Here is a 141,493-nt window from a genome sequence, read left to right as displayed (position 1 = left end):
AGCTGCACTCACTAACTAGTATAAAACAACAATTCACTGTTCTTCACAGTCTCTCTTCTTTGGGGGGGGGGGGGCATTGTCTAGCTTTGTCTAAACCAACTGTGGAGGGAAACAGAGTCTGTATCATTTACCAGTGTGGGAGCGGCTGCTAGCTCCCGTGTCATAGGCGCTGACGCTTTTCAGTTGAAAAGAAAGACATCACACAGCAGATAAATCCCCCTTGGCAGTGAGGGAAGCCATTTTCCTCATGGGCAACCTCTTTTGATGTGGCCATTGTAACATGTCAGATTACTGTTAGCTTGTTATATACCGAGCTCCAACGCAACCACGGCCGGATGTGCGGTTTGTTTTTTTGTCCCTGTCTCTCTGTCTCCTTGTCTCTCAGTCTCTCTCTCTCTCTCTTTCTCTCTCTGTCTCTTTCTCTCTCTCTTTCTTTCTCTCTCAGTCTCTCTCTCTCTGTCTCTTTCTCTCTCTCTTTCTCTCTCAGTCTCTCTCTCTCTGTCTCTTTTTCTCTCTTTCTCCCCCTCAATTGGCATGCTGTGTCAGGCTGCCATTGTTGAGGGTTGCCCGTCCCTGGTGGGGAGGAGGGGGGAAGAGAGGGAGAGGCACCGAGGTCCCCTACGGTCGGGCCTTTGAATGGGTTTAGGGAGCCAGATCTGTCTGTGCGAATGATGCTAATGGCGTCTGGCCCATCTCTGAGGTGCACCACTGACAGGGGCCAGTGTCAGTAGTTTAAAGACTACAAAACAATTCCCCCCGGCGTTTCTCACACTGATTAAAATGGATGGATGTGAACGTGTTAGTGTGCATATCTAGTCAGTCGGTTCCTCCTCTGGGCACAGAACGGAGATACAAAGACTTTAAAGCTTAGCACAACTTTAAAGCTCCTGATAATTAGGACCTTCATTCGGTCTCTCTCTCTCTCTCTCTCTCTTTCTCTCCTCACTCTCTTTTCTCTCTTCTGTGTGTCATCTCTCTCGCCGCTTTCTCTCTCTCTCTCTTCTCTCTCTCTCTCTCTCTCTCTTCTCTCTCTTTCTCTCTTCTGTGTATCATTTCAGGAGAAACATTTGTCCCTGACCTCCTCTCCCTCTGTGTGATGGTTGTGCGTTTGTTTGTTCATGTGTTCTTGGTTGAAGGTCTTCCTCTCTGTTTTAACATTGACACTGGAGTGCTCTGGAGCTCCCTAGAACTCAGCGACAGTTGTTGCTGAGTGAACCATCCAGGTTGAACATGAAATATACAGGAAATGGTTAAAGAACAACAACAACAAATGAATAGGAAAAAAGAATCAACAATATACGGATAGGTCAAAGATGAGACAGTCATAGATGAAACACTTGTGTCTCTCTGTGTGTCTTTTTCTGAGTTAACAGTTTATGATAATAGATAATAGATAAATAAACTGTCCTCTGTCCCTCTGTGCGTCTTGGCTCAGGTGATCCACATCACGGGCCGGCTAAGGATCCGGATGACGTTGACCCACAGCCGCTCCGTACCCAATCAGATCATGGGGATGGTGGTGGTCGCCCACGCCCTGCCCCCACCCACCGTCAATGAGGTGCGCATCGACTGCCAGATGTTCGTCATCCGGGTGAACATGGACCTCAACATCGTCTACTGTGAGAACAGGTAAGAGTCACCTGGGGTGTTGACACTGTGGCCTATGTTCCGATACCCACACTAGCGTCGTACGAAGTACGCATGGCCATTGCATTGATTCATCATGTTGTACTGTAAGACTACATCCACACGAGCATTCAGTATATACTGTATCACATGACTTCACTATAAGTTGCACGCTTCAGCCGTACAGATATGTAAACCTCCTGTCTGTGACAGCGGCCCTTGTTTCAACGTAATAGCATGTTGCATGACCCTCAATGTGCATACAGAACGGTACATTTTGAACATGATTATTTCGCTGGTAACCGTGATCACCTGCGGTGCCTTTTAGATTGTTGTTTTGATTATGATTGTTGGGATTGAAATAAACCACATATCTCTTATAGTGAAAATATGACATCACAATCTGGTCCAGAGTACAGTGGAAGGTATCAAAGATACTGTAGCCTCAGATAGCCATTCAGGACACCATAATAGGATTCTGATCAGGATCTGTCTCATAAATCCAGGTTTCAGGTGGATATCTGAAATATCCGAAATAAAAGCACCATATTTATGACAGATTGTGGACAGATTGCTTTCGGCGGAACACCGAACGGAGAGATGATATTCAATACTAAGTGATAGGTGGCGTTTCATCAACCAGGGGAAATGGGGAGACATCGCGCGTCCTATTACACCCTATTGTCCCCTGAATGTGTGAGTTTTTACGTGGAGTTATCAGTCTCCCAGTCATTAGGCTGACACATCGGGAGGACAAGAGAGATTGTCTATCAGGACTCGCTGTAATGACACCGCGCTCAGATATTCACTGCTTCTACCGAGCAGGTGTTACTGTTAAAGGCCTTCTTTTTTAACTGAAATGCTTCTGCCATTCACTTGATTGTTTTGTGTGATTTATGATGCACTGTCCATATCAGGGTCATCTTTGATACTATTGTACGGCTATTGATACTATTGTACGGCTGTTGATACTATTGTACGGCTGTTGATACTATTGTACGATGGCATCGCACTCTATGTGCTAATGTACTGAATTGACTTGATTTTTAGAATCAGTGACTACATGGACCTGACGCCGGTGGACGTGGTGGGGAAGCGGTGTTACCAGTTCATCCATGCCGAGGACGTGGAGGGCATACGACACTGCCATCTAGACTGTGAGTACTACCACTAGAACCATACAGCTCTGTTCAGCTCAGCTCAGTTCAGTTCAGCTTTGTTCAGGATAGTCTCCAGGATAGTCCCCTCAGTAACATGGTCACAGATGTCCAGGGAGTCACAACATCATACCTTTCAACATAGCTTCACATCAGTGTCATTGTTATTATCAAGTTCAGTCCCGATGATATCTAGATATCTAGCTCTGGCAGTATGGCGTCTTGTTCTTGATGCGTCACTTTGAACAGAGTTCACCTAGAGAAGCGGCCATGTTTGCCAACAAAGGGACATGTCATCACCCGTGGTCGGGAAGGTCCCGTCTGTCTCTCTGGAGCCGCTCTGCGATTCGCTGCTTGTGTTTCATCTGCCCAGCCGTTACTGGACTGGTAAAAACCGGGAAGGCGTGGCGAATAGCATAGCGTCACATTCGATTGGTCTTGTGAGGTGTGACGTCCCGGACCCCTTAGCGTAGCAGGCTGGACCGGAGTGGGGGGGGGGGGGGTGTAAATCCCCCACTTTATTAGGTGTTTGCAATTCCCGGTGGGTGGCGGGTGTTGCGGGGGGGGGAAGACAAGTGTCCTTGGATCTGTCGGTCGGCAGGCCGAGGGAATTTCCAACCGTCTGATTCGATATTGGGGAGTTGAACTGAATTAGAGCCCAATTACTGCTGCATAGAGCACTGTCCCTATGTCTTAAAACACCAGCAGACTCCATCTATTAGGATGAGACCCAGCAGGGGGGAGGAGGGGAGAGGGGAGAGGGAAACGAGGATGAGAGAACGGGGGGGGGGGGGGGCGAGGAGAAGAGGGGAATGAGGAGGAGAGGGAGAGGACAGAAGAGGGAAGAGGGGAACGAGGAGGAGAGAAGAGGGGAGAAAGAGGAGTGAGAGACTAGGCAGAGAGGAGAGAGAGAAGGGAGGCTTTAATGTATGCTCATGGGTTAGGATGTGATGACAGTGACTGAAACTTTTTTCAATTACATTCCTGGGGAAGTTTCAGTCGGAACAGACTATCCAATCAGCATGTGCCAGTGTCAGCTGTGATCAGGTCAAAAAGGGTCAGAGGTCACAGAGAGGTCACAGAGTCTACAGGAAATGGAAGAGATTATTCCACTTGGTCGCCTCTCTATATGAGAGGTCAGAAGTGAAGCAGACGGGGGGAGGAGGAGAAGGTGTAAATGAATTGGCTTTGGTCGGATGGTTTTTAATGTGGCGCGGTAGTCACTTAGCTTTTTATTCACACAGAGGACTGTGAGATGATCAGGGAGTTTTCCATAAGCTTCTTAGTACTGAGATCATCTCAGAGATCATCCATCGCCTACATTGGACTTGAGATGAGTTCAGTGCTACCAAGTTGTCAGGAAACGCAGACTGCCTCCATTTCACGTGTGGAACAGTACAGTGTGTGAGAAAGAGAGAGAGAAAGAGAGAGAGAGAGAGAGAGAGTACTGCAACTCCAGGGGAGGCTAGTGGAGGTAGAACATCGGAGGACGGGGCTCATTGTAATGCATGGAACGGAATGAGGAATGGTACCAAAACACCTGCGTGTTCCTCATTCCATTCCATGCATTACAATGAGCCCCGTCCTCCGATGTTCTACCTCCAGCAGCCTCCACTGGTACAGCTCACAGAGAGAAGCAGCTCCCAACCCCCTGAAGGCTTCGTCCATGTGCCTCCAGGCAGACTCTAGGAGTCTGTCTCCTGAGCCGTTCACACTGGCTTTAATGAAAGGGCTGCAGCTCTCCGGCTATCCTGTTGAAAGACTCTGAAACACAGCCACAGAAAACCCCACGCCGCCCTCTGAGAGCCAGCTGAATGTACACCGGCAAAGTTGCTATACTAGTATATTTTTCTTCTCTTTTTTTTTTTTTTTTTAAAGCTTTGGAAACAGAAACCCAGAACTTTGGACAGTACAGAAGAATGAGCTTCTAAAAAAAACATGTAATATACTACGGATATGTACACACACACGCACGCACCGCGCATGTGTACACGTGTGCGCGCGCGCACACACACACACACACACACACAGAGTTGTCTATGAAGCCAGACAAATATCTAACAGCCAGAGAAGAAGTGAATGTTCCCTCCTGTCTCCTCTCTCTCATTCATAAAAGGCTTGCCTTTACGATAATACCCCCACGGAACCGCAAGGACTTTTCCATAAAGCAATTTCACGGGTGTAAATTACTTACTTTTATATGACGGTGACACCCCCCCGTCGCAGGCGAGCGAGGGCCTCTTTGGGTAAAGGGTATCTGAAAGGTAGCGAGCAGCCATTATGGAAGAGATCCAAGTGATTAAAAGCAACTGAAGGACAGGAGAGGAGGAGGAGAGGATGGAGAGAGAGAAGGGGGGATAGAGGAAGGGAGAGAGAGAGAGGCTGGGATGGGAGAGGGAGAGGGATAGAGAGAGAGGGAAGCCATCCTGCAGGCTTGCCCGGGGCTGCAGGAGAGAGGCTGCAGATTAAAGGGCGCGTATTCTTTTTAATGCCTGAAGTAGCAGACAGACAGAAAGGTAGGCAGACAGACAGAGGGGCAGGCAGACAGACAAGCAGGCAGACAGACAGACAGACAGACAGACAGACAGACAGACAGACAGACAGACAGACAGACAGGCATACAGGCATACGGACACACAAACAGACAGACTCCTCCCCACCACTGGAACATAGGCCCCTTCATCACCACTAAATCAATAGCACGGCCTGATACATCTAATGGCACTGTAAGTGAAAGGGGTTAAAAAGTAAGCCTCACCTGCGTGGATGGGGTGGCAGGGGTGGGGCAGGGGTTCGGGGGAGCGTATTGATGGGGATGCAGAGGGGAGAGCTCTGTCGGCCCTGTTTGAACACACACGGTACAGAGAGGTGTGTATGTGACTGAGTCTCTGTGTACAAGCTGTAGGTTGGAGGTATTAAACCTGTTCAAGGCTTATTGATTTGTCAAGTCACGCTAAAAATCAATTGGTTAGTCGCTCATATCACAATGTTGTGAGGTGGACTGGGATTGTGCTTGTCCGATTTTCATAATGGTGATGAAAATGAATAAATACTGGGATATTAAATGAGCCATGACTTTCAGTGTTAGGAATTAAATCCTTCCAGTACAAAGAAACAGTGCAACCAATAAGGTGAATTCTGCATATCTAACTTCCACTTTTTTCCATTCCCAAAATGTTAAAGAAGTTAAAATAAAAATCCAATGGTTATCTAATAGTAAATCATTTTGAAATAATTATTTGAGTATTATATAGATTTTTACGAATCTCTCCCCTGAAATGATTGAGTATCAAATGTCTCATATCCTCTGTGGCCATGTATTGTTGTTGTTAGACTCTATAACTAACATAATAAAATTAAATAAATAATAATAAAATAAACAAAGCATAAATAATGAAGGTGAGATCAAGGTTACAGGATGCCCTGGCTGCTTTAGTGGATTGGAAAGAAAAACAAGTTATTTTTCCTTTAATTTCCCATATCTGCTCCGCTAATCTTATACATATAAGATCAGAAAGCATAGAATTCCTAATAGTTTTTAATTACTGGTCTTCTTTTTATATAAATCATTGTCCTCGTGGAACTGTCTTTCGTGGAAACGGCTAGTTGTAGGCGTAATTAAACTAAGAATATGAATTTACTACCTCACTCCTATTCTTACTGCTTCTGTTTCAGAGTGCCGTGATTAATGCAAATACATATTGGTTGAGATAACCATTTAGCGGTTAATTTAGCCAAATTTATTGCAACTACCAGACCGTCTTCGGTTGAGCAGAAGCAGACAAGGACACAGAGGCAGGGTAGTGGAGTTCTCACAGTGCCACAGCTCCCTCTGGTGGTAAAGGGGGTGAACTGCAGCTTCTCAATGAAGGACCATCAGTTACAGGCTGGTTTCTCATGAAGGGGTGATGGGGTGTAGATTTGATTCCCAGTTTACCAGGGTCCGATTCACCTCTCTCTCATGGAATGGAATTCCTCATTCCATTCCATGCATAACAATGAGCCCGCCTGATTTCTACCTCCACCAGCCTCCCCTGGCGTCCCCTGGCGTACAGAGCAGCCCAGTAGGCCACGTCCCCATCCCTTCCTCAGCCAGTCAGAGAGCTTGATTAATGACACTACAGCAGACCAAGCCTGGTCTAGTCCTCTAACAGCTGTTGGATGCCACCTGATGTTCTCCCTCTTTTTCTATAAACAAGGGCCAGTGTGTGACCAAGTACTACCGTTGGATCCAGAAGAACAGCGGCTATATCTGGATCCAGTCCAGCGCCACCATCGCCGTCAACGCCAAGAACGGCACTGAGAAGAACATCATCTGGATCAACTACGTCCTCAGGTAGGAGAACACCGCCACACCTGGGCCCTCGCCCACAACAGCCTTCCATGGGGAAGCACATCTGGATACAGGCAGCTCAGCACACAGCACTCAGAGGGAAATTGAGGGATTTTTTTTTATGAGACCGAAAAAATCAATTTCAACCCCGAACGTTTAAAATAGCATTTAAAAAACGTTTAAGCCCTGTGTTTGACTTCTCTATTTGACCTCCGTCTGCTGTGTTTCCTCTTCTCTCCTCCCTCCCTCCCTCCCTCCCTCTCTGTCTCTCTCTCTCTCTCTCAGTAACCCGGAGTACAAGGACACTCCCATGGATATCGCACAGCTGCCCAACCTCCCAGAGAAGGCCTCCGAATCATCAGAGACCTCAGACTCCGAGTCTGAGTCCAAGGAGAACTCTGGTACCGTAGCATTCATATCAGAACCAAACAGAACCTGTAGCATTCATATCAGAACCAAACAGAACCTGTAGCGTTCATATCAGAATCAAACAGAACCTGTAGCGTTCATATCAGAACCAAACAGAACCTGTAGCGTTCATATCAGAACCAAACAGAACCTGTAGCGTTCACACCTGTTAGCGCACCCCTCACACTACCTCAGGGGGGAAACTAAACTGACCTCATTTATAATGTGAAATAAAGTCAATCGGAGGACGGGCTCATTGTAATGCATGGAACGGAATGAGGAATGGTATCAAACATGTGTATTTGATACCATTCCTCATTCCGTTCCATGCATTACAATGAGCCCGTCCTCCGATTCCTACCTCTACCAGCCTCCACTGGTGGTGATACTATTTAGTTCAGATTCGGTCTCATAGAACTGTATTACCTGTATTAACTGTATTAAGTGTAGGTGGAACAGACAGTACATATAAACTTACAGGTGACACACAACACATCACAGCAAGAGGTCTCTGGCTGGGAACCATTTGGTAAACAATTAGTATTAGTGCCCAAATATGGAGTGTAGCCAGGCGGAGGGGCGGAGCAGGAAGATGATGGTGTAGCCAGAAGGGGGAGGAGAGAGAGAGAGATGATTCTGGGTAACAGTAGGAAAGAGAAGTGGCAGCATATTGGGCCTTGGCACCACGCCTTCCTGAGTGCCCCTTATGCCAGCGTGCATCGTGGGGGCTGTAGTCCATGCCAGCTGCCTCTGGGCTGGAGTTGTCCTCTTCACCCTGGCACCAGAGAAAGTGTGAGAGTGCTCCGGCACTAGCTACTGTCACCCTGGCAGCCCTCAGAGTGTCACTGAGTTTCAGGAGGCTGAAGTGGGGGAGAGAGTGCCAACATGCCACAATAGCTCCAGTTAATGTCAGCCATGATAGAGGAGTAGCAGCAGTAGGTTGAGTGTTTTGGTGGAGGTTTTGTTTCTGTAGAGCGGTGATGTATTCCATGTGCAGTATCACACGTCTGCCAAAATACATTTAAGAGGCTCAAATGGAATGTCAGTAACTGCTCCAGCCCCAGAAAATCGAAATATAGCTACAATTATTTCGGTTTCAAAACAGTGATTATTTCAACAAAAATTCTAAAATAGAGTACATTGTGTTGTACAGAGTTTGTTCTGAGTGCTGTTCAGGTCTGCGTGTTAACCTCAACATCTGCCCCCCCCCCGCGCGCGCGAAGACAACGAGAACTCCAAGTCGGACGGGAAGGGCCACCAATCAGAGAACAGCGAGGACCCGGAGACGGACAGTAAGAAGCAGCCTCCCGGCCACTCCTCCTCGGAGCAGGAGATCAGACGGCAGGAGGAGGGAGACAGCTCCAGCAACCCAGAGAGCCAGGACAGCGACGACAGCCTGGAACCTTCCGACTGCGAGGGGGAGACCAAGGAGGTGGGCCGGATCGGCCAGCTGACCCAACTGGGCCGCCTGGGGGGGCTGCACATCAAGGTGGGCTCCTTTTCATTGATTTAAAATGTCGTTTGATATTATCTTTGTTTTGTTTTTTTACTGTTGTCTTTTTACATTCTTATCATGTTAATCTAAATCCAACTCCTATTTTTTTGTGCATTTATTTATCTCAACATTATTATTGTCTAACAATGTAAAGTGTACTGGACTTGACGTCAAGTTTGATTTGAAGGTGGAGCACTATGGAGACGGGGACGGGGTGACGCTGCGGGATTCGCCCTCCTCCTCCTCCGAAGAGGAAGACGACGACGACGACGACGATGATGAAGACTGTGACAGCGTGAAAGACTGTGACAGCGGGGCGGAGCTCGCCACACCGGCCGCCAGCAAGCACCAGAAGAGGAAGAAGAGGAGGAAAAAGCAGAAGTGGAACGGAGGGAACAGCCGGCAACGTCTCCGCCTCTCCTCCCCCACCCCCTCCCCCGGGGGCGCCCCCTCCCTGGACCCCTCCCTGGGCGAGCCCCCCCTCCTGCATCCCCCCTCCCCCGCCACTGCCTCCGTGCTCAAGATCAAGACGGAGATGTCGGAGCCCATCAACTTCGACAACGACAGCAGCATCTGGAACTTCCCCCCGAACAGGGAGATCTGCAGGAACGAGTCTCCCTACAGCATGACCAAGCCCCCCCCTCCCCACGACGCCTTCTCCTCCCCCCAGTCTGGTGGTCTGCAGGTGGCCATTCCAGACTCAGTCCTGACCCCCCCAGGCACCGAGGGAGGGGGCAGCAGTGCCAGGAAGACCCCCTACAGCAGCGCCACCGGCAGTGGCCCCTCCTCTGCCTCCTCCGGCGCCAGCCTGGCCCCTCCTCCCTCTAACTCCTCCTCCTCTGACCCTCTTTCCCCGCCCCTCTCTGCCTCGCCGCGAGACAACAAGCAGCAGGCCACGCCCACCACCTCTAGCCCCTCCTCCTCGCTTCTCTACACGGCGGGCGATCTCGAGGCGCTCCAGAGGCTGCAGGCGGGCAACGTTGTTCTCCCATTGGTTCACCGGGTCAGTGGAGCACTCGCCACGACCAGCGCCGTGTCGGCCGCGGCCTCCCCCCGGGTCTACACCACTGGCACCATCCGCTACGCGCCAGCGGACGTCACCCTGGCCATGCAGGGCAACCTCCTCCCCAACGCCGCCGCCGCCGCAGCGCACGCCGCCATGAACTTTGTAGACGTGAACAGCGGGGGCTTCGGCCTGGACCCCAAGACCCCCATGGAGATGCTGTACCACCACGTCCACCGGCTCAACATGTCGGCGGGGCCGTTTGGGGGCGCGGTCAGCAGTGCCAGCCTCAGCCAGATGCCGGCAGCCAACGTGTTCACCACGGCGGAGGGACTGTTCTCCACGCTGCCGTTCCCCGTGTACAGCAACGGGATCCACGCCACACAGACTCTGGAGCGCAAGGAAGACTGAAGCTCAACTCCCAGACCATATTACTGTGTTGAATACCGACTAAACTGACAGACTCTTCTGTGAGACATAACGACTGTGTTTCAAGTGGGAAAAAAATATATTCTAGCACTTTGAATTTGAGCAATTGAGCTTTGTGTAATAGAAATGAATGGCCCCTGTGTCTTTCTATCTTGTTCTCTCCCTCTCTCTCTCTCCTCCCCCTTTCCCTCTCCACCTCTCCTCCCTTCTTACTCCCTCTTTCGATCAATGACATTTTCTCTGATCAAACTAAACTGACTATTCTTTATTGTAAAGAATTCCTTTTTGCCTACAGAGAATTCATATTACCACAAGACTCCTTCTGGAGCCTGAGGTAAACGTTTTATTTGTGTTGATTGTGTTGCATCTTTATGAAGATGCCCTGTGTATTTAAGGAAGAGGGGAAAATATGTTTTGTATGGAGAGAAACCCTGAAGGTTTTAAACCATATATCTTGATGTGATCAAGACTGACTACAACAAACGGACGTTGTTACCCTGTTTGACAAGGTCACAGAAATAATCTTTAAAAGAAGATTCTAAGGGTTATTTCTTCAATGAGGGAATAGAATTTTAGAATTAATGCTTTTTTCTTCTTTTTTTTATATAGCTCAGATTTAACTTTCAAATCAAGCATTAAAAAAAGCAATTTTCTCGCGCCGGGTATTGCCCTGTGAATAGAATGTTACTCCTTCCTCTCCCAGGACTCTCAAACAGTACAGGTCAGTACCAGATAGATAGATAGAATGCTCTCTCTCTCTCTCTCTATCCCTCCTTCCATACTCTCTTCCCTGCAGATCTACATGGTGCTACCACCAAGTTAATCCTCATTCAGCTGGCTGATGTAGGTACTGCACCCCTGCTGGTTGGTGTAGGTACTGCACCACTGCTCCAACAGAGTCACAGATAGACAGACAGCTTGGGAGATTTCCTTCAGGACATTCAAACCTCTAATCATCACCTCTCCATGTTCATGACTCCCTCCCAGCCCTCCCCCCCTCAGTCCAGTTGTCCAAACGCCTCAATCTGATTGGGCGCTGAGCAGGACAGAACACGGAGCAGGTTGTTTTTGTTGTTTGTTTGTTTGTATTTTCTAACTAGATCACTTTTATCTCAGTGTAACTGAGGCTAATTAGCAACATTAACTTGAAGATTGAATGTTTAACTTTGACCGGCTTCTGTCAGTTAGGTTTTTTTTCCCCTTCGTTCCCTCATTCCTCCTCCTCTCCATCCTAAACCTCAACTCAGCCTCCCTCTCAGTCTCCCTAATCAATCCGTTCTCTTCCACTCGTCATTGTCGGACTCTGAAATCACATATCAAAGGAGATTGTAACAAGGACATGCATTTCAATCAAAAATGGAATACGAGTTGTTTTTTTGTTTCGGGGTGGGGGGGGGGGAATTCCACATTCCCTAATTCCTTTCTTCTTCTCTCTCTGTTGCCAAAAAAGTCTATCTCACAGTTTGGTGTTAAAACACTGTGATTGTTGTTTTTAAAAAGAATATAAGTAAAAGTAATAAAATGGAAAAACTGTCACTTCATCTTTTTGACAGCCGTCCATCAAAAACGTCATCTATTACCAAGCGTGATAACCGTAAACGTGTACAATGTGTAAGTGTCACTGGCTGTCAGTCTCTCCATAGCGATTTCAGTGTGTGTTACTATATGCAGTATTTAACGAGCTGATGTAGCTGTTTTGTCCTTTGTCCTCTCTGTGCTTTTATCTCTAGTCCGGGGCGGGACAGGGGAGCGCGTGGCGCCCCTCTCCCTCTCCTCTGCAGTCTGTAGTGAACCAGTTGAGGCTATTGGAATTTCGTGTGGTGGCCTTCCAAAGTAGAGCCACCTTTTTTTGCTGCTTCTTTTACGTCTGTGTTTCTTTCTGTTTCTCTGCTAATTGCTTTGCTGTTGTGTAGTCGACAGACCTCTCTCTCTATCTCTCTCTCTCTCTCTCTCTCTCTCTCTCTTCTCTCAGAGATGAAAAGACTCTTAACTAGCTCAAAGGTTTATGGAGCCATTTTTGCCACTGAGGTATTCTGGGAAGTGCAGTTTCCAGCTCGCATTTATTATTATTACACTTTAAGATAAAAATTATGACAATTAAAGCTAAAGTAGCATTTAGACTTAGAATCTTCTGGAACCATAAAAGCCTCAGTTGTGAAACATTCCCAGAGTCCCTTGTGCTTCTTGTATGCATTGGGTGTATTTCATTGGTTTCCACCAAACCTGTTGACTTCAAGGACCCTGCAACTCACAGGAAATAATAATAAAAAAAAAAAAGATTATGGTAGTATTTCAGGACAATAAACGATTTTAAAGATTTCTAAAGAAATGAAAAGAAAAAATATTTCGCACTATAAATCTATTTTTATAGGTGTTTTGGAAAAATGCATGTTTACTAAGTTGATTGTTTGGTTTTACTTGATTCTGTTCGTTACGGTCCAGCAGCTTTGTCAACGTTTAGTGTTTTTTAGTCTGTTCAGCAAAGGGACAGGGAGCCTTTGTCTGTGAAACTGAATCAGGCTACACTCCCTGCTTCAGGAAACACGTATATGTGGTCTCTGTGAAGATGTGTTGTTTCTCCAAACCCAGGTCATTAATGAACTCAATGTGTTTCTAAGAAGAGAACAAGGTGGTTTAGGGACAGGTACAGTGACAGTAGGTCTGGTGGAACGGCTGCAGGAGAGCTTGGTGTCACCACTGGAGAGATTGATGCTATCCTAGATTTTAGTGTTTTCTACGTAGCGAAGTCGCGGTCGGGGGGGTGGGAGACAGAGGGAGGGGGGGGGCTGCTCTCTCTCAGACAGACACTGTGGACAAGGAAATACACCCATATGTTACAACCAAACAGCAGGTTGTGCTGTTTTAATGTTTCTGTGTTGTGTCAAAATGATTCTTGCTGGTGATTTAAAACTTAAACTAATCTCAGCTGCTGTCAAGATTACATAGTGTTTAAAAATTACAAATATGAAAAATCACTTCATTACCTGTGAAGAACTGTGTCTGTGTTTTTAACTATTTCTTGTACAATTATACAGATTCTTTTATGAGGAACTTGGTGCCAAGTAGATGAATACAAGAGAAAGGGAAATCTCTTAGTATCAATGTTAACAGTGTTATACATTCTAAATACAAACAAATTAAAATATTAAAAAGAGAAAACTATGGTACATTTTTATTTTATTTGTTTTGTTTTTTTGGAAGAAAACAAAAAAACATAACTAACTGATGCTAACTTTGAGTGCCTGGCTTATTTTTATTTTTTGAAAAACATCTCTTTTGTTTCATTTACATCACGAATAATGCTGCAATTCAGAAAATGTACATACTTCATTTTACAACAGGGTTATTTTATACTTTTGTAGGTTTTCATCAGTTCAAAGAAACATGTCATACATGGTTGTCTTTTCTGTAACACGGTTTTTTACCATCTTACAGGTACCATATTCATAATAAACTTCTCTTGGATTTGTTACTAGCTGGCATCATTTATTTTACATTCAACCATCCCAACGAGCCCCACACCTCAGTAACCTGCCAGTTTTGCTTTCTTTCCTCCCTCCTTTCTTTCCTCCCTTCTTTCTTTCCTTCTATTTCTTTTCTGATCTGGGTCAAGAGACTGTGTACTGGCCTGTAGTGTCTCACCGGGTCGGGAACACACCTCGGTTGGGAATCATTTTCAAATATGTATCTGTGCTTGATTGTGTTTGCCTGGTGCAATTGAACCAATGGAATAGTCCTGAAAGTGCAAACCCTGCCAATCTGGCACTCCAGGCAGGCTCAAGCAAACGCTCAAAGTATTTTAAAGGATTTCAAAAAACTATTTTTACTAGGTCTGATGTGAACGTAGTGCTGACAATCACTGTTATTGACTGTGCTACAGTTAGAACACATCTCTTAGTAGCACAGTGGATCACATCACAGGTTCAGGAAGCTGGAACGCTACAGAAGCTTCAGATAGAAATGTGCTGTGTAGAACTGGGGAGGCTGGTGGAGGTAGAAATTGAAGGAATGGAATGGATACCATTCCTCTTTCCAATCCATTCCATGCCTTACAAAGAGCCCATCCTCTGATCTCTACTTCCACCAGCCTCCCCTGACATGTATGAATGCGTGTCATGCAGTGGTGTCAGCTCCATACAGTACATATCTATCTGCTGTGTCCTGAACATTCCACCTGTCTGATGACATCACAGCTCTACAGCCACATGCAGCATGAGGCTACTCTGCTGGGAGCAATGCATGCTGGGACATCCATCCAGGTATGTTCATTCTAAACACTGGTGTGCAGTAACAATGGCAGCACCTTAATGGTAGCAGTTACACTTTATTTACCAGTCTGCAATGCACATTACCTTTAGCTGGAACGGTCAAGGTGATTTCAAAGTCATGTATCTAGGAAAAGTGAAACTGTGTGTTTTTATAGTAAAATATACATTACGGTTATGCAATACTGACTGTGTAGCTCCAGTGTATTTCATGATCATGTAATGAGTTGCCTTGCAATATGAATAACACACACACACACAGGATATTCCAGCAATCGTTTATTGCTGATCAGATTCCAGCAATACTTGAGCAGACAAGGCTTTCATTTATGACTTAACAGATTGTTACAGAAGATGAATGTTCAATATTTGATCAAGGTCATACATGAACCATCAAGGTTAAAGTCACTGAGTCATCTAGTAAACAGATGGACAGGCATAGCGGTTCTATACAGTAGTCAGAGTGGAGGCAAACATTGGAAGACGGGCTCATTGTAATGCATGGAATGGAATTAGAAACAGTGATACCATTCCTCATTCCATTTCATGCATTACAATGAGTCCGTCCTCCAATTACTACCTCCACTGGCCTCCCTTGGAGTGAAGTATACCTGTTATACTAGACACAGACAGAATCATGCACATCAATATTCAATAGTCATATTTAGTCATTAAATCAAATGCAGATTACATGTTTCAGGATCATTAAAAAGAAAGTCCACAGGGATTTCCATGGAAACGATATAGTCATGACGTAAGAGACAAGTCAAAGTAAGTAAATCATTCTAACGTAAGTATTTAAAAGCATTCTAACCCGCCACCACCTAACTTCCCAGACATTTTGGACCCTCCCTGTATATTTAATACTCCCATGGTTGGGTGTCTGCTAGCTTGTGGTCAACCCCAGGTTGGACGCACATCCCAGACTCATGCGTATCGATGTCGTATTAAGTGCCCGTCTCCAGCTGCTTATCGAACCTGGTAGCCCATTGCCAATGGGTATTTGAATGTTTGATGATGAAAGACCATCGCAATTTGCTTTGAATTCACTCATTCGATTCATTTCGGCTTTTGATTCACTTTGATTAATTTGGCAATTAATTCACTAATTTGATTATTTTCAGTTTTGTATTCACTTTGATTCATTTGGGCAGTTCACTCTTTTGATTCATTTCCTGGAAGTCTCCTGATCATCATTGATGTAGCATGTCTCTTGGAAGGACGTGGAGTCGACATTGTAGCCTGCACCAAAAAGGACACACATAAGCTGTTGATCTTGTTCCGTGACAGCGTCTGGATCGCCCTCAGGAGTGTTATGCTGACGTGGTAAGTGTGGCCGGGGTCTTACTGGTTGCTGTTGTAGTCGTGTTGTCTTATGTAGACCGCTTCTACCTCAGGACGGTCCCGACGCATTCAGCTCACGACCCGGCCCCTGTGGTTCTCTAAGGACCCCGGTGTTAGGACAAAGCTGTGTCTGATGTATGCAGCAATGTCCCAGTTACTGGTGAGGTTCCCCACAGTGTAGTAAGCTTGTGTGTTTTCATCAGGCAGTGGTGGACGCTCCCACGTGGAAGATCCAAAAGTCTACCATTAGGCCAAGAGGACATCCAAAAGGCCCAAGGTTGATACTTTTACACTAAAATGAACTACAATATTGCTGTGTCACCTAACATCAACCTAGCATCAGCATTGCTTTAAGCGCATTCCCAAAAAACGATCAGTTGACAGGTTTATTGTGCTGATGGCCTTCTGGTCAATGTTAGTCAGGCGTAAGGAGCCCACAAACCACAAGTGATTTAGCCGTGACAATGTCTCCAGGTGCGTTCTGTTACCGCTGCTCCCATTGCTTCAAATGGAAGCCCTGCAGACCCCGGGATCAGTCCGGATCCAAGTCTATTCCGTCTTGTGTCGCTTGCAGCAAACTGATATAAATCCAACGTTTTGAGCACAGGGGCCAGTTGCATAAACTTGGTTAAGAATGGTCTATGGGCCTAGACCAGTTATTTTAGCTGTAAGACTACTCTAATTTCAGTTACCCAGTTGCATAAATAGACTTACTTTAAGCCCCAAAAGTTATACTGCCTGCCCCCAGGCTAAATTTGATCTAAGACATATCCATGCAAATATGCATAGTTTGTATATCTACAACCTTGGCAACTAGCTAGCTGACTAGCTACATATGGCACAGATAGCTGGCAAGCTAGCAAATTCGCCTATATAGCTAGCAAGTTTGCCTCTCCAAATCTAAATTGAAGGCTCATTTAGTTTGGAAGACAATAGCTAGCTAACCTAATATGTCATATACACACTTTTATGAAAAGATTTGCCAGCTCCTGTGCTCTATTTTATTGTACCAAATGTTCAATTGCTAACACTAATTCACTTATCAGCAGCCATGTTTTTTTTTCTGTCAGTGTTCATGAGATGTGACTTTTTCCCCCACATTTTCCTGTGATAGGATTCCCACCATATTCCCAAAATTTGATTCTGCATTTTTGCATTTGTGTGTGTGTGTGTGTATAAATACAATACAATACAATACATGCGGCTTCTGGGGAGGGATTTCTCCTCGGCCATGTGGACTTCGAAGATGTTCTGAGGTCCAGGTTAGTCTCACTGAAATAAAATCTGAAACATTTCCCTGGATACAATGTTTGCCGACCGACTATCAGTCTAGACAAAGGATTCCCAAATCAGCAACAGGAGATGGGCAGCTTCTCTGCTGGTGTTTTAATTAGCAAAACTGTTGATATAATTGTTCATAGCAAATGTGATATAATTACTCATTTCAAGGGCTCTATTTTCAGCCAGCGCAAAACTGACGTCCAAATCCACGCAGTTGCTATTGTGAAATCCTAATTTGTGTGTCGGCGGTAAATTACCACAGCGTTGGTAAATTACCAGACCACTGTCTCGCCTGCTCTCAGGTGGGAGTAGTAGAGGTAATAAAGGCGAGGTCAAGTGGCATCAGGTGCGCTGAAAAATTCTAGTCTTGAAAATCGCGCTAATATTTCTGACACACCCCCTTTGCGCCACCGCTCCCGTTTTCGCTGACTGTTTTTTACGCTGTTAAAATATAGCCCTTATTTGTAATAAAGACAGTACGTGGTATGAGCACTGACAGACTTGTGACTCTTCAGAACAACTCAGATGTTTAAAGCAGAGATATATCAGGTACAGAGATAGTTACTCAGTTCTAGAAGCTCTCTGGGTTCCTCATCCAGTTTTTACATCACAACTTTCCACACTCAATACTTATGGGTGAGAATGGATCCAGAACATGTTGTTCAGCATATCTCTGCAGATATCTAAACACAGATAACTAAAGTGGGTGTGTGTGTGTGTGTGTGTGTGTGTGTGTGTGTGTGTGTGTGTGTGTGTGTGTGTGTTGTGTGGGTTTATAACATACACCCAAGGAGGATAGCAGCCTAACTCTGCAAAAGTATTTGTAGAATCAACAGAAAAGAGAGCATGTCTTCCATTTGATGAGTCAATAGAACAAGAGGACATCTTAATGAGAACCGTGTTGCGATGGACAGTGAGTTGTCTGTCTCAATCTTCACATTTCTATCTGTCAGGTAAATTACCTGCGCCTGTCAATCTCCACACTTCACTTCAGAGGGAAGAGGGAGAGGAGAGCAGAGGGAGGGGAGAGGAGAGGGAGAGGGAGAAGAAAGGGAGAGGGGAGGGGAGGAGAGGAGAGAGGTCAGCCTAGCCTTAGCCCAGGCCCTCTAAGGCTACCCAGCCAACTTTAAATATTTCACACTATTTTAAATGAGGCTTTATGAATGATAGATCACAGGCCAGAGAGAAACTGTGAACCTGAGGCTTCGCTAACGACCTCTAGCTGTCCATCTCTCCTAGCTCATCCCAGCCGCAGCCAACCATAGATGGAATATCAGAGTGGTTGGACATGAGATAGATAGAACGAGATCTGTTAGAGATCAACTGTTTTAATTAACAGAGAGAAATAAGTATGTAAACACTACGAGAGCTTTAAATTTAGTTTATTGCCTCATGTCTTTGATTTTATGTATAGGTCTATTTGCCTTTGGTTACAATTTCACATAAAACACACCAACATCAAAGAAGGAATTAGCCCCCATGAGGATCATTTGAGAGATTAATAATTTAATTTAATGATTTCATCTTCTGCAATTGCCATGATACAAATTGGACCTGACCACTGTGTTAGACTGTACCACCTGGGTTTTCTTGAACCAAGAAAATGATAAATATCCCACCTATAAACATTTAGTTCAAATAATTAATAAATACGGTCTTTACCTGTTTTCACCAGGAAAAATTCTACATTTTAAGAAAATTACACTTATGTCATAAGTCATACATTAAAATACACATTCTTTCTTTTCATTCAAGGCCTATTTGAACTAATGTTCATTCTTTGTTTTAAACTGTAAACATCATGTTGCTGTACACATAAATGTGAACATTCTTTATTTCTTTTAGCGGGAGAAGACTGGATAGGTTGTCCCAAGAAGTGCAAGTGTGATATCTAGTGTTGAAAGACAAGCATTACAGGTAAATGATGTCCATGGCGATGTGCAGGCATAGAGTTAGATCACTAGAGGGCGCACTCCACCAAATTAACTGTGATTGTATGTAGTCACCATGTAGTAACCTTTCTTTGTCTTCTGTGATTTTAAGCGGGCGTAATAATGCTATTCTTCATTCCATTCCATGCATTAGAATGAGCCCGTCCTCCAATTTCTACCTCCACCAGCCTCACTGTATATGTAATACGTCAGTGATAAAATGTGTAGGGGCCAAGTGTCTTGTATTAGATAAAATGAGATTGCATGGCCTTTATTGTGCACAGTAGTGGATATTTGTTTTGTTCATATCAGCACTAGCATACAAACATACAATTACACAAAACAAACAACCCATCAATCACAAAGTTTAAAATGCAATACAGTGACTGAATCTCTGGCTTCCTGCTAGTATAATCAGTTATAGGCAGTGTGAGGAGTCACATACGACCCATACCCTGGTCTCACATACGACCCATACCCTGGTCTCACGTACGACCCATACCCTGGTCTCACGTACGACCCATACCCTGGTCTCACATACGACCCATACCCTGGTCTCACATACGACCCATACCCTGGTCTCACGTACGACCCATACCCTGGTCTCACGTACGACCCATACCCTGGTCTCACCTACGACCCATACCCTGGTCTCACATACGACCCATACCCTGGTCTCACATACGACCCATACCCTGGTCTCACGTACGACCCATACCCTGGTCTCACGTACGACCCATACCCTGGTCTCACGTACGACCCATACCCTGGTCTCACGTACGATCCATACCCTGGTCTCACATACGACCCGTCAGCCCATTACATAGATGTTAATGACAGTACAAATTTCCTCTTGGTCAGTCTCAGCTGGTACCTGCTCCTCTAACACCTGGAGATGGTCAGTCTCAGCTGCTATTCTAACACCTGCAGCAGAGCAGTGTCTTAGACCTTAACCCTGACAAAGATACTGTGCTAAAACATTCGTTCACTGCAGATACATGTTTGGGAGTAGAGTGTGCACATGTTCTCTATCGTTACTTTTAAGGCCAATTGTCAGTCTCTTCCTCATTTACTACCTTTCCCTGTCTCCTTTTCTCATCTCATGTCCTTATATGATTTCCTTTCCTAATCACTGATCTCAAAATGAACATTAATTATCATGTAACATGTATTGTAGATGTATTTTACTTGAAGTCAACTCTATTATTGAAAGGTAGTTTTATTCCCTTCTTTAACAAATTCCCATTCTCATGAATACATTGTTTCATGTGTTTTACTTTGTAGGTACAGATAATCAGGTTACCCTGGAGATACAGGTGACCTCTGACCTTGACATCCAGTTCACAAGGTACGATGTGAGGTCGGCCTGATTACTCAGTGTGCGCTGCTTATGGCCATGAAGGGGAGACACAAGATGGACATATTTCTGCTGCCAAGGTGCAGGTCACAAGAGTCTGCTTAGCAATATAACATTTCAAGCTAATGTATATTTCAAATGATTTCCGATGTGACTTTGTATATGATTCCCGTTATGGTTGCATGTCTGACTTGGGATATTGCGTCAGGCATAGCTGTAAACATGCTTAGCTACTATATTTGTTGCTGTAATGTTACGTAAGTTTAAGATCACTTAACTAGTTACACAATCCTCAGCATAAGTTCATAAGATATGAAAAACACACAATCAAAAGGAATGGAATGCAATGATCTTTTATTGAGTGAATGACGGTTACTCTGTGTTCTTGGTTGAGTGTTTGCGTGAACAGCAGCACAGGCCAAGTCTGCTTGCAGCTGTGAGCATCCTCTTGAGGAGGGAACGCTTCTGTGTCTTAGAAGCTCCACTCTCCTTATGGGGAGTCGTCACAGCTGTGAGCACGGTGCTGGGCGCTAGAGAGAGGAGAGAGTTTGTATGAGCTTAACTAGGCCTATAGCTACAGAATAGAATACTTTATTAGTTTGGTTATTATGTCCTTAGTCCATGTGTTCGATACGTGACTTACCTATGCTGTGTCAGTTGTCATGGACAACCTTGATGTCCTCCTGTCCTGGGGCTGGAGGCTGGACACCAGTCTGTTTGCTCTTCTTGGAGCACTACATTAGTTGTTACAGAAGAAGAATCAATGGCAGAACATATCTGTAAATGTAACTCTTAAAACTCCTTTATTCCTACAACAACATTATGCACAGTTTGACTGCTGTTTGGTGTTTGCTGTTTTATAAACTGGTGACATTACATTTCCTATTTGGAATGTGGCATTCTTATACATTTGCTGTATATTTCTGTTTTACCTTGCTCTTCAACCTTGAAAGGAATCCGCATTTCCCTTTCTTCTTCTGCCCAGTAGCATCACTCTGAGGCTGTGTGAGTGAGGCTGTAGAGGCTGGTCTAGTACTGGATCCCCTTGACAGGGTGTCCATCACCTGGTGGACCATGACCCTGGAGAACAGATTCACTGTCTCATTGTAAATCAGTGAAGAGCTGTTGGACAGCAGGCTCTTGGGGCTGGAGAATCTGGTCGGGGCTTCGCTGTTGGAGGCTTCTTCCTCCATGCTCCATGATGAGGGAGGGACTATCAAGGGAAGAAGCAAACGCTTCACCGACTCCTCCGCAAAGGTATAGACCACCTCAGAGCACAACATCGCATGCTTGTCTGTCCGGGTCAGTTTGGACAGAACACTGTCCGACACACTCTTCCCAACAACCACTGAAAGACTGCTGTGCAGAGACATCAGCCCCTGGAGTTTGTCGACAAGGGCGTTGGTCAGGGTGCGGATCTTCCCCTGGGACAGCAGCTCCTCCAGTCTGCTGAGGTTGGCGTTGGGAGAGGTGACCTCTTGGAGAATCGCCGGGTCCATGTGGTCCATCATTATGCTCACCACATCGACCATCAGCTGTTTGGGAATGAATCCTGAATCCTCCGGAACAGTCTCATCGGAGCTGTCATTGATGGTTGTGCTTCTAAGTATGGGGAAATTACATTCTACTGGAAGCTCAGTGGGAGATGGAGTTCCAGGGAGAGTCAAAGACACATAATCAAACATGGACTTGGACATTGACCTTGAGTTTTTGGTAGAGGTTGTGGACTGAGAGGAGGCGGCCCTGAGTGGCTCTGTAGCTGCCAGCTCCTCCTCACCACCCTGACACGAAGCTCCATCCCTTAGCTTCCATCCCTTAGCGAGACTACCCTCACTACCCACTATCTCTACGTTCTCTAGCAGAGATCCTACAGCACTGTGCCAATGCCTTAGCTCGACTGAGGTCTCCATTTCCTCTGACCTTGCCACCATGTCACCTTGAATGGCGACCAAGACCTGGCTAATGCTGTCTCTAGCCTTAGCCATGGATGCACTTTGCTCAGCAGCTTGCTTCTCTCTCTGAGTAAAGAACTCCCTCAGTTTCCTCTGTAGATCTCTATAGATGGTCTGTGCTGTAGACCACAGTCTCACTTCTGACACTTCATCAGCACTGAACCTACTAGCCAGTGACACCTCAGAGGCTTCGGAACCTCCCACACTTCCCCTGAGGAGCACAGAAAATGTAGGCAGCACACTGGGACTGGGTGAGGACTCCTCGCCCTGGAACAGGCTCTTAACGCCGTTCACAAATGTGCCGACAAGGTCTAATGCTGAAGAGTCAGCACTGACAGGTGGCATAGAGGAGGTGGTGTCCTGCACTGATTCCATGAGAACGTCTCTCACGTTCTCAGTGGCCTGCCTCTGAAAGTTCTCATTTGACAGTCCACTAACGACTGCCATGGGAGACACACATAAACTCTGTGCTGATGGTGGTGAGGAGACAGAGTACTCCTTTAACCATGCCAATACTTCCTCCACAAAGTCACAGGCAGCGAGGGACTCATCAGATGCCCTCATTTCAGCTGAGTCTGTCTGCTCGTCCTGTGTCTTATAAAAGACCAGAATCTCGCTCAGAACCTCTTTGGTGCTGTGGTCGAGTTCAAGCTGGCTCACCCCAGAGCCTCGGAGAGCCACCATTGGTCGAGAGCTTTCACTCTGACCTCTACGCAGCGGTACTACATCTGTCGAGACAGTTGTTGACAGCAGAGGCTCACTCTGGCAAGACTCCCGTGACACTTGTTTCAGAGCAGGTCCACGGATAGATCTCGCATGGTCTGAGGGCAGTTTGCTCTTGAGCCGTGCATAAAACGCTCCCAGCCTTCTCTGAAGCCTCTGAACTAGATTCAGGGCAACAGGCAGAGATGTGTTCTTCGAGACATCAGGCTCAGCTGAGTGAGTGATAGACCGCATGTCTACCACAAACTCGTCAATAATACTAGAGGCCTCCGTATCTATATCTATGCAGCTGGGTAGACTGCAGGGGACTGATATACTGATGGCAGACTTCAGCAGCCACTCACTAACAGCCTTGGTGGCCTCACACCTAGTGTCCTCATTAGACAGTCTGTCTAAGCTAGAACGGCTGACCCGGGGAAAAACATCCTCTAAATCCTCTAGATACATGTCATCATGGAGGGAGGGGGATTTTGTTGTTGTATAATCCTCCAGTCCAGAAATGATGCCTTCCACAAACATACCAGCCGCTAGGGACTCAATAGAGGACTTCGTCCCGACAGAGAATGAGGACTCTATCCTCGCCACTTCAGTTCTGAACGTGGCTGCAAGTTCACCAAGGACTTCCTTGGTGACAGGGTCATAGCTGCTGGCCTGAGAGACTCTCCCGGACCTCAGGGATGTGGAGCTCTGACTACCAGGACTATGAATGGAGGCAAGTTCCTCATCACTGATGTCTACCAATTCCAGAGTTGGTTCCGCTCCATTAGATGAAGCTGAGGCCTTCCCACTTGTGACCAACTCTCTCGTGAATAACCCAGCCAATTTCCTCTGCATATTTACAAACATCTTACGGGTAGCAGAGAAGACCTTATTATCATTTGCAATAGACGCATCTAAATCGGTGGTCTGAATTATGTCTTGAACATCAGACACAAAGGCGTCAATGACGTGGGACGCCTTTGAGTCTACATCACTAGGAGTGGGGGAGGTGGTCATTGCGGCGGCCATGTTGGCCTGGCCAGTGACATCACTAGAGGAGGGTGAACAACAGTCGATATTCCTCCACAGAATCGCACCCACGGCCTTGGTGGCTTTGGAATGAAACTCCTCACTAGTAATAACACCAAGGTGTTGTCCCACAACGCCAGAGGAGGACACACGTCTGTGCTCTGCTCTACCAGAGGACCCCTCCTGATCAGAATGACAAGAGCTGATCGTCTTGATTTTCTCAGCCAATTGTCTGAGCATGTAAGCCGCTCCCTGCATGCCCCCCTGATCATCTGTGCTACATGACTCCACCGTCTCCACGATAGCAGTCATCACGTTGGCCGTCATCGGCCCGAGGTCCGCCTTAGAGGTCGTGACCTTGACCTTTGGCACCAATTCTCCGGTGATCCCAAACTCCTGGAGCTTGGTGGACACCACGTGGATCATCTTCCTAGCCGCGTACATGGAGCTGTCCCTATCGCAGGCTATCGGGGTGGACTTACCTGAGCTTGATAGTGATATTATCAAGGAGACGTCAGAGTTCACCTGCTTTAGTACGTCTCTAACCACAGCTCTGGTCCAGTCAGATGAGCTAGAGGAGCTGGAGCCCAGTGATTGGAGGATGGTGTCCTCAGTGATCCCAAAGAGGACTCGGAGTGGGTCATCCAGGGGGGGCGCTCCTCCGTAGGCACGCTGCAGCGAGGTCTGGGAACTTCAAAACAAACACAAATATTCCATTCAGTTCAATTGAATACAACTTTATCAATCCCTGAGGGGCATAAGAGTTATCACATTGATCGCTCACATCTGAGGAATTGATATCTTACAGCATGTTGTAAATTCTTCTGCTTATTGATGGTATTATGTCTATTTATCTATGGTCAAAACTTTTAATCACAAAAGAATAATTGTAAAATCAGCAGTTCATAAAGTCTGTAACACTTTTCTGTGGAACAAACATTAAGGGTTACTTTTAATTGATTTAAGTGATTTGTTATGTTATGGTCATAATTGTAATTATTTCAAGGCGTGGCTGTGATCATAACATACCTCCCTGAGGAAAACCCCGGAGTTGGCATGTGGGCCTCGCTGGCCGGCTTCCTCAGTTCCTCTGTTGACTCCTGCTCCCATTCAGTGGCTGAGGGGTTGGGGGTCTTCACCCGCTGGCTGCAGGTGGACTTGGCTTTGCTGCCCCTCTTAGAGAGCTCCTTCTTCTCGTCCAGAGATGAGATGGAGGAGAGTGTTGACCCACTCTGAGCATCCCTGGCCTCATTCAGCTCTATGACCCGCTGTAGAGTCGGGAGGAGAACCTCGGTGGCTGTGTTGGCGATCAGTTTCACCAACTTCCGGCACATTACATCAAACTTCGCCTTGTTCACCTGTGTTCATTCAAAAGAGAGTGAAGAATTAATTTGTGAGGCTGTGATGTGAGGTGTTTAGATTCACTGTTTAACTAACAGACATTCAACACAAACAATGACTGGTATGCCTGGTTAGTATAAAGTCAAACAATAACACATCAAATGTTGACAGGTAAACTCACAGGGTCTCTCATGCCGTCATGGATCACCCTCCACTGCCTGATAGAGAAACAAGTGAACATTACAAGTTGTTTGGTCTTCGCTCACACTTCTTGTACTGTTTATGCACAGGATGTGCTATTGAAACATTGGGAGCATAGATACAGTAGAGAACATAATACTTACTTATCAGTGAGACCTTTCAGAAAGTTGATCAGGATGGGGAAGCAGTCCTGATCGATCTTGGTATTTGAGAGGGCACCAACCCTCCTCAGACCTTCCTCCGCCAGCAGCTTGATCACTGCTGCTCTGTCCTCATACTTGTCCTTCACTCCAGATGAGGAGGACGCCACAGAAGGAGCTAAAAGAACCAAACAGAGAGAAACCAGGGGTTTTATTGGCACCTATGAAATATAGTCTGGAGTATATAGAGACAATCAATGGTTGTGTTACAATATTCCCACTAACATACCACTATGGAGGCATTTCCAGGCCATGCATTCAAAATGATATACTAGTATGTGGATATTGGAATGATGTTCAACTCATTATCATTGCCTGTGATTGGATGTTTAATGGAATTAAATACATATTTTCTTTTTCAAACAAGTCTTCAAATAATCAATCTGGACTCTACAGGGAGCAGTCATGTAACAGAAAACCCTCTGACCTGCATCAGTTCTGCTGCTCTTCTCAGCCGAGGCCCTCTTACCACTATTCCTCTTGACCTGCAACACAAGAGTTCAGATCTCACATTATAGTCAACTTTGTCATGTGAAGTCAAAGTAGCTCAAAGTAGCTCAAAGTAGCTCATTTGACTGGATCACACAGAAAATCATTCAAATGATAATCAGAAGGGGGCAGCAAAGGTTGTGTTCTGTAAATGTTAGGATCAGGCTTACAGGTGGGTGTATTGCCCTTTGACAGGACACACAATCTAATATAAAGCAGAGTTAAATCACATGATCTGACCCAGTGTAAGTGTTACAAGGATGCAGGAAGGGGTCAGTTTTAGTAATCATACCTTGACACTCTTGTCCTTCCTCTCCTTCTTTGGCAAAGCCACTGGCTTCTCCTTCACCCCCTTCTCCTGGGGTCCATCCTTCAACACCTAAATGATACAACAACTTAAATGTAAGTACTGCTACATAGATGTTAATGACAGTACAAGTTTCCTCTTTATCAGCCAATGTTAGTGAACGTAGCCTATTAGTTCATACCAGTCTATGATTATTCCATCATCATATATAACCATCAAAATGAAAAACACTATTGAACCCAGATATAGGGCTCTTTTATTGTTCGCCCCAAATGTCTCAAATACTGTAAATAATAGTTTCATCTAGTGTGTGATTTAATTTCTAGTTAGTTAGTTTTCTATTCGTTTTTATCGGCTATTTGCTAAATAACACCCCAACCTCCTTTTCGTCCGACATTGTCGATCCAGTTATAGTTACTGTAAAACGTGTGTTAATCGCAGATAGGTTTACTCTACGTCTAAGTGGAGCAACCAAAATGCCGATAAACCAAAGATCTGACCCTGACGTCATAATGGCACGTCAGGTGCGTCATTGTAGCAGACATCGGACTACCAGAGAGCCTCATGTGTGCCATATATGGCATGATAATTAAGTTGATTTACATTATTGATAATAAAACAGTTAAAATAGCCTATCATTACGAATAATAGTAGGCCCACTTGTATGCATTTGAACAGTGTTTAGTCCATGTAATAATCATCTTCCTATTAGGCCTATAAATTATCGACATTATTATATAAACATACTTTTTTTATCATGAATGACGCTGCCCCTTTGATACCAAATGGTTATGGCTAATTATAGGAGATTAAATATGAAGTATTGAGACAAATTGAATTGCAAATACAGCTATGTAGTCTATTCTCGTTGCATTTCACCGCTGACATCAATGAATACTAGCCGCAATATAAATAGAAAGTAGAATAGAAATCGAAAAAGCGCTAAAATGTACGTAGGAGAATAATTACCCTATATTCAGCCTATAGCTCTTGACAGTGCTATACTATACTGCTCTTAACAATGCTATGCACCTTTTACAGTGCTATAAACAATACTATCCTGCTCTTGGCAGTGCTATAAACAATACTATCCTGCTCTTGACAGTGTTATAAACAATACTATCCTGCTCTTGACAGTGTTATAAACAATACTATCCTGCTCTTGACTGTGCTATTACACAGTAATATCCTGCTCTTGACTGTGCTATTATACAGTACTATCCTGCTCTTGACAGTGCTATAGGCGTATTGTTATTGACAGTGCTTTCAAATATCTATCAAGTCCCTTACCTTTTCTTCATCCATATTCCTTCTGGTTTGCTCGTCCTTGTTTTCAGCGGTGAGATCAGATGTCCTCCAAGTTGTGTCCAAGTTGTGATTGACGAGAAGGCGCACCGTGGCTTTTATAGTGGCCTGCTGTATTACGTCATGGTACATTACGCGTGACGTCACACATTGTGATTTTTAGGACGGGCGTTTTGAAACACTGTATTTCTGTACCCCACAAGAGGACTCTTTATAAAATTGGCCAACAACTCCTCTATGAAATCGGGGAGGGGACTATCGGTCTCTGTCCCTTCGTATGTCACAACATTCTGTCCGTTCGTATCTCACATGCTTTATCTCTGACACCACTGCGACCATTTTTACGAAACTTGGGTAAATTATGCGTCTTGCCATAGACCTAGTTATGAGTTTCGAGGTGACGTCGATTAATCGCATGATGGTGCGGCTAAAGTGATAGGTTGTTATCATCAAAAACGTTACGATAGTATGCAAAGATGAGAACGCACTTCAGAGCGCACATGTTGGCCAATTGACTGTTTTCAAATAATGGCTAAAGGCTACAACGAACAAATTGGCGCCAACTTCAGTGTGTGTGTGTGTGTGTGAGTGTGTGTGTGTGTGTGTGTGTGTGGAGAAGATCATGGACCGCGCCAGTGCAGATACACAGAACAGAACAAAACTAGCTTTGTGACATGGCGCGTTATCCTGCTGGAAGTAGCTATCAGAAGATGGGTACACTGTGGTCATAAAGGGATGGACATGGTCAGCAACAATACTCAGGGAGGCTGTGGCGTTTAAACGATGCCCAATTGGTACTAAGGGGCCCAAAGTGTGCCAAGAAAATATCCCCCACACCATTACACCACCACCACCAGCAGCCTGAACCGTTGATACAAGGTAGGATGGATCCATGCTATCATGTTGTTTACGCCAAATTCTGACCCTACCATCTGAATGTCGCAGCAGAAATCGAGACTCATCAGACCAGGCAACGTTTTTCCAATCTTCTATTGTCCAATTTTGGTGAGCCCGTGCGAACTGTAGCCTCAGTTTCCTGTTCTTAGCTGACAGGAGTGGCACCCGATGTGATCTTCTGCTGCTGTAGCCCATCTGCTTCAAGGTTCGACGTGTTGTGCGTTCAGAGATGGGCTTCTGCATACCTTGGTTGTAACGAGTGGTTATTTGAGTTACTGTTGCCTTTCTATCATCTCGAACCAGTCTGGCTATTCTCCTCTGACTTCTGGCATCAACAAGGCATTTTCGCCCAGAGAACTGTCGCTCACTGGATATTTTCTCTTTTTCGGACCATTCTCTGTAAACCCTAGAGATGGTTGTGCGTGAAAATCCCAGTAGATCAGCAGTTTCTGAAATACTCAGACCAGCCCGTCTGGCACCAACAACCATGCCACGTTCAAAGTCACTTAAATCACCTTTCTTCCCCATTCTGATGCTCGGTTTGAACTTCAGCAGGTCGTCTTGACAATGTCTACATGCCTAAATGCATTGAGTTGCTGCCATGTAATTGGCTGATTAGCTATTTGCGTTAACGAGCAGTTGAACAGGTGTACCTAATAAAGTGGCCGGTGAGTGTAAATGTGAACGTTCAGTATTTAGTTGGAGAAGACTGGATAGGTTGTCCTAAGAAGTGCAAGTGTGATATCTAGTGGCGAAAGACAGACATTACAGTTAAATTATGTCTATGGGGATGTGCAGGCATAGAGTTCTATCCCTAGAGGGCGCACTCGCCCAAATTAACTGATTATAATGGGGAGTGTCATGTTGTCAACTTTCTTCATCTACTGATTTTAAGCGGGCGTAATAATGGTTTTCCTTACTCCATTCCATGCATTACAATGAGCCCGTCCTCCGATTTCTACCTCCTTTAGCCTCTACCGAAGTAATTATGATATCATCATGATGTAACTAAGTCTGAATGATAAATATGTGGTAAACTATAAAACAAGGGACAACATTCAGGTGAAAAATACATTTATTTTTTAAACATTTACAACAAAAAACATTCTCAACAACCTTCTTCTCCACATATCCACCAGCATTAATGACCAGCATGCAAGCTGATAGGATAACACACTCAAAACCTTTAGATTAAAAACACCTGAAAATGTTAACACCAAGCGACCACACATTCTGCATATTAGCCAAAATGAACAGGGTTGGTTTTTAACAAGCTTTCTAAAGTGTGATGATTGTTTTTTTAATTATTCATTTCACAGAGGGATCACAGAAGAGAGGCAGTGTGTGTAGACGTATTCAGGTAAAACAGAAACATGTCTGCTTAGACCTATCAGTGATTAAAGCGGTGCTTAGAAGTCATCACTAGTCAACTAGTTTATCGTGATTGTTTAAGTTTAATAAACTAGTAATGATTAGGATTATACAGAAGGACCCCCTCTTGTCAAATTGTTCATAGTACAAGTGCTTTAGACTTCATTACCAATCTGAAACAAGACCTATACAATATGACAGATCAGATGTCGATCATAATCTAGTGCCTTTCAACATGACAACGTCAATTCAACGTATCTACGTCATCTCACAAAGCAAGTTGAATAATAACTGTTTAACGAGCAGCAAAATCATTTGATTTCAGTATATGTGGACAATTCCGACACACATCTCATCCCCTCCTACAGCCTCACATGTCATCATCTTCATGTTAGCAGTCCATACTGTTAGCATGTTAGCAGTCCATACTGTTAGCATGTTAGCAGTCCATACTGTTAGCATGTTAGCAGTCCATACTGTTAGCATGTTAGCAGTCCATACTGTTAGCATGTTAGCAGTCCATACTGTTAGCATGTTAGCAGTCCATAATGTACGTAGCAGAGGTGCCCCAGTGTTGCACACAGAGCAGCAGGGTAGAGGAGAGCTGAAGAGGTACCATTGGCTCCAGGGGAGGCTGATGGAGGTAGAAATGGAACAGAATAAGGAATGAGGATGTGTTTGATACCATTCCTCATTCCGTCCATGCATTACAATGAGCCTGTCCTCCAATTTCTACCTCTATCAGCCCCTACAGGCTCTCTACTGTGTGTGTATACAAGCTAGGCTGAGATAGACCCTAAATTAGAGTCCACCTCACAAGCATTAAGGATCAGACCTGGGTCAAATAGTATTTTAAATACTGTGGTCCGAGATGGGTGGGGCTTAGCACTTTTAAGTCTATTCCATTGGTTAAATTGCACCTGGCAAACACAATCAAGCACAGATGATTTCAAATACTATTTGATCCCAGGTCTGGTGAGGAGTGGATTTGTTGCTTCAGTAGAGAGGTGAGTGGCCATCACCACTGCTGTACTGTGTCAGACATAAGATGGCGTCTCCCCGGGTCAGGGAGTGCTTCTGTCCTGCTGGGTGGAGGCTGAAACACACAGAAAACAACAATTTTAGATCATATTGTTACTTAATGACAAGGCAATGGAACAAGATATTTTTTATTACATTGTTGATACAATGTCATTAGTGTAATTACAGCATTATTACATTGGTATAAGAGCAAATTAATGTGATTCATGTCTTTAATCGTATTTGGATATCTCTAATTGCTTTAGAATACCGTTTACAAGATGTGTAAGTGGAGGAATGTACCTGTTAAGTCTCTGAATCTTCTCTTTGCCTCCGCCCGCTCCTCTGAGTCAAAATACCACACCGTAATAGCATATCTGGAACAAAGACAAACTCACATTAGTTATTCAGAAAACTATATACACATATATAACATTGATATAGTAAAGCTCTATAGAAAAGATATCAGCAATATGACTTCTAAAACCAAGATGAATTCATTCATTAATTCCTCAAAACAGTGTATTTACCTATATAAGCAATAATAACATGATACATATTTAGGCCTGGGTCAAATAGTGTTTGAAATCCTTTCTAATACTTTGAGCGTTTGTTTGAGCCTGATTTACATGTAACAGCAGATACAGACCTAGTTGAGTATGACGGCTGCACCTCATGAGGGTTCCTCCTGTCTGACCAGAAGAAGAGCAGGCGGTCAAACAGGGGCTCGATATCTGCTACGTACGATTTACCTTCCGGAAAAATCCTGAGAATTCCTCCGTGCTCCTGGTAAATAACAAAGACACGTTGTAGATAAGTGGAGCTCGGAGGAGAAGGAGGAGGAGGGGAGGTTTGGGCCTATGAGGCTGTCTGCCTTGCTCTGCAGTTTAACACATCAAAAGCCAGGAGGGGTTTTAACAAAGCAGTGGGCGTACTGTACTTGTTTGACTGCCAATGCCTCGCTTTCTCATCATTTCTAAGAAGAAACCACAGCTACATATAACTACCATGAGTTATACTATAAAGGAATACAATGAATGTGATGCAATGGTATAAATATCATCTTGAAAACAAACTGTTATTTAAAAGGATTAATTGCATTTATCTATTAATATCTTGCCCTTTTTCTAGACTGGGTCTGGAATGTACGTACTGGTGTGTGTTATAGGTGTATGTACTGTATCAGGTGTGTGTTCCAGGTGTGTGTACTGTATCAGGTGTGTGTACTGTATCAGGTGTGTGTTCCAGGTGTGTGTACTGTATCAGGTGTGTGTATCAGGTGTATGTACTGTATCAGGTGTGTGTTACAGGTGTGTGTACTGTAACAGGTGTGTCTATCAGGTGTGTGTACTGTAGCAGGTGTGTGCTTTACCTTGGCGTTCCAGTTCTTGTTCAGGTAGTAGATACAGGTGACACAGCGTCCGTCTGCATTGGGGTTGTCCACATGTTTCACATAGCCTGTCCCATTTCCAGGGTAGCACGCCACCATAGCCTAAAACAGACAAACATATAACATCAACTTGCTGGCCATTATATTTGTATCTTAATTTTAGATTGATCCTTTATTTAACGAGAGAAGTCACGCTGAGATTTCCATATATTTTTCAAGTGGGCACATCATAGGCTGCTATACATTTAGAGTGCTTGTCACTTTACTTCAGGGTTAGGGTCAACTGCACAATTTGATTTCAATTCAGGAAGCTACTTAAAGTTGAGCTCTAAAAATAGAAACATTTTTTATCTAAAAAAAACTTGTCAGTTTTATTGAGAAATAATGTAAAATAAATGCCCTATTTGCAATCATTGGTTATAATCAATGGTTATTTCAATTAACTTCCTGAATTTACTGAATTGAAAATGATTCAATAATCAACCAATAATCAAGATCTAATACACACATACTGTGTACACATATCAAAGAAGCCTTTGTGGAAAATATTTCACAATTCCAAGTGAAATGCCTTGACATTATTCTGAGAATACAGAAACAGAGCATGTGTAATCCAAAATAGAAAGTTGAGGAGAAGTTCATGTTCTGGTTGCAGTAATGTCCTGTGTGGGTAGTGTTGTTGGTCGTGGTTTTGGCCTACGTGCGTTCAGGCAGTCATTCAGTCAGTAGCCTGAGGAAGCACAATTAACCCAAACTGTGGTATAATCTTGTGATCAGAAAGCCAAGTAAAGCCTTCAAAGTACAGTAATCCTTCTGAGGGAATGTGTGGTCAACAGCCAAGTGTGGATACACACACACGTTCAAACAGAATATTTACTAGAAGCATGGGTTCACACAGAATATTTACTAGATGCATGGGTTCATACAGTTTACGAGAAGCCCAGCAATAATCAATCCCATAATGCTGGGATAATGTGTGGGTGTGGGTGTGGGTGTGGGTGTGGGTGGGTGGGTGTGTGTGTGTGTGTGTAGTGTGATGGATCATAAATGAACCCTTGTGATCTCACAGAACTTTCAACGTGAGTCTGATAAGGGACATCATTTGGCTAGGTGTGTACGTGAGGAGACGTGATCGGATCTGGGTGTGTATAAGGTCAGTACATGATAAATAAATCATAACCAAAGGACCCCTAGTGATCTCACAGAGCTCTTCCCCTAGCACAACTTCCTGCATTATTCCAATATCTTACTTCCCCTGTACTCAACTCAACAGTTGTCTCAGTAATACCAAAGATCTTTGCTATCTTTGGTGTTTGGTAGCCTATCCCTTTCTGCTAATCCTCAGGAAACAGGAAGAGGGTTTCCTGGCCAGGAGCTTCTGACACCATTGACCGCTCACTGCACGGGAAAAGGTCACTAAAGTGCAGACACAGTGAATCTATCAGGCACTGCTCTGCTGACCTGGGGATTTCCCTCAAGACTGTCCTGCTGACCAGCAGAGGCTATAAACTGGGTTTCCTCTGAAAACAACAACGAGAAGGGAAGTATGGTCTCTCAATACGGGAACTCATGGTTAATTAGAGTTACAGTACTCAATACAGTCACTTATAAAGACATATGTATGTATGTCTGTGATAAGATTTTATTCCTATCCTTGTATTTCACTACACTGTTGAGAGGTAGCTTGTTAAAATAACAGTTTACTGCTGTATCCTCTGCATGTAATAAATACACTTTGATTTGATTTGATTTTGATTTGATATATCAAATAAAAGTAAAAGAATGTTCATCAGGGAAGAATCTATGTTAGGTTCCTCAAGGACAAATATCTCCAGACACCCAAACAAATGAATAATGAGGTTATTATAAAACAGAGCTTGAACCTGAAATGCATGGGAATCAGCAAACTACACATTTATCGCCAGCAGTCTTCCGACATGCATCACATGTCAACAAAACACCAGGCTACCCTTCTATGATCACTGCACAATTGAAAATATGTGTGTCATTCCCCATAATAACATAGGCTGTAAATAACAGCACACTACAGGCAGCAACAACACAACGGTGTTATCTGATAATGGTTTCCTTTGTTTACACCTCCTATCACCACTAAACATGCACGCTTTGAAGGAAGGAAAGCTATCAATCACCAGTGTTTACTGTCTAGGGGCACGTACGCACTGTGTTATCACGGAGGAGTGAAAACATGTCGGGGGGGGGGGGCAACAGAAAGAGAGTGGGTAGAGAGAGAGAGAGATATGGAGGGAAGACAGTGAGAAAGAGGGAGAGTGAGTAAGGGAGAGAGGGTGGAGAGAGAAGGAAGGAGAGAAGAGGGGAAGTCCACACAGAGCAGAGAGCTGGCTGCTTGCCAGGATGTTGAAGGTTTAATGACAGTGGTACGTGTGGAGCGTGAGCCAGCAGTCTCTGTGTGTGTGTGTGTGTGCAGCTGTAGCTGAAGACCAGGGGAGGCTGGTGGAGGTAGAAATCGGAGGACGGGCTCATTGTAATGCATGGAATGGAATGAGGAATGGTGTCAAACATGTGTGTTTGATACCATTCCATATTCCGTTCCATGCATTACAATGAGCCCGTCCTCTGATTTCTACCTCCACCAGCCTCCACCGCTGAAGACCTACTGTACACGCCTGCTCTCTCCCCTACCGCCTCTCTCTCTCTCTCCTATAGGCTACACATTGAGCCATGCGAGATATGTTCATGCTGAATTATTTTGATAAGATACGAGTGTAGAATATGTCTCAAAGTCTATTGATCAGAGTGAAGATACTGTACAGAATACAAAGTTTCATCAAAATGTCTTTAAAATATTTGACCAAAAACTATAACCAAATCAGAGAACTTATGGAATGTAATAAACCAAGATCAAAAGATAGACACTGTACTTCACTATCAAGGTTCTTCTTATCAGTTTCTTTTCATTTGTAATCAGAGTAAACGACAACAGGTTTCTCTTGCTATTCCACAGAAACGCAGATGCTGTTTCTATAATCAGTCCATCAAAGTTATTTCTCTAAACAAGGCTTGGAAATGGGGCAATGGTGCATGTGAGAGAAAGGGGCTAGGGTTGCTGGGGTGGGAGGTCAGGAGCCCAGGGGGTGTGTGTGTGTGTGGGGGGGGGGGGGGGGGGGGGGGGGTCATAGTTCTGGCTTCCTGCCAGTATAATCAGTTATAGGCAGTGCAAGGAGTCACGTAAGACCCATACCCTGGTCTCACGTACGATCCATACCCTGGTCTCACGTACGATCCATACCCTGGTCTCACGTACGACCCATACCCTGGTCTCACGTACGATCCATACCCTGGTCTCACGTAAGACCCATCTCACAGCTCACGGGTCATTAAGCACCTATTGTATACTGTACAGCATCAAAGAGGATCATTATGTGTCGATGGAGGGGGATGCTTGGTTCCATATGTGACGATTGGTTCCATATGTAACCCTAACCCTAACCGTGACGAAGAACTTCTGGGATAATCACACTGATCAGTGTTCACACTGAGGCATCTTACAAAGATGTCAAATAAGGGGAGGAATATTTGATTCAAATATCCATTGGTTATCCAAAATAATTACAGTATTTGGCAGTATACTGACAGGAATTTAAACAGCATATCATTTCGAATACATTATGTTTGAAAGTCAATTAAATAACAAGTTCATTATCCATATATGAATAATAAATTCAAGGAATCTGTTATCTGCTGTCCCTCAATGGTTGTTTTCTGCACCAGATCATGTTATGTTAATGCTCTCACCCCGTCCATACAGAAAATATCAATGACTGAGCTTATATTTAAATTGTTTGATTAATATCACTGTTATTGATCATATGTGTGTAATAACACCACGGTCACACTCGAGACTGTGCGTGCACCCCTCAAAGTTAACCTTTTGGATGCGTGCGCAAAGACGCACTTACCTTCGATCTCTCTCGAATTAAGCTTTTTCCAAGTCGCCTGGTGCACAGAGAAACTAATTTGTCAATCAGTGTCAATAGGAAACTAATAGCCTCGGATCCTCTCTCGACCCCGCTGATCCAGGCTATCTTATCACCCCGAATATTTCTCTTGGAGACCCCCGAACCAGCCAGCTGCCCGTCGTGCAACAAGCCAGAGTTGTGCATCACCATGACTTGGTCCAAAACAAATTGTCCGACAAGTTCACCTACAAAGTTGTCCACGTAGAAGAAGCCATGGTCCAGCAGGGACGGGACTATCTCGTCCAGCGCTAACCGCTCCAAGTCCATATCCATGACGTGTTGAATAAGAGGCATTATTGGACGGTTGATGAGGATTTATTCAGAACAGATTGGAATTTAGCTTAAACTTCGAGATGAGGTTCCAAACTAAGTGCTTCTAAGATTACCTAACTATACATCAAATGTATCAGCCGTATCTAAATCTAACTAATGTAGGATAAGCATCTCCATCAAAAAGTGCAGACTTCGATCCAAAGATGAGATTTCACTTTGGGTTTCCTTGGCTAGAGTTCTTATTTATTCTAAATGCTGGCACTGGAGTGTAGATCGAAGCAGCCAATGGCGCTGAACTATGAGGCACCTGCGTAGAAACCGATACGAACGATAGAAACATGGAACGTGCAGGATGTGTTCTGCCACGCGAGGGGCGGAGAGAATCAGGAACTTCATTCATTCTAAATAGCACGTTCTATACACTTATTGAGTAACAGACATTTTGATTGTATAAAATATATTCAGAAAAAATTTCAATGTTGAGTATTTTACACAAAGATAAACGATTCACAATATCCCTTCCAGATTACATTTATAGGATATTTCTATAAAGTTATACATTCATGACTCATAAAATTGCTATTTTTATTTCATCATAAAATACAGTTATTCATGAGTCAGCTAAAGATGTGCAAAAACCAGACAAAACTGTATTTTACATGTAGTAAAAGAAAACGCTTATTTGTGCGCGATAGGCGTGTCGTCCGCCATTGAGGATCATTCCAACCGCATGTAGCCCTCGCGCTCAGTGCACGTCCTCGCAGAAATAAACACGGTCATGGCAGCGTGCCAGAAACCCCGCCGGTTCCCATCGTCCTGAAATGTGTCTCATAGCCGACGTTGGCCTACAATAATGCGCTGGATGCGTAATAACAGCAGCGACAATAACTAGGCTACAGTAATACCCTATATGGGAAAAACTAACAATGGCCCAATGATGATGTTCATGATAAAAGCCTAATAACAAGGATAATAATAATAATAATCATCATAATATAATTATTATACTGGAATTGTGCTGGAATGTACTATAGTCAACTGATTCAGATAGTCCACTCATTTATAACCGCCATAAATACACTAATATTTACTTTAAAGCAAAGTAAACAAATGATGATGATGATTATTTTTATTATTATTATTATTATTAAGAATCTTTGAATACAGATTATTCATTCAATGTGCAGGACGTTTGCATTTACCCAAACATGTTTGGCACAATACTGGTACTAACCTTGTGTCTCTCTCTGATTTTGTACTCCCCCAGCTTGCCGTCGGCGTACGTGATAAGTTTGTCCATCCTCGTCAGCAGAAAGGCAATGTTTTCACAACCGGTCTCAGTCCCGTCCACCCACGCAATTGTATCCCCTCGGATAGACTTGCTTTTGCCAAAGTCTCCACAGGCCAGCTCGCCGTCTTGCATCTTCCCACCTTGGTGAATATGTCTGACCTCTTCCAGAACCCGTTCTCCTATTTTATTCCCGAGGAAATTGTCAACAATGCACAGACCATATGCATTCATACAAGGCACTATATAGTGTAGAACGAGTTTGTGAGGGCTGAGACGTTTATGGTCTTTTGATTTTGGCCAGTAACGGCGGGGTCTCCGGAGCGCGCAGGGTACGACCCCAGCCCCGCTCGTGTCTTCTTCTTTATCAAAAGTGCTTTTTTCACCGTTTGAGGAGCACACGGCCTGACCCCTGCGCTCATCCTCAGATACTTTATTCATTTTCAAGCCTTTTCTCATAAAACAGTCCTCATAAAAATGTGTTTAGTTCTTTCTCCGACGATTGCATCGAAGTAGTTTGATATCCTCGCACTAAACGGTTTTAAATGCACTTGTCGCCACTTCTGTTGCGCTACGTGAACTGTGTTTCTCTGGCCACCTGCTTTAATATATCGAACCGCGTTCACAGCACCACACGGGGATGCGCTTTTACGCACCGGCTGCCAATGATACGCAGAGAGGGTAACAATGTTTGAACTTTGATTTTTATAATCATGAACATCAAAACAGATGCCATTTCACCTCTGTAATAACACCAATTAAAAGCTGGTAACCAGTCCCTAACGATACCGGTGAATACGTGGCCACAATAATATTGCCTAACATCTTTGTCAACTTCTAAGAGACATTAAATTGGCCCCTAAATTGTCTTGTTAAATACGTTTATGTTGCACAAAGAGCCTTATTAAGTGTCTAGGCTACTGGCCAATATGTGTACAGGATCATGGAAACTCATTTGTATGTAATTGTCCAATAAATGCCATCTATTCATGTTGTATAATTGAGGCCATACAGTAACACAATTCAAAAGCCTGTAACCAAAATTACAAGTTGAAATAAGATCTACGAACCAAGTAGCAAACTATCACCCATTACAACGAATTCAGTTTTATGAAGGAAATCAGTGAGATTTTATATAAGTGAATTTTGATTACAGAGAAAATGTATTGGAAAAAGAAATCAATTTCAAATCATGAAATGACAGAATAACAGTAATATGTAAATGGGCACAATTTTAAATCCTCTTACATGTAGTGTTGATAACAAGCCCAGATAAGACTGACAGACAGCCAGCCAGAGGACAGGTCCTTCTCTGGCTTGTCCTGTCAATATTATGTCACATTTCCCTGTAGTTCATTTCTGAGAAAAGGCATAATCATGCGTATGTGAGCCCCAACACACTGAGCTGCAACAAGAGACGGCTTTATGAACACTGCCTGATAAAAGCCACCAGCCAGTGAAAGGATCTGCCAGTTTTATGGCTTTGGCATGCCCACGAGTGGAGGCTGTTGGAGGTAGAAATCGGAGGACGGGCTCATTGTAATTCATGGAAAGGAATGGGGAATGGTATCAAACACGTTGTTGATGCTATTTCTCATTCTGTTCCATGCATTACAATGAGCCCGTCCTCTGATTTCTGTCTCCACTAGCCTCCCCCGATGCCCACATCTTGCTGGGTGTTGGCATGGGTAATCTGATAGCCAGCCAAATGGTGCTTTGCCCATTTCCTCCTTGGCTCCCGGCCCTGAGAAAGATTACCTTTAGAATAATAACAGAAAGAGTGCATGACTACATGTTTACATGTGGAGTAACCTAGGTTTATGCCCCATAGAGAATAACTAGCTTATACTGGCCATGCTAGTTGCATGGGAATAGATATACACTTTATATACAGTGAATAGACATACACATCTGGGTACAGTAGTCAGCAGCTAAAGTGATAGCAGCTTCCATTCCTCAGATGTACTATGGCTGTGGGTGTGGGAGAGAGAGTGGGTTGGTACCCATGTAACTGAATATATATATATGATATACTGTATATTGAAAGGGAACATGGTTTTATGGTAGATCATTTGGCTGACCTCTTGAGTGCCCTGTGCTGTACTGCAGGTATACAGTATGACTATGACTCAGAGGACTATGCCCAGTTTGGACAAGTTTAAAAGGCGTGTTTCCTTTCTTCCTTAAGTAAGCCTTGATCTAACATGACTGGATTCGTCAAAGCTCTGTTACAAACCTTGATTTCACCTGTCCAGTCATGTTGGATCAGCAATCAATCCATGAATCAGAGGAAGGAGTGATGCATTAGCATTTGTTTATGTATTTACAGTAAACAGGGACTGTATATTCAAAGAACAATGAGTTGGGGAGGAGAATTCTGCTGAAAGAAAACAGGGGATGACTTTTCCCAGAAGCATGGGAGCACTAAGATCATCGAAAGGTCATGATGAACGAAGGATGACATCAGTGATGCAAAGCTTTCATGAAACTTGTAAAGGTCAGGCTCATTGTAATGCATGAAACAGAATGAGGAATGGTATCAAATGGTATCAAATACGTGTGTTTGATACCATTCCTCATTCCGTTCCATGCATCTTATACCATTCCTTATTCCGTTCCATGCATTACAATGAGCCTGTCCTCCGATTTCTACCTCCACCAGCCTCCACACCACCACCAACAACAGCTGAGCAAGAGCTGCTATGCCAATGCTGCTTCAGCTAACAGGCAGCTTATTCTAATTACGACACTGCATGGCTGAGTGTTCTATTTACACCGGGACTCTGGGTCCTGAGGTACAAACTCCAGGACACAGCCTCGGGCGTACGTGAGAACAACCTCATCCTTAGGTTTAAAAAGTAACCAGCTGCTATTTTCATTCTGGGCCAGAGCCATGCTATGGATAGGAATATGAAGAAAGGAGAGAGGTCATTGGCTATTAAGCCATATAGCCACTCCCACACAGCGTTGACTGACAGCTTGGGTTAAACTCAATACGCTTGATTGGCATGGAGGACAGCAATTAGATATGCACTCATGTAATTCATTATAAGTTCACTTTCACTTGTGCCAGATTTCAAATGTGTAGTGTTGGTGGAATATTTTCCTGCTGTTGATTTGCAGCAATGGGGGAAAAACACACAACCTGGGAGGTGTGTAAATATTTGTCCTATGTATGTGTGTGTGGGACTGATTACCAGTAGGTGTGAATAACTCATGCTCAATGCATCTGTTATGTGTACGAAATGTTTTATAATTTTCATTACTGCAAGGTTATACCAAAGGCTTATTCATTGCCATCTTCTCATGGACACGTAGGTTCAATTCTATCCCATCTAAACTTACAGTAACAGTAAACTACTATCTGCTTTTTCCAATGCAGAGTGAATAGGTCTGGGGAGGCTGGTGGAGGTAGAAATCAGAGGACAGGCTCATTGTAATGCATGGAATGAATGAGGAATGCTATCAAACACATGGGGGAGGCTGGTAGGGGTAGAAATTGGATGAGGATGGGCTCATTGTAATGCATCTACCAGCCTCCCCTGAGCTTAATTATACAACATGTCGGATTCGTAGACATCATATTCATGAAAATATAAAAATTATGCCTAAAACGGAGTAGTGTGTTTATTTAAATATTCGGCCCATGATGACATATTTCCACAGGAATGACACTCCAGGGACTCTAACATTTTAAAAACACGAGTTCATGAGATTATGGACTGAAAATACATACTTTTGGTCATTTGTCTTTACATATTAAAGAAAAGAGAATGTCTCACAGTTAGATCCGAGGTGCTCCCCCGTTAACACAGTAGTTCAGCCAGAGATGTCTCAGTAGCAAAAGAAATATAGCATTTGTCCTAACCCACATAACTACAAAACTTTACAAATATGTATACAGTATGATATATACACATCATAGGAGATAAAAATACGCCATCTGGAAAAAGTTCTCAATTTGCAGAAGGATATTAGGATAGGCCATTTTAAATATAAAAAGGTATATTTAACAACAAGGATATCATTCTGTGCAATAGGAAAGGAATCCGTTACAGCCATGTGCAATACAACTCTTTAGTAAGACAATAATGGTTTTAATGTTCTATGTTCCGTCGCTGTTCTCAGAACCTCTCCACCCCCTCTGTCCAACAGAACACTGTTCATGCTTCCATTATGACGCAGCGTAGAATAAATAAAGTCCTGGCACCAGTGGGGAGTGAGGTCATCTCTCTGTCCTGTCCGCCGTCCGCCCTCCCCAGGGTAAAGCCACGGGCCTTGGGCACTTCTTCCAGGCTTGGGTAGGAGGAGGACGTGGTCATTGGACCATCTCAAAGTAGTGTAGTATGGCCATGATGTGCTGAGGCATGAACACGTAGCCGGTGTAGACGGCCATCCCTGCTACGGAGATCAGGAGGGAGTCTGGGGCACTGTTAAGGAAAGGGCTTAAAAAAGGATTCACACATGTACTGGGATTCCAAATAGACTCCTCGTCCCCACCCCCTAAGCTGATCTGAGAAAAATATATAATATAATATAATATAATATATATATATATATATATGCCATTTAGCTAACTTTTATCCAAAGCAACTTACATTGCATTATAGAATGATCTGAGAAGGCATGATGGGGCTATTACCTTACTGGATTCTGGGATGTTTTGACACATTATGCTAGAACCAATGGTCATGGTCAACATGTGGTCATGAGTGGTAAAACCTTTACATGATGTATCTACCGGTACTTGAATTGAAACAATGAACTGACACTTGTCACCTGTCCTGACTCAAATTACTGTTATCTGAACCCTCTCATCAAACTCCATTCAGATAGGTTAAACATGATTTAAAACACAAAACGTTTCGGGAACAGTCTATTTGTAAACCAGAACATTGGGTGTCCTTTGAGCGACAAAATACGAAGACTGCTGTACACACAATCACGTGATAAATTACGCACGACGCCACAGGTAATATTTGGATAGGTTAGGCTACCTGTCTGAAAGTAGGCCACAACGACGGACAGAACTTCACCTCTCTAATGAAGTTACAACTTACTAACAGTCAACCCATAGTTCTCTAGTCGAGTTGACAATTCACTTTGTGCCACAAAAATACGAATATTTATACCGTTATACTCCTGTATCTGCTTACTTCGAAGGAACTACGCAAGCACGCCTTGTTACAGGTGTGGCAAGACCTACCTGGAAAAAACGGGACAATTTCAACCGTTCTCATTTGAGTAAAAGAGTTCACCTGAGCAGTCTCGCTAATCAAGTAGTTATAATACATGCTAGCTGAATTGGAGTGTAGCTATGTTAGCTCTCACTGTGATCTGAACCATTTTCGACTCGAAAAGGATACTGAAGATCGTTCTCTCCCATGGTTCCAGCATGTATAAGGCCGTGACGAGTATATACTGGTAATAAAACCAAGATAGTTGTTTCCAGACGTCCCCAAACGCCATGTTTTCAACTTGTATTCTTCTTTTTCTTTTCTTTCGTGATAGTGGGCTATTTCCTGGTAACTATGACGTTTTATCACACGGTTTACTTCCCCAGCCAATCTCGATTCATCGCAGAATAAACGCGCAAAGGGGAGTTCCCTGTTCCGTGTTGAAATGCATTTTCTGGAGCGACTACACTCATCTTTCAAAACAAAAGCCACCTTTGTAAAATACATTGCTACAAGAAAGAACTAAGCCATGAAACACTGATAAAAAATAAAAACTTTAATAAAGACTTTCCTGCATAATTTCCTTAATTGTAGTAAAAAGCAAACAAAGCATGGTGACAAAGTTGATAGATAAATTGAATGCATAAGGAATTTTGAATAATTCGCAGCACAATCAAACAATGACACTAATTTGTTTTCAATTACCTTTTAAATTTGAAGTAGTGATAAAATACAAATTACTAAATATCTCTGGTGGGTACAACTTCACTTCAGAAAACAAAATGAGATGGGTACTGTTGCTTACACTCCAGGGAAATTATATAAAAAGCAAAAAAAAAAGGAGGACAATGGCTGTACAACACTCCACTAGCCTTAATGTGCTTAATACCATAATACCATCCTATAGACATGGGCATTCAAGCTGCATTAACAAGGCATCCATTTTAAGACCACTAAGGAGCATCTTCAGCAGTGGCTTGCGAGGATGTTGAAGAAATGGTAGACTTCATCCTTATCGAGCACAGCCACTTCAGTAGAACACTCCGTACACTGGACTGGATGGTATATCTCTTCTCCATCCATCCCCCTAGGGCCTGGGCCTGTGGCTTCTATTGCTGTTGACGATGTTGTTGTTGTTGTTCTTATTGACTCTTGGTCTTCTTTCCCTCTCCTTCTTTTTCTGTTCTTCAGCTTCTTCTCATTCTGTGTTTTGTACCTCAGAACCTCCTCTTTGTTCACCTTGCAGTTCATGACAAACATTGCTCTGTACTGCGTCCTGTATTTGTCATGCCTGTTGATTCAAAAAAAAAAAAAAAAAAAAAACACTTCAGCAAACTGGTCGATAAATAAATGAATAAAGAATCCTTAGATTGTTGTGGGTATCATGTTTGACTGAATGTATGACATGTATGGAGTTCAATCGTTTTCTTCACTAACTCTAGCATTGTGACTGCTTTTGGCTTATTCTTATGAAAAGTTTTACTTGCGATGACTGATGTACAGTTGATTCACCTACTTTAGACGAATGTACTTATTGGATAAGAGCATCTGCTAAATAACTAACATGTTAAAAATGTAAATCTAACATACAAGATGATTCAGAGAGCCAAATTCATCTCCAGGTCTTGGGTTTGCTACCTTTGTGAGTCGAGACAGAGGGTGGTCATACACGCTGGACAGTTGAGGACAGCATCGCTGCTGGGGAGACCATTGGACTGTGCTCTTCTGTTGCGGAGTGAGGGAGGCAGTCTTCTCTTGTCACTGTACCTGATCAAAATGGGTTAGAAAGAAAACTGAGAAACCGACATGTGTCAAGCTCAAATGTTATCTTTTCAGAATCAGTGTCACTGCTGACCAATCCTGTTTTGTTACATCTAAGAAAAGCTAAACTACTAGTGATCCTTGGGCAAAACAAGAGTCTGGGTTAGAGAGGGTGATCTTTGGAGAGTAAGGGTTCATTGTTTTTAAATATGAAGACCAGTGTTGTGTAAGAAATGTGTAAAAAGAGCTGCAATATCCTGACGAGTTTATGTTTATGGCGTATGTATACATTTTGCAAGTGAAATTGATGAGGTAGCTGTGCTTGATGAGGTAGCTGTGCTTGATGAGGTAGCTGTGCTGGTATTGTGGCTATTGGAACGGCTGGAATGCTTCTCAGCTCTTGGCACGATGCTTGTTTCGATCAACCCGTTGTATAATATGGATACCTACCCTCTCCTCTTGGCATCTACCCAGGCCTGGTCTCGGTCGTCCTCATCAGGGTCGTACAACAGCTCATCATTGGTGGGTATGGAGCGCTTGCTCCGCCTCTTCCCCGTGGAACTGCCTGCTGAGAGAAGACGACAGTCGTGTTTTCTGTACTGCCACATTTGGACAGGCTAATTAGGGCTTTCAGAGTCCCAGAGGCTTGCTTACAAACACTTGCATCTTGAATCCACCTTTCTGGACACTTGTGCAGTAGGTGAGGATAGGAGAGGATAGGAGTTAGCAACATAACAAAAACTCCACAAGCCTATCAGAGGGCCAGGTGGAGCTATTAGCATCTTGTTTGCTTGTATGTTGAGGGTTTGATTTGGGATTCACTTTAACTCCTACACACTTACTTGTAGTGTCCTCCTCGTCTGAGTCAGAGTCAAAGTAGATTTTGTCATACAGTTCTGGCTGTGGTAGTGCAGGAGTGGTAGGGTTGACATTGGTCCCTGAAGACTCCCCTAGTGAGCAGATGGACACATCCAATATAAGATACTCAATACAGTAGAGTATTACAATAGAATTGATATAGTTATGGATATGGGTGAGGTCTCAGGCCTAAACAACATATAAATAACAGCATTGAAGTCACACTATATGACACAATACTGTATTGCGTATAGTTGTTAGACAAGCATTGAGTCTGGATGATGTGAGAAAGCAGTACCTGTTGCTGTAGGCGCCCATTTGCACTCCATAGTCTTGATAGTGGTGCTGAGCTCAGCCTCCATCTCCTTCTCAAACTCATCCTCACTGGAGGACTCACTCTCCCCAGTCAGGTACTCTCGGATCAGCTTCTTCTTCTGGTCCGGCGTCCCGTTCAGGAGAATCTCCAACTCATCCTCAGAGCTGGGAATACAGAGGAATATCACATAAGATGTTGTTGATAACAGGTAATTTGTTTCAATACGACCTAGCAAATATTAGCTGGCAGTACTCAATTGTATGTCCTACATTATCTGCTAGCAAACGGCAAGTGGTGGGAACCCCAAAGGGTTAGAAAATTAAGAATGGACACCACTCCAATGTATAAATATAAAGGTATAATATATTTATTGCTCTGGAAACCTTGAGTTATAGAAATATACACTTATACAATAATATACAATATAAACTTTCTCAGCAAGTTATATCATCATCTCAAGTCCAGACTGATTACGGATGTTACACAGAATGTTAATAAGTAGATTCTAGATATGCAATACTTTCAATACATAAGCTAGCTACATTCAATTATATTGCAAAGAGTGATGCTTGTTTACATCATACCACGTTTCCCATAATCACACATTGGACGTAGCTAGCTAGCTAGCTGTATAACCGAAAATGCTAACCAGACGCTAAACGAGAAATGGTATCTTTATGTAGACTCAAAACGTCGATAATTACCTGTCCTCAGCTCTGTCCTCATCACTCGGCTCCTCTATTTCATACGAATCATATTCTTGCGGTCTGTTCATTTTGTCAGTAGTTATTACCAGCTTAACTAGCTAGCCACGATAGTAAACAGATGAACAGTTCCATGTACAACCCGGAATGTTTAACTGCACTCATATGACATAATAGTACTTCCGGTAAATGCCTTTTCAAAATTAAAGTCCAGAGGGTCAGCAGACTACTACTAGATCATTTTAGACAATATAATAATTCAGAGATGGGGATATACTCCGTAGTACCACACACATACAGTATAACACAAAATGTGTGCCATGGTATGAAGTCTTGTTCAATGCTTATGTGCATACTCACTCATATGGCTGGCAGTCAATTAGGTACACAATGGGACATTTTAAGAAAGTGGGCATCATCTTTTTATTCAACCTTAAATATGAACAGGTGAGATAGTTAATTTGAGAATCATGTTATCATCATATTAAAGGTTATTTTCCATTGCCTTGTCCTTACTGTTCTTCCATGTATCTCAGGGTCACAGAAATGGCTAAATGCTGGAAGGTAAAAAACATAAAAGGTGAACCACAAGTTGAACAACAGACATAGAAAGACCTACTCGCATTTGATGAAATGTGTTCAGGACAGTGCTAAGGTACACATTATCATGTGTTACTAATTTCATAATCATTTTATTATAATTATTTCTTTCTTTATCATTTTTATCATTTATTTCAGCATTTCTCCATCTCAATGAATGGAAGCTTTGGTCACACAGAGTGAAAACACATTCATATACAGGTGCACTTATAAAATAAAAATAGGGGGGAACAAAACAAAGGTATCAATTGATGTGTTTTCTTTACAATACTTGATGGGATTCATCTACATTAAGGCCAACATACTGAAGCCTGTATGGAATGGAAAAAAAGAACAATTTGTAATTGAAATTACTTTGGAAAAATTCAATTCAATTCAAGAAAACAAAACAAAATATTAGTCAGATTAAGATGATTATGAAGATCATTAGCAGTACAGTAAGAACTAATACAACATGTACAAGGCTTTTTAGTGACAATACACTTTTAATAACAGTAACTATCAGCTCAACTTGAACAAAGTAACAGAGCAGCATGACAGAAAAGTTTACTGAAACTATTGGCCTCGAGAGAGAGAGAGAAGATTATACACTTAGCAAAAAAATAATAATAACATCAAAAAGAAGATTCTGGACATGACATGACATGAAATGTGATATAGAGTTGGGGTAATTAATTCCCATGGAGAACGATGATGATTGTTGTTAACAATTAAAAAGTTGACGACGTGATTAAATGAAGTTATAGGTTCTTTTTGTGCTGTGTGGACTTTAGCGTTTACTCCACCGCTGGCGGCTTCCTCTCTTGCGATTGAAGGGGTTTGTGGAGGGAGGGAGTACGGTGTCCTTGGTAGTGATGACGACTACAGACAAGACATCCTTAAAACAAACGGACCCCAGATATGTTCGCTCTCTCTTCTCTTCCGTCTTCTCAGTGAAGATCAGACGGACACAAGCCGGAAAAGCCCTGTACAGTGAACCCTACAGGGGGAGGACTTATGTGTCTCCTTTCAGGACCCCGAGACAGCTTTGCAACAACTGTAGATTACCCTGTGGAGAACCAGAGATGGAAGCAGGTTATGTGTTTTCCAAACGTCAACAGTAGAACCTTTTGCATGTCTCTTCACAGTCTAATGCATCACTGTACCTTAGCGTGTTTCAGTTCCAGTTCCGCCAGTTCCACCAGGTTCTTCCTGAAGGCTGCTACTCGTCTCGTTTTGAAGTCTATGAGCTCTGTTGTAAAAAAAAGAAAAAAAGAAACTCTTCATAAGATATAACTTCTATATGTGAAAGCTTTTGTTACAACTCAATAATAACATGTACCCGGTTCAACTAATCTAGAGTTTCATGCTCAGTTACATTTTACATTTAAGTCATTTAGCAGAAGCTTTTATGCAAAGCGACTAGTGAATCATCATTGTAAGTAAATACCCTCAGTAAGAATAAGGAAGAAAACAAATTAGGTGTTTTTTTTTTGTTTTTTTTTGGAATCTGTTGTGTTGGAGCTAGGCAAGAAGCCAAAAAGCCAGCACACCATTTGGGTCCCCAGAACACTGCATTCGATCAACCTAGAATATAGAGCATAACGGGAGAACTACCTTGCTTTGCGGACTCTGAGATCTTCTCAAACTTCTGGCAGCAGACCTGCTGGCTTGTCTCAGCTTGGAGAACGTCTCTGTTCTTGGCTCTGGCCTTGTCCAGGGCCTTGTTGGCATTCTCATAGTCAACTAACGCCCGCCCTCGCCTGTACAATAGGTCCTGAATAAGGGAAACAAGATTTCAGTTATGACATTGGCTTTCTGACAAATACAAATATTGTTCATGAATGAACTTTCGATAAATCAGATTAAAATTAAAATAAAAAGTCTGATGAATGAATTACCTTAGCAGCTTGGGACTCTCTGAGGTAGTACTTCAGTAAGTCAGCCAGTTTCAGATCTTCATCTGCAGCCACACGCGCCTCGATTTTCTACAGAAGAAAGAAACACATATCAGAGACATGAAACAGGGAAATCACTGACTGAATCCACTGCTCAATAAACACAAACCTTCAATCAATTGGTGCCAATAGATTCCTTATGTCGATGTTAGCTTGCAGCCATAAAATGTCATTTTGGTCCAACTGAAGAAAATAATGGGCTTGGACAGGGCAACTTACCCGGGTTTTCTCAAACAGCTCGGAGACTTTCAAGAAGAATCTGGAAAAAAACAGTGGGTTCCGTTTCAGTTTATAACGACTAACTAACCAGCAAACAATATGAGAAAATAAGAAAAGGACAAATCATACTTGCACACGTCTGTCGAGTCCTGTGTCCCTAGAGTGTAGAGCGTGGAGGCAATTCTATTGATATCATCTGCAGCACCTGCAAAGGAACACACACAGCATGTTGAACACACTGTTCCAGATCACAGGAGCTACATAGTCAACAAACATACAGTACAGTCATCTGCAATCAGAATGCACCAACACAATGCAAGGTTACATTTTTTCAGAAAACAACTCTCGTTGATAAAAGACCTGCAGGAAACAGTGAGTCATGTTCTAAGTACAGTATCATGTTTTAATGTTGTGGAAAGTAGGTGAGTTACAGTATCTAAGGACAGATTAATTCCTAGGAGCAGTTCAGGACGGGACAGGTGTAACGGGACAGGTGTAACGGGACAGGTGTAACGGGACAGGTGTAACGGGACAGGTGTAACGGGACAGGTGTAACGGGACAGGTGTAACGTCTGAATGGGAATGACTGACGACTGCTGACGTCATATGTACTGGCCACTGATAGAAGCTTGTAGCAGCCGTGAGGATTGAGTCAAAAAAAGAAAGAAAAAAAAAGCACAATTTACATTCACATGGATAGGACCGAGGGGAAGGTTGTAGCTGTGCTATCTGGACATTATTACATAATATTCATAGTATTACATAGTATTCTGATTTGTTTGTGGAAACTATTTGTTTTTGTAGTCGGCTGTCATTCCCAATAATAACACTGACCGGACTAAATTAAACATGAAACTTACCCATTTCCACATTTGTCAGCGAATTAATATAAAACAAAAAATAGACGTAAAATACAACGCACAGCACAAGGACACACAAACAAGCTATTTTTCCACAAACATTAAAACATGATACAAGACTCCCACAGTGTGTTCATGTGCTCACCAATACTTCTCTGAAACAACATAATCTCAACACATTCAAGTGAAATGAGACACATTGACAATCGTCTATATAACTGATTACAGTCAATGTTGATGGCAGAAAGCTCATTAAAATCAATGTTTATTTCAGAAAGCTTACCTAGTAGCTGTCTGTTAAGAGGCAGAGAGGAGAGACTTACTTTTGTGAGACCTGATCATTCTATCAGATTTGGCCGAAGCATCTTTGACACGATTATGGTATTCTAAAAGGAATGTCTTCTCGTGCTCAAAGAAATCATCTACATCCTGAAATCCAAACAGACAAACATCCTACAGGTTTAGTAGTTGTCCATAAAACTGTACTGGGGAGAAACAGAAAGATTTAGCCAACTGCTTAGAGAATGTCATTCATATGAACAAAAATGCCATTGAAATGTAAAAAATTTATGCTAAATGACTTATACGACAATTTCATATTCAGACCAGACGGAAAACAAACTAAAAACAAACCTAATTTGCATGCAAAATGAGAACGAAATGAATTATTTACATCTAAAATGGACCCCAGCTCACCTTGACTCCTGCCACAAGCACTCCGTCGGCAGACTTCACCACGTTCTTGAAGAAATCCTCCAGCTTCTCCTTCTTGTTTTTACCTCGTACACTCAACTGTGAAGGGAAGTGGTTAGCTGCTGTCAAAACAAGCAAACTAACCAACGACCATAACAACAAAACTGCAACATAGCGGTGAGATAATACAATGGTTAGGGAAGGAATGACAGGGCAGACGGCTAAAGCATAAACACATCTGCTACAACAGCATTGCCTATGGAGTCATTTAAACCAAGACCAAATCGCACTGAACAAAATGTCAACAGCTATAAAATGTCACAAACCTGGTGAGTTTTCACTCAGATTTGAACGGTTACAACAGCACACTTACATCTTGGTTGTACTCTAAAAACACGTGAAAGTTGAGGTCTTTCCTCAGGACAGGATGAGCGGCCACACGACACAGGAACACCTCATGCATCGCCACCGTCTTCTTAAAGATGGCCAGGTACTCTCTGATGGATGGATGGATGGATGGATGAATAGATGGACAGAAGGATGGATGGATGGACAGATGGATAGATAGAGAGAAAGACAGAGACAGATCATTCACAATAGTATTCATTACCCAAAACCCATTGTATTGGCACGCAGGACGTGAAAACACTGGGGTAGTACTCACGCCTCAAGTTCCTGTTTCATCTTGGTGAATTCCTCCTTGGTCATGGAGCCTTCACCTTCCCCCAGCTTCTGCAGCTTCTCTCTGGACGCATCAAAGTCTGGTCTGGGTGGGGCTGGGGGAATCTACGGATCAAGACACACACACACACACGCACGATCAGTACAGTATTTTAAAACGGAGAAGGCCGCACTCATCCATAATTGAAATAAACCCTGAAATAGCGCTAATACACTTACAAGGAAGCCTGTATACTCCTAAGCATTGAGAACATATCCTGTGTACTCCCTAGTACTAAGAATCTATACTGTGTACTCCCTAGTAACTTACAGTGTGTTCTGCACACTTCTTAGTACTTACAATGTAACCTGCATACTCCTCGTTCTCCACGAAGGAGTCATGGAGCCAGATAAACTCTTCATGCTGTCTGACCACAGAGAACTCGTTCTGCTTGAAGTTGGGGAGGGTGCTCTGGGACAACACAACAATGAGAAACACATCAGAGGTCACAGGTGCAAGCAAACACAAAGAAAGCAGACTGGGAGAGCTACTGAATAGTCTTCTTAAATTAGCTTAACATGACAATGGTTGATATTGTAGCTGTGAACACTAGTTCACATATTTTCTGTTTCAATAGACTTAATGTCTTTTTCAAGCAGTGACAATTATGAACATATGCTTCCAGCTGTAAGCCTACATGGACTTGATCGTGACACTCATCCCCAGGGCAAAGCCTACTACTAAGACAATGATTAACCCCATTCAGTAACCGAATTATGCAGAGAACACCACTATCGCCTCACTGGACATTTCACTGTCTTTAAAAGAGTCACTGTAACATTATAAAAGCTGCAGTAAAAACACATAAACCAAGAAATGATGAGGATACATTTCAACACAGGGGAATTCACTCTGGATAGAAAATGATCATGAGGTAAAACATAATCATAGTCTAAAAATCCAACACGGTTCTCAAATCCATATGATGATGTCAACATATTGACACAGACAAGTGACTTAGCGAGGATGCCGTTTTTCATAACCAACACGACTGTTTATAACCAACAGGACCGGAAATTACTGTACAAACAATGTAATCTGGCTTGATTCTCCTTTTCAATACAATAGACTGTTTGTTTGCCAAATAGGCGGTCAAACAGGAACAAACACTATTGGGAAAGGGAACTATCTTACCTTAGTATGGACTGTGAACTTAACCTTGTCCCTCTCACTCAGTGCATCAGAAATGTCCACTTGAAGAGTAGCATCAGTTTGGAGGTCCACATTGACTGCCCTGGGCTGTAACAGAAAAATTGTATTAAGTGTCAGACCACTTCAAATAACAGAGTTACATTTCCTTTTTTTCCTGAGGTTTATCTGTGTGTGTGTGTGTGTGTGTGTGTGTGTGTGTTGAATATGCAAATAACAAGCATGTGACCTGACCACTAATGACAGCATGTAGCCAACTCATTTACCAATCTGCTAGTAGGCGGCTACATGTACAGCTCTGCATATGAATGCATCTGAATGAATGGCCAGAAAGTGGACAATGCTCGCTAGCTTGAACAGCAATGACAATATAAGCACAAGTGCGCATCAACACTTTAATGACTACTAGCTGACTACTACTAACTAGGAGGATGTCCACTTCCTGGATGGCTGGCTAGCTGTCTGCACAACAACAAGCAGCTGAACTAGCTAGCTAATGAGATGACAGCTACCAAAATGTGGCTAGCTAGGCTGTATCAGTTAAAATAATACGATATTTACACAGTACACATTTAATACATCCAATGTCAATTGTTTGCAAAAAACGATTGTATTGCAACGTATATAGCATATAGAAGTCAGCTGACTTCATGGTCAAGCAGACAACAAGGCTAGCAAATTAGCTAGCAAGCTAGCTGTCACCACTGCAAGGTTCAACAAATACATCTTCAAGCTGTCTAGTAGCTGGTCAGATCATGTAATCAATTATTCACTGTAGCATTCATGGCTGGTAACTGTTATGTTCAAAAGGCAAATAAGAGAAAGAGAGAAAAAAAAAAAAAAAAAAAAAAAAAAAAAAAAAAAACTTACTCCCCTGTCCTCTTCGGAGAGGAAATCGGGACCGTCGTCCAGCCCTTCTTGCTATGTAAACAAAAACAGCGGGCGGAAAACATGCATTACATTTACGTTCAATATGCAACTAATAATTTAACCGATGCTTATGCCAGATGATTGCACAAATAAAGCATTAAGCTAAGCAAGAGTAATTGTGGATAACACCTACCATCATGGCTTCTGCGGGTGGAGTACGATAGTGAGGAAGTCGTGTGACGTGACGAGAGACTGCCGTGAGCTCTGATTCGAAGGTGTAGCCACAAAACCTAAGCTTCGGAGACCATTGGCATAAACAAAGTCAAATATATTAGAAGCGATACTAACATGTCCCCTTCAATCCTTTCTATCCAGTCAAACCATATGCACCCATTACATTCATAAAACTAATTTAACAAAGTAAGACACCCGTCTACTAAAAATTAGTTGTAAGTGAGAGAGCCCGGCATCAGTGACCTTGATTGACCCCCTGATTCAGCATAACAAGCAAAAAGGCTTCTCTATTTGTTTTGGTTGAATGACTCTTGGTGAAATGCTCTCTTTCTCTTTCTCTCTTTCTCTCTTTCTCTCTCTCTCTCTCTCTCTCTCTCTCTCTCTCTCTCTCTCTCTCTCTCTCTCTCTCTCTCTCTCTTTCTCTCTTTCTCTCTCTTTCTCTCTCTGTGTGTGTGTGTGTGTGAGAGCAAGAGATAGAAAAAGTGAGAGACAGAGATAGAAAGAGACACAAAGAGAGAGAGAGACACACACATACACACACACATAAAGAGAGAGAGAGAGAGAGAGAGAGAGAGAGAGAAAGAGAGAGAGATACAGTGAGAGAGGGGGAATATGTGCCATTTCCCCAAAGTAATTTAGGGATATGTCGGCCCTACTTCATTGTCAGACACAACACCTAATCTTAAACTCAGTCCTCCATGGCTTCTTCTGTATTTTTGTTAACTTCCAGAGTTGTGCTTTAGCATGTCGATTAAAGGTATATAATACACGACTAAGATATTACTAGGGAATTCATATACATAACACAGGAATTCGGGTATGAATTCCTACGTTATGTGCACTGTTTGCGATGTTGCACATGAGTTTATATACAAGCCTACCACTAGATGGCGATAAACTCCAATCCATTTGAGGCCATATTATCTTTTTGCACCTGTTTCTTCAGTATGGGATTAAACTCCCCCCAAATAACATTTGAATGCGAAAACAAGTCTTCATTCACATTTTACCTGTCTTATTCTTTCACATTAGTGATGTATCTGTCGGGAAAAACACCGAACAAACACCAAACAAAACCACCTTTTAATCATAGGGTAAAAGGCATCTGTGTGGCAATGATGGTTGGTGACATCATAAGTAATATTAAAGATTCATGGTCTTGCCCTACAAACCTTTGGAACAACCCTATCCTAATTACGCTGTAATGTCTTATGACTTTGACGTGATGAAAAACACTCAAACACATAAACAAACAAACAAACAAACAAACAAACAGTATCAGATTATGCATCATGCTGACTCCAGACTGAAATGTAACTTAATCACAGTAACAACATTGTGTTATGTGTTTGTTTGTTCTATTTAAGCACTCAAACCAAATACTGAGAAATATGTTTCGACATGTTGCAGTCCTGTGACAACACCTCTTCTCTTTCACCATAGCTCAGTTAGAGGATATTCTAACAGGCTGGTGGAGGTAGAAATCAGAGGACAGGCTCATTTGAATGCATTGAATGGAATAAGGAATGGTATCAAACATGTGTTTGTTTGATACCATTTAATGCATTACAATGTGCTTGTCCTCCAATTTCTACCTCCACCAGCCTCCCCTGGTTGGATGATATTCTAAGGACCTGTTTTAATATGATGTATGTGGTTGTAACATTTTACCCCAGCTTTGAGTGCCATTCTATGGGCTGTCAGGGCTCATCCTAGTACTGGTTGTCTGGAGGAGAATGCTGTACAGAGTGAGGAGAGGTCACTTGTTTATTTTCAGCTCACTTGTCCAGACACAGACCTGTGGGCCCTGATATGAAAGGACTAGGGAGGCACTTTGTTTAACATGAATCTGGGGGGTTACACACAACACCACTTCAGGGCCTAGTATTTCAAAACCTTTAATCTGGATCAGATTGAAACTGTCTGATTTCCCCTATACTACTCAAGATCTGCCAGATAAATCTGATCCTGGATCGCAAAAAAGAATCCGGATCATTCTGATCTAGATGAAAGGTTTTAAAATACTGGGCCCATTGATAACTCATAACAGACCAGGGGAGGTTGGTGGAGGTAGAAATCGGAGGCTCATTTTAGTGCAAACACGTGTTTGATACCATTCCTCATTCCGTTCCATGCATTACAATGAGCCCGTCTGATTTCTACCTCAACCAGCCTCATCTGTAATAGACACAGAGAGGGAGAACGTCATCAATGGAGTATGCTGCTGAAAGGGAGAGGAAATCACCTATTATACAACTAATTTTAATTGGCTTGATAATTAAATAGTATAGGCTGTTCCTATAGGCCAACAAAGTTGTATGCCGAAAGATAGGTTACACCTATCATAGTGAGCCTTTGTATCATGAGAAAAGGAATAAAGAGATGTTTGAAAAGTTCAAACAAAAACAATCTGATAATACATGAAACCTAACAATCATGTTTGTGAGGTAGTATGTCCATATGGGAGAAGCTGTACCGCAAGAGGTCAGTTTTATAACCAGGGCTAGAAGGTTCCACCACATAGGGGATACCACTGGGTTACTGCTACAGAAGCTCACAGTGGCTATGGACAGCAATGTATGACTCACAAGGTCAATCCAGTTACACTATGGATTTTAGAAGTATATTCTGTGTAAGTGACAACTACACCAACATATACCTCAGCCAGGGGAGGTTGTTGGAAGTAGAAATCTTGTGTTTGATACCATTCTTCATTTCATTCCTTACAGTGAGCCTGTCCTTCGATGTCTACCTCCACCAGCCTCAACTGACATGTAGCATATACCTAAGCTGTCACATGACTGAGCCATATGGTTTGACAGAGCTCCTAACCAGGGCTTCACAACATCTTCTGATAGGAGGGTTTCAGTGTGTGGTGTTTGTATACAGTACACATGCTTTTCCCTTAGCTGTTCTGTTCTAGAAGTGTGGAAGCATTCTTTGTTGTGTGCGTGTGTGTGTGTGTGTGTGTCAGTGTACTACTAGCCGCTACACTGGGCTTCCCTTCGCCTGCTCTCTGGAAGCAGTTTTGCCATTTGTGGACAACGATGACAAGACACAAAAGCATGTGTTGGCCATAAATAGCTCGGAGCAGCAGAGGATAGCTCACCGCCAGCAGATCAAATTCTCTACAGGGAGAAGCAGCAGGCTCTGCCTCTGGCCCCAAGCCCAGCTCCACTGGAAGCCCCCAGTGAGGCACTAACCAATGAAAGTCATCGAAACACTGCACTCTGACCAGAGCTTCCTATTACCTCTTCAGTGTTCCAGAGGTGAAGTTGCCCCTGGGCACTGATTTAGGACCAGCTGACATTCCCCAAAGACTAACCTCTAACCTGAACCATTAGAAAGGAGAGCGCTAAACTGATTGCCTAAGGAAGGGCAGCTTTACCCTACTCCGATAGGTAAGGCTCTAGTCATGGGGTGAATCTCAAAAGCTTTTCTTTGATTCCCTGCATCCTCTCTCCTCTCCTTCTCAAAATGCATTGGAGATGGTCCGAGGGGAGGGACTATGGATCTTCTCCTCTTCTGCTTTTTGAGAAGGAGGCGAGGTGAAAGGATGCAAGGAATCGAGGAAAGAGTTAAGGGACCCTCCTGATGAACAGATCCACAACAGACAGACAGAAAGGCAGACCAGACCAGACAGACAGAGACAGACAGAGACAGACTCAGATGACACCTCTCTGTTTCTCTGCCACAAGGTTTTATTGCAAAGTGTGGCAAACCTCCTCCTCCAAACTCCAATCTCAAAAACAATGTTCCACTTAAGGCTCTGAATGCACACATAATGTATTGCCATCTTTACTGATATATTTGAATTCTCTCTTTTTTTAAGTGTTAAAAAAACTGCAAGCACCACCCCACTCCTATAGCTCTGTGGTGAGTCTGTACTGTACATTCAAATGAAAGTAAGGCGGCGACTGAACAGTTACGTCTTCACCTGTTCTCGTTCATATGCGTAACAGGAATGAAAACTGAGGTAACGTCTATCTAGGTGACATAAATACAGATATTCTCTTTATAATTATTCTTGACCTTTTTGTCTCAACTTGTAGTGTATAAACAAAAAAAGTGCTTAGTAATGCATAGTATTCTATACCACGTGTTTTGCCATGCCGAATAACATATCAGATAAAAAGATAGAACAGTTCAAATAAATAAGTCATATGAAAAACCTCATGAGTGCAAAATACTTGCTATTACTTCTACCCTGGGCAGTTGATCAAGGCATTATAGAAAGCATTCACATCTTGTCCTGCACTACAGAATATGTTTTAATCACCACTGTTTTAAGTGGCGACGGATGCAAACAGTGCTAAACTTATTTTTCGCTTATTCTGGGAGTGTTGTGTTGATCTCAGGTAATTGTGACACTGTTCGTATTGGTTTGGCAAAACACGCCACGTGACATTCCTTGAAGGTTGTTTTTCTTTTTTCCCCAAAAAACAGGATGTGAAAGTCAATTGGCTGACTGGCTGACAATAACTGATAAGCTTTTTTGCATATATTATGTTAATGAGATCTCCTTCATGTGGAAAAAAATAAACAAACAGACAAAAAAAAAAACTAAAGCTATTCTTTTAGGATCAAATGATATAGACACAGCTTCTAGGGCTGAAAGCTCCTGGGATCTAGATGGCACGACGTGTTCCTGTCCATTTACAACGGTCTCCCCTCCAGTGATATCACCACGTTGCCCCCCAACTTGTCTGCCAGGGTCGAGCGGTCCTGAATGTCGTCTAATCCGTTCACTTGCCATTCGTGTTTGATACCTGGAAAATAAAGGGAGTGGAACAGTTGATTCTAATCTCATTTAGTCCTGTGTTGTTGTTCACTTGTTGAATACCAATAAGACGACTCAAATACTTGTTCTGAGGCAGTGGAGGTAGAAATCGGAGGACAAGCTCATTGTAATGCATGGAATGGAATGAGGAATGGTGTCAAACACTTGCATTTGATACTATTCCTAATTCCGTTCCATGCATTACAATGAGCCCGTCCTCCGATTTCTACCTCCACCAGCCTCCCCTGATCAGTGGTCATAATACCAAGCATTCTTTTCTCAATTTTATAAAGTTATTCATTCTTCAGGGAGGGCTCAAATCTAGTATAAATCCAACCATACAGTCTCGCAATAGTGTGATAACAAATGTGAGAACTTGTTCCCTTGGAATCTGAGAGGTTCAGATTCAATTATATTTTTAATTAGCCATACAGTCATGAATATAGATGAACATAGCTTTAAAATGCATTTAGCCAAAAAGTTAAAAACAGCAATACAAGGTTCTTAGGACACTGCTTGCATCGACAGATCATATGTTACTGAACAGAAGATATTTACAGTATGTTATGCAACACTGGGTCAAATCAAATCAAAGTTTATTTGTCATATGCACAGGATACAGGATGTAAACGGTGCATTGAAATGCTTACTTGCGAGTTACCTCTCAACAGTGCAATCTCAAGGAGAAAAAAAAATGAATAAAAACTTCTCCTGTTATGACATGTTATGACAATTCAGTTTGTACTGACCTGTGAACTTCTTTTTAATGGCATCTTTAGAGCTAGCATAGATCATCTTGCTTTTCAATGGAGCGCCCTCAGGGGCCCTGGAATGAGGGGGAGGAGGGAATTATTTCACTCAAACTAAAATGGAAGCAGCAGCTACCGGTATTTCACAAATCATCTGATATTTCTTCCTCCCATATTTTGCCGGTCCTTGGTATAAAAACAGGGTTCTGCTCTTTTGAGGACCGCTTATATGACTTAAGTTAGTGGCTAGCAACTATCTCCCAAGCAACCAGACAAGCTGTTGACAACATTGATCTATGCAAACATTAGTCAATATAGCAATAGGGCTCAAACACATTGACTCTTGGAGGTCTCCAATAACTCTTTGGAAGTGGACCAACGTAGATCATTTAGACTTTTTAGGGGGGCCTACAATGACATTTCCATCGAACCACAGTCACAACACACCCTTCCTAACTAAAGCAACAACCAAGAAACATACCAAAATATAAATACCAAGTCTTCTTTCTTGGATTCTTTTGTTTCATACGTGGCATCGTAGAGGCCATATCTGCAGTCATGGAGAGGTAGGAGCTTTACGAAGCAGGCGTAGGGGTCGTCCACCCCTTCCCCGATGTCCCCGACCAAGATCTGCTTGCCCTCCTCCACGATGATCTTCCTCTTGTCTTCGCTCAGACAGAACAGCACCGCCTTCTTACGCTTTTTCACATCCTCTGTGGAGGAGGACTTCCTCACTTTCATGTCGTTGAACACCTTGATGACTTCCTCGTTGACAGTGACGCCAGAGGCCTAGGGAGAGGGGGGAACAGAGAGGTTCACATGGAAAGCAGGGGAGCCTTGTGGAGGCAGAAATCGGAGGACGGGCTCATTGTAATGCATGGAATGGAATAAGGAATCATTCCATTCCATGCATTATAACAAGCCTGTCCTCTAATTTCTACCTGCACTAGCCTCCATTGATCGAAAGCCTCCATCAAAGCCCCAATATTGAACATCTCTGGTACGCTGTATAGCAGAGGGACAGGGCACAATATCAGCACTGAAGTCCACACTGCAGGCACCCCTATCCTGAGTCCTTATGATGTGGACACTGACTGGACAAAGGCTATAGGCCAGCTTACAGCATTAGCATAAAGAATGGAATAGCCTGCCAGCATATAAGGTGACTCTGAAGGCTGTATTTGGTAATAGAAGCAACATACACTATAGACAGCAATGACTGCATTGATTTCCCCCTCTACTCATTCAGGGGTGAATCAACACTGTTTAGAGGTTGAGACACAGGAATGAACACACACACACACCTGCTGACTCACATGCTTGCTTCACAGAGGTAGTCGGCCAGCTGACATAACCTCTCATCTCTATTGAAGATGACAATCACACCAGTAGTAAGCGAGTGAGCAATAGGACATTCCAACACTGGCTGTCTGAGCTAGTATCTACCTAGTGAGCTGTCCTCTGTCAGTGTGCAAGAGGCTCACTGTTGACTAGAACCCTAACCCTGCAACACAGTCAATGGGAATGGGAACCGCAGGCTATCTCACAGCCACTCACTCCATGTGTCAAAGCGGCCCGCAAGAGAATCTTCTCTGACAGTGACAAGCTTAAAAATCCGCATGGGTGTAGTCCAGACCACTTCACACTTGCTAGCAAACAAGCAGGCTAACAACTGTCTCCCAATCATAAGATAACTTTACCTAGCGGCTAGCGCATGAACAAATCCATTCCCAGTAACCCAACGGTAGACGCACGATCCAAAGTTTAGCTAACTTGCTAGAGAGTGATTACCGTTAGATCGAGGACTGCGGCTATAATTAGGTTAAAATGGCCGCCTAAGGCTGCGAGGCCTGGTGGCAATCCTAAATTGGAACTCATTTCATAAACTAAATCACGGTTATGTTGAATAGTATGAAACAGACATTAGACAGCACACCACAATGGAATGGTTCACTATAACATGCAATATAAACGTTGGTTATACCGCTAGCAAGCGCGCCGCTAACTTACTAGTACTAAAGTCGAAGAGACCCCCAAATGCCGACAAAGTTGTAAAAAGTTAAATCTGTCCACCGCAACTGAAAGCAACCAAACGGCTATGACAAGTAGTAGTCTTACCATGTTGTCCGATCGTCGGTGAGGTGAGGTTTGCTGTTACAATAGAGAAATGTGAAGGGCCAAAGAGGTATGAGGGAATGTGGGCGACCGACCGTGTGTATGGGAGAGAGCGAGAAAGGGGGAGGCAAGGGGCGCACGGGAATGGGCCATCGCACAGGCGGGATCAGGAATGGGATTGGAAGGGATCTGCCCTGTGACATGTGCTTGACAATGAGTCGCTGCAATGACTTGCAGACTTCATTCCTACTTCTAGGCTTGAGTTCAAAGACATCAGATTATTTCATTTATTTGCCTAATAAATAGCTCACCATAAAAATTAGTGCCACTTCTTTTCAAGACATCGGACCACATTTCTTTCAGCTGCCTATCAAAGTTGTGTCTCCTCTTTGATCAGAAAGTATGAATTTGCTCTGACTTCATGGAACTCTAAACACAGATTTATATACCTCACTTTTTAACCTTCAATATCTTATTATGGTGTCTTTGTATACCATTAAATTACTTTTGAGACATTTGCTTCAAATAGAAGAGATTAAACCAAGAAATATTAAACAAGTCAATTTATTTTTACATACAGAGAAAATGTACACGATAGCAAGTACAAATCAGAGGTGGGAAAGGTAGGGGGACAACACTCAGTATTTAAACCCTACCCCAAACAGTTGTCTAAAGTCTGAACTGAAAACTATGCCAATAATTCTTTACAAAAACAAAACATGGTCTATATAAAAAAGAAAGAAACATCTCATAAATAAAGCAAATTCTTACATTCAAAACTAAATAAATAACCAACAAATAATAAAAGGGATCACAGAACAGTTGATGCAGAATAATAAATGAGATTAATTCCAGTGTAGTGTTTCACTGAGAATGGAAACCTGAAACAGTTGATTAGAAATCTCTCTACTGGTCCTCTACTGTGAAACGCACAAACGCAAAACAGTCCTTTAAGTTGTAAAACCTAATTCATCAAAGTTAACCTGAGGTTGCGTAAGAAAAGTATGTGCCCATCAATAGTAGTCTAGAAATGCAGCCAAAGACACAAAATCTAAATGCACTGGTCAAAACCTTTTTTCGATTTTTGTTCAAATCACAATTCGTTTTCCCTGAGTGAATACGAATAGAGTGGACTGTTGTTCTGAATATTCAGTGCAAATACTTTCACAGCTAGTGGTTCTGCATCATATTGAGAGGGGAGGATGTATTGGACACAGTCGTATTGCTTTGGGAATGTTCAAACTTCCAGCTGATGGGAACCTTCAATGCAGTCTCAGTCTTGCTGCCCTGAATCCCAAATAAACCCCTGGCTCCTACTCCCTGTCCGATCCAATAGGATTACATAGGTGTAAGCAATATTGGGAATATTCAAGAGCTGTCTGCTATATAGCTTACACCAGTGGAGGCTAGTGGACGTAGAAATCGGAGCACAGGCTCATTGTAATGCACGTGTGATACCATTTCTCATTCCATTCATTACAATGAGCCCATCCTCCGATTTCTACCTCAACCAGGTTACACCAATTCTATCTCCTCAGACCTACACAAGTCAAGTGCCTACTGTAGGGATGAGGGGACAGGGGACTAGGGGTGGGTTTGGGATCTGGTGTTAGTCAGGTTACACCTTGGTGCGTTTCTGTGGAGGAGTGGTCCGGTCGGCTAGACCCAGGCTCTGGAGCTCAGAGTTGAAGAAGGCTTGGAGGCGGAGGCCTGCTTTAGCTTCGTTGGTGTGTCGGGGGTTGTACTGCAGACAGTTGGTGAACATCAACTCCACGTCCTCAATGTATTCTCCTGTGGGATGAGGACAATAACATCGCCTTAGAGATGAGGTACACGCCAGTGATTCTATTGTTGTCATTGTGCCGGGCAAAACTTAAAATCAAGCACACTTTAAATATTAAAAATAATAATAATATATACCATTTCAACCCAAGTCTGACTGACAAATGACATAAACATTGTAGTTTGCAGTGGAAAATAATGCAATCCAATCCAGAGTTAAAGCTGTTGGAGATGGTCCAGGATATATGATTTAATGTTGTGTTGAAATCAAGTGAAATATGAGCTTACCGGCCGTTTTATAGTCACAGTTGTTGACCTTCTCCCTGATCGTGCTCAGAGCGATGGGTTTCTTGATGATGTCATAATAGTCTGGTACCTATGGAAATGTGAGGACATACAAACCAAGTAAACAACAGGTAGGAACATGTGTGTATGTGTGTCTGCATTATGTGTGTGTGTGTGTGTGTGTTTGTTTGAGTGACTGGGTAAGTGAGTGTATGATTGAGCGTGTATATGAATAAATGTCTGCATGATATGCGTGTGTATATATATATATATATATATCTATCTCTGTGCTTGCCTGTCTCTCCGTGCGTGTATTACCTGAGTCCTGGAGACTAGTTTCATGAAGGGCCAGCTATCCTGGTTCCTGACAAGCTCCACAGTCAGCTGTTCGCAGGCAGACAGCTCGTGGACACCGTGGTTCCTCCCAGAGCTGCGGCGATTGGACGACGAGGACACGGAGGGCGTCAGGACCAGTCTGGGCTTGGGGGAGACCTCTGCTGGAGGGACATGGGAATAGCAGCGTAGGGTGAATAACTCAGAGAAACGACTATAAGCTGTACCACAGTGTAAGTAAGTCTGAGCTAAGCATATGGAAGGACGTTTCAGTCTCTTCATATTAATGTTAACCAGGGAAGGCTGGTGGACGCAGAAATCCGAGGACGGGATCATTGTAATGCATGGGAATGAGGAATGGGATACCATTCCACCAGCCTCCCCTGATGTTAACCGAGAAGTCTGTTCCAAATGAGGGAATTATACTTCATTACATGTGATACTTGAGGACAGTTTCCTCCTAATCAACTGAAAAGCAATTAATGTAATCAGCCATTAATAGTATATTTAAAAAATATACTTTCAGACAAAGGCAACTGTAACAGGCGTCACTGCTGCAAACACGACTACCAACCACTACGTCCACCATCTCTGGAGCTGGTCTTACCTGCCAGGGGCCTCTTGCGGGACTCTGCCTGAGAGGGAGAGGGGGTCTGTTTGCCGGAGGTCCCGTTGGTGGCCAGTACCTCCAGGCTAAGCCTGGCACTGACCCTGCTGCCTGCCCGGGGAGGGGGTCTACCATTGGACACAGGGGTGGGTGTGGAGGTGGGTTTCTTTCCTGAGGACTTGGACCCGGCCTTCCCAGCGGAGGCCTGTTTGGGTGTGGCTTGTTTGGGTGTGGCCTGTTTGGGCGTGGAATGACCAGAGCTGGTTTGTTTTGATTTGCTGGTAGAGCGCCCTCCTTTGGTGGGTGGGGGGAGTTTCACTGCAGCTCGACCCTTTTTAATGACACTGGAGAAATGAAAATTAGGAAAATTACATAACATTCTGAATAAACACAGCATGTTTTGGGATAATGTGGCGTTTGTGTTGGTTAATTTCATTACCAACTCAAAACAAAAGTGATGGTCCGACCACGCACACACACCTCTGCTTCACTTCATCCTCCTCTTCTTCCTCGCTCTCTTCCTCCTCAGATTCCTCTTCTTCTGATTCTTCCTCATCCTCTTCTTCCTCCGCCTCCTCCTCCTCTTCCTCCACCTCCTCCTCAGAGTCGACAGAGGAGCGCTGGCGTGAGGTGAGGCGGTTGGCCCGTTGTTTAGGACGGCACTCAGGACAGAACCAGTCTCCGCCAGGGACAGCCTGGACACCACACACAGCAGCGCAGGTTACTACACAGTTACTACACGCCTGCTACACAGAGTTAGTGTTACTACCCAGACTGTTCCATAAGGAAGAGTGAATGCGCCAATGAAGGGGTACATTTTCTATTGGCCAAAGCCAAATAGTTCCTTTACATTGTAACAAAGGAGCATTTTTACATTGGGTAAATCAAGAAGTTTAACCAGAAAGCTATATGGAACTGTGTGAAGCTCATTGGCGCCACTGTTCTAATACACCACTCTGCCCAGATAAGGCAAACAGGGTATGCTCTGCTATGAAATCCTGTCAGATCTACACAAGTGTCTAGTTGATAGAGGCTCCAGCTTGTTTCTGGAAAGATGTGTGTGTGTGTGTGTGTGAGAGAGAGAGAGACAGAACTGCCCCTACCTTGAGTCTGGGCCTGACACAGTGGATGTGGTGTCCTCGGTCACAGCCGTCACACAGCAGCATGGTCTCGGCGTCGCCCTTGCGGCGGCAGACCTTACAGCGGGCGTTGAGGAGGGACTTGGACCACATGACGCTGCGCTCCAGGGTGGACAGGTGGAGGAACACCTGGGACAGGCTGGAACAGCACAGCAGAGACTCCCTCCAACGCTCCTGTACCGTCTTCACCCCACGACCACTGTCACTGCCGTCTGACAGGGTGGGACAGACAGACACACACACTTATTTGATCAACAGATCTTGCTCAACATCGAATCAGGCCTAACAAAACAGTTGGCCAAAAACAGTCAACTCAACCAACTAGCTCATGACTCGCAGGGCTGATTCTGCCTCCAAGATCAGTTTCATTCAGTAGGTGCTGACTTGTCCTTCCTTACCATCCTTGTCACTGGATTGATCCTCATCTTTCTTCTTGTCCTTCTTCTTGGCCTTCTGGTCCTTCTTGGAGTCTTCATCACCTGGTGAAAGCAGGAGAGGGTGTGTTAAACGCAGGGCAATGTTGTAACATGTCTACAGGAGAACTACTCATCATGCCGTAAGATAGAATCAGAAGCTTTAAATGGACCTCCCTAATAACCAGTTACGCATGTGGAAACTGTCTACCCAGACGAATAATCATAGTGCCATTGGTGTTTAGGGTGTGAAAATAACAGGTCTAAGCAGACATACAACCATAGTCAGTTTCCTGAAAGCTTTGTAGCTTACGTAGTACTTTATTTTATTTGATGATCAAAGCCCATTGCCTCTCTTAGACCAGCAAAGTTCTTAATTTAACGAAATTTCCTTCTTTCACACACCGCAGATTGACCTGCAAACATTGATTTTAAAATGGTTACTCTATGTGGGCTTTACGGCTGGGTTGTGGGGAGAAATTAAGTACTACTTCAGCTACGAAGCTTTCGGGAAACTGACCCCTGATGTGTATGGTTAGGAGCCTTTCCTGATCAACACACCTGATGTGGAATAACTGGTAAGGAAAAACTCTGGGCCTAACTTCTAATGGGAGCAACAAGGAAGTGGCGTTACCCAGCGGAGCCTTCAGGAACTTCCTCTCGATGCCTCGCTCTATCTGGGCCAGAGCCTGGGCCAGGAAGTGGACGGTGTTGTTGACCAGCTGAGGCGTGCTGGGACCGGTGGACGTGGCGCTGGAACACTCTCCCTTCAGCTCCTGTAACCTGCACAATACCACACGGGGAATGAAGTTCTGAGTTAGAGGTCCTGTCCAGCCCCAACACCCTACACAACACGACCCCTAGCCTTTAGACCTTACACAACACAACCCCTAGCCTTTAGACCTTACACAATACGACCCTAACCCTTACACAACACGACCCTAACCCTTACACAACACGACCCCTAACCCTTACACAACACGACCCCTAACCCTTACACAACACGACCCCTAACCTTTAGACCTTACACAATACGACCCTAACCCTTACACAATACGACCCTAACCCTTACACAACACGACCCCTAACCCTTACACAACACGACCCCTAACCCTTACACAACACGACCCCTAGCCTTTAGACCTTACACAATACGACCCTAACCCTTACACAACACGACCCTAACCCTTACACAACACGACCCCTAACCCTTACACAACACGACCCCTAACCTTTAGACCTTACACAATACGACCCTAACCCTTACACAATACGACCCCTAACCCTTACACAACACGACCCCTAACCCTTACACAACACGACCCCTAGCCTTTAGACCTTACACAATACGACCCTAACCCTTACACAACACGACCCCTAACCCTTACACAACACGACCCCTAACCCTTACACAACACGACCCCTAACCCTTACACAACACGACCCCTAGCCCCAACACCCTACAAAACATGCCCCCTAACCCTTACCACTGTAGTGCACAATGTCAGATTGCGTACAAGCCAGGCAGTTGTACAGTAGACTTAGTTGCATCTACCTGTCTTTGGCGCTGGATTTCAGGTGGCTATAATCCACCTCCATGTCCTCCACCTCTCCATTCTCTCCCTTCACCATCACTCCGTTCTCCTTCACGTCCGGGGTCAGTAGTTCATAATGTCCTTCCTCTAGGGCCGCTCTCCACGCACCTCTCTCCATGACCTGGCAAACATCACACCAGTCAGCACAATATCAAACAGTGGCTTTTCAATACAACTTTATTGACCCCCAGCCCCAGGGACAATCTACAGGGCATCATCAGACTCAACACTCGGGAGCTAAATACATTGAATGACAATAGCCCCATTTTGACAGCGGTGCCAACGCTGAGCGTGCCAAGGCCAGTTGCTTTTCCAGTCACTCCGGGCCTTTCCTGTGCTTAAAACTCAAGCTTTTAGCCTCCTCTACCCCCCATGGTTTATGTGCATATCAAAACAAAACTTTGTGCATGCCAAAGCATTTCACAGGTGACCAGAAGCTGTTCCAAGACTTGAATGTCAGAAGAGTGGGTCCTTGGGCTGGTCAGTCACACCCTCCCTCCTCCCTTCAAAATCATGATTTTAACAAAGTCACCCAAATTGTCAATATTCTAGACGAACGGATGACTTCATTCACCAAAAATGCATAAATTATGATGCTTCATTTTGCAGCCACTCATAGTATTATTGCTAGGTAAATATCACATAAACACTTGGCGCTGTAGGTGGTGAGTGTTTCCGGAATTCTTGGGCAGTTAGTTAGTTAAGCACAGAAAGACAGCTGACCAAGATCTGCAGTGAGTCACGTGCAGATGTGACCTTTATTCACACTGAAAATCAGGAGCTTCATTTCATTCTTACTGTAAAAAGGAGATCTCACAGTTGATACCATTCCTCATTCCATTCCGTGCATTACAATGAGCCCGTCTTCCGATTCCTACCTCCACCAGCCTCCCCTGTCTCTCCTGTATTGTAGCATACCTTGACAGTCCCCAGGGTGCCCTGGTAGATGCGGTCCTCGATGTCCAGCAGCAGGTCTCGGAGCCTGGCCACCATGAAACTCTCCGCAGGAGCACTGTTCTCTGGGACGGACGCGACGCTACTCTTGGACTTCACTGGCCCAGCTTTAACCCCGGCAGCCTCTGGTTTATCTACAAATACCATACACACACACATAATATAGTCAATATCCCCAAACACATAGGACACCAGAAGGTAGGTGTGTGTGTGTGTGTGTGCGTGCGTATCTGGCAGCTGGGGAGCTGCTGAGCAGCCAATTGATGCGTTCCCTCTCCTGCGTGTGTGCGCGCGTGTAAGCATATCAGTACCTGTGTGGTTGTATCTGTCAGCGGCGGAGATGCTGAGGAGCTGGTTGATGCGTTCCCTCTCCTGCAGCAGAGCCTCCTTCAGGCTGTTCTCCCGGTAGCCGCGGGGGTTCAGGGCCTCCAGCAGCTGCTCCACCTCCTGGGCCGAGCTATAGAAGGACCACTGGTTGGGACGGTTGACTCGCGGGGAGCTGGTCTGGACGGGCTGGGGCTGCTCAGGGACGCGCTCCAGGCTGGGGCTTGGGGGGGGAAGATGTGGAATGTGAATTTCACAGAGGGACAGGTTACACATTTTTTACCTCCACTTTTCAGATATTAAAAATTACTAATTGTGTAAATACTGTGTAAGCATTCACAACTCTGACTAACTAACCTTCTGAAAGAGAGGTCCTGTGGCTCCGCAGACGCCCCCTCGTTTATCGACCCCATCTCCTCCATCTTAGTTTCCTGGGCAGGCTGTGGGAGCAGCATGTCTTCCGTCAGACCAAAGTAGTCGTCCTCGACGAAGAGAGCGGAGGTGGAGGGGAAGAGCCAGTATCGGCGGTAGAGTCTGTCCCGGCCCAGAGGCAGGATGTAGGTGGTGGCTGCAGCCTTCTGGATCCTCTCCTGCAGCTCCTTCTCTTTCTGCTGTTGCTGTTGCAGCTCCTCCGGGCTCAGGCCCACAAACGCATCCTCCTCCTTGGGCTCCGACTGCTTCTCCTTGGGGCTCACGCCCTTACCTGGAGGAGACGATCACAGGGTGTCAGGATTTTTGAACAAGGTGGCGCTAGATTGTATTATTAAAACCGACTCGCATTTATTCATTCTTCAAAAATAACACCATTGTCATTGGCGATCAAAGATAGTCACTCTATCATTACTAAGTCTGTTTCATTTGCTCTGAAATGTATACATAGTGGCGGAGCCTAGTGGACAAGGTGGCGCAGCGCCACTCTTTGGGGAGAACCCTGGATATTGTTTCGAACGGCAATAAGGGGAAGCTGCACTTCACTGAAGGAGACATAGGACATGGTGTGACAACAGACACAAGGGACTGTACCAGGGCAGACAAACATTTATAATATAGAGATGAATAATAACACAGTTCCAAGAACAAGTCTGGAGGTCATACTCTCACACACATTTAGTTTGTGAATATCTTAATTTCTGACCGAGCCCACCAGTTAAAGCCCCAGCCACACGAATCCACCAGAAAACTGATGTTTGCATGTATTAAACCACTATTGGATACGTAGAATGTGGGGGTGGCGTTTTGAAACAACCTAGCAATTGAACAATGCTACATAGCAGCTCAATACATAACCTTGTTTTTTTATTTATTGGCGGACTGTGAAAAGTTTAACGCCAAAACGCACAAAACTGACATGGACTTCGGATGTCTGTCAACACTCCCATAGAGAAACCATTGGCTCAGTCTGTCATTATTGTCTTTGGTGGCCGGGGCCTGAGTGGTTAGAGTGGTTGAAGTGGTAGCAGCATACTAGGTTTATGTGAGGCTATAATTAGACGTGACCAGAGACCAGTACCTCTCTTGGCCTTGTTGTGGGGTGCGTGTTCCTCCTCGTCCTCCGTCTGGTGTTCTCCATGGCTCTCCGTGCTCGTGTTCATGTCCTCAACACCCTCTCTGGGGAAAACAATATTAAAAGATCATTAAAGATCACTTTGTTGTTATTTTGGCAGAGTTTTCAACCACAATGCATTAGTCTACACATCAAGTTGACAAACCTTGTTCCGTTGTGAGCTTCCTGCTCCTTCAGCTTCTCGTGTTTCTCCCGAAGCTCTTTGAGTTTCATCTCTTGTTCCTTTAATTTCTCCTCCTTCCTTTTACGAACTCTGAGAGGAAATGTTGAAACATTAGACCCTGTAGACCCTGATGTACCTGTTTGCAGCCTCCCCACTGTGGGTGTGTGTGTACACAACCATCTCCCTATCCCCACTGTGTGTCCCCCCCCCCTATATCCCGACGGGCTCCTCCCTCTCCCTGCCGTGTGTGTGTATGTATGTATGGGTGTACCTGTATGCGGCCTCCCCACTGTGGGTGTGTGTACACAACCTTCTCCCTATCCCCACTGTGGGTGTGTGTGTCCCTATATCCCGGCAGGCTCCTCCCTCTCCCTGCCGTGTGTGTGTGTGTGTGTGTACCTGTATGCGGCCTCCTCCCTCTCCCTTCCATGTGTGTGTGTGTGTGTGTGCGTGTGTGTGTACCTGTATGCGGCCTCCTCCCTCTCCCTGCCGTGTGTGTGTGTGTGTGTGTACCTGTATGCGGCCTCCTCCCTCTCCTTGCGGTGTTGCTCAGCCTTCAGCTCTCTGAGCTCCTGTTTGGCCTGTCTCTGTTCGTCAGCGCTGTCCTCTATGAAGTCCCTGGTCTGCACCAGCGTCAGCAGCTTCCCACACATGGCATGCAGGATCTTCAGCTTCTCACCTGCGGGGACAGGACACAGGATTTAGTTAGGTACCACTCTAGGAACACTCCATACATGTTTAACAGCAACTATCACAAGCCCAGTTTCCTGAAACCTTTGTAGCACTAAAATCATCTTAATCATATTTCTTTTTAATACTTTTTGTGTTGTTGAATTAATGATTTATGGCGATTGATTCTTGAAAAATATAACTTACAAATGTGTGTGTGTGTATATATGTGCGAGTGTGTACTGTACTCCTTCTTCTAGCATTGTGACTGCCAATAGCCCCTGGTCCTAGCATAGATTACTTTTTCTTATGATGACTGATGGATAGATGATTCACTTACTTCGACAGATGCATTTGTTGTAAGTCGCTTTGGATAAAGGCGTCTGCTAGATGCCATAAATGTAAAATGTAAATGTATGCGTGAGATGTGTGTGTGATGTGTACTGTATGTGTGTGAGGTGTGTTTGTATGTGTATGATGTTTGTACGCATGATATGCATGGTGTGATATGCATGGTGTGATATGCATGGTGTGATATGCATGGTGTGATATGCATGGTGTGATATGTATGGTGTGATATGTATGGTGTGATGTGTGTGTGTATGTGTGAGACATGTGCATGTCTTCCTCTCAGAGTAGACAGCCTCCCTCCATGAGAAGAGCCTCACCTGGCAGCAGGTCGTAGACGGCCGTACAGGACAGCCTCTTGAGCAGGGCAGGGTTGGCCAGCCTCAGCTCCACGCAGGGGTCGTCTGTAAGGCCGAACCCTCCCTGCTTCTGGTAGCGGAACTTGGCGTTGGTGTAGTTACAGTCGGCCCCTGAGGCCAGGAGATGGAGCCTCAGGATCTCTGACAGGGTACAGCTGTCCAGGTCCAACTGCTTCAGACTACAGCCTGGGGGAGGGAGGGAGAAGGGAGGGATGGAATGAGGGGGGAAAGAAAGAAGTGTTTGGTATGTGTGGCATCTACAGGGAAGGAATCATATGCTATGCAGAGTAATCTGCTTACTTTCTGTTCCTGCAGCATACCAACCTTCAAATCACCTATTTGTAGTGGCTTTTAAAAAATTAATTCTATGGAGCAGTTTCCACAGACCCACATTTAAGCCTTCTCTTGGGCTAAAAAGCACTCTCAGTTGAGATTCTCCATGGTCTTTAAACCAGGAATGGTTTTGAATCTGGGTCTACATGGCCAGCCAAATAATAAATAAAGCTCGGTAGGTCATCAGTACAGGGTTCCTACACATTTTCCATTTAAAAATTCCAGACCTACATTTTCAGACTGCCCAGTTGATTTGTGGGTTGTGTTTTCGGCACATCTGTGAAAAATGTGCATGTGTGTAGCGTTATCTGCGTCCTGACCTCTCAAACATTAACCAGACTCAAGCTACATAACGCAGCAACGTAGACCTGTGTATCTGGCTTTAACATTAAATTCCATTCTGAACTTGTCTGGTAAGAATATGGCATAGGTCTGAAATCACAGTTTTCCAGACAAGTCAATTATTTTGTGTGTGTTTTCCATACTTTTCCAGGTCTTGGAAATGATAAATATTTTATTCCAGACTTTCCAGATCTGTGTAGGAACCCTGTGAATAACCACCATGCTGACTGTCCTCCCTCCCACAGTGTTGTGTTCCCCAGCAGTGTCTCTGGCCTCTCACCTTGGTGTAGCTGTGGCCAGGCAGCAGCCATGGAGGCCACAGCACTGATGGCTGACTGGGTGGGGTCTGCATCGTCATCCAGGGCCTCGCTCAGGTCTGGGGGAACCAAGATGGGAACAGAAGGTGTCAATAGTCTAAAGAATTAGGCACTAGACAAGAGGATCTATTCGGCACTTATTATCTAACTGGACTAACACACATTCTCTGCTTGAAGTGACAGAAACAGTTGTTTCATCTTCTCCTAAGCACCTGTTGCAAGAGTGTGCTAATGTTTTCCATGCATTCCAATGAGCCCGTCCTCCCGATTTCTCCCTCCAGCAGCCTCCCCTGTCCTCCGATTTCTATCTCCAGCAGCCTCCCCTGGTTGATACCCGTGTTGTCTCACCTTTAGTGTCAGCCTCAGCCACCTGGTCTCTGGCCACCTCCTCCTGCTCCTCCGCAAGCGCCTGGAAGATGGCTGACAGGAAGAAGAACAGCAGCTCACACAGCGGACCCTCGGGGTCGGACCCCACCAACGCCTCCTCAAGAACCTCTGTAACACACACACAAATGTGTTATAGACAATATGACACTGTCACAATACCAATGAAAAGAAGGATTGTATTGGAGAGCAGAGGATTGTATGTTAGATCAGGAGTAGGATCAGAGACTGTGGGTACACTGGTCAGAGCGTAACAGCTGATCCAGGAGGCAGTGTTTCCAATAATAATAATTCAATATTTATTAAACACAAAGCATAAGCACCATAATAGGAGCACATAGGGGCTGGATGGAGGTTATGGATTGTTAGGATAATGGATCTTAAAGGACTAAGGATTTGTGGTAGATAAGTCAAGGCTGTGGACAAGTTGTAGTTTCTAACAGAGACATACAGGTTTAACAGACACGTGTGACCGACAGTTTAAGGTGATCATCAAGCTTACAAAGACAATGTCCCAAGGAGAAACAACAACTACGAGGCACAGAATAAAGGATTGTGAAAGGAGTGTTTTCTGACCGAGTGTGATGCCATCTGGGAACTCATCCTTCAGGTCGAACAGCTCTCCCAAGGCCTTGAGGAACTCCAGCACCATGAGAGCGTCTCCAAACAGCTCAGCAGGCAGACGCGTCTTCACTGGGACCGGCCTAGGGAGCTCCTGAACAGCCAATCAGAGGGTAGATACAGGGTCAGTCAGGAAGCATGAACATACCAATTCCCTAAGAGAACCCACACAAGCGAGCGGTTCCTAAACGTGTTGAGAGACCCACATGAAGCCTTTTACATGCTGTGATCCACCAAGTAAAACACTATGTTTCTAGACACAAGTGTGTCACCAGTGTACTGTATATTTCCGCTCAGGTTTTTTCTCCCCCCCCCCCCCCCAAATAGTAATTGATGACGTTTATGTTTGTTTACCAAATAAAAGATATGGGGTGTCCAAAAGACAAAGACGCTTGTTGAAATGTGGTTGTGTGTGTGATTTACAGTTAACCACTTGTTCCGCTCTGTTACTGGGACTATGTGGTTGAGTCTATGCACCATGTATTTGATTACCCATTAAAAAAAAACTTGCATTCTATTTGTGGCCACTCCATATCTCTTATTTGTTGTCCTCTGCCTCTGTCGAGCACCATTTTATCTTCCACTTTTGTCTTGCATGTTTGTTTACCTTCAGGTCTTCACACTCCATGTCCTCTCTAGGTTTGCTCCATATCTTCAGGCGCTCCGCGTATTTCTTCTTCTCCTCCTTCAGCTTCTCTCGTTCCTGTAGGGAGGTTTTTTCAATCATGAGAAATGCACTACAGCCTATATAACACATATGGGGCACATGCGTGGTGTTTAAGTGCAAGTGAAAAATCGACTGAAAGTCACTCACTTTGTCCTTCTCCAGTTTCATGCGTTCCTTCTCTTCTTTCCTCCTTTGCTTCTCTTCTTCAAACATCTTCTTCAGTTCCTCTTTCTTTTTCTCTTTGTCCTCTTTCTCTTTCTTCCTGGCCTCCAAGTTATTGTCTTTCTCCCTCTTTAATTTGTCCCTCTCTTGCGCTAAACCAAAGAAAGAACATTGGTTAGCCAATGAGGGCTGAGGCCTGGCAGTAAACCAGTGGGACTGCCAAATCTCTTAGTAAGGCTTCTTATCAGGGGACCCGTCCTCATGATCTCTCTCCACCAGCCGTGCTTCTTCCACGCAGGGCTTGTTTCCAAGACCCAGATTAAGCCTAGTCCTGGATTTAAGACCATGTTCAATTCACAATTTCCACAAGAGTAGAATTAATCTGTGTCTGGGAAAGCGTCATGATATGTAACATAATGTATTGTGATCTAGTGGGCTCCCCCTACCCATCACAATAAATCACAGCCTCTCTGGCGTTATTGCTTATGTAAACGAGTGGACTCACCTGTAGCCATCATCTCCTCTTTCTGCTGCATCAGACGAAGCTTCTCCTCTGCTGCCTTCAAAAAGTTATGTCCCAACTGCAGAACATGACAAGACAATGGATTCTTGAGATGAAGGTTTCATCAATCCAACCAAATGCAACATTGAAATTATCAAATCAATGATGATAATTATCTTGCATCAACACACAAACACACACGTAAAATGACACCTCTGGGACATAGTCAATCATCACCTCTCCAGATGAGGCGTCGCTGGGCCGTTTGCCCCGCACCTTCCCAGGAGGGCTGAAGACGAAGACGGGCGGCTCGTCAGGGAAGTACTGGGAGAAGCTCTGCTCTGATAGGTTGTACTTGGCTACAGTAGACGCCTGGGAGGAAACACACCCAAATTAGGGAATCTTAGAGTTAAATCACGAGGCCAGCAATAAAACTAGACGATAAATAAAGTTGTATTTGAATACCTTGAGCATGATAGATCCGTTTTGTGGCTCACAGTGTTGCTTCAGCAGCAGCTTCAGCCTCTCCCGTGAGATAGTGTTCTTCTTGCGACACATCTGACCAGCCTTGGCCAATAGGGGCTCAGCAGCCTCCATCTTGACGGGTCTCACTTTGTACTTGAACACCGACGGGTTCAGGGATTTCTTCTTCTTGCTGTAGTCCACATGAGAGGGAAACACTAGTGTCAATTCAAGCTATTACAGCAAAAAACATATGAAAATAGTCACAAGTTAAGATCATCTTCAAGGTTTCAACTGAATAACAGGTTTTTTTCCCGCCACTGTGTGTCTGTTTGCTCTTTGGGGGAATTAGGGTCATGTCTGTTAAGCACTTTGTGGCATACAGTTTATTTTTTTAATCAAAATCACTGTGCAAGTAAAACTTGATTAATTGATTGATTAACTGACCCATTGGCCTGTGGTTTGGGGGTTTTGCTCTCCTCGTCACTGTCGCTGATGATGATGATGGAGTCTCCCTCCATCTGGATCTTGGCATGTCCGTTGACGGCTCCGTTAGAGTAGGGAGACTGCACCTCCAGGATCTCACACGGCTGCCTGTAGCCAGAACATACCAACACAACACGTCAAGGTGAAGTTCAAAGTTGACCGTCATCTAATTGGAGAGAGAAGGCAAGCTCTGAAAAGACTTGATATGAAACACTTGATATTTACAATAAGAGGCTCCAGTTCCACTTCTATTGAACTGTTTTTGAACATCATGTTGTAGCGATATCAAAGGCAGTGGGGTGGTTTTAAACAAGGATAGCCTCTTTTCACAGGCGATGCTTCTTCGACAAAAAGCCTGTTATGCTATATGCATTCTGAGGTGGAGGTCCAACAAAAACAACCCAATTTAATTTGATCTTCTTGGAAACACGGATGAAAGGACGAAATTCTATTGAGCCTGAGAAAGCTCCTCCCTCACCCCCACGCTGTTGTTTTTCATTTTCCTACAGTTGTTTATGGAAGCTAGCTAGTCGGTTAGAAGTTAGCAATGCAACAGTCCAAAAACAAAAAGCTTGTTTGAAGTTTTTAAATTTCAAAACAGGATATGCTCGTTTGGGATATCTGATTGGACTTATCAGTAATTTTACCAACAGCTCACCCACTTCTGACTGCTCAGTAACCAGTGAACAAGCTATGGTTGACAAACTCTAGAGTGTGCAGCATGTAGAGCAAGTCTGTCTTTGAGAGACTAAAACAAGGATAACAAAAACAATTATTGGCAATTGGGCCAGGCAATCACAGCAAGTAAGCAAGATCTGACAGTTGTGCTTGTTTCTACTCTAATAACGTACCGGGCCAGAACTAGGCCAACACTACTGAACCAGCTTATGGACCTTTAACTTACGGTAAGCACATCAGGCTAAGCAGCCCTGAGGAACAACTGACAAAGCACGCTGCCAACTAATGCTCTCAGAGCCGGCAGCAGCCTGCCTCACACGCCAATTGTCTCTGCTCCTCCTGTCCCCCACCCCCCCACGGTGATGTGATGTCTGGGGCAGCTCCTTGTGTCGGGGACGGCCAATCACAATGCACTTGGCTCTAGCTCCTCCCACTCCCTCACTTCTGTTATCTCCGAGAGGCAAGGTCGGCCCGTGATGGCTGCCTGACTCACTGATCCACTCACTGGAAACAGACGAGGAACCTTGCCTGCTAGCTATTTAATTCACATGCCACGGTAATTATACTTTAACTAAATGCCACAGGATTAGCCAAAAAACTGGTGGGGAGAGGGGTAGACTAGCAGGTCAAGGCTGGTAGACAGCAGGCCGCTGTCTGAGGGAGAAACAAGCAGGCGTTTGACACACCCTCTCATATCAGTGGTGCTCAGTCTCCTCTCCAAACAGTTCATGGCCAACTCAACGACCGTACTCCTTCACAACCAAGCATTTGTTTAGACTTCACAGAGCTGAACTGAGAACACGTTCGAAGACCCGTAATCTTACTTTCGCAGTGAGGCCATGCGAGAGCATACAAGGGAATTTCACTAAGAAGGGCCAGAGGGGAAAAAGTGACGTTTTATTGTGAGATCATAATAAATAAATTTTTAGAAACATATTTCAGGTTGCCAAAATGGACATGAAAGCTGCACTATGACAACAGCAGTACCTCAAACACTGACCGATGTTCGTTAGCAGCCTAAGGGAAACCAGATCAAATTACTTGGTGTGCAGCTTAGGAACTCCATGTAATAACAGACATCAAATGCAAAGATACGTCAGTACAAAGAGCTCAAACACTTGCTCAAAGTAATTGATTCAGATGGGCAAGCTTTGGTAGATATATTCAAAACGTGGATATTTAGAGCCGCGCTTTGTGGAGAACGTCTCTAAAGTGGACTAATACAAATGTAATACCAACGGATCAGGAATACAACACCTCTTTAATCACAGAGACAGTACACAGTGAGGTCATATCGTGAGATCAAGTCAAATGACATCACCTCAGTGAGGTGGTCATATCAGTAAACCATCACATTACCTGGCTCCACCGCGGCTCAGGACATCCACGATCTCCCCAGGGAAGAACCTGTCTTTGACATAAGAGTAGACGTCCTCGCAGATCTCCGTGAGGCGTGTGCGGTGTGTGAGGGTGGTCAGGTGGAGCAGGGGGACCACCAGGGAGGTAGGGAAGCTCTGGAGGTTCTGACGGGCTCTCTTCTCACTCTCCATGGCCTCCAGGTAGGTCAGACCTGGCTTCCCCGTCAACGCACAGCTCCACACCAGACTGTTGCAAAGGATGGTCCTCTCAAAGAATTCACTGTCAGGGAAAACAATGGACCATTCATTTACAGTCACTACTGGGCTTTGAATGGAAGTTTCCTATGGTAATTAAGTGATAGCAGGAAGTAATTGACATTACCGCACGTTGCAAGTTTACAGTCTAGGAGCGAGACAGGTAAAATACAATTGCTGACAGTTGGCCAATATATCATTGGGAGGCAATGGAAAAGTCTTTCAAATGACACAGCAGTATGACCACATTAGGGGAGGCTTTGATACCATTCCCCATTCCATGTCATGCATTACAATGAGCCTGTGCTCCGATTTCTACCTCCACTAGATCACATTACGACTAGTGTCTCTCTGACCACAACATTTGGGTAAGGGCAGTGAAGACATCGATGATTTCAATGAACATTCTTCTGTCCTGAACTCTTAAACAGATTGTATTTACCAGCACTAGGTCAACAACACGTCCTTGCTGATCTGCCTATTGTGAAAAGTCTATGAGAAGCAGTGGTGGAGGCAGAAATGGGAGGACAGGCTCATTGTAATGCATAGAATGGAATGAGGAATGGTGTTTGATACCACTCCTCATTCCATGCACTACAAGTCCATCCTTCTAGCTCCACCAGCCTCCCCTAGTGAGGATGTCTCAGTTTGTCCACCATCTCTGCACAGGCAACAACTTCAATGTCCTCTAGACTAGAGTCGGGTACAAGACAGGGTGTTCGTAAGCCACGAAGCTCATATGATTAACACATACAATGTCTATAAAACCATAGGTATTAAAGATAGATTATTTGTAATTAAGAGACATAATCCATTAAATGCATTTAAAAAATTAAAAATAAATGTGACACTTCCCCTTTATCAAATATACAGAAGCAAGACAACTTGGTTCTGGCCTGAAACTGAAGGATACCGTTGTTGTTGTTAACTCTTCATGGTTCCCATTCAACTACAAGTCAGCATTTCAATCATATGTCCTACAAAGTAACGGCAACTAACTTCGGGTCATTGTGAAATAAGTTACAAAAGAATTTCAAGATATGAAGTGTTGAAATAGTTGCGTGGTGACTCGAATTAGGGCTCTCCAAAACACAGCCTCACAACAATAGCCATGACCACGTTTCTCATCACGCGAACCAACTGAGCTTTGACGGTGCTCACAACATCCCACTGAATGATGAGACAGTCTCGAGTGTCCTTCTCTTGAACAAGAATGGATACCCCAACAAGTTCTAAGGTGCATAAGTTCAAGATATTCATTTATTTCTCACATGCAAAATGACAAAGCTTATCCAAGTCGACTCATTTCAACTTCGATACTTGGCAACGCAACCTTCTAGCTCCAGCGAGCTAGCAGGCCCGCTAGTCCGAGTAGTAATCGTAGTACTAGCAGCGATAGTACTAGGCTAGCTAACCTTGGCAGTGCTTGCTAGCTGATCTGGCTAGCTACACCTGCCAAACAAGCCATTGTCGTTGCCAGACTGTTTACAACTGACCCGCTAACAAATGTGACACCTCAATTCCATCTGAACCGGCAAGCGAAAGATGTCCCAGTAAAGTGAAATATGGATAGTTTGCCGTAAGTAAAACTAACTTGTCACTTGACTGTCACTTGACTTTGGTTAAAACCCCATATGAACTTTCCTCACTTGATCGAACGTCAACAAACTTGCTAGATATCATTCTTGAAAACAGTTAATTTATCAATTTCACATACTCGTATGTTCTGAAGATTTCATGGGTGACTTTGCAAAGGAACACTTCTTCATCGGGTTTGAGATTCGCTGGGAGTTTCTGTCTAACGAACGGCTTTCTGTGGAGAAGCGGCATCTTCCTTTATCTTCGCCTCCTCCGCTGTCCTCTTTCAGACTTTCAAAAAAAGGAGGGAAAAGAACGCCAGAAAACCTGTAATTGTAAAAAGAAAGTTTCACATTAAAACCCTTTAATATGAACTCGCAAGCGTACGAAGGACAGTGACCTGAAAATGATATAAATGGAGTGATGCAACGAGAAATTTCAAGAGGAAATCCAGCCTTTGTTAATGACACACGCTTCCCAGTTCCAGTCACTCACACACAAAAGTGACGTTAATCCTGCCCACATGAAAATGTGCTCACTGACAGATAGAATCTATTTCTTAGATTAATAACAAAAAAAATCGATGTTTAATCTACCTGGCAATAATATCACATATAAAAGTAATATTTCAAGAGACGTTTACCAGTTGTGTAACGTTGAAAAGATAATCCGCGCTCGAATAATACAAAACTCGGAGTCCTGCCCTACTTCTCCCGCGGGCCGATTGCGTGTTGACGACAAGTTTTGATCCGCTCTAGTTCACTCGCGTAGGGGGCGTCGCTTCAGCAATGATTCTTTGAGGTCTATTGGCTGATTATCCCGTCACTCGAATGATACCACCAATGATCTGCTTGGTAATTTTGTTCGTCAATTTGTGATCAAACTCAAAGGGGTGAAGAGATGTTGTGGGGTTCTGAGAACCTTGAGAGCATGGTACAATATTATGGAACTAAAATCATAACGGTATGCGTATAAAATGTAGGATTGAATGAGGAACTCAGGGTAAGTGTATTGGCCAACTGTCTGGACCTCAACTGACTTGATGATAACAGACATGAGTTTCAGCACTTTCTTTTATCTAACCCTATCACTTATTAATTCATTAATTCATTTGTGTGTCCCACTCATTGGATTTCACTGTCCTATGTTATACCATTTGAGCTACAAATAAAGAACACTCCAGAAGAGGCAATATTACATGTATCCTCCGATTCTACCTCCAACAGCCTCCCCTGGGTGGTACACTCTAGAAGGTTCGGAAAATCTAACTGTCATCAGTTTCTTTCATACAGTATGGCATGACTGCTCTTTTCTGTCTGAGTCATACAGGGAACTTACACCTGTAACTTTGCTGCAGTGGTGACAGCAGCATTGTATTCAAGGTGCCAGATCAGAATCCCCATGAGGTTGTAATTACTAAGACCACAGAGTCAAAATGAGGCACAGCTGAAGCTCAAGGTGAAGGGTTGCTGACTGTGATTGTGCTGCTGCCATGTGAAGTCACACTCTGCTCAATTATGCTCTCCCATCTCCTCCCCTGCTTCCTGTTTCGGTGGTGTGGGAGGGAGGAGAGGGGGAGGGAGGGAGGAAAGAAAGGAGAATAAACAACCCTGCATGAGCTTGTCATGTTGTTGTCAAATAACAATTCATACAATTTCTTTGGACCACCAACTGGTCAGAAAGCAGGCCTTGTTGACATTTCTGTAGAAAGACATACTATTGAGGCAAAAAATCTCCAACTAAAAACAACAGCAAGGATCAGTGTAAACATTTGTTAAAATCAGATAAGTTGTAATATAACATTACTTTTAGTACAAAATATGAAAGGCAGTCAGATCTTCAGATGGATCTGTTTGTAGTTTACATTCCTCTAACATTAAACACTGTCCTAATCTATACTTGGGGCTTCCTGGCCTTATTTGAATGCTCCTACGGTACTGCCTACTAATTACTAAAGGTATTTACTGCATAGTGCATACTCCATACTATTTAGGCCATACTGTTTAGTAAAAATGTATAAAGAAAGCATAAATTTCAACATACTACATCTCATTCATAGAGAAATCGTCATCAGTAACTCCATGTTGTTCATGGTAGTTGGTTCAATCTCGCTAAAGCCCGCCTCACTTACCTGTTCCATTGAATTATGGTACTAAATTCAGAAAGGACTTCCTGAATAGTATGCAGTGAATTCATACTACATAGAAGGCTAGTATGACATCCTGGCATTTAGGGTTAGGGTTAGAAACACTAACACAATCTCAATTTCGGTACATTTTGCATTCGGCAAAACTTTCTAATCTTGCATACTTACTAAATAAATCAAAGTACAGTATGAGCATTCAGACACAGTCCCTGTCTCTTGTGGCCACTTGATAATCCTGACTGTTATATCATAGCACAGATGGTAATACAGAGTCCATCTGGCTAGCAGCCCGTTTCCATAGGCCATAAAGTCTGATGTTGAATTCTTTTTTTTCAAACCAAGTAAAGTCTGTTTTTATCAAAGTCAAGCTGAAGACAACAAGAAACAGTGAACAACAACGCACCCCTCCCTTATCCCTTGCCCAACCCAAAACCTACATCAGAAACCAAGAAGAGTCACAGAAGAGGGCATGATGCCCGGAGCTGTCCCTACAAGACCCAAAGTCTGTGTGTGTGTTTGTGGGTATTGGTCTTCAGTCAGGGTCATAGCACCCTGTAGAGGTGGATCTCCTTGAACGCCTCCTCGTCCGCTTCCTTCCCCAGACAGACATTGTAATCCAGGGGGAGTTCCTCTACCCACCGGCTGGGGTCCACCCCTCCCTGAAGGACCAGCAGAACACAGCATTATTAGAGGTATTCACTACTCATTAATGTATATATTAGAAACATGGGAAATAGTATGTTGACAGATGATACATGTTTTAGCCACATTACATAATCTAGACATTAGAAACATCTCTTCATGTGGAAGATTTGTATTTGTATAAAGACAATCATGGTTTGGAGGAAATGCTATATCTGCATTATCTAGAACTAAAATGACTTCCTGTAGATCACCATCACCATCAAAACAACAGATTAGTGAGGCCAAATGCTGAACATTGAACTAACATATGCACAGAATCTTTAACTTTCTTTGGAGAGATACAAACATGTTTCAGTCAAGTCTGTATTATTTACCTGAAGAGAACTGAATGATTCCTGGAGGCTGGGGACGGTTACCAATAGAGCTCCCTTCTTACGGAAATTGTGAATAATAAATTGCCATGCTCTGCAAAAGCAAAGGGAGATATTAATATGAATCAATATGTTGTTGACCAATATACCGTATCTGATGACGATAAGACGAGTAAGTCAGTGGAGGCTGGTGGAGATAGAAATCGGAGGACGGGCTCATTGTAATGCATGGTACATCAAACTCAATACCATTCCTCATTCCGTTCCATGCATTACAATGAGCCCGTCTTTCAACTTCTACTTCCACCACCCTCCCCTGGAGCAAGTAGATATGTTTATGATGGTCTTTCCCAGTTATACCTACTTCATTTGGTCCTGGGGCTCCAGGAAGTGCTCAAACACATTGTTCATGACGAGGACATCTGCATTCTGTATGAGGGAATCCTGAGTTCTGACGTCTGCATGGATGACCTAAAGAAATTAGAGAGAAAGAATGTGGCACTTATTAGATATTAGATATTTATTATGACTTTATAACACCTTTCCAATAAAACATACCAGAAGAAATGAAGGAAAAAACTATATGATAACAGTTTTACCTGTATTCGATCACTGAAGCCATACTTCTCAACAGCCATGTTCTGGAGCCTGACGAACTCAGCGTTGAACTCCACCCCAACAAGCCGAGCAGCCGAACTGTACAGGTACCCCTGAAAAACAAACGTTGGATGTTAGAGGAACAGAAGGGTCTGAATAATGTTGCTATCTTGAGTCAGTACGTGCAAATTACACACTGCTTTTCATTCTATTTCCATGACTTCAATAGATTACATTACCAAAGAATGAAAAACTGTGTGTAAAGAGATTTGTACGAATATGATAGAAGGGTTTATGCGTCCACAGCAGTGGAGGCTGGTGAAGGTAGAAATCGGAGGACAGGCTAATTGTAATGCATGTCAAAGGTGTGAAATGACCGTGCAAAGGTGTGTCTGAGGAATAATATAAAGTATGTGTTCCATTCCATACATTACATTACAATGAGCCCGTCCTCCAATTTCTACCTCCACCAGCCTCCCTTGATCCACAGTTGTATTTTACCCCGTAGAGTACTGCCCCCAGTCTGGAGCCCACGTCCACCACCAGTCTCCCTGTGAGGTCTGGTAAGGCATGTTGGAACAGGAACTGCAGCTCCAATATGGAGAAGGAGTGAGAGATGAACCCTGTGGATATAAAGCATCAGGTCCTTCAGTTTTATGCTCTGAAGGTACATACCAGTACTATGAGAGGAGACATAAACTGAAGACAACGATAAAGACTGTTATCGTTGTGAAGGAAAAGTTCACATCTTCAATAGACTTTTTCTTTATATTCTTTAGTTGGTTCTGGCCCTGTAAAGCGTGGAGCCGCTTAATATATTCTGAATGTCGTGGCGAAAGTGTTGAGGGGGAGACCTACCGAGAGGAGCTGTTCTTTGAGAGCCACACTGCAGGCAGTAGTTACGACTCATCTTGCCCTCCTCACACAGAGTGTCCACTGCATCCTCATCATACAGGAAGGCATCCACGTGCACTGTGGGCTGGGGGTTCTGCTGGGTCTGGTGAATACACAAAAATCAGAAAAATGTCAGTGTAGTAGAGGTGATTTGGGATCATGTTCTCATGGTGAGGTAGCCTTGCCTCAGACATGTAAACTCAAGTGTCGCATTTGGGCCTTGAGGATGTGGGGGACCTGAGTTCGTACCCCACCTGTTACATCAGGAAGAACTGTTTATCTGTATCATATTATGTAACATTATCAATTGTATCAACAAACTCTTCCTGTATTTTGAAAGCACTTGCTACCTGGTGATGAAGCTTACCTTCTGAATGGCCATGGTCTCGGAGGAGAGCATTGCCTCCACAGGAAGACAAGTCCTGAGGTCCTCTGAAATGCTCTCTAGTGTGACCTTCTGGTTGTCAATGGATGCATCATCCAGCTCATCTGAAACACACATTTATTTAACACATTCGAAGTAAAATGTGATATCAATGCATTATAATCAGTATGATGCCAATGAGTGTTTATCGTTACAAGGGCTGTAGTGTACTAGCCTATTGGTGGAATACCTGTTGAGAAACATGTTACATTCTAAAGTTTGAAGCATGTATCCAAAACGTATTCAGAGAGAACATGAAGCTGTCTGACGATCGATCGCCTGCAGTTGCCTGGTTTTGACTTCACTCAGTCAATTCATACCTGAGTTTTTCATCCAGTCAATCAACCTTGGAAGGTCTTGGGGATTTACTTTAGAGAGTAGATGTTGTATTTCATCTTTGGCGTCAGAAAAGTTCATCTTTACGAACATTTAGCCACATATAGTTGTGACAACAGCTCATGCTCTGATTTAAGATTACATGTGGGCAAAGAGGATACTGATCTGGCTAAGAGGTGTTCACCATTTAAGGAGGAACGAGGAAAACGACATGTGAGTGGTAATGATATAGACATAATTGAGCATATCGTTTTACAAAATATATCTCATGTATCTAAACTATATTATTAGACACGAATAAAACGATAGCTATTCAAAGAAATACGTATCTAATGTCAATCAATCTTCGTGTTATTTCGTGCGACCTTAAAATACACAAGGTCACTACGGAAGTAAACACAACCCCGGAAGCAGTTGGGGGATTCTGGGATATTTCGGATTTAGATGACGTTCATTTGATCGCTTTTCAGGTTAGTTTTCTCAAGGCAGTTGGTAATCTCGGAGGTAAGGATCGCCTTGATACCGACAAGAATAACGAATATAGGATATGTTGTAACCACTGTACTGTAATCGCTGAGCTATTTTGTGAAACTGTTGCCTGTTTTACTAGCCGAATTAATCAATTTGCGCTGGCTTACAACAGCAATCACGGCCTCAATTCGTTCATCGATGCTAGCGAGTTCGCTAGCTGACAAGCTGTTTTGGGGACAATATTGGCAACATATGTTTACTTCGTCGTAGATGTGTTCCTTACTTTTAAATACATTATTTGTAAGTAAATAGGCGGTGTCGTCAGTGACTCAATGTTGCTGCTTGCTAGCTTGCTGTAAAGACGGACCAATTGTGTAACTTTTTAGCTGATAGTTTGGATCGTTATTTAACTGCTTCACAATGTTGTTTTTCACTGTCCCAGGAAATCAACGACGCCTGCAGCCTTGGTTATTCTCTCAAGTGGCAGTGAGCGGTGTACGGTCAAGACAGGGGGTTCCCCCTCAACACTGACGCCGAAAAGGCCGTATTTCCCAACTGATTTTGTGAGTTGTTGTAGTGATCAAGTCCCTTGAATTAACCAGCATCGAGGTGGTTGCTGTGTATGCTTGCCTTGCCTTGGCCGTTTTCATACACTCTAAAGTCAACTCACCATAACATTTGCTTCCAATCCAGGTTCCACAAGGACTGTCAAGATGGTGTTAGCTGACTTGGGGAGAAAGATAACCTCGGCGTTGCGGTCACTGAGCAATGCGACCATCATCAATGAAGATGTACAGTAATCCCTTTCCAATTAACATGTATAGCTACCATATCTGTTGTGAACTGTCACCAAGTCAGGTTTCAAAACCCATTGTTTATGTGAGCCTAAGTGAAGTCCTCTAAACAAAGCCATGTCTCCCTGTAGGTTTTAAATGCCATGCTGAAAGAAGTATGTGCTGCCCTCCTGGAAGCTGATGTCAACATCAAGCTGGTGAAGCAGCTCAGAGAAAATGTCAAGTAGGTCACATTCTACAGGCATACATTTTAGTAGATAGAAACGTGTGTGTATGTATTGTATTCTAGAGGCTTTTAGTAATGATGCTTGTTAATGATCCCTATTTCTGTCCTTAGAGCGGCCATAGACCTGGAGGAGATGGCCTCTGGTCTAAATAAGAGGAGAATGATCCAGCATGCTGTGTTCAAGGAGCTTGTCAAGGTCTGAGCCACATAATACACATATTTGTCATATTTCAACACAATGCTGATGTTGATAAAAAGGTGGTTGTACAAACCGGTTTAGCAATATCTATCGAGAGAGGTTAGGCTTGTTGTCATTTCAGTATAATTTGATTTAAGTATCATTTAACCAGCGATTCAGTTATTTCCCCTTAATTGATTTATCTAGCAAGATACCCAGTGAACTGTTTAGAGAACAGTCAACCTGTAGCCTGGAGTTTTGGTGTGGGTTTTTGTGGTGGGGAGGGGATACTTTCCAACACATTTTTAACACAAAGGAGAAGATGGTTTGTTTGTTTCTACTTTGGAAGGTGCTTGATTAGAGGGGAGAGAGAGACACACCTTTGCACGGTCATTTCACACCTTTGACAAAGATGCAATTCTTTTGTGAAGGTCCAAGAATGTGTATGTTGGGCAGGAAGGGAATTTTTTCTCCTTCTCAATATTTGATTCATATGATATTAACTTGGCATGTCTGTTGTTTTTCCTATATGTGCGATTATTTGTGGTATAGATGTTCCATGTTGTTAAATGTTTGTGTGTCTAAGTTGTTGTTCTTATGTTATTGTCTCTCAGCTGGTGGATCCAGGAGTGAAGGCTTGGACCCCAACAAAAGGCAAGAACAACGTCATCATGTTTGTGGGCCTGCAGGGCAGTGGGAAAACCACAACCTGTTCAAAGGTGAGACACTCCTCTCTTGGATGGCCGCTGAAAGATTCGGGACCGCAGCCATCCCATACATTTTTTCATGCCAGTAAGGCTTAGATCTTTGATTTTATGTCTAACCAAACAAACACATGTTTTTGTCAGTTGGTTTTTGCATTCACAAATGTGCTGTTTCCACGCCCCCTCCACAGCTGGCTTACTACTTCCAAAGAAAAGGCTGGAAGACCTGTTTGATATGTGCTGACACTTTCAGAGCTGGTATGTTTTCACTTTCATTTTCTGATCTATTATCAGGTTGATATCCCTTGGCTTGAAAATAAATTGAACAGAGTACTAATGTCCTGTTTGTGTGTTTGTGCAGGTGCCTTTGATCAGTTGAAACAGAATGCAACAAAAGCTAGAATCCCATTCTATGGGAGGTAAGTTGAAAACATTCCCACCAGTTATGGAAGTAGAATTGTATGCTAAATTTAGCATTTTCCAGCTTCTCAGCAATGATAACTGATACATTCACGAAATGAGAAAAGTCCATGTGTCATTAACCTATACTGGATTCAGTGGAGGTAGAAATCGGAGGACCCACTCATTATAATGAATGGAATGAGGAATGGTATCAAAGCCAGTCATCCGATTTCTACCTCCACCAGCCTCCCCTGTCGTATTTGTATTCTAGTGACTCCTTGTAAAACACTGACTTTGATTTAATTCCACAGTTACACAGAGATGGACCCGGTCGTTATAGCAGCAGAGGGTGTTGAAAAGTTCAAGAACGAGAACTTTGAAATCATCATTGTTGACACCAGCGGTCGACATAAGCAAGAAGACTCACTCTTTGAGGAGATGCTTCAAGTTTCCAATGCAGTGGTAAGTTTCTGGTGCCACTTTAATGCACATGTATGTCTTTGAACTTGAGTTATTCAACATGCCCAATACAGTCCAGTGATGTGAAGTTGAATGTTATCTGGAATGGTATGGTATAGTGCAGTGGCAGTAGAAATCGGAGAACGGCTCGTTGTAATGCATGGAATGGAATGAGGAATGGTATCAAACACACGTGGTATAGTGGCATGTGACATTTCAAACCCCCTGCTACTCTGAGTGTTTTCTTTAGAGGTATTCAGGGTCTTACCCCAAGCAAGGATGCTTCTTTCTACTAACTATACTGTATGCTGATTGGCTGTTCCCCCAGCAACCAGACAACATAGTGTATGTGATGGACGCGTCCATCGGCCAAGCCTGCGAAGCTCAAGCCAAGGCCTTCAAGGACAAGGTAGACGTAGCCTCCGTCATCGTGACCAAGCTGGACGGCCATGCCAAAGGTGGTGGAGCTCTCAGTGCGTAAGTACACAGATGCCGCAATATGACCTCATGACATACAGATAATCGACTTCTTGCTTACAGACATCAACAGTTACAGAATTCAAATGATTGTGTTCAAGCTATGGTGAATATGACCACAATTCTGTTGCTGTTATAGAATTCTCATAGTCAGTGATGAGCCTGTTGTTGATGTGTTTTGTTTTCTTGTCACCTTCTGTAGAGTGGCTGCCACTAAGAGTCCCATCATCTTCATCGGAACTGGAGAACACATTGATGACTTTGAGCCATTCAAGACACAGCCATTCATCAGCAAATTGCTGGGTAAGCTGTCCACCATTTTGGCAATCCAATGGGTGTCCCTGTACTCCTGCTGAAGAATACCTTCCTTCACACTCTTTCATATGGATCCTCACTCACTCTGTTTGATAATTATGTTTTAGATAGTAAGTGCATATATTTTATTTCTAGCATGTTGTTTTTTTGTTGTGAAACAAACTGTAATTCATACTTCTGCTTTGCTTTTTCTATGTTTTGTGGTAAGGTATGGGAGACATTGAAGGTTTGATAGACAAAGTCAACGAACTCAAGCTGGATGACAACGAGGAATTGATTGACAAGCTGAAACATGGTAAGAATGGCATTTTTGGACTGAAGGCCCCATATCATAAACACACATGCATTATTTCAATGTATATAACATTATATCAAGGCCGTGCAGTACAGTATCTCACAATACAACACTGCCACCTACAACACAACTACACTCTGTGAAACTGCATGGCTATTGGGTCACATTGTATTGATCCTCTCCATGCCCCCCCCCCCCCCCCCCAGGCCAGTTCACTCTCAGGGACATGTACGAGCAGTTCCAGAACATCATGAAGATGGGACCATTCGGCCAGATCATGGTAACGGCAACCTATACTTTTAGGACTTTCACATCCTTTTTTCCCTTCAATGATGTGTTTAGTGCTGGCTTCAAATAGTATTTTAAATTATTTCAAATACTTTGCCGTGCTTGATTGAGTTTTCCTGGTGCAATGGAACAAATGGGGTGGGAGTCCCACGAGTGCAATTTCCGCCTGTATGGCACCCGACTCAAGCTAACACCCAGGTTTGGTTTAGAGACACCAAAGCTAATCTCTCTTCTGTTGATGTCCTCAGGGTATGATCCCAGGCTTTGGCACAGACTTCATGAGCAAAGGCAACGAGCAGGAGTCTATGGCCAGGCTGAAGAAACTCATGACCATTATGGACAGCATGAATGACCAAGGTAAAGATACAACACTGAATGGCTGAAACAAAATGGTTATGCCAAAAGCAAGGAGTTTTTCTTGGCCATATGTCCTGAGCAGGAAAAACTCCAGACCCCAGTTATAGCCTGGCCCTGGTTACAGCCCATGCCTAGGGCCAGCTTGATTTATATAGGTTTAAATTGGGGCCCAGAGTTTTTCCTTCTAAGGTCTTGTGGTCAGGAAATACTTTTGACCTTACTTACTTATGTCACAAACTTGTTATAACCATGGGATTCTTTGCCCTTCACAGAACTGGACAACAAAGATGGAGCTAAGCTCTTCAGCAAGATGCCCAACCGGATCGCCAGAGTGGCGCGGGGGTCCGGGGTGGCCACCAGGGATGTCCAAGAGCTTCTGACCCAGTACACCAAGTTTGCCCAGATGGTGAAGAAGATGGGAGGCATCAAGGGACTGTTCAAAGGTACCATACATTCAAGAGGGGGTTTCCACATGCAATACTGTAGCTACATTATGAACATAGTGGTGGGCAACTGACATTACAGGGTGATTGCATCAGTTGACCAGCTGGGAAAATCCATCAGTGGAAGGAGTGTGTTTGGTACCATTCGTCATTCCATTTCATGCATTACTATGAGCCCATCCCCTGATTTCTACCACACCAGCCTCCCCTGAATCCCATATAGTTACAATGCAAGTGAAAGGGGGAATGACTCAGCAATGCCAACAACACACTAGCATATTGCCTAAATCCCTGCTCTATTATTGGGTTGAGATGAAACCATTTTCTTTATCTCCAAGGTCAATTGTTAGGTTTTTGTTCATGGGTTTTTATCACTAGTTTGAAACTGAAACACTTGTCCAAATACAGCCTTATGTCCGTGCTGCACCTTCAATGCTTTGTATCTTCATTTTGCGCTCTGTGTTTTCAGGTGGTGATATGTCCAAGAATGTCAACCCGTCTCAGATGGCTAAGTTGAACCAGCAGATGGCCAAGATGATGGACCCAAGAGTTCTCCACCACATGGGTAGGCTTTGCTTTCTCTTCCTTGTCAATCATTCATGACAGATGCTATCCCCATACATGGACAAAGGTTTTTTTCCTGGACAGGCCAAATGGTGTTGAGCCAAGATCAGTGCTTTAGGCACCATCAGTAGAATGTATTGGTATAGATGTGAGCTAATGTTCATCCACATGTCTTGCGTCTCAGTTTTATGGCCTAGATGTGAAATAATACTTATACACATGTTGTATGTGTTAGTGTTATGATATAGATGAAATAATGCTCATCCACATGACTTGTGTGTCTGCAGGTGGGATGGCTGGCCTCCAGTCGATGATGAGGCAGTTCCAACAGGGCGCCGCTGGCAACATGAAAGGAATGATGGGATTCAACAACATGTGAACTGAGCCTTAACGCAGCTAAATAAAGATCTATTGTTTGAACTTAGCAAGATGGAGTGGAGATGAGAGGAGTGAAGAAGAGGGTTCTTTTTGCCTCAGTAATATAATTCATTAACTTGTTTTGTGTATAAAATTATGCAGAGGCTTACAGTACAAGAAGTTCTGTGATTTTACAGTAATTGTAAATGAGGCAAACGAGAATAGGGAGTGTAGTGGAATCATGACGATAGTCCTGGTTTTGGAGAGATTGCAATGGAACATGCAGAAATTAGTTTGTGACAATATTTTTGTCATAACATGTTATAATAAAATTTGTATTGCAACGTTTTAAAAAACTACTGTCTGATTTTTTCTTACAGTGACCTAAAGCTTGTACTGAATGATGTGTAAGAGTATTAACTCCTCTTGGTGTCAATAAAGAATCTTGCCATAAACATTATACAACTGAAAGAACATGTCCTAGATTATGACTATGACAAGAGAATATGTAGGAATCTGTTTGTGATTTTCATCCAATCATGTTGAAATGCATAAGGAACGTCTGCTATGTATGGTCTTGTTCATCTATCTTCATGTCTCAAGATATGCAAAATAAATGTATCTGAGGAACCCCTTGTTTCTCATGATCATAGACCTGTGTACATATGTATAATATTTATATCCTCATCACAGTGTTGATAGCATGAGAAAATCCAACATGATTTTTACTATGTCATCGGGGGTATGCTGGGTGTCCTAAATTGTGTCCTAAAAACTATTTGGGTAGGGGATCATGATTGGATACGCCTCTTGACGTGGCATTCCGCAGCCATGTTGTTTGCTACGTTGTCAGATGCGGGGCGCTGTTCACTGACAGTGGTACTAGCGGTGTGGAAACAGTCTGAGAAGTGTATCAGGTAAATATGTCAAATATGCTGTTATTTACTGTAGCTTTTGAATAAGAATTACATTTGGGATATGTGGATTTCACAGTTGATACTTCTTTTGAATGGAATAGTTCATAACTGACACGTTTACTTTGACGGTTAGCAGACGAAAGCATTTTTGACACTGCATTTGCATTTGCTGGTGGGGTTAGCTAGCTATATGCTAGCTAGCTAGCTGAAAGCAAGAGTTCATTGAAGAACTTGTGTACTTTTGGGGTAACACAACAGGCTAGCTCATGTAATTGGAAGAACCGCTGATGTTGATTTTAATACTCGTTCTTATTATTGGCGATCAGTTGTTTATTATTAAATTGAAACCAGCTAGCTTTGGTCATCAGACAGCATCAATTGTCATTCAAGCCTGTTGATTGATCGATTGTCGATTTCAACAGCAGTAGTACTGACTCTTATCACTGAATACCATCTTCAGTCGAAACCCTAGATTTGTGATAGTCCAGCAGCCTAGTGGACAGTTAGCTAGTAGACTCAGATTTAGTAAGATTTTGCCTATAAATTACGTACCAGAACGTATTACTCTAGTTATAGGCAAGAAAGTCGTACTAAATCATATGATATGCTTAAATTGTCACTGTAGTCAGTACTACTGGGGTGGACGGAAATTGCCAATAAAAGGATCATATTGACGTGCTATTTAGGTTGCATCATATTTAGCTGTACTGTATAAATTGCTTTGCACATTTATTGATATGACACACTGTTGGTAAGCATTTGAGTGTATGCTCAAAGTCCAAAAGGGTATCTCTATTAAATAGGCAAATAAAAACAACCCTAGGCAATTGTCTGTGGTGAACAGATTTGCTGTGTTATAATTGCTTTGACATTTGTCATACTCTAACCAAGATGTGCTGAAATATCAATTGTAGCCTAACATTGATTGATATATACAGCTTTAAACTATCAGATGTAGTCATTCAGATGATGTTGTATATCAGTTACCCTATTCACTCCAAAGTCATAGCCTACTTCAGTAAATAATCCAGATTAATCTAACTCTGATCCCCAATGCCTCCCTCCCTCTCTCTGACAGTTTGTAGTTTTCAGAGGGTGCCATGGCGACCTTCCCAGAGTTCATCGCACAGAATGAGGAGCGTGATGGGGTGCGTTTCAGCTGGAACGTCTGGCCCTCCAGCCGCCTGGAGGCCACCCGTATGGTGGTCCCTGTGGCCTCTCTCTTCACCCCCCTGAAGGAGAGGCCTGACCTGCCCCCCATCCAGTATGAACCTGTGCTGTGCAGCAGGGCCACCTGCCGCGCTGTGCTCAACCCCATGTGGTATGTGACGGGAGGCAACAATCCTCATGGAATATCCCTGAGATCCCTAGAATGTACTTATGATTTATTGTTTTTTTATTGTTCATTTGCTACTATACTTTGAGTTAATCACCTGTGATGAAATACAATGAATGTGATCTTGAACTTAGTTTAGTTATAGTGTAATCATTGTAATTGTTAGCTTTCATGTCGACACTGACGGTCTTGTTCTGTTTTAGAGGGTTCACAGTTGTAGAATGTGTGGTTCCTCTGTCAGATCTGTGCTTATTGTCCTATCTGTTCCTCTGCCAACTAGCCAAGTGGATTACAGAGCCAAACTGTGGGCCTGCAACTTCTGCTACCAGAGAAACCAGGTCAGTTCAGATGACGTCTGACGATGTAATGCTTCCTGACGCAGGTGTTCAGTTCAAGGCTGTGTGGTGTCACTGATGTTACAAACGTCATCAAACTTTATTTATACAGCACATTTCATACGTGGATGCAACACAATGTGCTTTACAGGAATATTAATAAAAACAATTAAAGGACAGTGAGACAAAACATAAGTGCATAATAAGTGTCAAAGTCATGGGAGTTTAAAACAGTAAAAAAGTGAGGACTGTAGAGACTAATGCATGGTAAATAAAGGCTCAAATGTAATGACAAATGTTCTTGTGCTCCTGTAGTTTCCACCTACCTATGCTGGTATATCAGAGGTTAACCAGCCAGCTGAGCTGCTGCCACAGTTCTCCACCATCGAATATGTGGTCCAGGTAATGTGTCTATTTGATGATGTGGTCCAGGTAATGTCTCTATTTGATGATGGAATGGATTAGAATATTAGAATTCTCATAACAGTGTTTTTAATTTTAATTCATGGAAATTGGAATTAGTTGTTTGTTGACAGAGTGAGAATCTGATGACTGTCTGAACAGCACAATTACACCCCCACTCAGTATAATCTTACCTAGCATTAGTTCTGACACCTACCATTGAGCCAAGACACATATTGATGCCTACATATCCCTCTAATGTTGAGTATGCTCCTGGCCTGTCTCCACAGAGAGGTCCACAGATGCCCTTGGTCTTCCTGTATGTGGTGGACACCTGTATGGAGGACGAGGACCTGCAGGCTCTGAAGGAGTCTCTCCAGATGTCCCTGTCTCTACTGCCCCCTACTGCCCTGGTGGGCCTCATCACCTTCGGGCGCATGATCCAGGTCCACGAGCTGGGCTGTGAGGGTATCTCTAAGAGCTACGTCTTCAGAGGCACCAAGGACCTCAACGCCAAGCAACTGCAGGTAACATCACACCTCCCTGACGGTCACACCTGGGTCACACACGTTTTTGTTGAGTGACGATATGTCGAACAGCACACATTAAAAAGCATAAACAGCCTTTACAAAATAAACAGCCATTACAAAATAAACAAACTTTAGGGTTTTCTTGCCATTGACCTATGTCGTCCATCTGCAGGAGATGCTGGGGCTGACCAAACCCACAGCAGCACAGGCAGGGCGAGGACCACAAGCTCCTCAGGCTCCCCTCTCTAACAGGTAAACCACACTCCCTTGAAAGGTTCTGAAGTATTCATCTTGGGAGTCTGGACTCACAGGACGCTTGTGTTGAGTTCAAGAGGGCAGATAGAAATGTCTTGTATAGAGCTGACTCTCCCTATTCTGTATGACTAGAAAAGCACTCTGTATGATACATTTCTGTCTGAATGGCCTGTAACGTTGAACACTCAGTGGGGTGGTAGCCAGGACAATCTGTTTGATTATAGTCTGTCCGGTCTCCTAGGTTCCTCCAGCCGGTGCAGAAGATAGACATGAACCTGACAGATTTGCTGGGGGAGATGCAGAGAGATCCCTGGCCCGTCACCCAGGGCAAGAGACCTCTCCGGTCCCTAGGAGCGGCCCTGTCCATTGCTGTCGGCCTGCTGGAGGTAAGACCTCCCCACTCACAGTCACTACAGCTTCCTAAGAGAGAAGCTATCAGTTCGAAGATGTCCACATGTTTCTCATAAAGGTATCTCTGTAAATGTTGTGGTGTATAAACGGCACAATGGGAATTTGCACGTTTCTTGAAACCATTTAAATATCATTGTTTCTTGTGATTAGCCAGTGTGTTGTGTATTACGACACTATTGTAATGATTTATATTTCTTCAGCGGGATTAGTTATACGTATAAACCTCCTAAGCTGTGGAAATGGGTCAGGAGGATTATGTGCTATTGTTGCATTGTTTACCCAGCTTAATAAAAACGCTTTTTCTAATTTCCGTTTCCTCCCTCTCTCTCTTCCCCCCCCCCCCTCCTCCCAGTGTACGTTCCCCAACACGGGGGCTCGTATCCTGACCTTCATCGGCGGCCCCGCCACCCAGGGACCAGGCATGGTGGTAGGGGACGAGCTGAAGACGCCCATCCGCTCCTGGCACGACATTGAGAAGGACAACGCCAAGTACATGAAGAAGGCCACCAAGGTGAGTTCTAATTCATGTATTAGAAAGACCCCATCAAACACCTGTGTTTTCTACCTCCACCAGCCTCCCCTGATGGACCCATAATCTGAACTTTTACTGTCCTGTTGTCACTGTACATTGTACCCTATACTAATGTTTTACGTTCAGCTGAGATTGGATTTTTCCTGATTACAAATATAATTCTCTGTGTATGGCTCCATTAATGGAAATGTTCCTATGCCGAAAACCCAGGCTCCCTTCTTTCTGATTTCAATGACCTCAGCATCTGACAGCCCAGACAACCTCTTAAGTGACATATTTAACAATAATTATTATTCATAATAATAATAATACATTGAACTTATATAGTGCTTTTCTAAGACCCAAAGACGCTTTCATGTGTTTTAGCATTACGAAACGTTGGCCAACCGTGCCTCCACCAACGGCCACATCATAGACATCTACGCCTGCGCCCTGGACCAGACTGGCCTGCTGGAGATGAAGTGCTGCTCCAATCACACGGGGTAGGCCTCTAAGTTAACCCATCAATCATCACAGAAGGGTCTTGGTAACCAATCACACACTGCGTAGGGCTCTGTTCAACCAGTCATACATTACAGAAGGGTCTTTGTAACAAATACACACACAGGGTAGGGCTCTGGTGAACCAAGAGGTACATTTGATCTAGTTAGGACCAATGAAATGAGTCTCATAGTGACCACTCCCATAGTGAGAAGAGTTTAGTAGTTTAGAAATATACTCATACTCCACTATACATGTGTAGTTATATACTCATCTGTACTATAGTGTAGTTACTCATACTGTACTATACATGTGTAGTTATATACTCATCTGTACTATACTCGTACTGTACTATACATGTGTAGTTATATACTCATACAGTACTATAGTGTAGTTATATATACTCATAGTATACTATACATGTTTAGTAATATACTCATAGCAGTGGAGGTAGAAATCGGAGGAGGGCTCATTGTAAAGCATTACATTTCTGCCTCTCCTGGACTCACCGTGCTAAACATGTTTGTGTGTTCACAGAGGCTACATGGTGATGGCAGACTCCTTCAACACGTCTCTGTTCAAACAGACCTTCCAGAGGGTCTTCAACAAGGACGTGCAGGGATCCTTCAAGATGGCCTTCGCCGGCACGCTAGAGATAAAGGTAGCATCGGCCCGCTAGACAGTCTCTCCTGCCTCTTCACCAGGGGAGGCTGGTGGAGGTAGAAATCAGAGGACGGGCTCTTTGTAATGCATGGAATGGGATTAGGAATGGTTTTAAACACGTGTTTCATACCATTCCTAATTCCATTCCATTCCATGCATAACAATGAGCCTACCGATTTCTACCTCCAACAGCCTCCCCGGTTCATCACTCACCATAAAAGTCGGTTGGCCTCCTGTATCTGGGTCCCTTCTGTTGATGTTCTTCTGAATCTTTTTTAAAGTTTGCATAACATTTCTGATTCATGATTCATATCAGGGTTCTCCCCAGTATTTTTGAACAGCGTGGCGCTGGATTGCATGATCAAAACCCAACTCGCGTTTATTCATGTCAAAATGCGCAAAATAATACAGCTAAAAACGCTGAATTCACTGAGGAACATTATAACACTTTCGTTTTTAACAACAATGTTGTTGGCGGTCAAAGATAGAGTAACTATCATTACTAAATATAGAGTTTAATTTGCAGTGTTGTAAATTGTAATGTTTAGTGTCGCCGAAAAGTTCACAGCACCACTTGTACATTCCTTTGGGGAGAATAGCTGTTGTAATGTCTGTTCTTGTTCATTTCAGACCTCCAGAGAGATCAAGGTATCCGGAGCCATCGGACCGTGTGTGTCACTAAACGCCAAAGGACCTTGTGTATCAGAGAACGTACGTTTATTTCTCATGCATAGACCACTAACCAATACTTTCATTTGCAGATGTACAGAAATCCTTTGAACGTTTACGGCAACCATACCGGTACTTTTATATGGTTGTAAAGCCATAATGAGTTATTAGTCTCTACTCTGCACTGTAGTACAGTTCTGATCCTCTTTTTGTATTTCCACTACAGGAGATTGGAACAGGAGGCACCTGTCAATGGAAGATCTGTGGGTTGGACCATAACACTACTCTGGCCGTGTACTTTGAAGTGGTCAACCAGGTATGCATGTTTACCCCCTCGCTGAACTATGAACTCACTGACCCAGTGACTCAACGTGCCACTGTGTCAATAACACCTGGACCTTTCTGGAATGATGCTGACTTTTGGACCTTGGAATTTGGTCCTGACATTGACAGCGTTGTGTTGAAGTGAGGAATTTTCTGTCAGGGACTAAGAGTGTTGGATAGTAGCAGATCACAGTAGCAGATCAAAGTCGTTTCATACTGAGGTGATCTGAGGTTTAGAGGATGGCTACATCCTGTTTCTCCACCCTTCTCCCGAAGAGGGGAGGCGCGTGGAGGTAGAAATTGGAGGACAGGCTCATTGTAATGCATGGAACAGAATGAGGTAAATAGCTGAGTTTAGTACCATTCCTAATTTCATTCATTACAATGAGCCTGTATGGATTGAAATGGGAAGGGATTGTAAGTGCTGATGCTACATGTATGTGGGAAGTACATACTTCGTGAGAAGGGTGGATAATTGGGAAGCAGCATCAGACTCCGGGTGATGAAGATCCGGAGCATTAGACTGCGCCAGCAGAGGGCAGAGGGATCCACAAAGACTGGTCCACTGCAGTTCTCGCTACAGCTGCAGCACTATGCCACCAGATGGTGAGCTTGTATACACTCACAGAGTAACACTTTATTAGGAACACTATACTAATACTGGGTAGGGCCTCCCTTTGCTCTCAAAACAGCCTCAATTCTTCGTGGCATTGATTCCACAAGATGTTGGAAACATTCCTGTGAGATTCTGGTCCATGATGACATGATTGCATCATGCAATTCCTGCAGATTTTTCAGGTGCACTTTCAAGCTGTGAATCTCCCATTCTACCACATCCCAAAGGTGTTCTATTGGATTCAGATCCGGTGACTGGGAAGGCCACTGAACACCACTGAACTCATTGTCATGTTCCTGAAACCAGTTTGAGACGACTTTTGTGTCCATTACCATGCTGGAAGTAGCCATTAGAAGATGAGTACATTGTGGCCATGAAGAGATGCACATGGTCAACAACAATACTCAAATAGGCTGTGGCATTCAAGCGATGATTGATTGGTATTAACGGGCCCTAAGTGTGCCAAGAAAATATTCCCTACACTGTTATACCTCCTCCACCATGAGAAGGTGTACAGGTGTTATACCTCCTCCACCATGAGAAGGTGTACAGGTGTTATACCTCCTCCACCATGAGAAGGTGTACAGGTCCTAATAAAGTGTTGGGTGAGTATATGTAAGGGATGATGAACAACGAGGTGTGTGCACTGAATAGGGAAATAATCCACGATGCGGAGGTGTAAAATGAGTCTTGAGGCGCTGCCACAAAGTAATCCGTGAAATCATAATAGGTTGTACTTTAGTTAAAGATATTCTGAAATGATCTAGCTTAGTTTTTAGATTGATAGACTGTTGCTCCAAGGTGGATTCATCAGGGGAGGCTGGTAGAGGTAGAAATCGGAGGACGGGCTCATTGTAATGCACCTGTTTGATACCATTCCTCATTCCATTCCATGCATTACTATGAGCCCGACCTCCGATTTCTACCTCTACCAGCCTCCCCTATTATTCATGTAGCACGATGAAGAACACATTTGACTGTTTTTATAAAGGAAGTCAGTCTATCTATAAAGGAAGTCAGATTGTGTACAGTAACATTTGAATATATTCAGTTTAGATCAGTACAGTTTCCATTGCGACATCTTATTTCAAACAAGAGAGGGTTCATACACATAGACAGACTGGGTGATGGAACACAAGTTTGGATTTGTGAAAAAAACCTGTTTTGTTAGAGAACGACATAACAGATCAAATCCTTGGCTCTCTCCTCTTGTCATTGCCAGTGGAACCAAAAGTGTCACAATGATATCCACTGTTTAAAGACAGTCTTAGTTCGATGCCTCTGTCAGCACAGTAGGAGATGTGAAGGAAATTTCCATAGACAGTAAAGTAGTGTCATCACATCAACTTGGTCCTCCAGTCAAGTTTCAAGTCCCATTGTGAGTCTGGTCTGTAGTTGAGCCCAGTGGATGAGAGTGGTGACAGGGTGTAGTGGTGTCTCTGGTCCCCTCTGCCATGGACATTGACTGACATCGACATGGGCCTCCGAGGATCTGAGGGGGGGACTCTGGCCTGGAGGAGACTGAGGAGGACTTGCTGCTCACCTCCTCCAGCTGGATGGATGTGCTCTGGGGACGGGAGATCTTACCTGGCTGCTGGAATAGCAGCTGGCGGATTTTATTCAGGCTTCTCCTCAGAGCAGCTCTGTACCTCCTGAGAGGGAGGGAGGGAAGAGGGAGGGAGGGTGTGATGGATGGATGGATAGATAGAGGGAGGGAGGGAGGGATATATTGAGAGAGGGGGGAAGGGAGAATGAATGAAAGAGAGGGAGGGAGGGAAGGGTAGGGAGATTGAGAGGCAGAGGGAGATGGATGGAGGAAGGGAGAGCGAGATGAAGAGAGAGAGAGAGAGGCAGGGAGACAGCGGGAAGGGGGAGAGCGATGAAGAGAGGGAAAAAATAAGATGCTGCTGCAACTACACTAAGAATCTGGCTTCAACAGTAATTCAGAAACACTCTCTCCACTCCCCCTGTCTCTGGGCTCCACTAGACACTGAGAGCTTTGCAGCCATCTTATCTTTATCTAATATCAACCGCTAACATGACTGAGAACATGCTCTTCTTTACAGCTACACCCTGAGGACGAGATGCAGGGCAGAGGAGAGGGAACTTGGATGAGCCAGGTCAGATATACTAGGGCAAGTAAATATAGATGAGCATAGTTCCTGAGATATGAAGAAAAGTCATATCCTAGATCAGATGTCAGACATGGAGGAGAAGAGGCTATCTTAGGTTATTTATTCAAGATTGGAGATAGTTATGTTTCTGTTTCAAATAGATTTTATTGGAGAGCAAAGAATGCAATGTTTGTAGATATGCTCCACGATTGTTTTGTAGGTATGCTTAATTTTGTGCATCAAACAGTGAATGAATGGGTGTTTCTGTGCTGCTCTGTGTCTATAAACTGTCTACAGGACATATTAGATGTTGTGAATAGGTGTATTCCAGAGGAGGCTGGCTGAGGTAGAAATCGAAGGAGAGGCTCAGTTTAATGCATGGAACGGAATGAGGAATGGTATCGTGGCATAGTACGTTTTTGATACCATTTCTCATTCCATTCCATGCATCACAAGGACCTTCGATTTCTACCTCCACCAGCCTCCCCTGATGTGTTCTACCTCCATCTTACGTCTGAGTCATGCTGTTGATCCAGGGGTTGAGAGTGGAGGTGAAGAGGACCAGCCAAGTGGCTACTGCAGAGGCTGCTCCAGGGGCCTCATGACCAGTAAACGTCTCGTAGAAACACGTAGTGATGTAGGGCAGCCAGCAGACCAGCAGACACACTGAGAGGAGAGGGTAGAACGGGAGGTTGTTAGAGCTAGTGGAGATGAAACTTTCATATATGAAGTGACAGGATCTAGTGAGATTTGTTTTGCAATTATCATCCATGTAATGTGTTGTTTATCAAGATAGATTCAAGAAGACTGAATTTCATTACTGAGCAATGTGCACAAATATATTTAATTTGTAATGTCATTTTCAATTGTCACGTAAATAGTATAGGAATTCTATCTACTCACAAATGACAGTTCTGTATCTCAAAAGGGTTTACACCCTTGCTTAGTTTGAAATGAATGACAGCAGCAACTCAGTAGTGTTATTGAAAAGCTTTAGAAGAGTATGATAAAAAATAACACTCACCTGATGTGGCCACCATGACGACGGAGCTCCTGAAGTAGTTGTTAGCAGGCACGTAGAAACAGTGCTGGTCGTTACAAACAAACGTTCCTCTCCGCACCTGCTTCCTGGCGATGTAGACAATGTAACCATACAGCGAGCACATGATCAGTATGGGCACGATGATCCCCACCACGATGAACAGCACTCCGAAGCCCCTGTTCTTGGGCCGGAAGCAGGGAGCACAGAGGAACTTGTTGTTGTTGTAGGTGTAGCTACCGAACCCCAGCAGAGGCAGGGCTGCGTTGACCAGGCAGTAGAGCCACACCAGAACCAGGACCACCCTGGTCCGCTTGGCCGTGCAGATGGCCGCGTAGTTCAGGGCGAAGCAGATCTCGGTGAACTTGTCGATGGTGGCCCAGGTCAGGGAGTGGATGGAGGCCAGCTGGAGCAGGAGGAAGAGGAAGGCGCTGCCCTGGCAGAGTGCCCCATCGCTGGGGTAGCCCTCCGGACGGAACAGGCTGTTGTGTGCTCCGAAAGGGATGGTGGAGAGGCCCAAAGCCAGGTCGCTCACGCAGAAGCTCAGGGTCAGACCCCAGGTCTCGGTCTGCAGGTCCTTGTTGAGGAAGACCACCAGTATCAACATCAGGTTACCACACACAGAACACACGCTAGAGAGGACCATCAGAGCTGCATAGATCACAGCCACAGTCTGCATGCTTGTGGAGCGATGATGAGTCCTCTCCTCCGAGTCCTGAGTTGATCGACTCCTGCCTCAGGCCATCAGGTTCTTGTGCAATTGACTCAATGTGGCAAAGCAAATATTTTCACAGCGTTCTTATCAGACCAATTCTGTTCGGTTCGGTTCCCTCCCTGTAAAACAAAAAGGCTATCTCCTGTTTTGTGCCTACTCTGTTGGAAACGTCGTCCTGCAGAAGTTCCTCCTTTGAAAAAAGAGGTTCTCCACCGCTGAGGAAACCTCCAGGTAGAAAGCAGGTATAAGGTGTAGCAGGGCAGAGGAGATCCAGCTGAGAGAGAGTGACGTGAGTTGCATTGGAGGGCTGTGTGCCTGCTGTGTTGAAGGCTCCAGGGAGGCCGTTGCTGTGGTGGATGTGTCTGTCTCCTGCTGAGCCCTGCTAGGGGAGGAGGCTCCAACACGCTGTCATAGCCTCACCTCTCCAACACACTACCCTACCCTCACTTTTCCAACACACCCCTCTAACCCCAGCTCTGTCGAAACAAGAGGCTCCAATACACACACCATTCACTCTGTAGAGAGAGGCTCCAATACACACACCATTCACTCTGTAGAGAGAGGCTCCAATACACACACCATTCACTCTGTAGAGAGAGGCTCCAACACACACACCATTCACTCTGTAGAGAGAGGCTCCAACACACCTCCCAGACACTCCTCACGCTCAAGGAGAAGAAACACTCAGCTGCTCCCCTCAGCCTTAATCCATCCCCATCCAACAAACAATACACCGTCCCGATCCCACTGAGTCTGAGTGATACCAAACTAATGGCCCTGCCCTCTCAAGCAGCCACCACTATGAGAACCCAAATATTCTGCTTCACCCTAATGGTGCACTAGAGATATGCAGGCAAACACTAGTCCAGGAAGAGGTCTGTGGATGGATACGCAAGCCTGGCCAGAGGTCGTAGTGAAGCTGTGTGGATGGATACGCAAGCCTGGCCAGAGGTCGTAGTGAAGCTGTGTGGATGGATACGCAAGCCTGGCCAGAGGTCGTAGTGAAGCTGTGTGGATAAATACGCTACCTCGTGAGAGGTTGTACTGTAGCCGTCAGAGCTGCTTGTGTAAACACCAGCCTTGAGATCCAATATCCTCTCCTGTGGTCTCCTGATAGTGCCTGGGTCTTACTTAATGAGCCGTTTGGCTGTGGAGTGTTGGAGGGGGTAATTGGTGAGGCGCAACTCTAATTAGGTCTAAGCCCTTCGATCATTATTAATTGCCCTTCTGCTTTAATAAGCCTTTCTCTCCTCTAACTCACCAATTATTTCGGTTATGAAAATTGTTTTCCATGAGGCTGAAGTTCATGTGTGCGTTCATATAACCAAGGAAAAGATGTGAATATTTAGAATATAAGTTAACGGCAGCCACATGTTTATTGCGTTCAAACAGATAAAGGGGTCGTAAATGTTTATGGTTACTGCGTGTGTGCATAACCATGGGACTTGGGTATTATGGTTTTCAGTTGAACTTGTATACCCTCTTGAACTACTGTACCCTTTTCTGACTGCTATACCTGTTTCTGACTGCTAGACCTGTTTCTGACTGCTATACCTGTTTCTCCTATCTGTGTCTTTCTGCAGCACAACGCTCCCATCCCCCAGGGCGGTCGAGGGTCCGTCCAGTTCGTCACCCAGTACCAGCACTCCAGTGGACAGAGACGCATCAGAGTCACCACTGTCAACAGGAAGTAAGTCCTGCCCTCACACACACACGCACGCATGGATACACACACTCACGCGCGCACTCTCGTGCACGCGCACACACTCATGGATACACACTCTCGTACACTTCGGCGTATACGAGAAGAGAAGAGAAACATTCACTGATGTTTCTGATTATTCAATTCCCTTCAATGTTCTTGTTGATCTTACCTACTGTGTATCTGCAAGTTCACCTTGTTTCCATAGCAACGTTGACGGAAGGGCAAAGGCGTGTGTGTGTGTGTGTCTGTGATCTCTGCATAGCCTTTTGTGTCAAACATGTGTATTTATACAATTCTGACAGAGCTGTGACAGTGATACCCTGCACTAAAGGCGCTTCATGATAAATGCTAGGCTTTATATGGTAATAATCATAGTTTATATGGTAATGTGCCTGCTGTTTGTTCTACCTTATGAGACATATGTTTAAACATGGCCAGCGTGTGACCATGTGGAGAGGAAATTTGTATAGATAAGCAGAGTGATTGTAAAGTGTCCCAGGGTATTATTGTTATTATTATTAAGGGTTCAGTTGACCTGTTCTTCCATGAGAATTGCTCTGAGTCTGACTCCATTTGAAGAGCATCTGTTGTGTGACTAGGGGCTTTTCAGTGACAAATGTAGCCAACCAGCACATTAGCCAAAGTGGTCTTTGCTAGCTACCATTAATGTTTAATCTTTGTTGTGCCAACGCATAGTCTGTATTAGTAGTTGACTATAGCACTAACCGTGAATGCTGGGATCCTTGGGACGACCCTACACTAAATGCTGAACCCTAACCATAACCGTTACTTAATGCTTGTGGTTTAATAATTGATCTAAATATGGTAGCTTGTATATCACTTGATATGAAATATACAATGGGTTCAACAAACACATTTGTGTTAAATGTTATGTAATTCTTGTGCAGGTGTTACAACCCAGCTCATGTTTGTGCTCTCTCTCTCTCTCTCTCTCTCTCTCTCTCTCTCTCCCTCCCTCCCTCTTTCTCCCCCCCCTTCTCCCTCACATTTCTTACTTACTCTATCTCTCATCATCATCCGCCCCACCCCCCCCCCCCCCCACCCCCCTCAGTTGGGCTGATGCGGCGTCCCAGATCCCGACCATCGCCGCATCGTTTGACCAGGAGGCGGCGGCTATTTTGATGGCCAGGCTGGCGGTGTACCGCGCTGAGACAGAGGAGGGGCCTGACGTCCTGCGCTGGCTCGACAGACAACTGATACGCCTGGTAAGACTGACAGACAGACCACCGATCAATACCTCTGATGAGAGACAGACTCACCACTGACCAGCACCACAGACAGTAGAGGAGGTCAGGAAGTGTCCCAGGGAGGAGGGCTGGTAGAGGAGTCAGTTAGCAGGAGTCCCATTTCCATCCTCATTACCACCTCCTACATGGGCTGTGGGTCCAGGACTCCCACCTGGTGCACCCTGCTGTGTAGTATTACATGCCAGGCATGCTGAGAGTCCTCGCCTGTTCTCAAGCGTAGTGGGATTAAATCTGAAGTAGTGAAATAGCTTTTCTCGATTTTGTTCTTACCGGCAGCAGGGTTTAAAAGTGGATCCGTGATTACATTTACGACACAACTTGTTGAAATGTAATTTATTTCCTCTCTCTCCTTTCCCAGTGTCAGAAGTTTGGAGATTACCATAAAGACGATCCCAACTCGTTCCGCTTCTCAGAAACCTTCTCGCTCTATCCCCAGGTAAGGGACCCTCCCGCTGTGTATGCCATTGGGGATTTAGAACCATAACGCTAAATACCTACTTACTCATAAAGCTTATTTGTATTTCTCTCTTTATTCAGAGAGATGGAAAGTAAGCAGGGAGCTGCAGTGTACTTTATGTTTTCAACAACAGCTTGAGGGTTTTAGCATCGTGATGAGATCAGTGCTTTAATCTCTCTGTGTGATTTTGTTTCTTGGTTCCAGTTCATGTTCCACCTGAGGAGGTCTCCCTTCCTGCAGGTGTTCAACAACAGCCCAGACGAGAGCTCCTACTACAGGCACCAGTTCATGAGGCAGGACCTGACCCAGTCCCTCATCATGATCCAGCCCATCCTCTATGCTTACTCCTTCAACGGACCCCCGGAGGTGAGCACAGACAGACAGACAGACAGACATCTGTAACCCACTGCTGCAGTTCACTTCATGGGATGATCAGAGAAGAGCTTTCATTTGAGATTTCTAAGAACAAACTCTTATGGAACTGCTTCTCAGTTGGAAAATAGAAGCCCTTTATTAAAGGAAACCATGGAAGCCTTACTGTGTCCTGTACAACCCTTGTGTGATAAAGGGTCACAACCACAATCTCTGCTTGTCTCACACTACCACCTACATAACTTCTCTCATTCTGCAGACCCAGGTCTCTCTATCTTTCTCTCCTTCCCTCCCTCCCTCCCTCCCTCCCGACCTCCCCCCCTCCCTGTGTGACCCAGGTGAACAGAGAACACTAATGCCCAGCTTCTTTCCTCACAGACGGATAACCCTCAGGTAAGGTTGTTTCATTCCGGTGGTGTGGGCTTGGGGATGTTCTGTCTCTACAGCCCCTGTACCAGTCCTGTACCTGCCATATCAACAGTGTGTCTCCCTGCTGGAGACCAGCATTCAGCATCCTACCATCCCCCCCCCCCCCCCCCCCCCTCTCTCTCTCTCTCCCTCTCCATCCACTTCATAGACTCAGACGTTTCCCAGTGAACCCTACGACTCTGCGTCTGCTGTCATGGTTGTTACCAGGAGACTGAGAGCTTCAGGTGTTTAGTTTGTAGATGAGTGGTCTTAATGTTTCCACCAGGCTTGCTTCTGCACTGGCTGGTCAACATTGAGAGAGTGGTTTACAGTGGCACTGTATCCTGTCTCTCTGCTGTGTGTGTCTGTGTGTGGCCTGTAAAAGAAAAAAAATGGATTACATTTTATTTCCATGATGTATTTTTGCAATAGTATACATAGCCTGCCCAAGATAAATCAAGACCAGCTTAAGTATTTCAATCAAAACAAATTTTCTACCCAGGTCTGCTAATTACCTGAGACAGTTGTGATGAAATATGTAGGGAGATGCCTAAATCCAGGTGTTCCCCTTGGTGTCAGGGATTAAAGTTTTATCTATTAAATCTGCTTCTATAATCTGCTCTAATTGGAAGAGAGTGTTATTGATTAGAGCAGCGTTGGAAGGATGCCTTCTCCAAGTTTAGAGGGCACTAACTTTCTTTTCTCTTCTCCAGACTGTGTGAGTGATATCTGATATCTTCCGTCTCCTCCTGGCCTTGTTACTGCACAGCAAGGCTTTAGACACGACTGCACCAAATGACTGATCTTCTCTGCCTCTTCTGTCCTCCTAGCCTTAGTTACTGCATAGCAAGGGTTCAGATCTAAACACAACCGTTTTCTTTTCTTCTCCCCCCCCCCCCCCCTCCCTCTCCTTCTCTCCCCCCTCCTCTCCTCTAGCCCGTACTACTGGACAGCAGCAGCATCCTGCCTGATCGTATCCTCCTCATGGACACGTTCTTCCAGATCCTCATCTACCACGGAGAGGTACAGTCACTCAATGGTGTCAAATATACTGAGACGTAATATGTAACATACATATAGATCAGATCCTCATCTACCACTCAGAATAAATACAGTCAGTTATTGTCGACAAGACAGTTTGTGTCTCAGTGGCTTAGAGTACCTGCCCAAATAAAGGTTGAGATGGAACAGATCACCACCACCACCACACACCTCTCCTAAATGTCTCTGTCTTTCACCTCACCTCACCTCCACCACCACAGAAGCATCTCTCTCCCCGGAGAGATTGTTATGGTCACACTCCACTGATTCTTATTTTATATCAGATTTCCGAGACCAGAATATGATTGTCCTTACGTGAACGTTAGTGAGTAGAAGGAGAGCCGTGGTGTAGATCAATACTCCTGCAGCCTGAACGCCGACAGAACATCAATACCGGGCCTGTCAGAGGGAGAGGGGTTCTCCTGGGCCAATTTCCTGAGAGGAGAGAAAGAGAGGAGGAGTGATGAAGAGATTCTCTGGCTCCTATTGATGTTCTCTATATCCTCCTCTGTCTCAGGGGTGGGCGTATTTCACGGTCTCTCTATCCATTTGTCAATGTACTACCTATTTTTTCTCTCGCTATCCCCCCCCCCCCCCCCAGACGGTGTCTCAGTGGCGTAAGGCAGGCTACCAGGAGATGCCAGAGTACGAGAACTTCCGTCACCTGCTGCAGGCTCCAGTGGACGACGCTCAGGAGATCCTCCACAGCCGCTTCCCCATGCCCCGATACATAGACACAGAGCACGGAGGCAGCCAGGTACGTGCACACACACACACACACACACACACACACACACACTGTGATGTAGTATTTGTGTTTACGTCAACTCTATTGAGGTGAAGTCTCTCCATGGGAGTATTGATGAGGCTCTAGTATCGATCGATTGTTGCTGGTCTTGTCTTCCAGGCTCGCTTCCTGCTCTCCAAAGTCAACCCTTCACAAACCCATAACAACATGTATGCGTGGGGACAGGTAAGACCCTCAACACATGACACATCTTCATATTCTGAGGGAAAACATCCAATAATGTGTTCATACTATCAATCTGGCAATCTGGGATTCAAACTACAACAAAGCGGTCTCTCTATTCTTTCAGAATCAATGGTTATATATCATTCATTTAAAACTCAAACATGTATGTAACAAGCCCAGGTTGCCCCTTTAAGTATCATAGTTTAGCCAACACCTAGAAGCAGTCTTCATTAAGGTGTGTGTGTGCGTGCGTGCTGTGGTGAGCCTGTAGGACCATACTGTAGCCTCTGCAGTGTTCACTGTGACAGTCAGGGCTTAATGCATTCATAAAAGTCATTATGTGGCGAGAGAGAAGGAAAGTGGGTGGCCGCTTGGTCACTTGGTTGTCAAGGCTTAATGCTGCTGGATGCTTATTACAGTACAGGGCACTAAGGGATTATATACTATACATACTGTATAGTACACACACACACACACACACACACACACACACATACACCAGAGACACGCGTTGATCTACTCCTATTATTATTTTAATTTGATATGGATACAGGTTGTGTTGTAGTGTAATTATTGATGATTATTTTAATTTGATATGGACACAGGTTGTGTTGTAGTGTAATTATTGATGATTATTTTAATTTGATATGGACACAGGTTGTGTTGTAGTGTAATTATTGATGATTATTTTCATGTTGAATATTCAACAACTACCACCTTTGTTAAAAGAACAAATAACATAATTAAACTTTAAACTTTTAGAGAGATCCCAAACAAATGGTAATTTCCTCATTTTCATTTCAAGCCAATAACCGCCACCCCCCACCCCCCCTCTCTCTCTCCAGGAGTCAGGTGCTCCCATCCTGACGGATGACGTCAGTCTGCAGGTGTTTATGGACCACCTGAAGAAGTTAGCAGTCTCCAGTGCTGCCTGAGTCGCCATAGTAACCAACCAACTACTCACCCTGACATCCCAGTCCTATGGAATTATCAATTCCATCCAATCAAGTCATCTTACTTCAGGGGTGGTCAATCGTATCCTTAGAGGGAGGGGGGGTCCAGGCTTTCATTCAAACCAAATCATCACAAAAGCCATAACAAATCGAATTCCACTTATTTAAAGTCTTTATAGTCTTTAAAGATTTATTGAAGACTGTGTTTAGTTGATTAGTTGAATCAGCTGTGTGTTACTGCTGGGTAGGAACGAAAGCCTGGACCGAAACTGTCCCTCTGCGTATTGGACTCCACTGTTCTAGTCAGACCATACATACATACATACATGGGAAAGTCAACAACAACCAAAACTGTGTTTTACCAAAGTCCACACTAGCATACCTCTTAGAATGCACTACTCATATTCTGCTTCATTCTATGTAGTATGATAGTGTGGATGTTGGAACATAGCCTCTCTCCTTCCTCCTCCTCCTTTTTCATTGAAAACCAAGAGCTTTGTACAGGACAGTGTCTCTGTATAGAGAATGACCTGCAGTCTAACCTTTGTACCACCTGGTCAGTGGTCCATGATTGTAATGTAACAAGAAAAGGAAAATAAATCTCATATAAACTGTTGGCTAACTGTTAGCCTGGCTCCAGACCTGTATGAGCTTTAGCCAACTCCTATGACATCATTAGCATGTGTCAGACATGTTTGGCATGACAGCGACTGAGGAGTTGGCTAAAACACACACAGATCTGGAGACAAGCTCGAGAAAAGTCTAGTCCAGGGCCATTTCTGTCTGATATCGGTTATTCATGTCCATGTTCTCTTCCCCATTACACACTACACTACAGGGGAGGCTGGTGGAGGTACAAATCGGAGGACAGCTCATTGTAATGAATGGAATGAGGAATGGTATCAAACATGCGTGTTTGGTGCCATTTCTCATTTCATTTCATGCATTACAGTGAGCCCCTTCTCCGATTTCTACCTCCACTGGACTCCCCTGCTACACGATCAAAACATCCATCTAGGCTGTGGATAGTATTCATGTGACGCTTCAACAGCAATAAGTCCTGTCTATCTATCTAACAACACAGGAGTTTTATTTTATTATCTTTCCCCCATCTGTGTGTTTCTATTTAAAAATAACACGTATCTTGTATCAAACAGAGAAATGTATATTCTATATCAGCCAGCGCTAGCTGTGTTAGCCGCTGCAGGCTCCCGTAGAACCAGTGGGTGTCTCTGGTACACATCTGAGAATCCCATGCAGCTGAATCTAATTAGAACTAAGTGTGTCTCTGCTCCTCTCCCAAGCGCATGGAGCAGAATAATAGGGTTATTTTCAAACCTGTTAGTGTGTGTGCTGCTTGATCCTGTCTAATTTATGTTGGTTATTATTCATATCAAATTAACACAGTGGTACGAACATTCTAGTTAACATCAAAACAGAACAGTGCAGATGGTGGGACTACCACTCTCCACAAGAACATTCTCGTACACACACAGGGCGGAATCCTAACTCGAGATCTGCGTGCGTAACTGACATTTGTGTACATTTTGCATTGATATTAATCTGACATTTGCTCAATGATTTGAGTTGTGCGTGGATCTGGAGTTCGGATTCCACCCAGAGTACAGTGGTAGTTGCCTACTCCTCCACTGTCCAGACCTGCAGGCTGCCTGACCGAGGCTGTGTAAATGCTGCCTTCTCCCTATCTGACATTTCTGCCTTGTTACTAACAGTGTTATTTCTCATGTTTCTAATAAAATATCTTCCTGTGAGAACCAGTTTTCAGTCTTATTTGATAGTGTGAATTGAACACAAGATAGTAGGCCTATCTTAAGCCCTGTTCACACAGAGGCATTGTCCCAGTAATTTACCGGTACTGTTGTCTGTGTAAACTGACCTGTTGTAGGGCATACCACTAAATCTTTAACCTGTGGCAGACCTAGTCATGGTCCCGGTAATAAGCACGACAGGGGTCTGTGTAAATGGGGCAGAGGTGAAATGCCGTTTATGAATTCCACTGTCATATGCCCCCTACCTCCTCCCCCCTCGGACTTTACCTGCATGGCTCTGATTTGTGTAAATGGGGTGACCCGGGTACTTATATAATTTGAAGTTATACTTAGTTTAGAAATAACCACATCAATGATAGCTTGTTACTTGCAGGCTGTCTGAGGGTGTAATTAATTTCCACACAGAGACAATACACCCTCCCTAGCTTGAAAGGTAGTTTGGAGAGAGCATTTAGGTATAATGGCCAGTAATTGAGGTATAATGTTTGGCCTAATGGTAGGAAGAGAAACAGAACCGTTGAACTGAGAGGTCTACTGTACTCATCAGAAGACAGAAAGAGAGAACACTGGAGAGGACAAATGGCGTGCGAGAGAGCGTGAGTCACTGCAGCACCCTGGTCATGGAGACAAAGCTGTTCACTGAGATCACCACCGGAGCGCAGCAGATCTCAATAAAAACCTCACATCAGGGGAGGCTGGTGGAGGTAGAAATCGGAGGACGGGCTCATTGTAATGCATGGAATGGAATGAGGAATGGTATCAAACACGCATCCATGCGTTACAATGAACCCATCCTCCGATTTCTACCTCCACCAGCCTCCTCTGACCTTCACGTAGGTTACCTTTTCACAGTGAGAGCTTTCATTGTTCTGTGATTCAATTGGACAAACACCTTGCATCAGCTATTGTATTGAAGCTTTTCATTGCAGCAGAAGTATTTATTGTTCCTCAATAGAGTCAGTCAGAAATATGACTTTACAACCCAGAAAGACTTATATGTTGAGATTATAGCTGAAATTGCTTTTTAGCTGTGTATCAGTGGCTAGAAACTGAAGCATTGTTGTATCAAAATGTACTGTGCACATTTTCCAGATCAGGTCAGCTACATTCACACAGGAGACTGATGGAGAGGTGACCTAAATGGAGGATGGTGGAGGTAGAAGTCGGAGGGCAGGCTCACTGCATCGCATGAAACGGAACAGTCAAAGATCAAAGATGTGTTTGTCCCCTGGATGACCTGTAATTCCTTGACCTCTCACTGTGATGCCAGGGTTGGGAATGGTCAGGAAAATAGTGGTTCAATCATGACAGTCAAGGCCTTTACACACTATACAGAGCCGCCCTGAACCATACTGTGCTGGCTCTGACATTTTCCTTTCACATTGTCCTTTCCAACACTGTTACAGCAACTATGGCGGATGCGTAATCAGGCCAGCCCAGTACAGCTCAGCTTGGTTCAGCTCAGCAGTATGAATTAGGTTTCAGAAGGGCATCATCTCTGGCAAGACCACAAGTTCAGAATCAACGGTAAACAAAGACATAGAGGGAGCCAATAGTTGTGACAAACAGGAAACTCTAACATGCCCATGTGTACAAGACAAAATAACAGAATAGAATTTTGTAACGGCAGAAAAAAAATGGATGAGTCAGACGCTGAACAACAAATCTTTTCAGTGTACATGTTACCTTGGAGATGACACTAGTATACACGCAGGAGGAGGAGGAGATCAATCGCTGAACATTCCGTGCTTTTAACATGACATGCTTTTAAGCGTGTTGAGTCTGAATTCTTCTCATTGTTGTCTGATAAAAAGGGGTACCGAAAAACAGAAATAATGCCCTGTACTGTATCTGAATGCCAATGAGGAAGAGAGTGCGAGTGTTTTGTAGAATGAAGATTGAACATGACATAAATAAATGAATATATTGGACTGATAATATGTCTGACCTGTTTTGATGAATGTCTGTATTTCAGTGATTTTACCATGGCACTGACAAAATGAATCATAGCAGTTAAACCATATGCAATATTTCAATACATACTGTAGCAGTGGAGGCTGGTGGATGGGCTCATTGTAATGCATGGAATGGAATGAGGAATGCTGCAACACTTGTTTGAGCTCGTCCTCCGATGTCTACTTCCACCAGCCTCTGCTGTACTGTAGCAATATCTAGAGTGGTTTATAGTGGAAAGATTGAACATGGCATATTGGACATGAACCATTCATAACGATCTTCTAGAGATTAAGATATTGGATTAATAATTCCATGGTTGATCCGTTTTGATGGATGTGTCCATATTTCAGATATTTCACTGCTGCAAAAACATTGGATTCACAGCAATTAAATCAGAGCAGTATCTACAAATTGATTAAGATTATTCCTGTTACACTATAGGCTGTTTAAAATTCACCAATCACACGGGTCTCTCAGGATCAATAGCTCGCTGTGCTGCAACTCGTCAGGCGTGATGGATAAGGGTGATGAGAGGATTCACCGCTGCACTGTTGCTTCGATGAGGAGAAGGACGCACGACAGAGAGGCTAGCATGCTCTGCAAACACATCAGGGGAGGCTGGTGGAGGTAGAAATCAGAGGACAGGCTCATTGTAATGCATGGAATGGAACGAGGAACGGTATCAAACACGTGGTGCATACCATGCACCATTCTACATCCCTCAGGCTGGCGGAGGTAGGAATCGGAGGCTACCATTCTGTTCATACCATTCCTATTTCCGTTCCATGCATTACAATGAGCCCGTCCTCCGATTTCTACCTCCAACAGCCTCCCCTGATACACATGGAATACATATATATGTTTATGAGTATGAATCACCATTCCATTAGTGATACATTTGACAAACAACTATTCAAAACATGAACGTTGCATATGAATAAATGCATCGATATATCAGCCAGCAACGTATCATGAAACATAAGGCTGACGGTAAATAATTTAAGTGAAGTGACATATCTCAATGCATGATTTAGGCTATGCAGAGAACAGCATAGAATAGAAAAAATCCTAACACTTATGCAAGAGGTGCTGAATGAAACCATGATGATCATATGAATAGAGACAGGTGCCTTCTTTCATTAAGTCTACAGTCTGTGTGCCTCAGTTCAATCTGCTCTCTATTATTCAAATATTCAAGGTGCTCTCTACTGTTCATATATTCAAGGTGCTTGAACATGTAGATCCAGGTGAGCAGCTATGTTTTATGTAACCTTTATTTTGGCAGGGAGTCTCAAGGGAGCCCTGCATACACACAATTGACAACCATACAACCATTATATACAAATAACAACATTGTAAAACACAAACAAGAAAAAAGATTTCAACAAAGAGTTCCTTGATCAACATTTGTAATTGTCTGTGTGGCACCAGAACAACCATAACAACCAACTGTAATGTACTCTATGTCTCAGATGACACAGCATGAAGAAGAAGAAGAAAATTCATGCTGTTATGTAGAGGAGGTGATTTGGAATCACGCTCTAGTAAAGAAGTAGCCCTGCCTGTGTCTTCTAAGCCCAGATATAGCACTCGTACCACTTGTTGTAACGGTTTACATCTGTGGCATCCATGCCAGAGGTCCCTGTTTCAAGCCCTATCAGTTACAGTTGCATCCATAATCCAGGGTATCGTGTTCAACCAATGCATAATGCTGGAGTGTGTTTAATGTAGTTTGTCTGGTCAGGGGAAGAGAGAAGAAGGTAGAGGTTTTTACTCCATCTGATGAATACAGGTAGCCTGGCTCCAGATTGATAATATACAGCCATTATAGTTTCCATGACAACTTTGCCTCAAAGTAGTGTTTTTATGAAAACTGAAAGCTGGAGGGTTTTGATCTACTGCATGGCTGTTCATTGCCTATACTCTATGCCTGTGACAGCTTTTACAATATGGTTGGTTTCATCCTTACTACAAAGCAGATCTGCTGAATACAGCAGTAACAAGATTAATGTCATGATACATCCACTGTGTTGGAGCTTAGTTATTTCACTTTCTTTGACACCCATTTGTTCATGTCCCTATTACTTCAAATCACAGCCAGGATTGCTTTGCACAGTGACAACAATGCTCAATTAAACTCACCATTATGTGCAGGAATGGCACACCGCAGGCAGTGTATGACAGTCCTACAGTACCTCATCAGTTACAAGGTGCAGGATGACTACATCAACTCCTCTCTTGTTCCAGTCAGAGAGATCTCTGGCCCATTTCTTTGTAACTAGGCCCTCAGCTTGATGTTGTGTACTTAGCGCCTGCCAATCAACAGAGCTTAGATGAGTCTGCTCTGCTGCCAGGGCTGGCTCATTAGATCCCTATTACGAGCTGGATCAATACAGACCTGAGTTATCAATCAAAACTTGTTGATTGGGAAACAGCATCACTAACAATGTGTCTGATTAATAAAATATGAAATGCTTGATTACCAGTTTATTCTCCAAAAATAGGATTGCATCTGTTTCATTTAACAATGTTTGATATGATTCACGTCCTGTAACTAGGTTTGGCCACAGAAATGATAGTATGACATTATTAAGTATATAATAGGGAAATCTCAGGTAAACCAACCATTGAGATAGTGCACTTCTATCTCTGTAACCAACACCCACACACCTGCTGTATGTTTATCTAAAACTGGAATTCAATCTATTACACGTTCTGTCATTGTTCAGAATGCACTTTCATACTGTAAGTGTGTTTGATTGGCTGTATATGTTGACGCTACTGGGGAAATGATGCATTCTTGAATTAGGACCAGTCAAGCATGGTTAACCTCAGGTATTTATCACAAAGGACTCAAGACTTCTTCTCCTCTTAGCTGATGGAGCATAATTAGAGAACTTGATGGGGATGTACTAACATACACTGTTAAGTAATGTTTATCAATGCCATTGGTACCACACCTGCTGTGAAACCATGTGTGGTGGGGGGATTATTTTTTTGTTTACTATAATTCGAAGTCGATTTGTCTTATCTGCAATGCGAGCGTGGCCATACCGAAGAAGGGCAATTTGGAGCGGTATTTCAAAACGATGCACAACAGCTACAAGACGGATTTCCCTGCTAAAACTGCTCAACGCAACAGAAAAGTTCGGCAATTGAAGGGTCAGTTATCAGCACAGCAGTCAATTTTTTCCAGGCCCAACACCAAGGGTAAGGCTGCAACGATAGCATCTTATCGCGTCAGTCACAAGAAATCTTTCAAGGACGGCGAAGTTGTTAAATAAGCGTTTGTCGAGGCTAAAGACGCACTCTTCGGTGACTTTAAGAATAAAACTGATATTGTGGCTGCTATTAAGGATGTGCAATTATCCCGGAATTACCGTTACACGGCGATGCGAGGGGATGGCAGAGGATGTCGAGGAGCAACTGAAGAAGGACATTGACGCATGTGAGTGTTTTTCTCTCCAGTTCGATGAGTCGACTGATACGGTGGATGTGGCACAGTTATGTGTTTTTATCAGAATGGTTTTTGGAGACATGAGTGCAAAAGAAGAGCTACTCACCATTTTGCCATTGAAAGGACACACTAGAGGCGTTGATATTTTCCACACTTTCATGGAATTTGTTAACAAGAGCCAATTGCCCCTTTTTAAGCTCATCTCCATCACAACTGATGGTGCTCCATCGATGGTAGGCCGCACTAGTGGGTTCATTGCATTGTGCAAACAAAGTGAATCTTTCCCGGACTTCCTTAATTACGTCAGGGCAAAGAGTTTGTGCAGCTTGACAGTGCACGTTATGAGCAGCAAGTTCAGAGCATCTTGTTAGAATTTCAGAATCGCTTTACTGACTTTGCATCCATCAATCCTGTTGCCAGCTATCTGTGTTTTCCATTTGGTGCAAGTATTGATGTGGATTGCATTGCCTCCAAAATAGTGTCACTGTTCGACCTGGATTGCTCTGCTGTTGAGAATGAGATTCTCACACTGCAAAATGACATTGAGATCAAATCCAGGGTATCACCTGGCATGAATAGAGAATTCTGGAACCTACTGCTGGAGCAAAAGTATCCCAACCTCAGAAGATGTGCCTTGAACTTGACAGCACTTTTTGGATCAACCTATTTGTGCGAGTCTGCTTTCTCTCACATGAAATTCATCAAATCAAAGTACAGATCCACAATGACCACCTTGTGGCCTGCCTAAGGCTTGCAACCAGTTCCTATTGCCCTGACTACGAGAAACTAGCTGCCTCCTCCCAGTGCCAGCGGTCCCACTAAGGTAGAAAAATACATCTATTTCCACTTTTCCAACTTAGAGAACTACCTTTAATTATATCTGGATGACTTTTCTGTTTGTTTTGTGCATATTAAATAGGTGTTACGAATGCTGTCTATTTAGGTTTGTTTTCTTATGTGTGTCCGTCCAGCAGGCTCCGTCCACTTCCTGGTTGTCAGCGGTTCCTGATTGGAGCGGGGATCTGATCTGGTTCAGGCAGCGAATGTTTTCAATTAGACAGTTAGCCCATAGCTCACCTTTTTGAGCTCTTTTGTTATATTTATTACTTTGATTGAAACAGCGCCCATAGGCCTTTTCTGTTATAGTTTGATTTAGTGTAAACATTGTCTGAAACCAGGAAGACACCCTGAGTTCTTTTGTTAAATAAAAATAACTTTATTTTACCTTAACCTTGGGTTATGTTATTTCCCTATCCCTTAGCGATCTGGGTTCATAACAGTAGGCTCTCAGTGATGGCTAAGGCTCCCTATTTGGACTGGTAGATCTCGGCAGACTGACAACTTTAAAAGTAGATCTTGGTTCAAAAAAGGTTGAACACCCCTGGTATAAACCATTACAAAAGTCTTCAGAACTCCTTGTACCCTACGCAGACTAAAATGAAGGAAACACATTCCTCTGGCAAAAATAGGAGGTAATATACCACACACACACACACACACACACACACACACCGCACACACACACACACACCAGGGAGTCCATATCCAACATCTGGAGCACAAGGTCAAAGATCACATTTGGACCAAATACTGACCAACCAATAAGAATTGCTATGGTGCAATCATGTGTTTTTCCATGTTTTTCCATAAACCAAATCTATAAAGGTAACATATCTTCCATTTTTGTTCATGTTCACGTTCAGATGAAACCAGTAAACTGAATGAAACCAAACTGAACAACTGGTGTGTGGCTTGTGATTCAACACATCTATTCACTCCTTTCATCTAGTTCTGAGTGTTCCTAGCAATGAAGCTATGTTTATTGATCACAGGAGTCCTAATTCTATCTCTCATTGAGCTTGCATTAACAACTCAATCTGAAGGTAAGTGCCTGATTGTGTCTCTCAAATAGCCTTGGCTTTACATAACATTATTAACATTGAACTTAAAGCAAAAAAAATAAAAGGAAAGTAAAATACTGTGGTACATATCAGGTCTGCTCCTGAAAATCTATTTATGTGTCTCTTGACTCTTGAGATAGATATTGGCTACAGTATATTCTGTCATGAATAGAAAAGGAGAATCATTTTCTCTTCTTGTCAGGAGTAGACAGCACAGATGTGGAGACTGTGTCATGTCATGAGTTTTATGATGAAGCACCACTGTGCCATGATGAATAGTAAGCCATTTTTCATTAATGACCAAATCTAATATAGTTGTCTAATATATTGTTATATATCACGATACACAATTCGAGCTTGAGTACCTGCCGCTTTGCAGCATGCTTTGATCAAATCATTGAATAAAGGACTTGACTCATGGGAATAGTGTAAGACGTGGCTGACTTTCAGATAAATGCTGTATCAGATATTCCGGAATGAAAATTCAGAAAAAACACATTGTGGATTATGTGGTGACCAGACCTCGCTGTCGTATAAAAGGAATCATGTAAGTGTTGACATGAGATTGGGAACATTGTACTGCAGGGGAGGCTGGTGGAGGTGGAAATCAGAGGACAGGCTGTTTGATACCATTCTTCATTCCATTGATACTGTTCCCCATTCCATTGATACCATTCCTCATTCCATTGATACAATTCCGCATTCCATTGATACAATTCTTCATTCCATTCCATGCATTACAATAAACCAGTCTTCCGATTTCTACCTCCACCAACCTCCCCTGCTGTACTGCGTTGTCATATATTTTCCTCAGACAACAGTAATGTTGATTCTGTGGGGTGTGGTTTGTCTCTCCTCCAACTTCATCTCCAGTACCGTCTACCGGATCTGGTGTTCGGAGGTTCGTGGATGAGCGAACTTTTTCTTACATTTTACATCTTTGTAGCACTTTGTATTGCCACATGTCAGATGATATGCTAATAGTAATCATGATTACTGTTTTACAACGTTTTGATAAGAATGGATTATGCCAAAAAATTGCTAAATAATTTGTCATGTATGATGTGTAAAAACGAACTTTTCTATGTAATATAGATGTAATATTATGTAATATAGAACTACAAAGGCAGATCATACATGGCTATTTGAAACAGGAATGGAAGGCTATAAAGTAGAATATTCATTGTATGATCTGCTTCTGTATTGGTATATCATTTATCAGTGGAAGCTGGTTGAGAGTCCTTCGCTCACTAAGTTCTGCTCACTTGTGAAGAATGTATTATAAACATGACATATCAGTCCTCTTTCATAAACATTTTCCCTTTTCAACATTTGTAAGTGAATAATCAAGATCTGCTCAATTCTATAAATATTTGGATTGTACAATAAACAGATTTCCTTTATAAGACATATTGGTGTTAGCTTCAGTTCCCCCTCCTCTCAAGCTCACTAAAACTAACTACCTAACTAACTAAGTAACTACCAGAAGTCTCCTAACAGCTGTTGCTGTTTAAAAGATTGAGGGATTATAAATAGCATCTCTTCTTCTTCTGGCCAGAAATAGCGTGTGCCAATCTGTATCAAAGGAACTACTACTAAGAAGTCCAGAAACTGCATTTCCCAGAAGACACTTTCACACTACTACTGTCTCTGTATGGTAATAATGACCATGTGTTTCAGAACGCAGGCATGTTTCCCTCAGGCTTCACCTCATATCTCAGCAGTCAGCAGTACGAACAGATGTCCATCCAACCTGACATTCATCATATTCTCTGGTGTGGCATTGACATTTAACCCTCAATGCTGAGAAGGCAAAACAAACAAATACTGTGTCAGTGGATTTTAGTACCACAAACATAGTACTTTTACTTTTTTTAGTAGAGGAATGGTTATGTGTCTGTGTGCTGTGTTGTGCTCCAGTGGTAATACTACTGTAATCATCATCTCACTGCAGTCCACTTTTCTGCAGTCAACATTGTTCTGGTGAAACTGTTCTGGGTGTTAATTGCTGATTAGACATACTGTTGGTCTGAGGCCTGGAGGGTGTGTGTGTGTGCGTGCGTGCGTGCGTGCGCATGCATGTGCACGTGTGTGTAGACTTCATCCCGTTTGTCTGATACTCTCTCACAGCTTTTGATTCTAATTATAGTATTACACAGAGGGGCAGACAGTCACAGTGCAGTACATAATCTGACACTGACATTGTAAAAGAAGAATTACTACAGAACCATACATGGCTAGACATTTCAGAGGAGAACATTGTCCATTTACATTTTGGTCCAATCACAGCTTGTCAGTGATATACAGCCTGTCTGACTTTGTTCTTTTCCTGGAAGCCTTCATCTCCCCTCCTCCTCCACAGTCCTGTGAAGGTCCTGATGTCATTGGACACTGTCCAGAAACAACCCCTAGCCCCTTGGCCCTGGGCACCCTACTGTAGATATGAGAGGATTGGATTGGTAAAAGCAAGATTTACTTGATTTATTTAACCTTTATTTTGGCTGGGAGTCCCATTGAGACCAAGGCCTCTTTTACAAGGGAGCCCTGTATACACACAATTTACAACCATACATCATTATAAAACACAATCAAGAAAAACAACCACATACTTACATTGATAAGATGATAGTAACTCCACCTGGCTCTCTGACAGGTAAAGTGGAATGTCTAGCGACCTTGCTTGTCCTTATGCAGTCCCCTCAGATCTACAGGACTGACCTAGGGCCTAGGGATTTGGGGGGTGATTTGAGATTCTGCAGTTGTCATCCAACCCAGTCACACTGCTTTCTTTTGCCAGGGAGCTGTCACAAAGCTGAGCAGAGGGGATTATTCAAAAGCCGGTATCTGCCAGAACGACTTTGAAATGGATGAAACGTCCTTCACAGTCACAGGGGTCAAGAGACATAAAGACACATATAGTTTGTTCTATTCCCATTTTGTTAAAGAATGCTTTGTTGTTGGTGAGAGAGGAACAGGCCCCTAAGCACTCACCTACAATAGGTATGGGTCTAGGTCTGGTCAGGGTCTGATTCTGGTCTGGTCAGGGTCTGGGTCTGGCTGCACTAGGAGTTCTGCTCTCCTCTCAGCCCCCAGATCAATCTCTCAGCCAGCCAGCCAGCCAGCCAGAGAACCAGAGAACCGGGCAGAGAACCAGACAGAGAACCAGACAGAGAACCAGGCAGAGAACCAGGCAGAGAACCAGGCAGAGAACCAAGCAGTGCGAGTCTGTACCACTGAGGAGGAGGAGGACAGGCAGGGGACTGGCTCAGTTCCACCTCTATACTTAGCAGTGTGATGATGCAGCCTTCCAAAACACACTCACCACGCCACACAATGAGATGCACTTCAAGCAGTGCTAGTACCATAACACACATTTATCTGACTCAAATGCCCAGAAAATAATTTATTTAAGTTTGTATGCTTTTATTTATCATTGTATTGTTGGTGTAGGGATGAACTTGTTTCAGTGACCTTATCCTAAGGTGCTTTGACAGGCAGCTTATAGAAGAGACAGCAGATTCAACCTGCTATTGTTGATCTCATGGTCGGTACAGACCTCTCTCTATCGACTTGTCATACCTCTCTCTTAGTGTTCAGCTAAACAATTTTCCTCTCTCTTCTCTCTTTATCGCTCTGTCTCTACTCTCTCCTTCTCTCTCTCTCTCTCTCTCTCTCTCTCTCTCTCTCTCTCTCCTTCTCTATGTGTCCAGCTGAACAATATATAACCATGATTGTGTGTAGTAATAACATCACAATGTTCTAGATGTGTTGTTATGTAACTGAAGGTCAACAGTAATGGTTTCCCAAGAGGAACAAATACCCACTCGAACCGACTAGTTTATAATGTAGCATGTAAACACACCTCGAGGAGTTCTACAAAAAGACATGTTCAATCAAAAAAGAATGAGTTGAAATCCGTCTTTTTAGAGAAATTAAAAATACACCGTGAGCCGTGAGCGAGTACGAGGCCATTTGGAAAAAAGGGAATATTATTATACATATTATTATGCATGAGTTCTCTCATACACTAATACGCCACCTCCACCTCCTATCCGCCTGTTGCCATAGTGAAACCAGTCTTCCATCACCAAAAACATACAAGGAGTAAAACAAAACCTTTTCCAGGTTTATCTCAGCAGCTCTCTGTCTCTATGGCGATGGGGGTTATGAGGAACCTTTGATACCTTGAGTAATGTGCTCTAAGGGCTCGTCACAAAGGCCTCTGTTTAATGTTCACGTCCCCCTGAAAGCACCAGTGGTGATTATAACACAAAAGCCCCTCGCATATCATCCCCGACACAATGACTAAACCAAACATCAGGCTAAGTCATCCTCCATTTAACATACTGACACTTTCATCCTCGGCTCTCCATTGATTAACGATGTTGTGGGCGTGCAAAATTTTCTTCCTGACAATTAAAGCTGGTCTGAAACCTGAAACAGAGAAGGGAAACTAAGACAGATATGATAATGTGTCACATGTCAGCAGGCTTTGCCATTGCATCTCATTAGCACAGTGTTAACAGGAACTGTTCTGTCTAATGCACTCCGGTTCAAGTGTGAGTGACTGGGTTTGAACCTAGGATGTCTGTGCACAACAAGACTGCATTAGCTCAGTATGCTAAAGCCAAGACTTCAGGTGTTAGCCAAGGTTACTCATCACACAAGCATAGTTCACCTAACCACCTCCACTACGCTGGCATGAAGCTGGGTGTTACGGTTGAACTTGTATCCCCACAGACCTGCACCCCGACACAGAGCTGGGTGTGATAACCTCCCCTGTATTCTCATACACATCTGCTGCTCCTCCTCCTCACACGCACACGCACACACACATGCACACGCACACACACACACACACACACCCTTCCCTGTTATTGCCTTAACCAGGAGGTGAGGACACCCTGTGGAGAACCAATGCTGCATACTTCCTGTGTTCTATAAGAAACTATTTAATTAATAAGCTAATGTATTCACAGCATGCGGCGTGTTTCAGCTCATTAATATTCACTTCACCTGACCTCATCTCATTGTTTACCAGTGTTTGAACAATGGCTGATGTAGCTTACAGTGAAGTGCTCAAAGCACAATAAAACTGATCAATTAAGATAAGTTTTGTTTATTTTCAAAACATTTCTATTCAGGAATAGTAGCCAGCGCTGATATTTGTTGTTGGGAAATTGACTCTTTTGAAATGGCAGAGGGACAAATTGGTTGACGAATCAGATAACATGTTTTTGTAATTGAGCATCTATAAAAAAACACAAAGCAGTTTTAAATTGAATGAGGATTCAAAAACATTTGGATGACTTTTGTGTGAGGGAATGAGCAGAGTCTGAAACCAGTGTCACAACAAACAAATCTAATATTGGGGGGCCGAGGTTAGACAAAATACAAAAGTATTCAAATCTTTAGTGTCTTTCTGTATTTGTTTGATGACTACAGTAGCTGCTGTATAAATTACATGTTTTCATTGCAATGGTGTCATTTACCTGGATGTCTCAGACAACTGCACCAAAACTGGTGGAGGCAGAAATCAAACTGAACTTCACCTAGGTTACCTGTTCACAATGAGAGCTTTCATTGTACTGCGACTCAACTGAACAAAAACCTTGCACAGCCACATCAGCTATTCTACTGAAGCTTTTCTTTGCAGCAGACCTTAAAGTGTATATTGTTAGAGTTATGGTTCAAAATGACTCGAATAGAGTCAGTCAGAAAAAATAATAATAACCCAGAATGACTCGTTGACTTGATATGTTGAGAGTTGACATCTTTATTGTAGCTGAAATTGCTTTTTAGCTGTGTGTCAGTGGCTAGAAAAACCCTACCCTCCGTGCCAGCCTGTGAGGCAGCCTGTGAGGCAGCCAGGAGAAGCAGCAGAGCTTGAAGGACAGTCAGAATGAATGGACTGAGGTGATTCACGTCAGTAATGCAGTAATGCAGTAATGCAGTAATAAACGTTTCTCTGAGCTACGGCTCATAAATGGAGAACGAGGCCTCACTGACCCTTTCAGATACATAATGATGAGGTTCTGTCAGGCACTTGGCTGCTCTCCCTGCACAGTGACCTCGTAGCAGGTGGAAGGTGGATGAAGCTGCAGTCCTGCTGCCACTACTAAGCTAACACCTAAGGTGTTGCCATTGCCTCATGTCAGACAGATAGCGCTACTCTGTCTGCACTGACCAAGGGTTAGGGTCAGGGGGATGGTTAGGAGTGTGTGGAAGTAAAACTACCTGTTAGGAGCATTGTAGGTGTACAGTAGGGGTGTGTGTGTGTGGGGCGGGGGGGGTTGTGTGGGCGGGTGCATGTGCGTGTGCGTGTGCGCGTGTGTGTGTGGGCGTGAGTGGGTGCGTGTGCGTGTGTGTGGCCGCGGGGGGGTGCGTGTGTGTGTGTGTGTGTGGGCGTGTGCATGAGCGTGGGCGTGTGTGTGTGTGTGTGTGGGCGTGTGCGTGAGCGTGGGCGTGTGTGTGTGTGTGTGTGTGTGTGTGTGTGTGTGGGCGTGTGCGTGAGCGTGGGCGTGTGTGTGTGTGTGTGTGTGGGCGTGTGCGTGAGCGTGGGCGTGTGTGTGTGTGTGTGTGTGTGTGTACGCAATGGAAAGGAAAGGAAATCAGCTTCTCCAGCAGCAACCCGGATCTTCAGTCGGGTCATTCTTTCTTCTCCTCATTTTGTTTGTGGAAATGAGCCAGGAATGGTATTTCACTTCAATTGGGCTGTCTGCTTAGGTCGATAAGAAAATGGAGTTCTCTCTCTGTGACGTCACAGCTGTCCGGGGTGTTTGCTATTGGCTGTTTGTCAGTGGTCATGCATTCAGAGTGACTCATTATTTAGAGTGTGATAGCGTGGGCGGCTGACCAGGCCACTGAAAATTCACACTTGCCAAAGCTGATTTCAATCAAGTGTGATTATTATTATGCCAATAAGTGTGATATTAATCCCTGTATATATAGTCCTCTCTGGGTGAGTGAGAGTTTGAGAAGAGAAGAGAGGGAGAGGGAGAGAGAGAGAGAGAGAGAGAGAGAGAGAGAGAGAGAGAGAGAGAGAGAGAAGGCAGGCAGAGAGAGAAAGAGAGAGAGATATATAGTCTGTGGACAGGAGCCAGGAGAGGAGAGAAAGACAGAGGATAAATACAGACAGAGAGATAGATAGATGGAGAGTCAGACAGAGTGAGAGAAGTATCAGACAGAGTGAGAGAAGTATCAGACAGAGTGAGAGAAGTATCAGACAGAGAGAGAGGGTATAAGTGAGAGAGAGTGAAAAGGAGAAAAAACGAGAGAGAGGAGAGAGATTAATGTCTAAGCGCATTGCTAAAGCAACTCTATGATATTGCAGGTGCATTACCCAAAGATATTAGTTTGATTAAGCCTGCCCTGGGGAGCCTGATTCCTGGTAGTAGCTGTAGCACCATCAACCATCATTATGTATGACTGTCTAAGTCTTCACCAGGGGAGGCTGCTGGAGGGAGAAATCAGAGGACAGGCTCATCGTAATGCATGGAACGGAATCAGGAATGGTATGTATATGTATAGAAGACATATCAGGGGAGGCTGGTGGAGGTAGAAATCGGAGGACAGGCTCATTGTAATGCATGAAACGGAATGAGGAATAGTATCAGTTTGGATTTCTACCTCCACCAGCCTCCCCTGCTATGTCTTCTATACATCGGTACATCATGTTCTCTAGAGTGATTCACCGGCCCTCAAAAACACTGCTCGATTATCATAATAACAGCTACTCACACTACTTACATCAGAGCTTCAACAAATCACTCTTCACAACGTTACGTCATTCATTACAATGCCATCCCACAGTGAGGTTCTGTAAAAAAACCCACAATGATAAAAATATGAAACATGAAATACAAGCAGAAACTCTCAACAGTTGGCTTGGTGTTGACAACTCAGAGTACATTGGTCAAGACAGATTAGAGTTTGATGGGAATTAGGGTTTGATGGGAATACAATTAGCCAGGGAACATTTGTTGTGACTGTCAGTCACAGCTGACTCGGGCTCCAAATATAGCACAAGGTTAATGGAGTAATGACAGCACAGCATTGGCAAACCGATAGAGGCTATGGGTTTTAATTGAGCCCAATTTAATGGAGTCACACACACGTGCACGCAGGACGCATGTACACATGCAAACACACACACACACACACACACACACAGCATGGGGTTCAATTTTCATCTTCTCTAGGAACAAGAGCCCTCAGTCAATCAAACAAAGTGGGAGGACATCAGATTATCAGATAAAAGTACTGTCAAATAAAACACGTTACTCAACCATAATGGTCCTCCCCTGACCTCTACTACAACAGCTTTATAGGGCACCAACTAGGTCATGCACAGTACGTCCTAGGTCCACTTCAAAATTCGTTCTAAAATGTGAAGGCATGAACCCAGCCATTCAACAACTTCCCAGATTAATCACAAATTTGTTATGACTCGTATTCTTGAAGAGCAAACGTTGTGACATTTAAAATGGTAAAGTTATGACACCAATCTTTTTTTCAATCTTTTTTTTTAGCACATCTTGAAGATACTGGCTAGATGAACATTCAAGGAAATTCCTGTAAGCATTCGTTGAACACTGAATTTATAAGAATTACTCGAAAAAATCCAGACGGAGAAAATGAATGTGGAACCTGCTCTATTTTAGTTTAGTTCAAGTTTAGTCTTCATTGTGGCCTTCATATGGGTCCATTATCTGTTCATCAGCACTATACACAGGCCTTGAGGGAGAGAATCATTACAATTACTATTTTCTGAGCCCAGAACAGAGCTATGTACTGGCTTCAAAACACACACACACACACACACACACACACACACACACAAACACGACACACACACACACACACAGATACACACATATCCCATATGCGTCTTCACCTGCCAATATAAATCAACACCAAACCTGGCAGGACCAACTCCATTAACCAGATGGGTGGGAGGGGCCTCTGAAACGACGTGAATCATTGGCTGCCGAGGCTGACTGCACGTGCCTATCTGATGATGCAACACACACTCATCTTGTAAGACAGACAGTCCTGTTTTTAATCAGCAGACCCATCATGACACACACATTTACATAGAGAGGGAGTATGTGTGGGAAATATCTTCACATACACATACTGTAGGGAGACGATCGCAGAGTTATTGTTTGTCTTTCAGGAGCACTTCATCGTAGATGCACTACAATGGCTCATTGTAGTGCATGTAATGCTTCCATGCATTGCAATGAGCCCGTCCTCCGATTTCTACCTCCATCAGCCTCCCCTGATCTACAACTATCTGTGTTGTTGTGTAGGTATGTGTAATCAATCAGAGTCAGGTCAAGATTTCTACCTCCACCAGCCTCCCCTGCTTCATTCTCACAGTACTGTCTCCTCTGGTATTCACCTCGTAAAACGATAGGGTAACCATGGGTACCAAAAGTACTGACTTTAAAGAAATCTAATCAAGAGGATACCGCCTGGTGTCTAATGGTGTCTAGAGTAAAAGTGCTTGATAGAATGATTCCAAAAGAAACAAGAATAATCCTGATTATCCAGATTTATTCATCAGAAATATGAAGTGCCAGCAGTTCTCCCCAGACTTTCTGAGTGAGCATTGATGTCAGTCATGTGGTAACTAATTGATATTTTCAACGTATTAACTTCAAAGAAATTCAAAATAATTGGAGAAACAAACAAGAATAATTATAGGTTATTTTCTTGTAATCACCATGTACAGATAACAAGCTACCTGTCTCTCTTCAGCCCAGCCTCTCTGAGAGAGAACACTGCCAAGGTGTTATGCATCATATGTTTGTATGTACACACCTTGTAATCCCTCCTCTGAGTCTCTCCAGGGTCAATCCTAAAACACATTCATATTCATGGAAGGTTATACTTGATTTAATATCCCTCCACACAAAAAACAGACCCTGGCTAAAAAAACAAGAGAACCAATCCAGGAAGAGGTACTATGCCAGCGCTGACATCTCCTCATGCAGGGCTGTCAGCTGTGGTTGGAGGAGGTAGAAATCAGAGGACAGGCTCATTGTAATGCATGGAATGGAATGAGAAATGGTATCAAACAAGCGTCCTCCTTCTACCTTCACCAGCCTCCCCTAGTGGAGAGTTTGGTCACACACTCTTAGCTGCTCTTATTCATGTGTAGTAACACTGTCATCAACTACATTACATTAATATGTAGTTACATTGTGATTTTGAAATCACTTAGTGCCGAATCCTAACTTGAGATCCATGTGCGTAACTCAAGTGTTAACCTGAAAGTCACAGAGTTACACGCACAGATCTCAAGTTAGGATTCCTTAGTGATTACATCAGTAGAGCCAGCCAATTAAAAGCCTGTTCCATCTTTGTAACAGGGGAGGCTGGTGGAGGTAGACATCAAAGGACGGGCTCATTGTAATCCATGCAATGGAATGAGGAATGGTATCAACATGTGTGTTTGATACCATTCTTCATTCCATTCCATACATTACAATGAGCCGTCCGCCAATTTCTACCTCCACCAGCCTCCCATGATTCCAACTATATCTGTAGAGTGTAAATTGTATATGATAGTGGTATTTTGATTGACCAATACTGTGTCTAAGGCCTTGACGTTAAAGGACTTGTTGTAGGCCGAGAATACAGTCATCATTTATCAACACACCATTCCAACATTATACTGTACATCGTTTATTAGGCATGTCTTGCCATTCTGTTGTTACAGTGTACTGATATTTTCTCTGATTAATTTTTTTTTCAGTTTCAAAGCAAGAGATGCAACAGGGATTTACTTGGCCAGCTCTAGTCTTACTATTGGCTAGCTTGGTTGTGTTAATACCACTGCTCTTAATGACTCACTGGCACAGTATGCACCGTCACGTCCCTAATAGACAACCCATGAACAGAGAACTGTAGATTAATGGACAGTGTTCCTTTCATGCATTCTGAGTGTGCATGTTTACAATGACCGAGTGGAATGCTGTCAAAGAACAGAATTATATTAAAACCATCAAAGAAACAGAGTGCTATCAAGAGGCCATCAAAGGCATTAGAATGACAGATCAATAGAGAAGAGTACAGGGACAATGCCACCATGAAAGCTTTTACTTTACGGCAGGGAACTACCATCATGGGATTGATCATGAAATTGAGTTGTCAGCTTTCAAATGATTAAAATGATTGCACACAATGTTCCCACCAGTTGTTAGGTATGGAACATAAGAAAAGAAAAGATACGCCTGAGGAAAAAATGCCGGAGTGCCAAGTGTAGGTATTTACCTAGCAAAAATACTTTGATTGGCTACAAAATTAAGCAACATAATTTATGGGTTTTTGGTGAATAAAGTCACCCTTGGCACTCAAGAATTTAGGAGACTTTAATTACCCGTGGCACTAAATTAGTTAAGTCTGCTACCAATCTACCATTGAAAGAATACTGAGTCAGAAGCAGGCTTGGACTGTCTCTTTGAAGCCGCCCCTGGGAGCATAACAGTAGGGCCTATATTCCTGTATCAGTGGGACAGCTTCTATTTTATGTTAATCCAGGATGAAAATAATTACTTTATGAATACGCTCCCAGCCAGGGATCAAATTAATTAGACTGAAAACCACCGGAGGACCTGAGTCCATTTTGCACATTTATCACAACGCTCTCCATGAAAGATCTCTTTGCCTTGAAGCAGTTTACAGAATAAACTGTGGACGCGTAGCAGCCTAGTTTACACTCCACCTGTCAGGTACTTTACCTGTTATTACTCTGTCATATCAATCAGGCGTTGAACTGCTTCTCAAGAAATCTGTCTGGAGACGTGATTAGCACCTCGTAACTATTAACTTCAAGCCTAATGTGCACATTATTCCTATAAAGCGCATTGTATTGCATTTGGGTAGAAATGTGTTCTATAAATTAAGTTTGATTTGATGATGTCATGTTTTATTAGTATACGTCGTCTATGTGCAACATACAATATGGTGCTGATATTGTCTCTGCCAGCCGGTGTCTAAACAATTATTCCAGTGGGATTGAAGAGTGATAGGACATGATTCCAATGTGAAAAATTTGGTTAAATCTACAGGCAGGAAAAAGGTAAGAAGACAGACAGACACCATGAACCATCACCTACCATATTAACAGTGTGATGAAGCTGTCATTACCATGTTGAAGCGGGCCTATAGAAGCCTGTGGTGGAGCTGGAGTGAGTGAAGCAATATAGAGAGCTTCAGTAGAACTGCCTGAGGCTGGGTGTTTATCTGTCAGCTCAACCTCATACCCTTTTCTGCCAAATCACACTCATGTACATATACACACACACACACACACACACACACACACACACACACACACACACACACACACACACACACACACACACACACATACAGTGTACACGCACACACACACACACATACAAACAAACACACACACACACCCACCTCTCTGCTGCCAAATCACACTGGATCCAGCATGTGTAGCTTAGATGCTGCTGCCAGGGTAATTGCTACACCTGGGGATTAGAGAGGTAAAAGGTACTGAGTCTCTTCTTTTCTCCATAAATAGTCTGTCACTGTCACAATGTGTGGAGCCCTCACAGGCTGTAGGCTTTCTGTGTCCTTGTCTTGAACTGGTTTGATGCTTGGTATCTGACTGGGCTCTCACATCATTTTCCTGTGGGGGTGAACAGTGTCAGTAAGACTACATGGTGAAAGGTTCTTTGTTAGAGAATGATGTTCTCATTGGAAGTCAAACCCCCTCTCTCCTCAGGGAGTCATGGATTTCAATAGAGAGAAAACAAGTACATTATGCATGGAGTAGCGTAATTATGCCAAATCAGGGGAGGCTGGTGGAGGTAGAAATCAGAGGACGGGCTTATTGGAATGCATGGAATGGAATGAGGGATGGTATCAAACGTGTGTTCCATTCCATGCATTACAATGAGCCCGTCCTCCGATTTCTACCTCCACCAGCCTCCCCTGGGCCACATATAGTATTGTGTCTTAAGGTAATTTAGGAGAACTGCTCTGATGCCCTTTGGATGATCACAAACACTTAAACATATTCGCTGAAATATATCATGTTTCATGGTTGAAAAGAACATACCGGACAGCCTTGCATTGAGGCAAATGAGTTACTGTACTTTACTTCTACCAGGTCTTGAACTACTGTAAATACTGTAGGTTTCATTAGCATATGCCAGACAAAGGGGGGCGAGCAAACACACCTCATCTCATCTCAGCCTATTCAATATTGCATCTTCTGACACTCATTTCTCACTTTAATGGTTTCCTAAAGATCAAATCAGAGGATATTTTCAGCTCGAAGAAAATTGCTGCCACTTGGGATTTTTAGAGGGGGAATCTTAATCAAAGTAAATATCTCAATTCTCTCAGGGCTGATAATGGGTGATATGGTGCTGCCTCAACACCCACGTCCCAAAACACACACACACACACACACACACACACACAGACACACTAATACATACACACATACACCCACACCCACACCCACACACACACACACACACACACACACACACACACACACACACACACACACCCTGGATAGAAACAGTAAAACTGACTCAGAGGACAACAGGGGGAGAGGCTGTGGGATGAAGTAATTAAATATCCAGCCCTAATCCCACCGGGATTGATGTGAACCTATAAATAGACCTAGCTGCTTCCCTGCCTGCCTGAAGAGAATTTATGGGCAACTTTGGCTTTTGCTTTTGTCTTGTTCCCCAATTCCCAACAGAGGGAGAGGGGAAGGTAGCTACACTACAGTTTGCTAGGAGAAGGGGGGAGGAGGGGAGGAGAGGAGGGGGTGAGAAGAGGATATGTTAGCGGTTAGCGGTACACAGTGGTTATCATTACAGCAGTAATGGAGCCTCGTGGGCATTTCAACATATCCTGTGTTCCAGGAATGAAAGGATGAGTCTTTATAGAGAGCAGAGTGTGGTCCGTTATCACTTCCTGTCGCTGATGAAAAGAGGGCCCATTTGGAGATGGGTTCTAAATGGCCCTCCATCTGTCTGTCTGTGTGACTACAAGCCGGGTCACTATATTTCCTGCCTCTCACGCCTGCCAAGAATCTCATCTTTCAAGTACAATATCCTGCTTGGAACGATTGCATTCACCTGTGCTGACATGGATAGACAACAGGGGATGCTGATGGAGTTAGAAATCGGAGGAAGGGCTCATTGTAATGCATGGAACGGAATGAGGAATGGTATCAAACATGTGTTTGATACCATTCCTCATACCATTCCATGCATTACAATGAGCCTGTCCTCTGTTTTCTACCTCCACTAGCCTCCCCTGACAGACATAACCTGCCGTAGGGGAGAGAGGTCTGTCTCTATCGATAGTTCAATAGGAAAAGTGATGATAATGGGTTGGATTTATATCTACCTTTTCCACCAAGCGCTTGACATTGAGTGTGTAGTGGGCGGTGTGTGTGTGTGTGTCTGTGTGTGTGCGTCCTCATTCACTACCAATGTGTATCACCCACTTGTATTAAATGCTGTATTCTTAGACAGTAAAAACTGGGCGCCATATAGTGTAGCGCCTCCTGTACTGTGGGTTTACGGAGCCATTTCCACCTAATCACCCCTCATTAAAACCGTCTGAGGAGGTTTGTTTACCCCAAGGTATCCTCTCCACACTACTGTATTGAGTTCAATAAATGTCATCATATTTTATTCATGTATTGAGACAATTATAAGCACTAAGCCCAGACCAATTAGGTATGTTACAGCATGGATAGCTGATAGCAGGGGACACCAATAGAGACAGACATCAGAGGACGGGCTTATTGTAATGCATGGTATGGAATGAGGAATGTGTGTTTGATACCATTCCTCATTCCATTCCATGCATTACAATGAGCCTGTCCTCTGATGTCTGCCTCCACCAGTCTCCTGGTTGATAGGGTACTCTCTGTGCCCAGTAAGGTTACAGTCTGACAGTAATAGCTTTACACTGTTCTTAACCCCAGCGAGGCACATCTCAGATCAGAACACAGCACACCAGCTATGTCAATACCCAATTACTATGTCACTACCCAATTAGAGTCCCACTGCAGAGGACATATATAACCAGTTCAGTCAGGACACTTTTTAACCAATTATTTAATGAAAATGGTCATTTTCACACGTGTTTGATACCATTCCTTATTCCATTCCATGCATGAGCCCGTCCTCCGACGAAACACACACACACATGCATGCACACACACATGCATACACACACACACAGTACAGGGCCTGGAACCTACTAGCATTGGCACCTAGAGGGTCTAATACCCACCTGCACCCTCTGTACATACATTGTTTACAAGCAAGAGCACCTGATGATAAGCTGTTATTAGGCACAATATCTGCCCAGAATATCATTCTGAAATAATTTCAACCTCACATATACTAAGATCATACTGTTAAGCTGTTATCTGCAGGTAATGGCAGAATGGCTGACTCATCGTGCATAACCATGTCAATCTCTCAGTGCTTTTCCCAAATGCAAAACAAGCTCAGAATCAATCAAACGGGTGTATTCTTAGCTCATGAATTCCATCAGTAGAGAACTCCTCTCTCAGAGTATTAACTGCCTGTGGGAGAGCAACAGCTTTAATGTCTCTGAAATAAATGTGTTTGCAGTAACACACACACACACACACACACACACACACACACACTCTCTTTCTCTCTCACAGGCACACACACACAGGCGCACACACACACACACACACACACACCGCCCACCACAGAAAAGTTTTACTGGCTTATGTAATGGCTGTGGCTGACTGAGTAAAACTCTTCATCAAGGATTCAGGACAATACAACGGCGTGGATAATTGAAATTGAGAAAGGGACACTGGCAGCCGTGTAATAGTGCTGTGTCATGCCCTAATAGATTATTAGAAATTAGACCAGAGTGACAGCAGATGGACAGGGGGCTAGTGGGGAAACATAGTTATGCAGTCAAAATGATGGTGTTTACTTCAAGTAAAACAGGAAACTGAGGGCCAGAGAAATCGGAAGACGGGCTCTCATTGTAATGCATGGAATGGAATGAGAAGTGGTATCAAACTGGTAGGGGGCTGGGCTACCGCCAGGATTCTGAGTTCAGCAGGGAAGAAGCTGTTCCTGAGCCTGCTGGTGTGGGAACGGAGACTCCTGTGCCGCCTCCCGGATGGGAGGAGGGCAAACAGTCCGTGGCTGGGGTGAGAGGTGTCCCTACTGATGCCTCACACCCTCCGCAGACACCACCTACACTGGAGGACCTTGATGGCAGGGAGTTGGGCACCATTGATGTACTGGGCAGTTTTCACTACCCGTTGCAGGGCCTTCCGGTCGGAGACAGAGCAGCTGCCATACCACACTGTGATGCAGTTTGTCAGAATGCTCTCGATGGTGCACCAATAGAAGACCAGGATCCTAGGAGACAGATGGGCTTTCTTCAGTCTCCTCAGGAAGTATAGACGCTGCTGCGCCTTTTTGACCAGGGTGCAGGAGTTGAGGGTCCAAGAGAGGTCCTCGGAGATGTGGACACCCAGGAACTTGAAGCTGGAGACATGCTCCACCTCAATCCCATTGATGTAGATGGGGGTGTGTCTGTAGCCCCTAGCTTTCCTGTAGTCCACAATGAGCTCCTTGGTCTTCTTGGTGTTGAGGGCCAGGTTGTTGTCGGCACACCACACCACCAGGTGCTGGATCTTCTCTCTGTAGGCCGACTCGTCGTTGTTACTGATCAGGCTTACCACCGTGGTGTCGTCTGCAAACTTTGATGATGGTGTTAGAGCCATGCGCAGTCATGGGTGAAGAGGGAGTAGAGGAGAGGGCTCAGCATCATAATTAACAATCAACATCATAATTGGACAAAAGCGAGACATCCTGATTATCATTCCCAGAGTGGACCTGCCATGAGCTGTCAATCATCTCCTGATGTGAGCTAGTCTAATCAATCTGTTGCTAACGCTCCTGAGGTCCTGGCGGACAGAGACAAACAGACATATACTGTACTGGCTCTGCTTAGGAACAAACATATATACACATACAGTAACTGTACATACGGTGCCTTCGGAAAGTATTCAGACCCTTTCACTTTTTCCACATTTTGTTGTGTTATAAACTCAATTTAAAATAAATTCAATTAAAAGAATTTGCCATTAATCCACACACAATACCCCAGTATGACAAAGCGAAAACCAGGTTTTTAGAAATTTCAATAAATGTATTAAAATTGAAATACAGAAATACCTCATGCACATAAGTATTCAGACCCTTTGCTATGACACTCTTTAAAATTAGCTAAAATGCAAAAATGTCATCAAAAAAATCACTCAATAAGTTGAATTGAGTCCATCTTAATACAAGGATAATAGTTCATGTAATTTTGGAATTAATATCTTGGGTCTCTGATTTACATAGGAATCAATTACACACTGTGTGTCCACCATCATCCCCGTTCCCAAAAAGCCGAGGATCACAAGCCTTAATGACTACAGACCAGCCGCCCTGACCTCTGTTGTAATGAAGACCTTTGAGTGCCTCATGCTCACCCACCTCAAGGCCATCACCAACCCCCTCCTCGACCCACTGCAGTTCACCTACAGAGCCAACAGGTCTGTAGACGACGCAGTCAATATGGGACTCCATTTCATCCTGTTTGTGGACTTCAGCTCCGCATTCAACACCATCGCCCCAGCTCTTTTCCAGAACAAGCTATCCCAGCTGAGCATGCCTGAGTCCATCTGCAAGTGGATCACTGACTTCCTGACAGACAGGAAGCAGCACGTGCGGCTGGGCAAGCTTATCTCGGAGCCCTGGACCATCAGCACTGGAGCCCCACAAGGCTGTGTGCTCTCTCCTCTACTCTTCTCCCTCTACACCAACAGCTGGACCTCTAGCCACCCTTCTGTCAAACTCCTGAAGTTTGCGGATGACACAACCCTCATTGGATTAAACTCCAATGGGGATGAGTCCGCCTACAGAAAGGAAGTTGACAACCTGGCTCCCTGGTGCAGCCAGAACAACTTGGAGCTGACCGCCCTAAAAACTGTAGAGATGGTAGTAGACTTCAGGAAAAGCCCAGCCCCAACCGCCCCCCTCATCATGTGTGACTCCCCAGTTAACATGGTGGAGTCATTCAGATTCTTGGGGACCATAATTTCACAGGACCTCAGGTTGGCGGAGAACATCACCTCCACCATCAAGAAGGCGCAGAAAGTGATGGTCGAGTTCTACATGGCCATCATTGAGTCCATCCTTAGCTCATCGATCATCATCTGGTTCGCTGCCTCCACTGCCAAGGACAAAGACAGACTGCATCCATTCGGTCAGCCGAGAAGGTCATCGGCTGCAACCTGCCGTCTCTCCTGGACCTGTTCCACTCCAGGACCAGTAAGAGAGCAGGAAAGATCATCACTGATCCTTCCCATCCTGGTCACCACCTCTTCCATAGACTTCCATCCGGAAAAAGGTTTTCCGGTATATCAAGACCAAAACCTTGCGCCACCTGAACAGTTTCTTCCCCATCGCAGTGGGGCTCACAAACAAGCTCAACTTCCACTCCCCCCCCACCCCACCATGTCACACACACACACACACACACACACACACACACACACACACACACACACACACACACACACACACACACACACACACACACACACACACACACACAATGCACTGACAGTGTAATTTATATTTATTTCAAATTATTCTAATTTATAGTGTACATGCCCCATAACCATTTCACAGCCACTAGCCTCTTTGCCACTTAGCCTTGCACAGCCTACAAAATGTATTGTTTTATTGTTCTATTTTGTAAATTTGTTATTGCTATTTTGTTAATATTTTGCTTATATATTGTTTTTTTTATATTGTTTCTTATGTCCCATGCACCAACCTCACCAAGTCAATTTCCTGTATGTGCAAATATACTTGGCCAAATAAAAGAATTCTGATTCTGATTCTGATTCTACACACAATCTGCTGTAAACAGTGCTATATGATCATGAGTTACAAGATAAATAGAAGCTTTGGTTCATTTGTTCTGTCTTGAAAACACCATTGAAAGTAGAATTTTATATGTGAATACAATTAGGCTCTAATGAGCCTGACTTTCCCATCAGGTTTTTACAGTAAGTAGCCAAGAGGAAGAGTGAAAAAACAACACCCTCCATGACTTCATCCTCTTGTTCACGCTCTCTGATGGCTTTTGGGTGACTCCTTTTCCTGTCCCTCATAATTCCATTTCCTGTAGTTTCCCCCCTCCCTCGTCCCTCCCCTCCCCGTATTACTGGAGGGCTGATCTAAATAGTCTAGAGGCTTCCTCTTCTTGTCTCCTCTCCTCGTCTCCTCTTCACGTCTCCTCTCCTTCATCTGCTCTGATCTGAAAACACAGGGAAGGTCAAACCAATGTGGTGGAGGTAGGTCTCACGTACACTCACATCCACCTGCCCGGTCTTACCATATCAGTGCTGATGAAGGGAAGGAGACAAGTAAAGGAGGCCACTTCAGACCATTGAGACACGCCCAGGGTCTCTCCTGTCTGAGTAGTGCTGTGGCGAGGACCTCCAACTTCGCTCCCAACTTCCTGCTATTCTCTGTCAGTTCCTACAGGAAGCATCTGCAGCTCTCTGACAAAGAGGCGAGCAGCTTAGCTGAATAATAGACCTTCACTGTGTGGACATGGAATACTCCATATATCCCTGGTGGGGACCCGGCTGCCACCGGCTGTTGTTTCACATTCAACAATGAGTGTCAGAGTTTGGGTTTCAGGGTTGAAATGTGAAATGCTAGTTTCACACAGTGTGTGTGTGTGTGTGTGTGTGTGTGTGTGTGTTAGGCCTATGTTCCCTGTGATAATGAATCATATTTCCATTGTTTGTCACATTGCATCCTGCCACCAGGGTAGTGTGTAGCTGCAGGCTGGCATATCCTCTCCATCTAAAGCATTGTTGTTTTCCAGTTGAGTTTTTCTGTGGCCATGCAGTATAAGCCAGGGGTTCACATTTATCTAGCTATTCAAAGGCAAACATCCTAACAGAATGTTGGATTTTTCTACATCCCATTTCTGCAATGATTTCTCTTTTTTGCTTGCTTTTCAATGGCACACTTCCTGCCTCTCCCTGATAAAAGTGGGCCTGGTTATCTCACGGGAAATGATGAAAGAACTAAAAGATGTCAAGTCTTGGAGTTATGCCTCTCTGACCTGCAGTAAAGGACTCTACCTCTCCTCAGGCCTTGGACTGTACTTTAGCTGTGTGTCTTAACGATGCCTTTGATGAGTCAGGCTAATTAGTTTCAAAGTTGCTATTGTTTGGCTATGCCCCCACCCTCCGTTGCCTGCCACCGCCCCCCCCTCTCTAGAGGAAATGGATGGCTGTATCAAGTCGGAGCACACTTCCTGTGCTTGTTGTCTTGGGAGGACCTCTTAGGGCAGCTAAGAAAGAAGGAGAATGAGTTGTGTCAGCTAGCGAGCGAGCGAGCGTGTCCGCCAGCCAGTTAGTCAGCCAGTCAGTTAGTCAGCCAGTCAGTCTTCTAGAGGAGAGGCTAGCTAACCGGGGGGTTGGTCATCATCAGTCTGAGTGAGAACCACCGTCGTCGACAGACTGACAGAGTGAGCAGGAGGGAGAAGCATGGAGTACTGGATCTGCCTGTGGAGTATCCTAGGGGTCGTTCTCTGCCTCCCTAAAGTGCCTTACGTTGTTTATCAGATCACGGTCAACTTTGACAAAGCTGTGGAGTTGTGTAAGAGAGATGGTTTCCTAACCAACATGGCCAGCTTGGAAGAACTTCAAAAGATTCTGAGCATCATCTCAGACAAGCAGACCACAGCGGGTGAGTTTAACTACTGGATCGGATTGAAGAAAGGCGAGGACTGTGTGGTGTCTCACCTGCCCTTGAGGGGCTTCAAGTGGACAGTAGACAACAGCAGTACTTCTGAGGTGGCCACGTGGAGGAAGGAACCTCCACTCACCTGCACAGGTATACGCTGTGCCTTGTTCTCCGGTGACTACAACGGGACAGCAATAGTCAGCTGGGGCTTTAAGGCCAAATCCTGTGAGGGAATGAATCCCTTTATCTGTAAATTAGAGATGGGAAAAGGAGGAGGAGAGAGACACGTGGTGGGGCCGTGTCCAACGCCACACATCACTGAGGCACTCTCACTCAGACCAGTCCCAGACGATCCACACAAACTGCTGCTGAAATGTGATTCTGGGGATTATGAACTGATATGCTCTAAATTAACTCAGCAATGGGAACATGCTGGATCGCCTGTAGATAACAGCATATGTCAA

At 43.9% G+C, this 141,493-nt stretch overlaps 13 protein-coding genes across 16 annotated transcripts in view; 3 read left to right on the top strand and 10 right to left on the bottom strand.

Moving 5' to 3' along the window:
• Positions 1-10,433, top strand: part of npas3 (neuronal PAS domain protein 3) — a gene marked incomplete at both ends in the record, with an annotated part of 230,156 nt that extends 219,723 nt beyond the window's left edge. Inside the window, 6 exons of the mRNA XM_083682974.1 lie at positions 1,436-1,629; positions 2,677-2,783; positions 6,972-7,119; positions 7,402-7,517; positions 8,748-9,013; positions 9,207-10,433. Coding sequence (XP_083539100.1) covers positions 1,436-1,629; positions 2,677-2,783; positions 6,972-7,119; positions 7,402-7,517; positions 8,748-9,013; positions 9,207-10,433 — 2,058 coding nt within the window. The remainder of the gene's footprint in view (positions 1-1,435; positions 1,630-2,676; positions 2,784-6,971; positions 7,120-7,401; positions 7,518-8,747; positions 9,014-9,206) is intronic.
• Positions 10,434-20,996: 10,563 nt separating this feature from the next.
• On the bottom strand, positions 20,997-24,640 carry LOC310814553 (uncharacterized protein). The gene is made up of 3 exons (XM_083684038.1): positions 21,562-24,640; positions 21,273-21,363; positions 20,997-21,159 (listed from the first exon to the last, which is right to left on the bottom strand). Exons 1-2 carry the CDS (start codon positions 24,637-24,639, stop codon positions 21,283-21,285), a joined length of 3,159 nt encoding a protein of 1,052 aa, XP_083540164.1. The 5' UTR covers position 24,640; the 3' UTR covers positions 20,997-21,159; positions 21,273-21,282.
• A 413-nt stretch (positions 24,641-25,053) lies between these two features.
• On the bottom strand, positions 25,054-28,494 carry LOC310814595 (uncharacterized protein; the record flags this gene model as incomplete). The annotated part of the gene is made up of 8 exons (XM_083684091.1): positions 25,054-25,060; positions 25,342-25,670; positions 25,835-25,871; positions 25,998-26,172; positions 26,482-26,539; positions 26,836-26,922; positions 28,141-28,266; positions 28,465-28,494. The coding sequence occupies 8 exons, from the start codon at positions 28,492-28,494 to the stop codon at positions 25,054-25,056; spliced, it is 849 nt and encodes a 282-aa protein (XP_083540217.1).
• Positions 28,495-30,119: 1,625 nt separating this feature from the next.
• egln3 (egl-9 family hypoxia-inducible factor 3) lies at positions 30,120-37,365 on the bottom strand. Its single transcript, XM_083683551.1, has 5 exons — positions 36,775-37,365; positions 32,816-32,935; positions 32,093-32,229; positions 31,747-31,820; positions 30,120-31,519 (listed from the first exon to the last, which is right to left on the bottom strand). The coding sequence occupies exons 1-5, from the start codon at positions 37,126-37,128 to the stop codon at positions 31,488-31,490; spliced, it is 717 nt and encodes a 238-aa protein (XP_083539677.1). The 5' UTR covers positions 37,129-37,365; the 3' UTR covers positions 30,120-31,487.
• Positions 37,366-42,007: 4,642 nt separating this feature from the next.
• Positions 42,008-43,973, bottom strand: sptssa (serine palmitoyltransferase, small subunit A). The gene is made up of 2 exons (XM_083682901.1): positions 43,762-43,973; positions 42,008-42,817 (listed from the first exon to the last, which is right to left on the bottom strand). Exons 1-2 carry the CDS (start codon positions 43,862-43,864, stop codon positions 42,714-42,716), a joined length of 207 nt encoding a protein of 68 aa, XP_083539027.1. The 5' UTR covers positions 43,865-43,973; the 3' UTR covers positions 42,008-42,713.
• Positions 43,974-44,113: 140 nt separating this feature from the next.
• Positions 44,114-47,341, bottom strand: eapp (e2f-associated phosphoprotein). 2 transcript variants are annotated; one of them, XM_083683013.1, is made up of 6 exons: positions 47,212-47,341; positions 46,490-46,671; positions 46,176-46,283; positions 45,784-45,901; positions 45,211-45,339; positions 44,114-44,863 (listed from the first exon to the last, which is right to left on the bottom strand). In XM_083683013.1, exons 1-6 carry the CDS (start codon positions 47,280-47,282, stop codon positions 44,539-44,541), a joined length of 933 nt encoding a protein of 310 aa, XP_083539139.1. In that variant the 5' UTR covers positions 47,283-47,341; the 3' UTR covers positions 44,114-44,538. The 2 variants fall into 2 exon arrangements, with proteins under 2 accessions (XP_083539139.1, XP_083539140.1); XM_083683014.1 differs by having other exon boundaries at positions 45,784-45,898.
• Positions 47,342-48,476: 1,135 nt separating this feature from the next.
• On the bottom strand, positions 48,477-54,498 carry snx6 (sorting nexin 6). The gene is made up of 14 exons (XM_083683762.1): positions 54,454-54,498; positions 54,261-54,311; positions 53,376-53,480; positions 52,542-52,652; positions 52,185-52,306; positions 51,894-52,017; positions 51,524-51,619; positions 51,151-51,256; positions 50,097-50,172; positions 49,968-50,007; positions 49,692-49,778; positions 49,408-49,567; positions 48,957-49,042; positions 48,477-48,859 (listed from the first exon to the last, which is right to left on the bottom strand). The coding sequence occupies exons 1-14, from the start codon at positions 54,457-54,459 to the stop codon at positions 48,806-48,808; spliced, it is 1,224 nt and encodes a 407-aa protein (XP_083539888.1). The 5' UTR covers positions 54,460-54,498; the 3' UTR covers positions 48,477-48,805.
• Positions 54,499-58,175: 3,677 nt separating this feature from the next.
• Positions 58,176-62,271, bottom strand: cfl2 (cofilin 2 (muscle)). Its single transcript, XM_083684018.1, has 4 exons — positions 62,142-62,271; positions 60,505-60,812; positions 60,024-60,100; positions 58,176-59,263 (listed from the first exon to the last, which is right to left on the bottom strand). The coding sequence occupies exons 1-4, from the start codon at positions 62,142-62,144 to the stop codon at positions 59,151-59,153; spliced, it is 501 nt and encodes a 166-aa protein (XP_083540144.1). The 5' UTR covers positions 62,145-62,271; the 3' UTR covers positions 58,176-59,150.
• Positions 62,272-62,686: 415 nt separating this feature from the next.
• Positions 62,687-81,539, bottom strand: baz1a (bromodomain adjacent to zinc finger domain, 1A). Of its 2 annotated transcripts, none has more exons than XM_083682778.1 (28): positions 81,462-81,539; positions 80,958-81,145; positions 78,987-79,265; positions 76,911-77,057; positions 76,467-76,656; positions 76,239-76,373; positions 76,005-76,080; positions 75,485-75,651; positions 75,278-75,373; positions 74,626-74,764; positions 74,014-74,160; positions 73,629-73,724; positions 72,635-72,859; positions 71,811-71,976; positions 71,280-71,387; positions 71,081-71,178; positions 69,928-70,273; positions 69,558-69,793; positions 69,211-69,380; positions 68,253-68,413; positions 67,332-67,480; positions 66,683-66,763; positions 66,249-66,496; positions 65,626-65,840; positions 65,146-65,489; positions 64,524-64,702; positions 64,209-64,296; positions 62,687-63,929 (listed from the first exon to the last, which is right to left on the bottom strand). In XM_083682778.1, exons 2-28 carry the CDS (start codon positions 81,068-81,070, stop codon positions 63,757-63,759), a joined length of 4,572 nt encoding a protein of 1,523 aa, XP_083538904.1. In that variant the 5' UTR covers positions 81,071-81,145; positions 81,462-81,539; the 3' UTR covers positions 62,687-63,756. The 2 variants fall into 2 exon arrangements, with proteins under 2 accessions (XP_083538904.1, XP_083538905.1); XM_083682779.1 differs by having other exon boundaries at positions 64,524-64,699.
• Positions 81,540-82,462: 923 nt separating this feature from the next.
• LOC310814689 (uncharacterized protein) lies at positions 82,463-86,362 on the bottom strand. Its single transcript, XM_083684189.1, has 8 exons — positions 86,216-86,362; positions 85,839-85,960; positions 85,436-85,574; positions 85,079-85,200; positions 84,580-84,690; positions 84,345-84,451; positions 83,984-84,074; positions 82,463-83,623 (listed from the first exon to the last, which is right to left on the bottom strand). The coding sequence occupies exons 1-8, from the start codon at positions 86,322-86,324 to the stop codon at positions 83,507-83,509; spliced, it is 918 nt and encodes a 305-aa protein (XP_083540315.1). The 5' UTR covers positions 86,325-86,362; the 3' UTR covers positions 82,463-83,506.
• Positions 86,363-86,657: 295 nt separating this feature from the next.
• Positions 86,658-93,137, top strand: srp54 (signal recognition particle 54). 2 transcript variants are annotated; one of them, XM_083683448.1, is made up of 17 exons: positions 86,658-86,735; positions 87,145-87,265; positions 87,396-87,493; positions 87,628-87,719; positions 87,834-87,918; positions 88,515-88,619; positions 88,796-88,862; positions 88,966-89,023; positions 89,318-89,468; positions 89,794-89,942; positions 90,145-90,245; positions 90,466-90,552; positions 90,759-90,832; positions 91,089-91,197; positions 91,470-91,640; positions 92,110-92,205; positions 92,492-93,137. In XM_083683448.1, the coding sequence occupies exons 3-17, from the start codon at positions 87,416-87,418 to the stop codon at positions 92,581-92,583; spliced, it is 1,515 nt and encodes a 504-aa protein (XP_083539574.1). In that variant the 5' UTR covers positions 86,658-86,735; positions 87,145-87,265; positions 87,396-87,415; the 3' UTR covers positions 92,584-93,137. The 2 variants fall into 2 exon arrangements, with proteins under 2 accessions (XP_083539574.1, XP_083539575.1); XM_083683449.1 differs by having other exon boundaries at positions 86,683-86,701.
• A 308-nt stretch (positions 93,138-93,445) lies between these two features.
• sec23a (Sec23 homolog A, coat complex II component) lies at positions 93,446-112,845 on the top strand. The gene is made up of 20 exons (XM_083682902.1): positions 93,446-93,478; positions 94,557-94,799; positions 95,095-95,152; positions 95,465-95,551; positions 95,842-96,078; positions 96,254-96,333; positions 96,578-96,722; positions 97,100-97,258; positions 97,646-97,761; positions 98,297-98,420; positions 99,053-99,133; positions 99,318-99,407; positions 105,483-105,589; positions 106,677-106,830; positions 107,231-107,308; positions 107,534-107,695; positions 109,046-109,132; positions 109,752-109,907; positions 110,058-110,123; positions 110,969-112,845. Exons 2-20 carry the CDS (start codon positions 94,579-94,581, stop codon positions 111,056-111,058), a joined length of 2,298 nt encoding a protein of 765 aa, XP_083539028.1. The 5' UTR covers positions 93,446-93,478; positions 94,557-94,578; the 3' UTR covers positions 111,059-112,845.
• LOC310814130 (adenosine receptor A3) lies at positions 101,398-103,863 on the bottom strand (the record flags this gene model as incomplete). Its single annotated transcript, XM_083683428.1, has 3 exons — positions 101,398-101,683; positions 102,658-102,811; positions 103,170-103,863. The coding sequence occupies 3 exons, from the start codon at positions 103,861-103,863 to the stop codon at positions 101,398-101,400; spliced, it is 1,134 nt and encodes a 377-aa protein (XP_083539554.1).
• Positions 112,846-141,493: the final 28,648 nt, after the last annotated feature.

Source organism: Argentina silus (genome assembly GCF_951799395.1).
Source record: "Argentina silus genome assembly, chromosome: 13".
Lineage (NCBI taxonomy): Eukaryota > Metazoa > Chordata > Actinopteri > Argentiniformes > Argentinidae > Argentina > Argentina silus.
The sequence above is the reverse complement of the archived record's forward strand: the minus strand, read 5'-3'. Positions and strand labels throughout refer to the sequence as shown.

Excerpts from the sequence above, each read along its gene's own strand:
- baz1a (XM_083682778.1), bottom strand. The coding sequence starts at position 81,070 with ATGCCGCTTCTCCACAGAAAGCCGTTCGTTAGACAGAAACTCCCAGCG. Across the intron at positions 69,794-69,927 it reads CAGGACCTCTCTTTCAGAAG|CCCCAGCCTGGAGCGCGTCC; the intron begins GTTAGTTAGTCA and ends TCCCCCCCCAAG. Across the intron at positions 66,497-66,682 it reads TCAATCCAGTGACAAGGATG|ACGGCAGTGACAGTGGTCGT; the intron begins GTAAGGAAGGAC and ends CCACCCTGTCAG.
- eapp (XM_083683013.1), bottom strand. The coding sequence starts at position 47,282 with ATGAACAGACCGCAAGAATATGATTCGTATGAAATAGAGGAGCCGAGT. Across the intron at positions 46,284-46,489 it reads ATGGGCGCCTACAGCAACAG|GGGAGTCTTCAGGGACCAAT; the intron begins GTACTGCTTTCT and ends TCTGCTCACTAG. Across the intron at positions 44,864-45,210 it reads CTCTGTCTCGACTCACAAAG|GCATGACAAATACAGGACGC; the intron begins GTAGCAAACCCA and ends TTGAATCAACAG.
- snx6 (XM_083683762.1), bottom strand. Across the intron at positions 50,008-50,096 it reads GACTCGACAGACGTGTGCAA|ATTCTTCTTGAAAGTCTCCG; the intron begins GTATGATTTGTC and ends GTTTTTTTCCAG. Across the intron at positions 49,568-49,691 it reads GAGAGTCCCAAGCTGCTAAG|GACCTATTGTACAGGCGAGG; the intron begins GTAATTCATTCA and ends TCCCTTATTCAG.
- cfl2 (XM_083684018.1), bottom strand. Across the intron at positions 60,101-60,504 it reads GACTTGGTATTTATATTTTG|GGCCCCTGAGGGCGCTCCAT; the intron begins GTATGTTTCTTG and ends CCCTCATTCCAG. Across the intron at positions 59,264-60,023 it reads CATTAAAAAGAAGTTCACAG|GTATCAAACACGAATGGCAA; the intron begins GTCAGTACAAAC and ends TTTATTTTCCAG.
- egln3 (XM_083683551.1), bottom strand. The coding sequence starts at position 37,128 with ATGCCTCTTATTCAACACGTCATGGATATGGACTTGGAGCGGTTAGCG. Across the intron at positions 32,230-32,815 it reads ACAAGAACTGGAACGCCAAG|GAGCACGGAGGAATTCTCAG; the intron begins GTAAAGCACACA and ends GTTATTTACCAG. Across the intron at positions 31,821-32,092 it reads CAGCCGTCATACTCAACTAG|ATATGCTATTACGGTGTGGT; the intron begins GTCTGTATCTGC and ends TCTTTGTTCCAG.
- srp54 (XM_083683448.1), top strand. The coding sequence starts at position 87,416 with ATGGTGTTAGCTGACTTGGGGAGAAAGATAACCTCGGCGTTGCGGTCA. Across the intron at positions 89,024-89,317 it reads AGAATCCCATTCTATGGGAG|TTACACAGAGATGGACCCGG; the intron begins GTAAGTTGAAAA and ends TTAATTCCACAG. Across the intron at positions 90,553-90,758 it reads GATTGACAAGCTGAAACATG|GCCAGTTCACTCTCAGGGAC; the intron begins GTAAGAATGGCA and ends CCCCCCCCCCAG.
- LOC310814553 (XM_083684038.1), bottom strand. The coding sequence starts at position 24,639 with ATGACGGCCAACGTGATGACTGCTATCGTGGAGACGGTGGAGTCATGT. Across the intron at positions 21,364-21,561 it reads TTTCAAGGTTGAAGAGCAAG|TGCTCCAAGAAGAGCAAACA; the intron begins GTAAAACAGAAA and ends CAACTAATGTAG.
- sptssa (XM_083682901.1), bottom strand. The coding sequence starts at position 43,864 with ATGGCGTTTGGGGACGTCTGGAAACAACTATCTTGGTTTTATTACCAG. Across the intron at positions 42,818-43,761 it reads ATGGGAGAGAACGATCTTCA|ACTCCCTCCTGATCTCCGTA; the intron begins GTATCCTTTTCG and ends ACAGTGCCCCAG.
- LOC310814689 (XM_083684189.1), bottom strand. The coding sequence starts at position 86,324 with ATGTTCGTAAAGATGAACTTTTCTGACGCCAAAGATGAAATACAACAT. Across the intron at positions 85,575-85,838 it reads AGACCATGGCCATTCAGAAG|ACCCAGCAGAACCCCCAGCC; the intron begins GTAAGCTTCATC and ends TGTATTCACCAG. Across the intron at positions 85,201-85,435 it reads TCAAAGAACAGCTCCTCTCG|GGTTCATCTCTCACTCCTTC; the intron begins GTAGGTCTCCCC and ends TTATATCCACAG.
- sec23a (XM_083682902.1), top strand. The coding sequence starts at position 94,579 with ATGGCGACCTTCCCAGAGTTCATCGCACAGAATGAGGAGCGTGATGGG. Across the intron at positions 94,800-95,094 it reads GCTGTGCTCAACCCCATGTG|CCAAGTGGATTACAGAGCCA; the intron begins GTATGTGACGGG and ends TCTGCCAACTAG. Across the intron at positions 107,696-109,045 it reads CCTTCAACGGACCCCCGGAG|CCCGTACTACTGGACAGCAG; the intron begins GTGAGCACAGAC and ends CCTCTCCTCTAG.